At 42.0% G+C, this 121896-nt stretch overlaps 1 protein-coding gene across 1 annotated transcript; it reads right to left on the bottom strand.

The window, feature by feature from the left end:
- Nucleotides 1–13080: 13080 nt before the first annotated feature.
- On the bottom strand, nt 13081–60983 carry CDS2 (CDP-diacylglycerol synthase 2). Its single transcript, XM_063448640.1, has 13 exons — nt 60832–60983; nt 51618–51760; nt 30689–30785; nt 30488–30585; nt 29443–29582; nt 25782–25840; nt 23199–23281; nt 21443–21530; nt 21072–21140; nt 17808–17960; nt 15953–16072; nt 15109–15212; nt 13081–13564 (listed from the first exon to the last, which is right to left on the bottom strand). The coding sequence occupies exons 1-13, from the start codon at nt 60889–60891 to the stop codon at nt 13432–13434; spliced, it is 1347 nt and encodes a 448-aa protein (XP_063304710.1). The 5' UTR covers nt 60892–60983; the 3' UTR covers nt 13081–13431.
- Nucleotides 60984–121896: the final 60913 nt, after the last annotated feature.

The raw sequence follows: 121896 nt of genomic DNA, 5'->3' as shown, positions 1-121896 counted from the left end.
TATACAAATGAAAAAACATCATTATTATCTTACATGAAATGTCAAGATAAAGAATTATATTTTTTTTATCAGCTGTATGTTATATGACGATTAACTATTTATCAGTATAAAATGTGTCATCTGCTTAGAAGTTTCCACATTTCTGCAATTGTTAGTAATCACGATTTTAACTACCGTATGTTGTTAAATCATCTGTATTTGTGACTCACAGTATTCTACATATTTATTCATATAGCATATTTACATGTATTTATCATTAGTTTTACTTAAAAGACCACTAAAGTCACCTTTTATTGAACTCTGTGACACAGTGCAATCTTCTAGAAACTGCAATATTTACATTATAATACTGACAGCCACTAGAGTTGCTTCTGCGACACTGACCAAGTAAAACTTGGTCACATGACATGGAAGTCCTTATAGGACACAACATTGATCCAATGATTTCCTTTGGGGAAGTTTGAATGCGCACACGACATTCAACGTGCATGCAAATCAGGTCCCCACTGTTCAATGGATTGAACCATCTTTGAGGAGCCCATGAATCCTCCATGGTGTCACGGGAGTCCAAGATATAATAATCCCCAAGAGAACTTTGCTGTTGGAAAAAGGTAACCAAAATTATTTACTTCATCACAAATGTGGGGGACTTGCATTCCTAACGCTTCAGTGTTCCATTAAGTATAACATTTCATGATAAACCTCTGAAGGATTAGGAAGGTGGGGAAGTGCGTCGGTAATTCTGGATTTTTATTTGGCCTTTTTTGGGGCTGAAAAAAGAAGATTTTAGAAGAAAGAAGACATCAAATGGTAAGTTTATATATTTTTTTTACAGGTATTTAGACAAGGGTCCCCTCTCATTATTTTTAGGATGAGGGGAGTAGGTAGGGGTATTTTTTGGGGGGGGAGGGAAGTGACTAGGGGTTTGGGACTCTATTTATTTTATCTCATAATTAAGTGCAGTCAAAAACTGAATGAGGGTCCCTGGCCATCCACAGCCCAGCTTCTACTGGACGTGTGGCTGAGTCAGAGGTCACACACTGCATTCTAGCCATACCAAGTCATACATGCAATGGGCAGAAATCATATCTGCCCACTACTGATCAGGCTAGTGTTTCATTACTATCGTGTTATTAGCCCAAGCAAGCACAGAGAGATAAGGAATTCCTTGTAGAATTAAAACATTAAAAAAACTATTAAATGCTGAATGGAAGGACTGAAGGACATTCACCAGGGGACTCTAGACACTATAAACACTCAAATGAGATGAATCAGTTATAGTACCTACAGTGTCGCTCTAACATCTGCTTAACTCCTTACCCAAGTAGATGCTTCAGTTGTGTTCACTGGGGTGGGAAAATAAAGAACCAACACTTCAGAAAAGTTACAGTTTCTCTTTAAAGAAAATTTACTGTGGCCTTTCTTGTATTGCTGGCAAGCCAATATGCATTTTGTGGGCTTTTGGTCTATTTCAAAGATTTATTTATAAATAGCTCCCTCGTGTGGCCATTTTTCTCACACTAATATTCTATGCAAAACAAAACCCCAGTTTATATCTGAAATACACCAACAGTTGCAAAACCAAGTGTAAAGAAACAGGAAACGGAACATAATGTGCATATTTTATACGCCCCCTCCTTTCTCTCTGCAATTCATCTCTTGTAGCCTGCTAGCATAAATATAGACACGCATATATTTGATAGCTAAGTGGTTGTAGGCATGCTGCACCTTCTGTGTATAGCATGCAGTATAATCTGGAAAAACCCAGATGCCAAGTAAAATAGAGCCAGTAAGGAATAGGCTGAACAAATAAAATAACTCTAATGTACACAATAGCAAAAAGGGGAACACTGGGGTAATGGGGAAACCATGTGGATAAAGATACCAAATTGTTAGCTCTAACAGGATCTTGCTCAATTGAACCCTCACAACAAACACAGACATGCTCCTTCTCTGGACTGCCTGGCTATTTTAAGATACTGATAGAAGCAAGCTAAATATTCAATTTTCAGTTTGCAAGAATTCTCTGTTTAATAAATAAAACCTCTAGTTGTATGACCAAATAATTGGGTGGTCTCTGTGATCAGAAATTAAAAAGTGACCAGGAAAGGCTGAAAGTGTTTTAACAGAAGAGAAATACACTACAAGTCTTGTTGGCGGTGCCGGACATGCAAGGCTGAGAGCATCATCATCAAACTATGCAGACATTGAAGTGATTGTATGCTTCAGATAAAGTATCCACTGCTTCAAGTAAAGAAAATATTTATTCCTTAATGTAGGAGTGTAACAAAAAAACCCAGTTAACCAGTATAATGGCTGCTTATATATATATATATATATATATATATATATATATATATGTGTGTGAACTCAGACTATTTGTTGTTTTGCCTTCAGTAATCGGTTATTTGGGCTCATGGACTTGTAAAAGACTGTTTCTGGCCCTTTAAGTACTTTGGGAAAAGATCTGCAGTTTTGAATTGGCACTTCGGATGCAGCCGAAGTAGTCGAAGTGGCCGCCATTCGAAAATCGAACACGTGGCGGAAGCCATTTTGATTAATTCGAACGCGGTCAGCGGTGTGTGCCGGCAAATCTATGGAACTATTTTCGACTGCCCAATTGCGCGAACACCGCTGACCTGTACCTTCTACTCCCCTTCAACACTGCAGCTGGAGACTAAGTCCCGTTCGAAGATTCGAGCGCACGTTCGAATGGGACTTAGTCATTTTTTCAGGGTAAAATAGACCGACCGCACAGCCCAAATCTATGGAACTGTTTTGGGCAGGAAAATGTGCTTGCCTTTGGTCCAAAGGGACTTTTTACTATCTTTGGATCCCCTGAACGGATTTTCACGAATTTTGGATATGTTTGTCCCCAAGTTATATTGGTTATAAAAATATAAGTGTTATGCATGTACTCCTTTCTTATGCATGTATGATATAAAATCAAGAAGTTATGAAAATATATAAAAAATTTAACTTTTCAGCTTGGAGATAATGGAGTAGATACAGTTAATTAACTGAATTATCTCCTAAGCAGAGGGGAGGAATTCACTGTAACTGCTGGGTGTGCTCTATTGTCATCTTGTGTATGATTGGTTGCTGTAACTGTATTGTCGGTGCCCCACATGGTCCAGTAGGTGGTGTCTAACCTGTAAAATCCTGCATAAAAGCAGCAATAAACGCTCAGTGGAGTCAGTTCTTCTTCACCCTTCAAAACGTAGCTGTGTCTCGTTGTTGAAAGGGAATTTGCAGCTTAATCACTAGCTCTTTTCAGAGCTCTGCCTCTCTATTGCTCCAGGTATCCAGCGGATGGGACTTCACTTCTCCACTACAGCCCAGCATCTTGCCCGGAGGAAGGACGTCGCCAACGGCAGATACCCCTCTCTACCCTAGGTAGCCGTTACAAGGAGGTTACAGTGAAACATGGTGAAACACAATGTATAGTGTGAGTTAATGCATTTAATGCAAAACTGACACACCTGATGAGGGGTAAGTTATAATAGCTTTATCTTAACGGATCACTGTCGTCAGTTTTATTATTGCTGCAAATATTTATTATTTATTTATTACTGGCACTTATAAAGCGCCAACATATTCCGCAGCGCTGTAATAAAGATCTCATGTTATGGCCTCAGTTTATGTTATCTTGTAATATGCCCATATAACGGCTGATGACCTGACTTACATCTTTACTATACCTTGACAGTTATAGCTAAGACTTCTTTGATCACAAGCACAGGTTATCTAAGCAAATTAAAGCAGGTAATCGAAGGTTAGTGAACATCTGAGTTAACACACACATTATACCACAAAATAATGCACCACAAAGCTACTGTATATACTCTAGTATAAGTCGAGTTTTTCTGCACATTTTTTGTACTGAAAACCCCCAACTCGACTTATACTCGAGTCAATGTCTGTATTATGGCAAATAAAGGATGGGAATCTGAGAAGATTAATTTACATTGCCATAATACAGACAAGGGGCTGTGTAGGAGGGGGCTGGCAGCGAGCGCTTACCTCTCTTGCAGCTCCCTTCTCCTCCGCGCCGGTCCGGTCAGCTCCCCTGTCAGCTCCCAGTGTAAGTCTCGCGAGAGCCGCGGGGTCATAGTGTGGCCGCGAGACTTACAGTGTGAGCTGACAGAGGAGCTGCACGGACCGGTGCGGAGGAGGAGGGATCTGACAGGAGCTGCAGGAGAGGTAAGTAAACGCTCTCTGCCAGCCACCCTCCACTGAACTGCCAATGCCACTGGACCACCAGGGAGTGAGAGCCCCCCTCCCTGCCATGTATCAAGCAGGGAGGGGGGACGAAAAAAAATATAAAAATTTGATAATAAAATATTAATAATAAAAATAAATTACTAATAAAACAAAAAAATAATAATATTAAAAAAAATAATAATAATAAAAATGCCCCCCCACCAAGGCTCTGCAACGCATACACAAACACACACTGCATCACACACACACACACACTGCACTCATACATGCATACTGCACTCATACATGCATACTGCACTCATACATGCACACTGCATTCATTATATACACACACTGTAAATAAATATTCAATTAATATAATTTTTTTAGGATCTAATTTTATTTAGAAATTTACCAGTAGCTGCTGCATTTCCCACCCTAGTCTTATACTCGAGTCAATACGTTTTCCCAGTTTTTTTGGGTAAAATTAGGGGCCTCGGCTTATATTCGGGTCGGCTTATACTCGAGTATATACGGTATATTACACGTACTCATTTATTATTATTGATAAGAAAAAAAGGAGACCTTATTGACCTAAATTCCAGAGGCTATGATTCTTTTATAGAAAATAATGGACATACTGCACAAATCAGAAAGGAAGCAGGAATCTCTTCAAATTAAACATTTTCTGTTTCTGATTGCAAAGAAAATCACACAGCATAACAACCTATTCATTGGAACTCTGAATAAAAGCAAGACACATTTGTTTGAGACAATTATTTATTTTTAAGTTGCATAAGTATATAAATAGGTAAACATTTATCACATGTGAATAATCAATCTAAGGAGTGAGAGAAGTCATAGAATTGCGGAATTAGCCCACTTACAGGTATTGCTAACACAGAAAGGCTGCATCTAGAAAGTACGGGAAGCAGTTTAACAAGATGCTTCTAAGAACTGCTTCCTACAGAGCACTCCCTATATTTAACATGCACTGCTAACTGTTAGTTCTGCCCCTGTGAACGGCTAACCTAGTTCTTGCAATGCTGGGACATGAACATTTAAATAGAACATTTATGCAAAAGGCAGCCACAGTGCATAGGGCTTTAAGGATCAAAACTTCTAATTTATCAGCAATACTCAGAATGAAACTGTTACAGGAAGTTCCAGCTTTGGCTGACACAGATATACAGATTGTTATGCAGTATTAAGCTATAGGTACCAACGTGAACGGATAATGAAACTGTATTAGTGATGTGCTGCATTGTAATGTCAAATCGATACAATACATTGTGTGCCGAAGCAGAACACAGCTTACCAGTGTTTTAAGCCATATAAATATACAGTTGTGTATACAAAAGTAATAGCTGGGCAATTATGTGGCCAGGATTGCACCTTAAAGGGACACTCCGGGCACCATTACAACTTTAATGCATTTGTCAGGTTTTGGCATCATTAATATGCTGTATTTTCTGTGCAAGCTCAAATCTTTATGTTTATTGCATAATTATTTATCAAAATGCTGCACCTTACACCTGCCTCTTTAGCCACAATCCCTCATGCCATAAAATACTTCCTTATCAAAAAGGTATGCACACCTTTCAGCTACTGACAGTACTTAACTACAAAACATCCTGCATTATAAGGAGAGGGCACCCATGGAGGCTTATAGCAAGGATATCACTACCTGTTTATAGTTTCTGATTGTCTGCAGCCAGGTTGTGTATTGAAAGCAGCTCAAACACTTCTCTTTGGGGCTAAAACTGCATGCACACCTTTGACAAGGAAGTCTTTCTGGCATGATGGGGCATGGCTAAGGTGTAGCATTCAGCAAAACACGTGTTTGTTTTTTAATGCAAGAACTATAAAGATTTAAACATGTAAAATAAAATACAAGATGTTATTGAGGCCAAAGTCTATCAAATACATTAAAGTTGGTGCCCAGAGTATCCCTTTAAAGTGGGACTGGCAATGCTGCAACTTCCTGGATGGTAGCAGTTATAACTGCACAAAAACCGAGGGGCATGATTTAACTAGCCCGACTTCAAAAGGCATTAATTGATTTAAAAGAACTTTAACCGTTTATAAAACTAAAGTATTTAGTATTTACAATATTCCTAAAAATTATACTTTGTGAAGAAATCTTACGAAAATAAGAAAAAAGAAAGATTTAATTTGAACAGTTGATATTATTTAACACAATGGGCCTTGCTATTTTATAGAGCCTTTTTATCACAGGATGCTTAAATTTAGGACTGTATTCATGCAGAGAAATATGTTGGAGGCAGGGACAGGCTGACAAGTAGACATTATGGCCAGAAAGTAAACACCATACCATAATTTTGTCACAGACTGTAACACATACATAACATACCAATATCTTGTTAAAATTGGCTATCTCGAAAGTATATAGAAGCAGGACTGAAAGCACAGTTTTGTGGTTTGGTCTTTATATATATACATATCTATATATATATCAAAAAAATAATTTGACCAAATTCTTCATTTTCCGCCCTCCCTCATCTCCTTTGCCAGCCTACCCCTGAATTAACAGCAGATATTAAAGGTAGTATTTTTTTTCAGATGGTGATCTAATAATTTCTAGTTCACAGCTCCGTTCAATGCTAAGAAGAATGTGATTTCCTTCTAAAAAAGATAAAAGGTAAAATGTATATGCCTTACAGCATGTTAAGCTTAAAGGGACAACTTTGAAAAACTGTTATTTTACAATGTAACCTAACAGACTGCAGATATTGTTTACTTAATTACCAATTTTTGCAAAATATATTACTATAAAAGGGCTAAATGAAGCTGGTTGCACACAGAATTAAGTATAGTAGTCATTAAACATATGCTAATTTCAGCTTGAATGTAACAGTGTAAGGTAGAGTCAATTTTCATGTTATCACGGACAGGTATCATCACTGTGACAAGCAGAGACTGCAGGAGAAATAAAGGATGGGAATCTGAAAACTGAACCCTGTTAAGAAAATAAGATTTAACACCCCATTCAAAAGCAGAAAATGACCCCTTCTTCCCCGTAGTTGACGTTAAATATCAGCATGTAGCAGCAAACATAATTGGCTTGGTGCATAAAAACAATCAATACTTGTTTATATACAAAATACCTTTACTTCACAGTAATTCAAGTTATTTATAGAAGTTTTGAGAAATGTGCCATAATAATGTAAATGTAGGTTTGCTGGATATTAAATTGTGTAACCTTCTTGCAGAATCCAGGACTACAAGAATTACTCTCATACAGTAAATTTGAGAATTTCAGACAGCTGAGGATTGTATGTACATATTAGGCAATATTGTGTGTAGAGTAGACTAAGCACACAATATTACTATTTATAGCAGCACTTTGTAAGCCAGCCTATGAAGCATATACAAACATCCTCAGACTAAAAATATATCAACTAAGCTAAGGTATAAAATGTTTCTGACCACCTAATGGAATCAATCTGACAACATGTTTAATTGATTGCTTGGTCAGTGTAAATAATTGCTATATGCAGGGCCGGATTAAGTGCCTATTGTGCCTGGAGCTAACAATTGTGATGGACCTAATTACAGAATCTTAGTAAAATAAGAGTCATACCTCGCAAGTGGAGGTGGTGCCAGAGGGAAACTCACAGGATACAGCTATAAGAAAACACATACCCTATGCTAATCTTTTACTTTCATCTGTCAACCAAATCAATACCCCATCCTGTGAAGCGGGATGCTGATGAACAGAGTAAAAAAAGGTAAGCCGAAAAATTGGAAGGTCAGTCTGGCCTGAATGAAAGTAGGTCCACCAACTAAAGGAGGACTTTGCAAACCCTCCATAACCCTGAGCTTGCCACAAATGCATGCAATGATGCACTTGCTCTACACTTTTTGGGGAGAGTTCCCTGGTGACCCCCAGCACGCGCTTGTCCACGTCTCTCCTTCCCTTCTTACAAGCAGACGGAAGCTCCTGTAAAAACAGTCCATGACAGAGAAAATGTAGATGTAGTGAGTGTAGATTTATAAGGACATGCCCCACTGTTAGAGAGACCGAAGCAGCAAGAGCATTCGTTCAGTGTTAACAAAACACTTTTACTATTTATAATCAGCCAGTCCACACAAGTTTTGCTCCCCTGCAAGTTCCTATACCAAAAGGAACACTATAGGGTCAGGAACACAAATGTATTCCTGACCCTATAGTTTTAATAACACCATCTAGTCCCCCTGCCTGCTCCCTCCCATAAATATAGTAAAATCTTACCATTATCCCACCCTGCTGCTGCTGTCTCTGCCGATGATCTGCCTGCTTGGCTGACATTATCAGAGGTATTGGTCAATGCCAATCATAATGATTTCCAATAGGAAAGCATTGGATTGGCTAAAACTGTCAAGGAGGCAGATCAGGGGCAGAGCCAGCACAAGCAAAACACAGCCTTGACCAATCAGCATCTCCTCACAGAGAAGCATTAAATCAATGCACCTCTATGAGGAAAATTGAGTGTCTGCATGCAGAGGGCGGAGACACTGAATGGCGTTCAACACTGCCCCAAGAAGCACCTCTAGTAACCATCTGAGGAGTGGCCAGTGGAAGTATCCCTAGGCTGTAATGTAAACACTGCCTTTTCTCTGAAAAGACCGTGTTTACTGCAAAACCTTGAAGGGAATGATTATACTCACCAGAAGAAATACAATAAGCTGTAGTTGTTCTAGTGACTATAGTGTCCCTTTAATACCCTCTGCACAAAGCAAAAGCATGTGAAGAGTAGTAAAAAACAGACAAAAACATTTTTTTCTTTTTACTACAGGAGCATAGTTCTGTAGCTTTAGCATGTTTATCCTGCCTTTGCTGTATGTGTATACTGGTTTAGGAACTGTTCTTTCATAGGAATAGAGTCCACGTTTTGGAAACCAGGCTTGTATCAAAGAGTAAATTTCAGAAAACTTGCTTGCAGGTATTGAACAAGTGTCCACTGTCAAACTGCAACAGAATCAACAAACACTGCAACAGAATCAAGCTTCCACACACTGCACCATGCTGTAAGATCAGATTCCCACACACTGCACCATGCTGTAAGATCAGATTCCCACACACTGCACCATGCTGTAAGATCAGATTCCCACACACTGCACCATGCTGTAAGATCAGATTTCCACACACTGCACCATGCTGTAAGATCAGATTCCCAGACACTGCACCATGCTGTAAGATCAGACTCCTACACACTGCACCATGCTGTAAGATCAGACTCCTACACACTGCACCATGCAGTAAGATCAGACTCCTAACACTACACCATGCAGTAAGATCAGACTCCCACACACTACACCATGCAGTAAGATCAGACTCCCATACACTACACCATGCAGTAAGATCAGACTCCCACACACTGCACCATGCAGTAAGATCAGACTCCCACACATTGCGCCATGCTGTAAGATCAGACTCCTACACATTGCACCATGCTGTAAGGTCAGACTCACACACTCCACCATGCTGTAAAATCAGATTCCCACACACTGCGCCATGCTGTAAGATCAGATTCCCACACATTGCGCCATGCTGTAAGATCAGATTCCCACACATTGTGCCATGCTGTAAGATCAGATTCCCACACACTGCGCCATGCTGTAAGATCAGATTCCCACACATTGCGCCATGCTGTAAGATCAGATTCCCACACATTGCGCCATGCTGTAAGATCAGATTCCCACACATTGCGCCATGCTGTAAGATCAGATTCCCACACATTGCGCCATGCTGTAAGATCAGATTCCCACACATTGCGCCATGCTGTAAGATCAGATTCCCACACATTGCGCCATGCTGTAAGGTCAGACTCTCAAACACTGCACCATGCTGTAAGATCAGATTCCCACAGACTACACTACCAGATTTTGATACATTGCAAAATTCTGCACAATTACATTTGTGTAAAATGCAACATGTTGCAGAATCAGTACAATGCAACTTGCTGTCTCTTGTCGACTCTGACACATACAAGTATGCTGCAGGATCAGACTTGTGCACACTGCAACTAGGTGCTGTGCAGACTCGGGCTCGTGCACAGCAACATTGTGCAAAAAACAAAAACAAATGTATATTTAAGGGACACTACACACTGCTGCACGATCATACTTCCACAAACAGCACCAGATTTGTTTGGCACGTTGCAAGATCACAACACAATGCTGCAGGATCAGGATCCCACGCAATGTGCCACACTGCAGAATCACACTGGCAAACAACGCATCATGCTGCAGGAACACAGTCATTAGTATATGTGCAGAGGAACAGTTCAATTGCATTTCATATTCCCAAATACAAATTATAGTGTGTAGGACAAATGCATCTTTATCTATTACTTCTAAATCCCCTGATCTCCATCAGTATATAATTTAAGCTAGTTCAGGAGCATTATGCTTATATACGCACTTTCAGCGCACATAATTGATTGTTCCATGATAAACTTTCTGCTTTAAATTATGATCGTGTGTCAAAAGCCAGAAAATGTTTTAAAACAGTTTCAGTATTGCCATTAATAGTCATGAGAATGTCATATGCCATTATATAAAATAGATCTTACATTTACAGCCAATGTCTATGAAATATCTCTCTTTGGAGAAGAATGCCTAGAATTCCTTATTAATAGCTTTACTACAGACAAGAAAAACAGGCAAAACATATTGGTTTTGGTTTAGTTTAAAAAAAAAAAAAAAAAAAAAAAGCTGGTATAATCATCATCCAAACTTCCTTCAAAAACAAAGAAATCCCCCCCCCCCCCCCTCCCATAAAATAAAGATTTACAGTAGATAGCGGTTATAACAGGACAAGCCTTCCCCTTTTACCCTCCAGATTTGTTTGCAATTTTTTCTCTCAGTCATAGTTGCATATCATGCTAGCATATTGTTGTTATAATGTACTTTAATCTTTCATCAAAGGCTGAAGGATAAATATATCTCCCTGCATATCAAATGGCCAAGGAGAGGTATGTTTGTCATTAGGTTATGGGAGTTTTAATGAACATTTAGGACATTTTATCATCTTTTGTTAGAGGATTTGTGTAAGTTTATTAGCCATTTGAAATTTGGTCAGGATAGTTCATTTTTAAAAAGCAAATTTATAAAAACACATTTGTTACACACTTTACTCATAACTACTAAAGTTTTACCTACGTCGAGCATAGGTAAGCGCACAACATACATTCTGAGGTCCTGGATTTATCACCCATTTTAATACATTTTTAAAAAAAAAAAAATCATTCCCCTAATAACTTGGCTCTGAATATCCTCCAGTGCCTACTACATCAACCAGGAATTGATTGAGATGTCACAGCCAATCAAGTTTCTTCTAAAACTTTTAAAGAAAGCCCTGCTGAGCATGCTTATTTGCATGAGATCACCAGCGCGCATGCCAACTAACTTCTCATTAAACTAAACGAGAAAAGCTTCTGCATATGCAGATTTTTAAAAATACAGCAAAATATTTTTTGCCAGGTATTTGCGCTATGGTGCAAGACGATCTTGTATTTATTCCTCTGACATCATGCAGATAAAATCAGGATTATATTTTCACACAATGCTTTGTCAGGTCCAATGTTCAACTTTTTGGTGCCTGTAGCATTTCTCAAATAAATAACTAAATGTAGCTCTTACACTCATTCAAAGATATTAAATGCAAAGTTATAATATAAGACTCTATATGAAATTTACGTTTTGGGAGCTAGTAGAAGGTGAATTTATCTTTGTTCTTTACATAATATAAGGAATAATAATTTTATATATGTATCAAGTACAATATTGTAACTTTCCTCCGGCCAGCTCTTTACTAAACCATCATGGTATATAGTGTCTGCTGTATTCGTATAAATATAAAAGAAAAATTACATATAAAGTAAATCCATGAATCAGAAATTATACAAGTCATTTTGAAAAGGGAATACAAATAATATTAATAAATGCGTCTTGTACCAAAAAAAGTGGTTGTTTTTCTTAACTTGTTTTCAATGAGTCTAGTTTTACTCTAGGCAAATGTAATAAAATAAAATAGAAAATAAAAAAATTAAAAAAAAGCCATTGAACTGCCAGGGATTTGTTTTTCTTAAGCAGACCTAAGGGGAGGTAGTGTATTTACTCACTGGAGGTTTAAATCCCTTTTGAAATTCACTTTTATGACTTAAAATTTAAATCACTACGTAATACTTTAAACCCTCATTAAGATTATCCAACCGTATGTAACGTTAACTAAAATAAATACTACCAGAAAAGCAAAAAGACTTTTTCGTGCAACCTAATTATAGAGATAAACAGGTAAATAATCAGCCTATGTGAAAATAAATGGTGACAAGACAGAAAGGGCTGAAATTAAGGGATTTGAGAATAAAGAATTACTGATGTGTAGTTTTCTCTTTACAGATTACACAACTTTGAAATGGACTGCATCTTCACCCAGTATTATTGGTAAAATCACTAGCAATGAATTACAGTGAGGGGCCATAAAGATTACACAAATATAAATTACTGTTAGTTATTGGACTCTTAAATAATGACAACTAAAGCCAAGTGTGCACAAGAAAATAAAACGGAAAGAGTATCTTGTACAAGACTAGAGAAGTAAAAGTAGTTTGTACAAGTGAAGTAGGAAAAAAAATAATTCTAGCATAAGATGTTTGACTGGAACAAACACATGTAAACATGGACACAGCATTAAAAGGTCTTCAATATCCACTAATCCTATAAAATATTACAGTTTGCCACATTGTCTAGGTTCCAACGTGCCGGCAATAATTTTTAAAACAAGAGACCTGAACATAATACTCTATACTCGATGCAAAGGCAATTAAAATGTAGGACAAATCCAAAGTTAAATAAAAAAAAAAAAAAAAAAATATTAAATCTGCCCACTACCCTTTCCAGAGTTACGAATGCAGTATGCAATTAATACACATATAAACTATCAATAGTTAATCTCTGCACATTGTTTGGGCCTAGTTTGGTACACTTGATAGCCTGCTGGATAAAGGATCGGATAGGCATAAAAGAGAAATATAGGAATACATGAACAAGAAACGTAAGGTGGTGAAAGGAAAAAAAACAATGCACAAATCATTTTTTTTTTAAAGTCTTTTTCAACCTTCTCTGACAGCAGAAGAGGTGGTCAATGCATCTCCTCTAGTATCGTCAAAGAACAACCTCAATCTGCCAGTTGGCGTGTCCTCTGTTGTGCACAATGTGGAGTTATGCTTCTTCTTCTACATTTCCCAGAACTCCCTTTTCCATTAAATGTGACTTTAGTGTGTTGAAGATGTGTATTTGTTGGTCAGGACGCAGAGTTAAGAACTGTTGGATTAATCTGCTTGGGTTGGGACCCCTGAGAAAGAAAAACATTAAAAAAAAATTATAGCACACATCAACACAGTCAGGTTCTTCAAATCATTTAACCTTCTAATATTAGTTTGTAACTTGTGGCTGAACAGAGCTACAGACTGAAGGTTTTAACACGTGTTAGGAAATATGCTGACCAGATGTATGGCTAGGAACACTGCAATACAAAATCTGCTATAGACATAAAAATACCCCACAGTAAAAATTTTAAGTTTCCAAGGGTCAATAAACAGCCAGCTCAGCCTTAAAACAAAAACTGTAGATGCTGTAACTGCTTCATCTCATTGAAGTACTTATAGTATCGGAGTCTCCTGGCACTGTCCTATTAAGTGTTAAACCACTGTTAATGCTAAATGAGAGTCCACAGCAATCCATGCCCCCTGATTAGCATGACTAAGTAAGTATGCAATCTCCACCTTAGCAATACTTCCAGTGGGGGCTGGACTAAGCAGCCAGGGACCATTATTAAGTGTTAAACCATTCTAAAAGTTTCTTACTGAATTTAGGGACAGTTCTAATGTATTGTAGACACTATAACCAATTCAATGAGATGAAATGGTTATAGTGTCTATTGTGTCCCTTTACATTTAAAACACAATGAACAATGTAAAAAAAAGAAAACTCCACTAAAACTAACAACAAAAAAAATAAATATGTTTTAAATATCTAACAATGTGCCTTTCAAGTAAGAATGACAATTTAAAGGAGCACTCCAAGCACCGAAACACAACAACTCATGCGTGGTTATGATACCAGGATACCAGAAGGGCCAGCACACTCCCAGAGAAATTGACAAACTAATTAAGAAATCCCCCCCAAAAAAATATCCTAATAAAATAAATACATTAAACATTTTGTTATATAATGTAAATAATCTACCTAAAGGATGTATCCAGTTGTGCCTAGTCATCTTTTACTATAGTTTCTCAGATAGTAGCGTGGCACTTCAGAAGTCTGGTTCTCTTTTGATGTTTGCCTCAACTTTTGCTTTAAAATCGTTCAAGAAGCATGTAGTATCACCGTCAGGGCCAACCGGCAGCGCCCCTGTCTGGTGGCATACACACTTCTTAAAACTCAGTTTCAGAAGCCGGATACCACTGGGGGACCTGGAGATTTGGCACTGGAGAAAGCCTCTTGGGTTAGACCATTTCGGTTAACCCGAAAGGCTGCTTTTAAGGTTTAACTCCGTAAGGTAAGAGGGGCCTCCTATCACCATAACAGCTTAATATAGATGAAGTTGTTATGGTCATTGGAGTGTACCTTTAAGGTAATGACCACTGATATTGGAGTATTTTGAAGATAGTGATAAGTTAACATATTACTTGTATATAGCAGAATTACCATTTTTTAGCTACAGTTTTATGCAACATGGCATGTACACATTTTAATGTATTTTATACATTATTTTAGTCACTCTTCAAGGAGAACAACAACAAAACATTTGTAAGACAAATACTGAGATGCTGAAACCTGAATGAGAATATAAATGTTTTAAGTTCAAAGCCAAAGCATGTGCTACTCCTTGCTTACCTGATAAAGCTTGCAATATAAACATTCACAAATGTGGCCATCAAATACTGGCAGTCAAATCGGTCCATTATGCCACCGTGCCCTGGGATGGTGTTGGCAAAATCCTAGAATAACAAATATCCCACAGTGTGATTGCCAGAAAGACAACAAATGTGCTCATGGGTGTTACAATTTAGTTTTTGTATGATGGTTTTTCACTCAACATATCATTTTCAAATCACCTTTTTAAAAGAACTGTAGGTAAGCAACAGTAAAATTTCAAAGTTAATATGGTTGACAGGGTCTGTGGATACTTTGTGGAATGTGTAAAAATAAAAACACAACAACTGAAGTGCTCAACTAACAAAACTGGTTTTGATATGTTGGGTAAAGGCCGATAATATGTGAGGAGCCGATATGTTGCTGCTCTTATCCAATAAAACTGCCTGAAAATCAGATTTGTGCCCATTTTTTTCTTTGTTTTATATATATATATATATATATATATATATATATATATATATTCAATATATGTATATATATATTTTTTTATTTTTTATTATCACATTTGAAGTTTGGTCACCTCTAGACTAGAGCCTCGATCACCATTTTAAAATGTGTGCTTTCCCTATATTTCTTTTGTATTTAAAAAAATTGTAAGCATATTTTACAATACAAAAATAAATGTTTTTTAGCAGGCATAAATATTCTGCAACATCATCCCAAATTGCCCTGAATTATACAGGTGTATTTAAACATTGGGTGTGAAAGGTTATGTAACAAGTAGATAAATAATCTGAATGATTGTGAATAAGTTCATATGCAACACATGCATTGTTTTAGTTCCATCTTCAGCAATAATTACTTTGATCTTGAAAGCTCTTTTAAAACCACTGGCAAAGAATCCTCCAAATGGTCCAATGAGGGAGGCAAATGTGGACAGGGCGATGCTGTGGATTTGGAAGGGATACATCCAGATTGTCTTCTGTAACAGAAAATAGACACCATGAGATCCTGTGCAATTCAGCATCAAACACAGGGATTTAATCTGACTTAAAAGGGGTTGTAAATAAAAATAAATTCCAGGGTAAGGTTTTTAAAAGTGGAGCAATGACCATGGACAGCAGTAAAATGTTCTGACGGTTGCACTATTTTTAAATGTTCTTAATATATAACCCATACATCAGCTGTCAATCTAAAATTATGCTTAGTGAAGAAGAACAAAAGCCAGCTCATGCTTTTATCTGCAGGCTCATTGTATAGGATTTTGAGTTCGCTGATGCACACATTCATTCTAATATATGTCCTTTGCCTTCTTGCAAATATTCTGGCAAATTAAACTCCTGGGGGAAATCTTCAGACAGCTCAGTTCTCCTTGTAACTAAAAGGCCAGATGCACTTTAACACATGTAGAAAAATTAAAGGATGCAAGAGTTCAATCCTTTTTTATATATTTATAAACTATAAAGTTACTCCAACCAAAACTATCAGTGTCTTATAAAACCAATACACTGGTCTGCCTCCCCACACTCCTTCCTCTCCCCACCCCCCCCCCCCCCCCACCCAAACAAAATACCTTTAGTTCAGCACCAAAGTGAAGAAAAAGAGGAATAGATGAATACTGAGAAGCAATGAGATAAGAACAGGGAAGGAGAAAGAGAAGAGCAAGCGGGAAAGTAATACAGAGAAAGAGATAGTAAAATTGAGGGTGGTAGGGAAAATGCAAGAGAGAGTGAAATCGAGGGGGTGGAGAATTGTGTGAAAGTAAGTAATGGGGATAAAAGAGAGATTGAAGGGTGAATTAGGGGATGGGGAGGGTGAATTAGGAGATGCTTTGGCTAATTGCATTGCATTTGTAGTTATTATTTATATAGCGCCATCAGATTCCGTAGCGCTGTACAAAGGGTGGACTAACAGACATGTAATTGTAACCAGACAACTTGACGTACAGGAACAGAGAGGTGGAGGGCCCTGCCCAATTAGCTTACATTCTAGATTATCAGAGGTTATTTTACAAACGGAGGGGAGGATTACTGAAGCTATTAAAAGTGCAGTAATAGAGCTGACTCATTACATACGTAACATTGATAGCAATGCAATTTAAAGAGCTTTTGGTGTAACCTCCCATTTAATTAGTTCACTAGGTGTCATAGTAGATAAACGGTAGACAATGGATACTATTTAAATATGACAATGGTTTAAAGCAGACCTACCAATTACTAGTTTTCAGTAGAATTGCACTCTTTATTTAGAAATAGGTATCAAATCATTTTTTTCTAGTAATTCAGTTGTGTGTACAAAACAATGGACAATTTTGGTCTGCCAAAATTTTTGCCTCAGCGTTTGCCATTTGGCTTTAATGAACTAAGAATCACTGTGTGTGAAATAACCCTATTAATGTGCATGCAATCGAAGATCTGAGTGTGTAAAAACATTCCAGCTGTCATCAGCCCCGGAAACCTAATTTTTTATCTTATCCTTGTGCAGTGGCTATTGTGGCAACAACTAGTAAATGCGGATGCCAGAGGTAGCGCACTTATATACTTTTTTGTTAACCATTATCTATGCAACATTTTATTTCTACTCTTTATTATATTGGCGGTCATGTCACACGAGTAGCTCTTTTGCTACATATAATTACAAAATCACACAGGGTTCAGATCTGCTTTAAGTTTAATGCATAAATGTAACCAGTGCAAGGTCCCTTTTTCAGTTCTCACCCATCCGATGACAGACTGCAGTAGAGCAGGAATGTGATATTCTTGCAGCTGGAAAAGCTCAGAAGGTTGACAGTCCACTGTAAACCGATTGGTGTCATTGTTAAACTCCACAGGACACACAAAGTAACTGTACCCCGCCATGACATAGGATAACTAGAAGAAAAAAAAAAAACTGAAGAATTAAGAGGTGAAAGATACCACATCAGAAATAATTCAAGAAAATATATCTATATAATGGTGGAGAGAGCTGATTAAAAAGTGACTACATATAAAACAAGGATAAAATGTGACAGGTGCTGGATAAAAAAATAAAATAACACAACGCAACAGATTATATCCGAATAACTGCATCATTCTGACCAGCAAGTAAAAGAAATCATTCAGCAATTAAATATTTTTTAAAACAACAATTGTACAGATATCGATACACCTAGGGGAGATGGAATTATGAATTTCATCCACCTGCAGCAGTTTACAGATGTTTACTTGAAAACTAAAGTAAAGATGCAGCCAGGTGTTTATCTTTACATTACATGTTTATATACACAAGAGAAACGTGGGAGAGAGAGCAGGTCTAGTAAGAAGTTCTAGATAATAAAAGCAGCACAGAGAAGACATGGGACAACATGAGGAGAAAAGAAGAAAGGCAGAAATCATGGGCAGAATGAGTAGAGATGACAAAAAAAAGCTTTAAACAGAAAAGCAGATATAGGGGAGACAGAATGCTTTGAGTTTTGGGTTATAATGTCCTGGAAGTGATGAAGCACCAATGGAGAAACTGGCAGAGTACGGAAGTAAATGGATGAGTGAGTTAAATGGGTCTAATATAGGCGTTTATGAGAATTTGAGATAGGTGCTAGAGAAGAAAGCTTATTAGGGGAGTGCTGCCGTAATCCATATCTGACATTACTAATAAGTGAATTAGCATTGTAGTGGTTTCTGCTGTTAGGAAAGGGCAGATTTTGGAGACAATCTTTTTTTTTTTTTTTTTTTTTTTTTAAGGCAAGGTGATCTGTGGCTTTTATTTATTATCCATTATATTATACGCTGTGCAGATATATTATATTACACAGATATAGACAAACTAGTGAACATGTCCCACAAGTGTAAAACAGGAGTTGCTTTTTTATATAAAAAGATGCAAAACATCAAAAGATGCATAAATGCAAAAAGTATATATATATTATTTTTTTTTTCAATTTGTGTTTTTTATTACAGTTTGAATACTCATAATATATCTTTACCGTAATATTAAAGTAATAACAAGATTATAACAATTTCTCAGAGTACAACTTTGCCGTAGTGTGAAAGTGTTAACAAGACTTTATCAATGTTCAACATCTGGATAGAATAATAGTAATCGTCTGCTGGGGCTGTAGAATAGGCAGAGGTGCAGTAAAGTTAAGGTGGTGACCCTTGCACTGCAGTTGGACATCTGTGCGGGATCTGAAGGTATGCGTGCTGCAACTATGTATCGAAGCTTATGAGTGTCTCTTTGACATTGTCGGTATATACATGCTCTTCTTCGGACCATGATTGCTTTTGGGCATACGCTGCGACGCAGTGTCTTCTTCCCTGGGTTCCCTTCTGTCAGTCTCTGAGAAGTGCAACTGGCGGAGGAACTCCTTTTGGTCGTCCATGGAGGTCAGGGTAAGCATCTGGTTTCCCCGTGGTACCGCCAGGGATCCATCAGCTCCCCACCGGTATCTGACTCCTGCGTCCCGTAGTTGTTTGGCAACTGGTGCCAGCTGTCTCCGTTCCGCAAGTGCTGCGAATGGGAGGTCCCCGTATATGGCCACCGTGCTACCCTCCATTTGCACAGTGCCCAGGTCTCTGGAGCGGGACATGATAGCGGAGCGAGTCGCCATGTCCTTCGTGACCGCTATAATGTTTCTGGGTGCGTCTCCTGGAGCTGTTGCAGCTTTACAGATTTTAAACGCTGAAAGTATTGTGTTGGGGTCAGTGCCTCCTTTAAAGCCCATTGTAGACAGTAGGCGGTGGATGTAGGGCACTAAGGCCTCTCCCTCCACGTTTTCAGGTATTCCTCGGAGGCGTATATTCCGCCTTCTATGTCGAGCTTCCATAGTGGTGATAGTCCGGGTAAGTTGCTGGACTTGTGAGGAGAGATTCTGCATTGAGTCTTGGGAGTGCTGTATCTGGTGCTCCCTTGCACTTTCCCGTGTTTCCATTTCTGTGAGCCTTTGTTGGAGGTCCCCCACCTCCTTCTGTGTGCTTAGTATGTCAGCTCTCCACACCTCTCTCATTTCTGTTAAGAGGTCTCTTATGTCCTTTTTTGTTATAGGGGATGACTCTGCCTCTGATTCTGAGTCAGGACACTGGGTTTCAGTCTCTGCTGGAGGCGAGGTAAGACTGTCCCTGTCATCCTGGGATTCTCCTGAGTCCTCCTCCTCACTGCTAATTGCGGGCGCCATCTTGGCGGCAGCCTGTGGAGTAGGTCTCACAAACGAGAGCCGAATATTGGACATTTTGGGTGTCTCTGGGTGGCGACCTTTCTTGTTTTTGCGCCCCATTGGTGTCTCTGTACGGGAGGCGTATGTGTGGCCGTATATGGGAGCCGTTTGTCGGGTAATTGTCGTGCGCTGGTACGGAGCTCCACATACACGCGTCTTGTTCGCTCGGCAGTCGGCCACGCCCCCCCTTTGGAGACAATCTTAATGTGAGAGATTGAATGCAAGTGGTTGAAGAACAGGTTGGGTCAAATTTAAAACTAAGGCAGGGAAAATGGCAAGACTGTGGAAGTACTGAATATAAAGCAGATTTAAAACATGGTTTAAGTAAAATGTGGATTACTAAGAGCTCTGCTTCTTTAGATGTTAACAACATTAGGTAGCTGGATGCCTTCGAGAACAGAATCTAAAGTAGAAGATCATGAATAGTTAGCAAGGAGACAATACCATTTGGTTGTTGAAAGGCCTTTATTTAGTTTGGTTAGTGCTCTTTCAAAATAAATATAAAAGTCAAACTGCATAAGGTCAGATAGGGATTTAAAGTGAGATAGTTTTCAGCTTGTCCTTTCACTGGACAAATGCCTAACTAGGTATAAGAAGCATAACGTCAGAATGCAAAGCTGCTTTAGAGATAATGAAATCAGTTTGTCAAATTTCTAGTTTGACCTTTTGCTCTTGGATTTTTATTTGCATATACAGGCCTCAAAGAAGGAATATTTGAAAAACAAATCTGGCATATTACACATTGCCATCTGATTGTGTTTATGCAGTCAAATAAGCAAGCATTTAGACTTACCAGCAATCCGAAGACAACAGTAGAAAAAAAACCTCCAATAAATCCTTCCCAGGTCTTCTTTGGAGACAACTAATAGGAAGTACATGAAAGGAAGCAGCATAAATGTTGGTAGTGATACAGCCAGACAACAAGTAGGGTTATGTTATTGGCTTTAAAAAAAACTGATAGATATTGTTGCCATAGTGGCATTATGTTTGGGTGGTGGTGCGGTGGGGGAGGGGTTTGGGATACAATTCAATAACTGGATGTTACCCACTCTCTTATTCACCAACCACTTACCCAGATGGTAAAACATCCCCAACTCCTGATACAGCAAGTATTGCAATACTAAACCTTACAAGAATGTAAACTGTCAACCACATTACACTAACCTTGATGAGAGGAGTACGGCCAAAGAAAAACCCGAACATGTATGCCATGATGTCATTGCAGATTACGCAAGAAATGGGGACTATGAACCTTAATGAAAAAAATGAGTACACATAATTAGTTTAAACATGATAAAACGACATAAATTTATGTATAAAATAAGTCTTGCGTTAATGGAGTATAATACTAAAGGAGAAAGGGAATTATATGTGATAAATACCCCAACACAAGAAAACAGTGTCGGGTGGGTTTATTTCCTATCTTTGAAGGAAAATCTCATCCAAGGACAGTTTATCTTGTGGGATAGCTTAAGGGTACAATGAGGTCTGCTAAACTGTCTAAAATATGGCATCTGTTTGCATGGAGCATGTTTCAGGTTACATTTAACTTCCATTATAATAAACGTTACTGTGTTTGGTAAGCTTGTTTTTATTGTTGAAATGTAATAACCCAAATCACTGCTGGGCTCTTCTTGCGTTGCAAGACTTAAATAACATGTATTAGTGACTCTGATACTAACTACCGTATATACTCGAGTATAAGCCGACCCGAATATAAGCCGAGGCCCCTAATTTTACCCCCCAAAATTGGGAAAACTTATTGACTCGAGTATAAGACTAGGGTGGGAAATGCAGCAGCTACTGTTAAATTTCTAAATAAAATTAGATCCAACTATTTTTTTATTAATTGAATATTTATTTACAGTGTGTGTATAAAATGAATGCAGTGTGTGTGTATGAGAATGCAGTGTGTGTGTATGAGTGCAGTGTGTGTGTATGAATGCAGTGTGTGTGTATAAATGCAGTGTGTGTGTGATGCAGAGCCTTGGTGGGGGGTGGGCATTTTTATAATTATTTAATTATTTTAATATTAATTGTTTTTTTTGTTTTATTAATATTTTTTTATTATTATTATTTTGTATTTTATTATAATTTTTTTAAATATTATTTTATTATTATTTATATATTTATTTATTTTTCGTCTCCCCTCCCTGCTTGATACATGGCAGGGAGGGGGGCTCTCACTCCCTGGTGGTCCAGTGGCATTGGCAGTTCAGTGGAGGGGGCTGGCAGAGAGCTGTAACTTACCTCTCCTGCAGCTCCTGTCAGCTCCCTTCTCCTCCGCGCCGGTCCGGTCAGCTCCCCTGTCAGCTCCCAGTGTAAATCTCGCGAGAGCCGCGGGGTCATAGCGCGGCTCTCGCGAGACTTACACTGGGACTTGACAGGGGAGCTGACCGGACCGGCGCGGAAGAGAAGGGAGCTGACAGGAGATGCAGGAGAGGTAAGTTACAGCTCTCTGCCAGCCCCCAGTCTGTATTATGGCAATGTAAGTTGCCATAATACAGACACTGACTCGAGTATAAGTCGAGTTGGGGTTTTTCAGCACAAAAAATGTGCCGAAAAACTCGACTTATACTCGAGTATATACGGTAAATAAACAATAAAAACAGATACCCAATAATCATATATCTGAAAGCTGTATACAGTATATTTTTTCCACGCTATTTTTCTATTAGCATATATAATATGGCAAGAGGAAAAATTATTTCATTTATATGTTGACGTAGTGAGTTTCTGACGTGGTTTGTATGGGCTTCTTTATACTTGTGCAAGCAGTGTTAGGGTTTTTTTTTTGTTTGTTTTTTCAATTACACAAATACTGTAACCAGTTCTACTGCATGTGTGCAACAACTGTATTGGTTCCTGTACAAACGCTATGTAAGAGATCATGTTTCATGCTATCTCAGAAATGTCTTACCAAATCATGCCTTCAAACAAGTTGTGTATGACAAGATGTGACTGCGTGACAACAATCAGCAGAGTGACATGTGTCCATCCGAACTAGGAAAAAAGAATATTATTGAAAAAAATGTTTATCTATAACTATAATGTTTATAGTAAATGCACACCCACAGGAAAACATATGTATATGTTAAGTAAATACATTCGACAGCTCAGTAGAGAATAGTATATCATTACAATGTACATTTCTGTTCATAAAGCAACAGACTGCAAACATTCATTTCAAATTTTAATTTGCAATGGCCCAGAACATCCCTTCTTATTTATCAACAGTGCATAAAATACATCATCAGTTGTGTTCAAAATAAATAAAAATAAACTCTGTCTCAAAGGGACATTCAGTGCATTATTTTCAAATAACAAAAACACAAAAAAATTTCCCTGATTTTATTTTTCCGTGAGGCGCTAATAGATACAATTTTCCAGCTTAGACATCTGTTGCAAATAAACATTTTCAAGTTTGTATTAATTTCTGATTTTTGACATAAATAGAATATAAATTCTACTTTAGTCTGAATGCTACATTTTGTGTAAAATGAATAAATGTCATAAACTAATTAAAAAAAAAAAAAGATAAAATGCAACTGCATGCTGGAAAATATGTAACACAAGCAATAGAGGGAAAGTTGTTTTTAGACTGTATATACATATTTCTACTTGGTGCTAAACAGTTGACCAAGTAATGGCAGATGAACGGTCTTAAAAGCAAGTGTTAAACAACTTATTTCCACCTGGCCTAAACATTTTGCTAGCTCTGAAGATGGAGATATCACAAGACTAAGCCATTTATACCCTCAAAATAGTATAATAGCCTATGCTGACTTACTTAATTCCTCTTCACTAACACGTTTTAACTTCTTTCGCAATATGCAACTCCATAGCTTGTCCTCAACTCCAGTGATTTGTCAGGCAGGCACTGCCCCATCTACAGAATTTGAACACGCTTGCTTGGCAACCCGACACAGAAAGACGAGATTTCAAACCTATATACAACATTTACTGCACACTCGACCCAAATAACCTTGCTGTACACTGCAGCTTGGGAAGCAGATATGGGCCCCCCAGAGGAGCCCAGCGACTGGTCAGATATATGGTAAGCAATATACACCCTCACTATGTGTGTCACACACAAAGAGCAAGCATAAAATATGCTATTCAGATGCTATGTGATCCACTCCCCCCAAATACATGATTCACCCAATCATTCCACAAGGTATGGTAATGTGGCTGTATGGAGACATAAGGATGCAACTGGAATTTGATATTTCATAGGATTGGAATATTCTTATTACAGCAAGCATAGGAATCACAAGCCCATTTACCAAACTCTCCCTATCACCTCTTCTTTTTCATTCTCTCTAGTGTATACCTAGATGCGCAGTCTCTTCCCGTTATCTGTCCAATCCTTCTTTACTTATTTCTTTCTCAATCATTTATTCCTTATATGGCTTTCTGTACATAGTTCTCCCTCCCCTGTAACCATACACCTCCTTTGATCTGTTAATAAATAATCTATCGGATGTTGAATAGGCCCTAGTTAAAAATTGCACTAGACCCAGTAATGTAATAATCAACCACTTGGCCTCTCACCAAATTAGAATCTTTGACCAACATCAGAAGTCAGATAGTTATTTCATTCCCTTTTACTTAATATTTCACTTACCTTATTTACTTTGTTCTAATACACTGGTGTTAATATTAACAATTGTTCTCTAATGATATTGTACTGCAATGTCGTGTGTTGAATGCCCAAAAAGGGCCATTTGGTAACACCAACATGATTTGAGCTAAACTGTTTAAGCTCAGAACCTTTTTCTGCATTTTGCTTTTACAATTTAAAGGAACACTATAGGCACCTAGATCACTTCAGCTGATTGAAGCCGTCTGGCTGCAGTGTCCCTATTGCACTTAGTGCTGCAATGCTAAACATTGCAGTTACAGAGAAACAAGATGTTTACATTGCAGGACTAAGTCTGCCTCCAGTGGCTGTCTCCCAGACAGCCACTGGATGCGCTTCCTGGATCCAAATGTATCTTTTGGTCCGGTAACTGATGCTGGACATCCTTACGCTCTGCATTGATTCAATGCTTTCCTATGGGGAGGTATAATGTGCCGCATTAGCGCACGCTTGTCGCTGGACCTCAGAGAAGGCAAAGCCAAGACCCAGCACCAAGGGACATCGGGGCTGGGTCAGGCAAGTAAATAAAGGGTATTTAACCCATTATTCACCCAGGCGGGAAGGGAGAGGTGGTGCGAGTGAGGGTGGAGATAGAGGGAGCTATAGTGCCAGGATGACAGCTTTGTATTTCTGGCACTTATAGCATCCCTTTAAATAAAGGGATACATTTTTTTATTTTTATTTTTTTTAAAAAGCAAGTTAACACAAGACATATGACTACTATGTTGATCATTTAATCATTATTTGCAAGTTGTGTGAGAGTGTATGTATTGTTACCAAGTAGTCTGTTAAACTGTAAAATGGATAGCTGATAGTTATTTGTACAGTGGTATGTAAAAAAGATAATATTTATACATTTACCATGTAGAATTGCAGGCGATAGTGCTTCTTCACTAGGCTTAAAACAAACATGCAGAAGCCTAAAAAAAAAAAAAAAAAGAATTATGAAGACAGTTCAATAAATGATTACATTACCAAGGTTCTAATGCAGATACACACATTTTTGTAAACATACAATGTAGGATAGAGACTTCTCACAGTCTAGTGAAAAGTGAACTCGGTTATGCAACCACTCATAGAATACGTAAAAAGCAAGGAAATAATGTTAGTAATAATAAATTATATAAAAGTAGAAACTGTCCAAATGCCTGCCCCCCCCCCCCCTCTACCCCCCCAGCTATGGCTGAAAATTGATATTAACTAGTGGGGGGGTTGGAGTGGAGGGGTAGGACAAAGAAATAAAGCCCCCACACATTTTTTATTGTATTGATATTCTGGGGGTTTGTCATTTTAGGATTGTTGAATATCATGCAATATAGGGAGATTATTTCCATTAGAGACAAATTAAAAGGTACTGCTAAAGTTTCAGAACCTAGCAAAAATGAAATAGTTGTTTTTTTTGCTAGCACACAGTCATCACTAACCCCCTCAAATCCACCACTAAAAAGGTCTTGACTATTAAGAAAAAACTCATAATTATGTGGGAGGACTATAGTGCAGAAGGTAACTAAAAACTAAACAAACAGGTCATCACAAAAATCTGCTAAGTAACATAATCGGTGGCAGCAGACACACATTCTCATCAGTATTGATGCAGACCCAGAACCATATTCTGATCAGCATAGAAACAAACCTAGAACCACATCCTGAACAGTATAAAAACAAGCACAGAACCATATCCTGATTAGTGTGGGAACAGGCACAGAACCATATCCTGATCAGTGTGGGAACAGGCACAGAACCATATCCTGATTAGTGTGGGAACAGGCACAGAACCATATCCTGATCGGTGTGGGAACAGGCACATAACCATATCCTGATCAGTGTGGGAACAGGCACATAACCATATCCTGATCAGTGTGGGAATAGGCACAGAACCATATCCTGATCAGTGTGGGAACAGGCACAGAACCATATCCTGATCGGTGTGGGAACAGGCACAGAACCATATCCTGATCAGTGTGGGAACAGGCACAGAACCATATCCTGATCGGTGTGGGAACAGGCACAGAACCATATCCTGATCGGTGTGGGAACAGGCACAGAACCATATCCTGATCAGTGTGGGAACAGGCACAGAACCATATCCTGATCGGTGTGGGAACAGGCACAGAACCATATCCTGATCGGTGTGGGAACAGGCACAGAACCATATCCTGATCAGTGTGGGAACAGGCACAGAACCATATCCTGATCGGTGTGGGAACAGGCACAGAACCATATCCTGATCAGTGTGGGAACAGGTACAGAACCATATCCTGATCAGTGTGGGAACAGGCACAGAACCATATCCTGATCGGTGTGGGAACAGGCACAGAACCATATCCTGATCGGTGTGGGAACAGGCACAGAACCATATCCTGATCAGTGTGGGAACAGGCACAGAACCATTTTCTGATCACCATGGGAACAGACCCAGAACCGTATACTCATCCGCATATAAATAGACACAGAACAATATCCTCATCAGCACATCATCAAACATAGGAAGTTATGTATAAATAATGTCATATTTACTGTGCACCTTTATACATTGAGGATTTTTTTTGGTATTCTCGCCTTTTTCTGGAGTGAGAAAAAATAATCCATCTTTCTGCCATTTATTATTTATTTTTCAGAATGCTCCCTTTTTCCCCAGATCATATTGACTGGTAATGCCTTACCTTTCCAGTAAGTGACCTTGGGTAAGAAATCCAACAATATATATACACCTACCTAAAATTCTCATAGATTGTAAGCTCATTTGAGCAGTGAATTCTTCACAGTGGAATGTCCCAATTTCCATAATTGCAAAGTGCTTTTTTTTTTAAATTCCTTAATGAAAATGGAAGACCTGTTTCAGAAAATTTGCCACTCAATATACTCACAACTCAAAATGAGAGTAGTTTTTTTTTTGTCTTCACGTGATCAGGGCACTGTCTACCACTGGAGGAGGTAACATTTACACCATATTGCTCTGAGGCATTGTGTTCTGTTTCAGAGCTAAATTTTGACTATAGATGGTATTATGATTGTAGATTTCATGGTAGCTTCTTTTTTTTTTTTTTTCTTTAAAGTATTACAGTTAGAAAACAGGGCATCTTTTCTTTGACAGACCCACAATGAAAAAGAGGTGAGTAATAATCAGTCGTGAAGGGCTCAAATAGGAAAGAAGCGGCACAGATGATGAGAAATATTGGTGCAGACATTATACATGACCAAATTCTGGCTTATAAACCAGTGCCACTTTTTTATACATAACCTCCATAGAATCTAGCAATATCTTTGGTATTGAGCCACAAGTATTCTAAACTATTTGTGTTTACATTTTTATACTGATTTTTTTTAATTAGAAACAGATTCACATTTAGAAAATCAAGGAAGGGAATATTTAATTGTATGACTGGATTCAAGCCAAACTTCCAAAATTATAAATGCCGTTCACACTGTACAACAGTTTGCAACATCTGTATAGGTACATATGACTGGAACCTGTAATATATTTGATTACTTGTATTGCAGTTTAAACACGCACAGCATGAGCTGGGGAAGTAGAGGATTGTAGCAATCTTGTTAAGGTGCCATCTGTTCTTTTTATAGTTTGGAAACGTTTACTATTTGAGTGAGAGAAAACCAAACACGTAGGCACCTGTACCGTTTAACTTCCTGACAGGAAGTGAATGTCTGAAACTTTCTATAACATGTCACAAAGCAGAAATGTGATAGGCTTACATTAATATGTGCTGAATGCAGCAAGCCTTATAAGTAAATATGCTCTTTTAAAAGCACTGCCCTTTTTACAGATATATTCTCCGGATATAATCTACAGAACCCGAAATGACACAATTTCCGCCAAATTCATAGCAACAAATCGTTTTTTTCTCCCTCTCAAAAATGTGTACATGAGTTACAAAGTACATGTAAATAACTGCAGGACAATGACTGTGGTATATGACTGCACAGTGGTGACATAGCAAATGAATTAATCAGGAACGATCACTTATGTTTGCATCCCCGAAATCCTGCTACACAAATAGCAGAACAGATAATGATTCCAATCATATATCGATTTAAAGTTTGCTCTTAGACAGTATATTGGATGTTATGACTCAGGCTACTATATTGGGACATGTGATCGTTCATTCTAGCAGAATGTTTAGCAACTAAGATACGAAATCATCCCATTATGTTCCATTATTCAACCTATTCTCTAGGCGGGCGTTCGATCAATTTGCACTATTCTGTAATTATGGTTGGAGCAATTACCTGAAAGTGTTGTTTGGAAAGAAATGATGAAACCTGCATAATTGCACGGCATGCAATATTTAAAATGGAATTGTTGTCAATGATATCACCCTGAACATGAAATGCAAACTGCCTCCAGTGTACTCTTTATTTTAGTACATGCTGCCATGGGGTAAAGGAAAAGGGAACTGCCAATTCCAGAAAGTAGTTCTCAGAACAAAGACATATTCAAGCCTTATACATAATAATGAAACACAATCAAGGAAAAATACAGAAGGGAAACATTAACAGAATTTACCGATTAGATAGAAAGCAAAGGAGATGAAGCGATGGTATTTGCTTAGAATTCTCAAGGGTTCCTCTCGCTGGACCAGTGTGAAAAAGTAATCCGTGACAGTCTCTCCATAGAAAAAGTAATTCACGCACAGCAGAAAGTACCTGTAGAATACAAATGGCAATGAAGTAATACAATTTACTGCAACAACTTGTTCACTTTAGTAGCACTGAAAGGCTGAATACAGTCTATTGAAAGCGATATATATATATATATATATATATAACTGCATTTGTAGGAATATTCAAAGCACCAAAACAACATCTGGCTTAATGAAACAGTTTTGGTGTATACATCATGGTCCAGCAGTCTCACAGCTCAAATATCTCTCATGTAGGCATTAGATCACTTTTGTTTCTGTTTATGCAGCCCTAGCCACACCTCCTTTGACTGTAACTGACACCGCCTGCATAAAAAAATGGTTACATTTTCAATCAGATCTTACAACACAGTGTGTTTAATTTACTTTAGAAGATCTCATCTTCTGCTCTGTTATTTAAACTTCAATCACGCCCAGGAGGATGCTGCAAGCTCTAAAAGGAAAATAACGGAGCAAGACATAAGAGATTATTAACCATACTGTGCAATAAGAAAGCCTCAGAACGTTGGCTCTTATTAAGGATGTGTGAAGGGAGGATAAGTGAATCACAGCTAGGGAAGGTGTGGCTAGTGCTGTGTAAACAAAGCGATTTACCTTGAAATGACAGAGAATTGAGCAGAGAGCCTGCAGGGGCATGATCTATACACTAAAACTACTCCAAGAAGGTAGAGTGTTGGTGCTTAGAGTTTTTATATTTTATTGTTCTGGAAAACTAAATTTACTCTATTTCTACAAGCTACAGGGGGAAACCTTTTATATCAGCACCTTTGAGCTTTTCCTGAGATTATGTAGCTTACAACAAATGCATAGTGTAAAACAATATGGCTCCCCTCATCCTACAATTAAATAATAATATTTCATATATTTCACCTAACCTGTCATACATATAACAATAAACTCAATACTTACCAACTGAGCGTGCGAAACCAGGGCAGATCATAGGAATGGTAGACATTGTAACCGATCATGATAATTTCCTGAAAACACTTGATTTGCACACACATCACCTGCAGAAGAGAAGGTATAAATGTGCTGTTAATAACCATCACCTAGTCCAGTTAGCAAACTCCACAAATATAGTACTCATCCAACTCTCATTTCAAAACGTACAATCATCATAAGCACAATTGGTCCCAAGTAGATGATGAAAAAGAAAAAGGAGATCATAGCCAGTGTAAGGATGCCTCTGATCCACCAATTCTTCCACCTGAAACCAAAAACAACAAGACGTAAAATAATTAAACCTGGATGAAGCTGGGAGTAGATTAATCTTAAGAGAAAAGCAGGCTAAACAAATTAAATTTCAAAAAGGTAAAGTTTGAGAAATAACCAAGTGTTCCAAATAAAAATAAAATTTGTTAGCTATCCTTAGATTCACCAAAATAAATTAACAAACTAAGTGAAAATGCAAATGGCCATACTGACCTTACCCCTGTTTCTAAAAAGGTTGCTGTAAATTTGATAAGTATCACTGGAGGATTTTTATATGCTTTTAAATATAGCCTAAAGAAAATGAGTTATATTCGGTTTCACCTTTAAAGTCTGATCAATAGAAGACTGGACCAATTTGGGGTTTCTCCTCATCCTGAGGATATACATTCCCCAAACTTGCTTAGTAACGCAGACCACTAGCAGAAAAGAAAGTAATGCAGTTTTTATTATTTTTTTCTCCTCACAAATGTAAATAATTTGTTTGTTTTTATTTTTTTCTAACAAATATACTCACAACTCAAAATGAGAAAGGGTTGGGTTTTTTTTTGTCTTCACATGTTCAGGGAATTGCTTGCCACTGGAGATTGTAATATACACCTTACTGTGCTGAAGCATTGGGTTCTATGTCATTGCAACATTTTGTCTGTATATGGTATTATGATTGAAGATTTCATAGTTGCTTTCTTTTCCATTTTCTTTAAAGTCTTAGAGTTAGATGAAACTATTATAATATAGGCCTATACGTAATATTGTTGGAAAAGCTTTTCAAATGATTTTATATTTTTTGAAAAACTTTAAACATTATTTAATATTATGAAAATAATTAACATTTTGTAATGTAATAAATATTAATATCTATTATTTTATATTTCATATTTTGATATAAAAAAAGTTTAGCCAAAATTCTAAGTCATTTGGAAAGCTTGTCAAACAATATTAAATCAAGACCATAGTCTTGCGGCGGAACGTAGAAAGACTATTCAGAATGCCATCTAGCTATTAGTGGCAATTCAGGAGTGAACAGGGGAAGCAGCTGCAAAAAAGCTCATCAAATTTACAGATTAAAAACAGCAAAAATGGACTTTGCTTTTCGGGAATTACTCTTTGCTTCAACTCCCAGAATAAGTATTTCTTCAGATGAAAATGCATTAGGAAAGAAAGGGCAGGAGATTTCTTGCGAGTGGTTAGTGATATTATAATTTTATTAAAGACACGGAGGCTCCTATTATGCATAACTCTTTCTTTATTTCCTCAGCAGCAAAGATAGAGGAATATGAATATTGTAAAAAATGAAGAAAAAACAGTATAGATACACAGGCAACCAATCACATAACAGAGGAAGTGAGTATATAAGGCCTGTGTTTCCCACAATCCCCCTCTTTCTTTGCTGCTTCCTCAGATCAGCTAAGTATTTTACCTTGCTCTACATGTTCTCAGCAATTATTGATTTTATTGAATTTTATTGCTGTTTGCACTTTGCTCGTTTGTTTGTGTATTTAACATTTTCTCTCCTGGTGTGCCTAGTGGGTTTCCCATCCCTCTATTACTAATTTTCTCCGCGGAGGGGATTTTCCGCCTTACTTCCCCTGCGGTTGTTTTTTCCCTGCTGGGTGCTCGCTCGCTATCTTTCCACGGGCGGCTGCTTGCCGCGGTCTGTTTGTTCCGACCGCGGCTGCATGTCTCTCGCCCTCTCTGCACACGTGCCGCGGGGATAGGGTGCACGCGCCCCTTCCCCCAGTAGGTCCGGACCGCGAGAGCTATCCGCCGGCCTCCTCGTGCGGCGGCCATTTTGGAGGCGGAGCTCACTCGCGGCCGACACCACTGCTTTCTGCGGCTCGAGGTCTGCCTGCTGTCCGCCTCTGCCGTTCCCTGGGTCCCCTGGCACACCTAACAGCATCTTTCTCTGTTCTCGTTGGGTTACTCAACCCTGTTTGCTCTACATACCTTTTCAACGTCACCTGTGAGTAATTGTTACCATTATGGAAGACAAGGATGAAGGGCAAGTAGGCCCTACTGGCACCTTTTCTCAGGATGCTCCAGAGGGTAATATAGCTTCCCAAGAATTCCATGCCCTCTTGGACGCCACTATGGCTTCATCCTTGCAAAAGGCCTTTGCCTCTGCCATGGGAGCGGTGTCCACATCGTTTTCCCAATCTCTGCAGAGTATGCTTTTGCCCTCGTTGGCGGCTCCCTCCCCCCTGGGTGATGGGACCCCCCCGCCTGCCCCCGCCATGCCTGGGGCCCGTAAGGCAAGGGCTAAGGCTAAACACGTCAGCTCCCACTCCCCGATGCAGGCTATGCCTGCCATGATGGACCCGCTTGACGCGGTCACAGACAGCGCGCTTACCACGCGCAAAAGAGCCCCTGGCCGGGCTAAAAAGGCTAGATTATGGAAACGGGCTAGAGCCCTCAATGATATGTCGGATTCCGACAGGAGTGTGGAGAATGAGTCTGACGCTATGGAGTATGACTCCTATGATGAGGATGGCTCGGAAGAGGATTTGCCCCCTACGGGCGTAACCCCCTCGGGTTCCTCTACCGTTACTAAGGGCCTCGTTCAGGACCCCGCTGGGGATAGTAAAACGCTATTTGACCCTCAGGGTAACCCCCTGTTCGACCCCGACGACCTCCGCCATCCCCGGTCGGCTGAATGGGTTCCCCCAGAACACATAGCCCAGTATGTGGCCAGACGCATGCGTACCCCCCTGTCTAAGGAAGGTCGCAATAAGCTGCGGGCGGAATGCCCCAGGCCTTCCCTCCCGGGCTCGGCCTGCAAGACTCCCGATATTGACCCCCAAATTGCCCAGTTCCTGAATAAATCAGGCTGGAAATCCAAAAAGGGCCTAGACTACTCCCTAAAGGGCTGTCAGGACAAGATATTGGATACCCTGGGCCCACTTACAAAGCTCTACGAACTGCTGGACGCCACTAGAACTGGCGATTCGGTTTTAGACATGGATGTAGCCATCGGTTGGGTACAAAGGGCTATATGCCTGGTGGGGAACGCTAGTACCGCCATGTCCTCTGAGAGGCGCAAGGCAATTCTCCTCAAAATTGACCCGAAATTGGCTGCCATGACGGTAGCGGAGCCGGGCCCTTCCGAAGAAGGGGCCCTGTTCGGTAATTCTTTCGTTAAGGACCTGGGGTCCTACGTTAAAACCTTTACGGCCATAGACAAGGCTCAGGCGAACATGAAGCGCATGTTCGCGCCCAAGGTTTTTGGAGGGGCCGGGCGTAGCAGGAACCGTCCACCCGGCCGTGGTTACCGAGGCTCATTCCGTACCTCCAGAGGTTCCTTTTTCCCGTCCCGGGGATTTCAGGACTCGAAAACGCCTCCTTTCTTCCCGGCCAGAGGGAGATCTTGGGGCTCCAGATACCCCCGCGGTGCCGCTTCGGGCAGACGCCCTTATGGTGAGTACCCTTTCTTCCCCTATCGCTCACGGGCGGGTAGCGGGGAGGCTGGCTCTGTTCCACCAAGAGTGGACACGTATTACTTCGGACGCTTGGGTCCTACAATGTGTGACAGGTTATCACCTGGATTTTGTCTCTCTACCTGTCCAATCTTATGTCCCCAGGGAACTGTCTCTTCCCCCAGATCAGGACAGGATGATCTCCGCGGAGGTCGAGGAGATGTTGTCCAAAGGCGCCATAGAAGAATTGCCGTTCGCCGCCCCAGGCTTTACGAGCAATCTCTTCCTGGTACCGAAAAAAGGGGGCGGAGTTCGTCCAGTGATAAACCTCCGCCCTCTCAACGCGTTCCTCCGCTACCAACATTTTCAGATGGAAGGTATCCACTGCCTCAGGGACCTCCTTCGACAGTCAGACTGGCTGGCCAAGTTGGACCTGAAGGACGCATATTTCACGGTCCCGATAGCGGTGGACTTCAGAGACTACTTACACTTCACCTGGCACGGAAGGCGGTGGCGCTTTACCTGCCTACCGTTTGGCCTCTCCTCGGCTCCTTGGTGTTTCACCAAGATCATGAAGCCTGTAATGGAGTTCCTCCGCACCCGTGGAGTGCGGTTGATCATTTACCTGGACGACATTCTAATCATGTCCCAGTCCAGAGACCATCTCCTGGTACATCTGAGGTGGACGATCGATCTGCTTCAGAACCTGGGTTTCATGGTCAACTGGGACAAATCAGTCCTGGAACCCGCTCAATCGATGGAATTTTTGGGTTTCAAGGTGGACTCCGTCCGCCAGTTTCTATACCTACCGGACTCGAAAGTGAAGGCAATTCGGAAGGAGTTGCGACGGGCTCTTCGTGTATCAGACCTGTCCATCAGGCATTTGGCACGGATTATTGGCCTCCTTGCGGCCTCCATACAAGCAATATTCCCGGGCCCGCTACATTATCGTGCCCTCCAGAGGCTCAAAGGTTCACACCTCCGGTCGGGTCATTCCTACGAATCTCGGGTACGGCTGGACGAGGAGTCCAGGGACGAGCTGGCGTGGTGGCTAGCACACATGGAGGCATGGAACGGAAGGGCCATCTTCGGTTCTGTCCCGGACGTGGTGATCGAATCGGATGCCAGCTTACACGGCTGGGGTGCTCGCTGTGGCAGCGTTTCCACCGGAGGCAGATGGTCCGAGATAGAGAGATCCCTGCACATCAATTGCCTGGAACTCTTGGCAGGGGCATTCGCGATTCGCAGTCTTACCCCAAGACGAGCGAACTGCTGCGTTCTCCTCAAGATGGACAACGTTTCGGCAGTACGCTATATAAACCATCTCGGGGGCACCAAATCCAGGATGTTAGCCCTGTTGGCAAAGGATTTTTGGCATTTTTGCCTTTCCAACAATGTCTCAGTGACAGCGGAACACATTCCGGGTCTAGACAATTCGGACGCGGATTGGAACTCCAGACATTTGAGAGACTCGGGAGACTGGCACTTGCACGTTTCGGTATTCCAAAGCTTAGACAAGCTGTGGGGACGGTTCAGGATGGACTTGTTCGCGTCCCGTCTGAACACTCAACTGCCGGAGTTTTACAGCTGGAGGCCGGACCCGGCGGCTGTGGCGACAGACGCATTTCTCCAAGACTGGCCATCGGGATGCCTGTATGCGTTTCCACCGTTCAACATGATTGCCCGAACGATATCGAAGTTGGCTCGCCACGATTGTTGCCTGGCACTGGTCACTCCTCTGTGGAGGTCACGGCCTTGGTTCCCACGCCTGTTGGAGTTGTCGATAGACTACCCCCGCTTGATTCCGAGCTTCCCGGATCTACTTCTGGACCCGGACGGGAACTCGCACGGTCTGGTGCTCCTGCAGCAACTACCTCTGGTAGCGTGGCTCCTTTCAGGGGAACCTGGACTGTCCCGGACGTTCCGAGGTCAACTCTCCTGCTCCTCGATAACGCCTGGGCTCCCGGTACAAGATCAGCCTACCGGGCTTCATGGAAATCATGGTCTAATTGGTGCATGGAACGGGCAATGGATCCCGTATCTGCCCCTCTCCATCTGATCCTGGAGTTCCTCACGTTGTTATTTGATGCGGGCAAGGCATACCGCACGATCAACCTTTTCCGCTCGGCGATTTCGGCCGGCCATAGTGGCCTAGATGGTTCGCCTGTCGGCAGGCATCCCTTTGTATGTCGTCTCCTCAAGGGTATCCGCCTCGCTCGCCCTCCTAGAGCCCGTTTCTCGGTCTTCTGGGACGTCAACATCATGTTACAGTTCCTCTCTTCATGGTACCCTAATCATGAGCTGAGCCTCAAACAATTGTCCTCAAAACTAGTGATGCTTCTCTGTTTAGTATCGTGTAAAAGAGTGTCTGATGTTAGAGCCCTAGATTGGGACGCTATTGCTTTTACCCCAGAAGGTGTCGCTTTCAACATATCCAGAAGGACAAAATCGGCATCCAAATCGTTCGTGTACCCTAGGTTCCCAGAGTGTCCGGCTCTTTGCCCGGTTGATTGCCTGAAGGCATATCTGGATGCTACCCAATCTATCCGCTCCTTGGACCTACATCCTTTATTCGTGTCTTTTAAAGCGCCTCATCGACCTGTGTCAACTCCGACCCTGGCGCGTTGGGTGCGCTGGCTTTTGTCTTCAGCGGGTATTGACACTTCGGTTTTTACGCCTCACTCCGTTCGAGGTGCCATGGCCTCAAAGGCGTCCGCGGTCGGCTGGAGGACATCATGCGTGCAGCGGACTGGTCTAGGGAATCGACCTTCCGCAACTTCTATTTCAGACCTATTGAACATATCGCATCTCAAGTGATAGCACAGCTTTAAACTTGCATAATAGGAGCCTCCGTGTCTTTAATAAAATTCCCAGATTTTACTATTAACATGACGTAAAGTCATGATTTTATTAAAGACACGGAGGCGAGTATTATTCCCTCCCACCCTCCCGAGGTGAGTTTTTGGGATGAGATGCTATTGGATTTCTTTGGGTAAGTTCAATTCGGTCTGCCTTTGTTGTGATTTACGCATGTCACTTATATGTTATATTAATGATTTTCATTATGTTTTTCAGATCCCAGTTTTCTATGATTGGAGATATCGACATTGTGTTTTGATTCAAGTTTCTCTCATTGATTTGCCTACAGTTTGTTTTGGTAAGTCTACAGTTTGGAGTTTGGATATTACCATATTTCTCTCTCTCTCTTTTAGCTTGATGTTATCGGTTGGTTGCCATTTACTGTTCTGGACAAGTTGGATTTCGTTCTTCTTACCTGATCTTCGGTTTTCGCAAGAAAGAGGGGGATTGTGGGAAACACAGGCCTTATATACTCACTTCCTCTGTTATGTGATTGGTTGCCTGTGTATCTATACTGTTTTTTCTTCATTTTTTACAATATTCATATTCCTCTATCTTTGCTGCTGAGGAAATAAAGAAAGAGTTATGCATAATACTCGCCTCCGTGTCTTTAATAAAATCATGACTTTACGTCATGTTAATAGTAAAATCTGGGAATTATATGTTCTTATGGCAGGTTTAGTTTGTTGTTATAGTGTGAATACACACGTTTTCTATGCGAAATAGACCGTTTTAATACACTATCAATTTTCCTTTCACTTCATTTATGATCTTCATGAGTTAGTAAACCTTTTGTTGATTACACTGTTACTGTCGGGAACACAGTTTAGTGGACGGAGCCCAAGATGCAGAAAGATGTTGAAGGTAATGAACCAAGCTCACAGTACCAAAGGATCAGACAAAGAGAATGGTCGGGGAAGCCAAAGGTCAGGACAGGCGGCACAGATTCAGAAGCGATGATATAGGCAAGGGTCAAAATCAGGAACAGGATCAGGATACAACAGGAGAGTCTCTGAAGGTCTTTACACAATCAGGAGTACGGTACAACTGAGCGAAGAGTGCGCTCTACTTAAATAGGGGAAATAGGTGGTCTTCTTAATTGGGGTTCCACCCTGGTCTCCACCTCATGTACCTTTAAATGGCTCTGTGTCGGCGTGCACGCACCCCCTTTTTTTTTTATTCTTTATTTATTGTCAAACACACATTATATCAGTGCATTGGCATATCAATTATGTGCTTCGCAGAAGCCTGAGGTGTAAGCTTATATCCTTTCGTTTGTTTTTTGTTTTGTTTTTTACAACTTTAACGGTATAACATAACGTACATGTGTGATTGGATTATGTTACGATTGTAACAATATGTGTACAAAGATGGGTACAAGTGAGGTTTTGGGAGGTGTGGTTCATTTGACCATGGTGTGTATTTTTTTTTTTTTGTAGTGTTATTCTTGGTTTGCGTCAATCTGGCCTCGTATGAGAGTGAGTCGTCCTCTCCTTTAGGGGTGTGGGAGCCCTTTAGTTGTTCGGTGGTGGGGGTGAGCGTCTATTCCCTACCCCTTAGCTCCGAAGTGGAGTCATTTGTTATATTGTTCCCATGGTGCCCATACCCGGTTAAAGGCTGTCATGGTATTGCGGACCTGGGCTGTCATTTTGTCCATTAAATAGTTGTCTTTAACTTTAGCCATTACTAGGGATAAAGGTGGTGTCTCCGGCTGTATCCATTGTTGAGCCAGGGCTCTACGGGCTGCTAGGTATAGCATGTTTAGTAGTCTCTGTTCGTATCTGTCTAGTCCGTCTGTAGGTCGTGAGAGGAGGCAAGCCCAGGGGTCGGGTGTGAGTCTTTTGTGCAGGAGACGGAATAGTTACAGAAATACTGTCACATAGGATTCCGCTAGCAAGACTGCAATCCTGTAAATTTTACACTTTGGTGTGCAAGAATTCAATAATTTATACTGTACTATCATGGGTTCTTAATGTTCTATTTTACATGCACATCATGCTATTTATATGTGTGTTACTTTGTGGAATAATCATTTATTTCCTCACTATCATTACCTCTCTTTTGTATAGCTCAACACACTGGCGCTGCTTTGAAATGCTAAAACTATCAGTAAAGAAAATCATTGATATAAAAATAAATTCTAATTCTTGAATCCATGTTTAAAATACATTAAAATATTTAGTTTGTGAATTACTGGAGCTGGATTTACTCACTGAAGTTTTTTCACAATTAGCCACCTACTGTTGTTTAATATGGTTTTAAAAGTTCACAGTCTTTTAAAAGGAAATTAAGCTGCCTGTTTATAATGTTACGCTGTGCAGAATAAGGAATACACAAGGGGATCTAATTTTGGAGACGGGAGATAAGTACTTCCGTCAGGAAGTAGCAAACATTTTCCAGAGCACAAAAGAAAAAGGTTCATATGAAAATTACCGCAGGTTAAAGGCAGTGTTTGTCTTAACAAATTCTAAAACATGCATTCGTGATACAGCTCACGTGCAAAATTTTAATATTGTACAAAATCATATACATCCAAAAATTATTTCTGATTCAAAATTAAATAAATAAAACTATTTAGCCCTGTTCGTAACCAAACGGGTGCTGTCCAGCAATTTCGACCTTAAATTTAGAATTTCATAGTCAATTACTAAGTGGAGAAATTTTCAGACACTTTTTGGGCTAACATTTTACATTTCCGGGTTAATTATATTTTTCATCCTATACGTTAAAATCAAGTGCATCATGTTCAGCCTTTACAACACATCCTCCTATGCTGTTCTTTCAATCATTCAAAAGAAACACCACCTAATTTGAAGTGAAAGCCAATTACGCTACAGAAATTGGAAAAATTGGAAAAGAATATACTTCTTGACTCTATAAATAAATTTCTCTTTGGATCAACAACCTATCACATATTATGTATTTACATAAATACATAGCTGAAAAGAGACATGTGTCTATAAAGTTCAGTTTTTCTCATATCTGTTTTTGCTGTTGATCCAAAAGAAGGCAAAAAAAAAAAACTATTTGAACCAATTTTGCAACAAACTAGGAAAAAAATCCTTCTTGACCCCAGAAAGGCAGTCAGATTTCTTCATGGATCAAGAAGCTATTACCACACTAATTTAAATTTATATCCCTGAATATTTTATTTTTGTAAGTATTCATCCAATTGCAGTTTAAACATTGGTATAGACTCTGATAAAACCACCTCTTCTAGCCGGGTAGCACTTTTCATGTACCTGTAGATTGTAAGCTTGTTTGAGCAGGGTCCCCTTCATCTAAGTTCCAGTATGTCAATCACGTTTTGTTACAATTTAGTATGTGTTTTGTTTACCTGTTGCACAGCGCTGCAGAATATGTTGGCACTATGTATATAATTGTAACTGTACTCCCAACAGCATGTGGAATTTATAGATGTCTGGAAAATATGAGCAAGGCAGCCGCACTAAACTAACAAGAAAATCAAAGCACAAAATACATTACATCTTAAATGATGCTGTACCTTTTCCTGGACAATTTAAAATATTTATATTTCTGAGAATCAGCAATGTTCACATTTGGCAGAGATAATGCATCTTGTGATTGACTGACAGACAGACAGACAGCCACTAGAGGCCTTTCTTCCTTAAGATCAGGGCTGGTTCCAGAACCTAATGTAGGCAGGGGCAATGGTAGATTATTTGCACTAACACTAACAAAATGACTGTCATTTACCTCTTGCAGTGGGTGGAGAGTTAGAAATTGCCCCATGAATGCTCCGCAGGATTGTCCTGCCAGCTAGACCTCCTGGTTGAAGCTAAGGGGCAAAAATAGTCCCCATAAAAGGAGGTTGGTGGTACAAGAAATGAACAAATCCAAAGCAGCAGTTGTGAGTCTCCAAGAGACGCACTTTTGTATCACAAAACCTCCGACATTCAATATCAAGTCATACCCCCAAGGCTACCACGCTATGTCCGCGACCAAAGCCAAAGGTGTTGCCATCTATTTCCATAGAGACTGGGCCTTCACACCAACCAAACAGTATGCTAGCAAGGACGGGAGACTATTGATACTAGTGGGCTCCCTGAACGGGTTATCGGTGACTATAGCTTCAATATACGCGCCCAACGACAGACAAAAATCCTTCCTTAACAAGGTATTTAGAAAACTTGACGGGATTAAAGTGGGTCACACGATCATAAGCGGGGACTTTAACTGTGCCCCGGACCCAGAGGTAGACATTAGGAGAGAAGGTGACAAACGCCCGCAACAGCACTCGATTTCACTAGGCCTGCATCTTCAGGACTTGATGCATGGACATGACTTTTATGACACCTGGAGAAATCTTAATCCAAGTGGGAGGGATTACACATTTTATTCAATGGTCCATAGAACTTACACGAGAATAGATCTATGCCTACTCGACATCAAAACACTGCCCTTTGCCACGAGAGCGCACATAGGACCGATAACGTGGTCCGACCATGCCCCACTGGTCATAACAATGCGTATCCCGTATCCTGCTAGGGGTAGGGGTACATGGCGCCTAAATGATAGCCTACTGGACACCCCAGAGCACCTCCGCAGACTAAGGGCCCGGGTAGAAGACTTTTTTGCTGACCATACCCAGTGCTCGTCGTCGGTTACCACACAATGGCTAGCCCATAAGGCGGTCATGAGGGGTGAACTGATCCAATTAGGGGCTAGAACAAAGCGATTCCACAACACGGCTCTGCATAAAGCTGAGCAAGAACTAGCCATAGCAGAAAACATTAATAAAACAAAACCCACACTAGCAACGCACACGCGACTGATGACACTTCGCGCAACACTTCATAGCCTCCATCTCACAACCACAGAAAAACACTTGAGGTCGTTAAAACAATCGTACTACATTATGGGCAACAAAGCTGGGAAACTATTGGCCAGCAAGGCGAAACAGACAAAACTACAATCCAAAATCCCGTACATAACCTCTGCTACAGGAGACAAACTTTATAACCCTCAGGACATAGTGAACGAACTAGCAAAATACTATGCCGCACTTTACCAACTAGACAAGGACTTAGCCACACATCAACCAACAGAGGACGAGATAGGCCATTTCCTAGACAAAGCTCCCCTAGATAGTCTGACACAAACGCAATGCGAACAACTGGAAAGCCCCTTCACTGAGGACGAAGTGGATTCTGCAATTAGGTCCCTGCCTAAACACAAAGCCCCGGGACCGGATGGGATGTCAAACTATTACTACATCAAACTGGCCAAACAAGTACTCACACCCCTTACCAAAATGTTTAACCACATAAAATCGACAGGAATCATGCCACCAGAAATGTTAGAAGCACATATAGTGACACTACCGAAACCCAATAAACCCCCCACACACTGCGCAAACCTGCGCCCAATCTCACTCCTGAATGCTGACACTAAACTTTATGCCAAACTCATTGCCTCTAGACTCAAACCGATCCTCCCAGCTCTCGTTTCAGAGGAGCAGGCGGGATTTGTCCAAGGCCGACAAGTCGGCGACAACACTAGGCACTTCCTGAACCTGATAGACTGGGCAAACACATCACACCAGGCAGGACTTTTACTAGCACTTGATGCCGAGAAGGCTTTTGACCGATTGCACTGGGGGTATATGCTACTTACTCTAACCAGAATGGGGTTTCCTCCGACATTCAGATCTAGCATAATGGCACTGTATCAAAACCCTTCAGCTAAGGTATTTAGCACAGGATTTATCTCTGAAAGACTGGCCATACGTAACGGCACCAGACAAGGCTGCCCTCTATCCCCCCTAATTTTCATTCTATGCTTAGAACCTCTAATTAGGATAGTGAAACAGGATCCTACCATACAAGGGCTGAGCACACCAGGGGGCACCAAAAAACTAGCTCTGTTTGCCGATGACGTATTGTTATTTATCACAAAACCAGAGTCCTCCTTGCCTTCACTCATGAGAACGTTAGTAGGTTATGGGAAGGTTTCATACTACAAAAACAATGTCACTAAAACGCAGGCCTTGCCAATAAACCTGTCGAAAACTGTGTTGGGGACTTTAAAACCGCATAATCCCTTTGACTGGCGCACGAACTCCATACAATACCTAGGTGTCAAACTAACAAAAACCCTCCAGCATGTGACCAAAGAGAATCACTATCCCATGATACACAAGATTAAGAACACCCTTGAAAAGTGGGAAGGCTTGAATACATCCTGGCTAGGCCGTATCAACCTTATCAAAATGATGACACTGCCACACATTCTGTATCTTTTTAGGACCCTGCCCATATCACTTCCGAACTCACTGATCAAACTATTCCAAAGCACAGTAAACGCACACATTTGGAAAAGGAAACCCCCAAGGGTAGCTAAAGGGTGCCTGGGACTTCCTTACGCTAGAGGCGGACTAGGCATGCCCGACATCAATGCATACTACAAAGCATCCTTCTTAGCGCAGGGAATAAGACTTCTCAGAAATCACAACCCCTCACACAACCCACTCTGGCTGTCATTGGAGAATGCATGCCTTGAAACACATGACACTGCCCATTATTTGTGGACAAATGCCGTGCCCCAAACATCTACAGGCCCGCACATCCGTTGCTCGGTTACCATGCTCAAGGCGTGGAAAGCCTGGAGCCCGATGGTGCTAGACTCGGCGAACCTTTTCAAGAAAGCGCCAATCACAGCACTAGCAGCCTATTCCCCAGGCCTACAAATAGGAAAATGGCTAAGTAAAGGAGCGGTACTGGTAGAGGACCTGATGTCAGGCGATGACATAAAACACTTTGCTGACCTACAAAGCGAGTTAGGTTTAGACACTAAAGAACTATTTAGATACTTAAGAATTAAGAATATCGTGCTTACTCATTACAAGCAAACAGCCGCTAGAAATTTCGCACCAACACTCCAGCCAAACCACCTATCCCTAAACAAGCTAGCGAAACCGTTATCCGTCTGTTATAACGCAATCATAGCAGGTAACGCACCAGAAAAAATACCCTATATGACAAAATGGGAAAAAGACCTAGGTAGCCAATTCTCCCCAGAAGAGTGGCAGTCTGCTATGCGGCACACCAAACAGGCATCGAGTAGTCTCTCGCTGTGGGAGGCATACAGTAAGATAACTATGAGGTGGTATTTAGTCCCACAGAGATTGGCGACCATGTACTCAGGCGCAGTGAACCTATGCTGGAGGTGTGAGTCGGACACTGGTACCTTGCTCCACATATTCTGGACATGTCCCATTTTGAACAACTTTTGGAAGCAGGTCCAATCCATAATTTCACACAGGGCTAACACAGGCATTCCCCTACAACCAGAAAAATACCTATTACACATTATACCAAATATAGACACACACCCCTACAAAAAAGTGATTCTAAATGTCTTGACGGTGGCCAAGGTAGTTCTGGCAGGCAACTGGAAGAGCAAGCAAGCTCCCCAAATAGAAACTGTTATCGCCAAAATGGATGCAATTAGTGCATATGAAAAGATGGCTAGTAAGATGAAAGGTTGCCTTGACAAATATACCCGGGAATGGGAGTGTTGGCTGTAAAGTAGGGAAGACAAGAAAATGGCAAACGGCATACATTGAAAAACAAGGTTCAGAGGAGGGAACGCTAGGTTGCTGAGATGCTAATGTTAGTAATCAATGGAATGTACCCAGGGCATCCCCTTCCCCATCCCTTTTCTCTTCTGTACCCATCCCTTTCCCAGTTAGAAAATTCTGACAAGCAATGTCAATACGGTATGCATCACAGTTATTGCCACCCAACAATGAATGGCCTTCTGTACAGGCGCAAAAGTTAATTCGAAGACGTCTCTACGTACTGTCTGCGCAGATGTACTGTATTGTACTGTGAAATGTTTATCGTGATATGTGATGTAAATTTTGCTCAATAAAAACGATAAATGAGAAGCTAAGGGGCAAAGCTTAGGTGTTGGCTTTGTTTCCTGCAACTAGTCAGAATGCTGCTCTAGAACCTAGAATCTTGGAGAACCTGAGAGGGGTTCTTGGGAACCTGAGAGGGGACTGCAGGGCGATAACCCCCATTGTATTATGGCCACAGTAGGGAGGAGGAAATGTGGGCAGCAGCTGAACTAGGTGTTATGATTTAAACAAAAAAAACACTGGTGCTGTAATATATAGATTTAAGATGTATCTGCACATATAAGCTGGCTTCTTGGGATGTAGGTGTCAGGATCGGGACAGGGATCCAACACGCAGAGTACAAACAGTAGCCAGATACGTATACCGGACCTTAGAATGGCCGGACTAACGTAAGTAGTACAGTATAGAATGGTCAAAGACAAGCCGAGGTCGAGGGTAACAGAAGACAGGTAAGCGAGAGACAAGCCGAATCAAGGGTAACAGAGATAAGCAGAGTAAGGTAAACAAGCCGGGTCAAAACCAAAAGGGATAATAGAATACACAAGCACTGAGTGACTAGAACAAGCTAGAACCACGACAGGGCAATGAGCTAATGAAAGAAGCTCTGTTAAATACCCTGTTCAGAGCAGTAACCACGCCTCCGAGGCGTCCTGATTGGTCCTGCAGCAATTGACTGACAGGTCGTTCTGGGGGAGTGTCCTGATGACTACTTCCTGCCTAAATGCTGTAAAAGGCAGTCACTCCCTCGCGGCCGGCCTAGCATGACCGGATAGACCGCGGGGAAGGGAGCCATCAGACCGTCTGGATGGAGGAACAGCTAAGTCTCTACCTCTTTCGGAGGTAGAGACCACAGGTACCCTGACAGTACCCCCCCTCTCAGATACGCCCACCGGGCGGAATGAACCGGGACGAGATGGGAAGCGAGAGTGATACGCCCTGCGGAGACGGGGAGCATGAACATCCTCCTGAGGTACCCAACTCCTCTCCTCAGGACCATATCCCTTCCAATCAACCAGATATTGTACTCTCCCCCGGGAGATTCGAGAATCAATAATAGAGTTAACCTCATACTCCTCCTGACCCTCCACCTGAACGGAGCGAGGAGGGGCTATTGTGGAGGAAAATCTGTTACATATGAGTGGTTTCAGCAATGAAACGTGAAACGAGTTCGGGATGCGTAAGGTATTAGGAAGAGCTAAACGATACGCAACTGGATTGATACGGGTCAGCACCCTGTAGGGTCCAATATAACGAGGAGCGAACTTCATGGAGGGCACTTTTAAACGGATGTTCCTCGTGCTCAGCCATACCCTATCACCTGGAACAAAGACCGGAGCCGCCCTTCTACGTTTATCCGCGTGTTTCTTGACCAACATAGAGTTGTGCACAAGGATTTGTCGAGTTTGATCCCACAACTTCCTCAAATTGGCAACATGAACATCAACCGACGGCACCCCCTGGGAAGGAGAATCCGAAGGAAGAATAGACGGATGAAAACCATAATTCATGAAGAAGGGGCTTGAATGAGTAGAATCGCAAACGAGATTGTTGTGTGCAAACTCCGCCCAAGGAATCAAACCGACCCAATCATCCTGGTGTTCAGAAACAAAGCATCGTAAATATTGTTCAATTTTCTGGTTGGTACGTTCAGCAGCTCCGTTAGACTGAGGATGATAGGCAGAAGAAAAGTTTAATTTAATACCAAGTTGAGAGCAGAAGGACCTCCAAAAGCGGGAAACAAATTGGGAGCCTCTGTCCGATACAATTTGAGAGGGTATCCCATGTAGGCGAAAAATCTCCTTAGCGAATATCTCTGCCAATTCGGGAGAAGATGGGAGTTTAGGCAGGGGAATGAAGTGTGCCATCTTAGTAAACCTGTCAACCACGGTGAGGATAACAGTCTGTCTTTTAGAGATAGGTAGATCGACAATAAAGTCCATGGCCAAACAGGACCATGGTTTTTCTGGAACCTCCAAGGGGTGCAGGAATCCACATGGAAGCGTATTGGGTTGTTTGGTTTTAGTACAAACTTCACATGCAGCGATGAACTCCTCAATATCCCTCCGTAAAGCAGGCCACCAGAAGTCCTTAGAGATCAACGCGTAAGTCTTGCGAATACCAGGATGTCCCGCCATCTTGCTATTATGTAAACACTGTAAAAGTTCCAGTTGAAGAGCAGGAGGAACGAAATGACGGCCCGCAGGAGTCTGTTTAGGTGCTAGATGTTGCAACTTAATGATCTCGGCCAGTAATGGAGAATGAATCCTGAGATTCGTATTAGCAATGATATTGCATTTCGGAACTATAGAAGAAAGAACTGGTTCAGGTACAGTAGAAGGTTCATATTGGCGAGATAATGCATCGGCTTTAGAGTTTTTAGAACCAGGTCTGTAAGTCAGTACATAATTGAAGTGAGTCAGGAATAAGGACCAACGAGCTTGTCTAGAGGATAAGCGCTTAGCCTCCCCAATATAGGACAAGTTTTTGTGGTCCGTCAAAATCGTAATAGGGTGTTGGGTCCCCTCCAACAAATGTCTCCACTCCTTTAAGGCTTTAATGACTGCTAACAGTTCCCTTTCCCCGATGTCATATCTGCTCTCAGGCCCAGAAAATTTCTTAGAGAAGAAACCACAAGGGTGTAACGGTTTATCCACCCCTAACCTTTGAGTCAGAACAGCCCCAACTGCTGTCTCAGAGGCATCGACCTCAAGCAAGAAAGGCAGAGTCGTATCAGGATGGACTAGAATGGGAGCCGAGGCAAAAAGTTCCTTGAGAGTCTTGAAAGCACCAAGAGCTTCCTTAGACCAGAACTTAGTATCAGCCCCTTGTTTGGTCATATTGGTAATAGGCGCAATGATAGAGGAGTATCCTTTAATGAAGCGCCTATAGTAGTTGGAAAAACCAATAAACCTTTGGATAGCCTTGAGTCCTTTGGGCAAGGGCCAGTCTAAAATGGATTGGAGTTTTACAGGATCCATTTTAAAACCTTCCCCAGAAATCACGTATCCAAGAAAGTCTACCTGAGACTGATCAAAACTGCACTTCTCCAATTTGCAATATAGACCATGTTGCAGCAGCAGCTTGTGTAATACCTTTCTGACCTGTCTATGGTGAGTCTCAATCTCCTTAGAGTGTATTAGTATGTCGTCCAGGTAAACAATAACACAATCATGCTGAAACTCCCTAAGTACCTCATTAATCAAATCTTGAAATACTGCAGGAGCATTGCATAGTCCAAATGGCATAACAGTGTATTCGTAATGGCCATACCGGGTATTGAATGCCGTCATCCACTCGTGACCTTGCTGGATTCTCACCAAATTGTAAGCCCCTCTGAGATCTAACTTGGTGAAGATTTTGGAGCCCTTAAGACGATCAAATAACTCGGTAATTAGTGGGATAGGATAGGCATTTCTGACAGTTATTTTATTCAAGCCTCGGTAATCGATACAAGGTCTCAGCGTGCCATCCTTCTTCTTAATGAAAAAGAACCCAGCCCCGGCCGGAGAAGAAGACCTCCTGATGAATCACTTTTCTAAATTCTCCCGAATATACTCCTCTAGAACCGAGTTTTCCTGAACAGACAAAGGATATACATGGCCCCTCGGAGGCATAGTGCCGGGTAGAAGCTTAATCTTACAGTCAAATGACCTGTGTGGAGGCAAAGAATCGGCATTCCTCTTGTCAAACACTGCCCTTAAGTCTAGGTAAAGGTCTGGTATTTGTCTTTCTGTGGACTGAGTAGGATTCTCCGGTATGTTAATATTAGCTAATGGAGAAACCTTGCACAAACACCGATCCTGGCAGCCCTGGCCCCACGAGAGTATCTCTCCTAACTCCCAATCGATAATAGGGTTATGTTTTTTCAACCATGGGTACCCCAGAACTATGGGAACGGAAGGAGACGAAATGAGCATAAGAGATAATTTCTCCACGTGTAGGATACCAACATTTAAATCAATGGGTATGGTCTCACGAAAGATAACAGGGTCTAGTAGTGGTCTACCATCTATGGCCTCAACGGCCAAAGGTGTCTCCGTTAGCTGGGATGGGAAATTGTTCTTACTAGCAAAGGCTTGGTCGATAAAATTCTCAGCAGCACCGGAATCTATCAATGCCATAGCCCTTACTACTTCCTTCCCCCAAGTTAAGGAAACTGGTAGCAGAAGCCTGTGATCTTTATAATTAGGAGTAGAGGACAAAATAGAAACACCCAAGGCCTGTCCTCTAGAGAGACTTAGGTGCGAGCGTTTCCCGGGCGGTTAGAACAGTTCGAGAGTAAATGACCCTTGGCTCTACAATACATACACAAACCCTCTCTTCTCCTGTGCTGTCTTTCCTGCTCAGAGAGGCGGGTATACCCTATCTGCATAGGTTCAGTAAGCAAAGATATCATGGAGTCAGGACTTGGAAAAGCGGGAGCTAACCTAAAAGAAGGTCTCTGGTTCCTCTCTCGAGTGTTCTGTCTCTCTCTTAGACGTTCATCTATACGAGAGATGAACGAAATTAAATCCTCTAAATTCTCAGGGAGTTCTCTGGTAGCAACCTCATCAAGGATTACATCAGATAGGCCATTCAAAAATACATCCATATACGCCTGCTCATTCCACTTGATTTCTGCCGCCAGAGACCTGAACTCTAGTGCATAATCCACCAGTGTTCGGTTCTCCTGTCTCAGGCGCAACAGTAATCTGGCTGCATTAACCTTTCTACCTGGAGGGTCAAATGTTCTTCTAAAAGCAGCTACAAATGCGTTATAGTTATAAACTAATGGGTTATCGTTCTCCCATAGTGGGTTGGCCCATCTCAGAGCTTTCTCAATGAGTAGGGTGATAATAAATCCTACTTTTGCCCTATCTGTAGGATAAGAGCGAGGTTGCAATTCAAAGTGGATACTAATTTGGTTTAAAAAACCACGACACTTCTCAGGAGCCCCACCATAGCGTACCGGGGGGGTAATGTGAGAAGAAGCACCCACTGTGGCTACCTCTAGACCTGAACCGACAGGAGAAACAGGGGTATTACGTATCTCCTCTGGTGGGTTATTGGCACAAGCTAATAGAGCCTGTAGCGCAAGTGCCATCTGATCCATTCTGTGATCCATGGCTTCAAACCTAGGATCAGGAGCAGCCAGCTTACTGTTTGTACTTGCAGGATCCATTGGCCCTGTCGTAATGTCAGGATCGGGACAGGGATCCAACACGCAGAGTACAAACAGTAGCCAGATACGTATACCGGACCTTAGAATGGCCGGACTAACGTAAGTAGTACAGTATAGAATGGTCAAAGACAAGCCGAGGTCGAGGGTAACAGAAGACAGGTAAGCGAGAGACAAGCCGAATCAAGGGTAACAGAGATAAGCAGAGTAAGGTAAACAAGCCGGGTCAAAACCAAAAGGGATAATAGAATACACAAGCACTGAGTGACTAGAACAAGCTAGAACCACGACAGGGCAATGAGCTAATGAAAGAAGCTCTGTTAAATACCCTGTTCAGAGCAGTAACCACGCCTCCGAGGCGTCCTGATTGGTCCTGCAGCAATTGACTGACAGGTCGTTCCGGGGGAGTGTCCTGATGACTACTTCCTGCCTAGATGCTGTAAAAGGCAGTCACTCCCTCGCGGCCGGCCTAGCATGACCGGATAGACCGCGGGGAAGGGAGCCATCAGACCGTCTGGATGGAGGAACAGCTAAGTCTCTACCTCTTTCGGAGGTAGAGACCACAGGTACCCTGACAGTAGGATGACAACTTGCCCTGATGTCCATGGATCCACCCCTGCTTAAGATCTTCAAAATACTGGATTGGAGTGTGGCGATTGCAGTACGCATGCACAAAGATCCTCCATGCTACTCAATAAGACCCATTTGATAAGGCCAGACACAACCAGAATTGCCAATCTCATATGGGTGAGGGACTGTCTCAGGTCTGGATTACAGGTAAGTTTAATGACTTTTGTAAACTTTTTTTTAACAAAGGGGGGCAGTAAGCTTAACAATATATTTTTTAATGTTAGAATGTTCCTTTAGGCTTTTCACTAACCATCAGAAAAATAGCCCCCCTCCCCCCAACAACAATTCATTGGAGATTCTGCCAGATGCATCTAGCTACAGCAGTGATTTTACTAATCTGCTTACAGAGCAGTCAGCCACGGAGAACCAGTCAGTGAACATTTGCATCATATTGACAGTACTAAGGATGCTCTTGTATTGGAAAATATCTACTTGCATTGAGTTTTTGGTCATGTTCAAAGAGCTATACACAATTTAATTTACCCAATTCCTTAGTGGCCAACTTTTTTTATATAACAGATAAAGAAGCATATAATATTGAAAGCATATATATTTACAATTATAAAATATAGTATGATCCTACAGTTACAAAGCTATTACAGCTGTTTGAAACCCATAATCCACCTCTGAATGCTCTTTTTTTATCAAACCGTTGCTGTTCCTCACTTCTCCATCATCCTGAACGCTTACTTATATCTGCTCTTCCACAATATATTTTTTTGTGTCTATTCTCAGATTCCATCCATTGGTTGTGCTTTCATAGTGTCATCAAAGCCAACAGACTTGAAGGCATATAATGCGCTGATCAACAGCATATGAAGATGTCAACCATATAAAAGTGAGCTATAATATTTGTGATGTCAGCAAGATGGTGCAAAAAGTTACCTGGATGACATGTTTGACAGAGCCCGATTGAGAACCTCTGGTGTGTCATCAGTAGGAGTCCCTTGCTGTGTCCCCCCAGTGTCTGTCTTACTTTCACTATCTGAGGCCGTCTCTCCATCTGTCTTTGCTTCAGATTCTGTTTCCTGAAATTCACAACAAATGTTTTTAAAAATTGTTACAATTTAATATAAAATGAATGTTGCAATATCTGGTTTATAAATGATTTGTTCAGAATTCACATATATAGGGGTACACAATTTTTTTCTGTTAAAACAGTTGGCAAACATATAGAGTATTGAAAAAGATGTCAGTCACCCACATATCCTTTATAACTTATCACCATGTATGCATGGGTGGTTGAGACTGCATATGGGCCACATATGTATATATGCTGGCAATAACCTTATTTGCATGCTTGAAGAAGAGATAGATGAATATATATACCACTTGCAAAACCAAAAGGTGTGCCTGTATCCACCACACTCATGGGAGTGGATAATTTGTATAAATTTGAATACTTTTTATGTACTATGTAGCATAACAAATATATGGAGTTATTTTGATAATACATATTGACTGAGGGTTTCCTCCCTCTTCTCCAAACGATAGCAAGTGTAAATATGAAAGGCAAAATGTATGCTAATATAGGCAAGATGTGACAAAGCATTTTTTAAATAAGTTTATTTTGACATTTGGATTTCAATACGCTTCAATTTAGATTAAAAAAAAAACGTAATGTTTGTTTTTAGGTGGAACTACCATTTAATAAATTCTCAGTTGACTTTAGATGCATCCCGGAGGATATTACAAGTTATAGTAATATTCCATGGGGAGGGAGTACAAAATGCATATACCCTCAAGCACAGTTTTGTGTTTTCCAAATTTGAGGCTGGGAGTCTGGCAGCTGAGCTGAGCACTGTCCCTACAAAACCGTCCTTGTCACACTGTTAATGGTCCTGTTTTTAATAGATTCTGCATATGCCTCCATGACATGAAATTTATCTTTGGCCATCTTTTATCCACAAACAAACACAATGACATTTTATACAAGGAACAACTATTTGACAAAGTTCTAAATGCGGAGCAATTTGAGGAATCATTTCATTTATTTTCTAGGTGATTGCTTCAATGTTATAACTTTGCTCTAGAACTGTTATTTACACATATTGCCTAACATTTTATTCATTCCCTAAATTCTGAAGAAAAAAAAAATAACTTATGAAGTTTGAAGCAGTCTGGATTAAAAATAAATAAATACACATAGTTAGCATATACTGCAAAATGTAAAGTTGATCTATAACCAAAAAATTCAGTGTCTGAAAATCTTCTCTTTTTCAGAACACCTAGTTTTCATTAAAATAAAAAAAAAAATAGGGCTGCTTTAAATCAGGAGTATGGCTTGTCTCAATAAAGCCGAAATAGGAGCTTGAGTAACTTTATGCTAGATATTTTGCCCTCTTCCTTGTTCAGTTGAGTTTGAATCATGGTCCTACACTAAAATGTATGTTCCATGGTCCAGCTGTCTACATGCGGTAAAGATGAACCTTTACCCTGGTATCTTCCACTTTATGTAGACGATATTGATTAAACTTCTCCTGCCATATTATTCATCTTCAGATTCCACTTTGTGGTTATTTTTGGAGTGAGTATGTACCTAGATTGAAATTACAGGTTCTGAGGATACCAAAGCACTTAAGGGGAGTGGGGCCCCCATCTTTGAAGTTGTATTCTTATGCTATTTAATTACTCTGCATAACAGACTGGCAAGTCAGACGAAATACCCCTTACTGGATAAATCTGGAATTGACTGATTCGAAGCCCATGTTACCACCCCTGGTTTAGCTAGCGTGGTCTTATGTGCCTCCAGAATTCTTCCATAATTTGTTTGTACTGGATACACTGGCCGTGTGGTTTTCATGCAGACATAAGCATGGGTTGACCACGTACCTGGGCACCTTACTACCGCTCACTCACAACCCAGGCTTCCCCACTGGTCTCTGCCCATCCTCTTTGGCGGTCTTGGTTAGGAGTCCTCTTGATTGCTTGTCTGTTGTTAGTTCCCCTGCAGGAGTTACTTCACTGGAATCTCTATTTGAGGGTAAATGTGTGACTCTATTGGATAGGTTTGTCCATACCAAATTCAGCATTATTATACCTCACTCAGAGTCAAGCAAATGCTACACAGGGCCCTTACTAGCTTCGCAACCTTTTGCAAATACAGTAGTTGCTTACAGATGGGGATATCCACCCATTAATAAATGTCGCTCTCCCAAACTAACGGTGATTATTTGGGGACAGCCGTTTCTGAGAACCAATGGCCCAAAATGTGTGTTCTCTTTCAGTACTCTTTAATTAGTTTGGCCATCCAAGAGACTTACTACAAACAAATATCTAGGTGGTACCTAGCCACCTAACATTTCTCAGAACAGCCCCACCCATGGTCACACCCCACTCACACCCCTAAAATGAAAGTGTTCCTCTTTGTCCATTTGAAATGTTGGGAGGCACGTGGAAAGGACATTAATTAAAGCAAACTATCATGTAGATTGACAAGTATACCATGAAAACTGAACAGCTTTTTTTGTCACTAGTTTATTTAGTAAATCTCCTCTTTTGTGTTTAAATGCACACACAGCAACTGGGTTCTCTTTTCAGCTTTAGTGTGAAAGTCATACATAACATAGTAGTCTATGACTTTCACATAAGCAATAGTCAGGTTTACTTGGGAGTTTTTAGAAACAGAAAGCCCATAAATACGTTATAATTCTAAAATGGAAAAAAAAAAAATCATAATAAAGATAAATAATTTCTAGTGGAAACCTCTATAAAAAAAAAAAAGCCATGTTATTCAGACAGAAGAAAAATGTGCATTTCATCTAATTTTTAGGGCATGACCTTCTCTGCATAGAAAGTCTATATATCAGGTCTATACTTGAAACATGCACACAGTGATGTCTTTAAATTAATGATGCCTTACTGATTGTATTTTTGTCTTGGGATTTATCAGTTTCCGGTGCAATTAATCCAGCTGCGCCAGGTTACTGTGACAACCATTTCCGAATGAATGTCTTTTGAACATACAAGACCTGCCTCGAGTCATCTGGACTTAACCCCTTTCTTGCCTCTAGGGATTTTATCCCCTCCAACTACATCACACTGCTATTATTTCTATTCAAACTAATCCCATCAGATTTGTGTGCAGGTCAATTAAAAAGTGGTGATGAGGGGGGGGGAGTAGAGGGTGAGGGGGGGGGGAGTAGAGGGTGAGGGGGGGGGGGGAGAATAAATTAATCTGGCATAACATTTTAAAAATTAATCAGTACTATGTGTACATTAATGAGAATGTCTATTTCTCCTCCTCATTTGCAATATGTGCCGTGGCTGTGCCAGGACAGAACTAGATTGTGATGTATTTTGTCTAAATCGTTAAAGTAAATCTATAGGAAAGCAGAGAGAGAAAAAAAATGTTAACACAAGTTATATAGGTGATGTTTCATTCAATGGTGTCATTGGTGATCCCCCTTAAAATAGTTTAAAAAATATAATGTAAATGGTTAATTAGATAAAGCAAAAAAAAAAAAAAACCCATGCAATGCTGGGCAATACATAATGTAGATATAAAAGAATGAATGCTTGGTGTTAGACCACATTTATCCAGGGTCTGCTAGCAATTAAAAAAAAGCAGAGAATACAATATACAAGCAACACAGACGTCCCATTATAAAAATGCCACACATCAGAGAACTTTGCACGCTTGCAAAATTACTGAAAGTAGTTTGCCAAAAAGCTTTGTCACTCTCTGTACAACATGGACATGTCAGTACATAAATGATGTAATGTTACACAGTATAAATCTGATTTAAAAGATTTCATAAAGGGCTGATACCCATACCTATAGGTCAAAATGGGAAACAAAACACAGACATCCATCATGTGCTAAAATACATTTTTCCTGATCACATATAAAACTGAAAGGCAAAAACAAAACACCTTTCACTCCGGTCACAACAGCCTTCTGCCTAGTGTCTAATGTTTGTAACAGTACCACAGACTTCTTAGATAACGGAATCTATCCTTCTACACATGAGTTCTGTCTCCAGTAAACCTGCTTCAGTTACACTTTAGCCTGCTATCCAGCAGTTTGCAATAAATAATGAGCTTCAGCAAAAAGTTTTACCATGTAACACACAACCTTCTGGTGTCAAAGGCAGTCGAAATAGGATGTTTAAAGACATTTTTTTTTTTTTTAAATCAAAGAAATTAGAAATTGGTTATAGTTGTGTGTGCAGCTGGGAACATCTTTATCATATCAGCGAAACCTTTTTAAGCTATTAGAGGTTATATATGTTAGGCATGGCTCAAAGTTTTACAGGGTTTATGGTTAAGGCTCTTGATGCCTACTGAATATGCACATTTGGAGTTTTGCATTTCTTATAAAACTGAATTATGGGCAGAATTCCTGAAAAAAAATCCAAAATGTTGTTCTTGTTGTATGGAAAGTGGACTTATCGTAGACAAACTAGCTTTGCAAACTGAGGTGGGAGTGCATTGAATTTAGTGGCGCCTAGTTTTTCGTGACATGCCACAAATTGCAGGAACATAGGTAGTAAAGAAGGATTAAGGTGCTGAGTCAATTAATTTCCATTGGCAGATGAAAAGTTCACTTTAAAATTCCCACTCCTTCTTACATCATATTGGTCTAGATCGGACGAGAAAAAAAGAAGCTCATTAACCATGGTGGATTTACATCTGCTGTTGTGTCAGAGGTCTTTAGGAGAAAGGTCTTTCCTATCACTCATTTTTCAGCGCAGTTCACTGCTCAAAAATGATTGGCAATGAAAGGACCCTATCTAAAGAAAGATTATTTTTTTTTCATTTTTAACATGGTGGCACACATAACTCAGTTCACGTCACATACATTAACAGTGTTTAAAACAGTCACCATCTCTTCTTTCTATGCCTTGCATAGTGTTGTATGTAAATGTATATTAATTTATTTTGTGCAATGTTTGATCTTAGTATGATCCAACATGGCATTTGAGTAAATGTCTTCGTGGAACGAAAACCATAATCATCTTTCCTCTTACTGCCCCCATATATATTTTCTTTTTCTGTACTTCCATTTTCCTACCTTTACCAGGAGTCTGGACCCATGTCCTTATCTATAGGACCTGGCAATGTTTCCTAACTATAGTGGCCAAGTCAAAAAAGTGCATGCAGAACTGAGTTTCCTTGCTTACAGGTAGATGTTTCACAATGCAGCGGTAACGTTTTTTTCCCCCCATCCATTTTATCTTTATTTTAAATGTAACCTTTTAAAAGCATTATTGCAAAATACTGGCCCAAGAAGCACACTCCTCTGATCCTTGCAATTCAGTTCTGCTAAGGTTTTCCTATTGCAGTTTAGTTTTAGAAAAAGTAGATTTTAGCTATAATAGCTATTTTCAATAAAATATTGACAGATGCATTTGGCTGGGAAGAGATCATTGCATTAATGCTTCTGTGGAAGAAACAAATGGAAGAAAACCCCCTCTTTAGACTTCCGCAGTAGATTTCTAGTACTCATCCATAAAGCAAGGCTTATTTCCCCATGGGAAAAATCCACCATGTTTTTCTTTATTCCTGATACAGTTCACACGAGATTCTGAAAACCTGCATGTGTTTGTCCAAACCTGACATTGAGAAATGCCAATTTATGTATAAAATAGAACTTAAGTATGAACATTATTGTGACTGCATGTAATAAGAGGCAAGATGTTCATAACACTGTCATTAAAGGTAATGTATTGTAAATTCAAAGCTAACTTTGCTTTCATTAACGCATTACTTACATTACATATTGAATTATCCCTCAACATCTGCAACATATTCTTTTCTTTTGTTTCTCGGGTACCCGCTCTATATTACATAAAAGCAATATAAACTGGGTTTTAACTGCTCTTGAGTTTTCACAGCAATAAAAACAAACAAAACGAAAAAAAAAGGCTTTTTCCTTGCTCAATTTGAAATATTTAAAAAAAAAAAAAAAAATAAAATAACAAACCTACTATATAGCATGTCAGAAAGAACATATTCAAATTATTTGTATTGAGCGTTTTTTAAATTGTAAGCTGGTTAGCACTCTCAACAAGAAATTTTAACCAGACTTCAACTACAATTATCCACACAAATATGCTGTATATGCAAAAATCTAATTGTAGTATTTCCTGCTTTTCATTTGACATTTACAGCTGCAATGTTTGGAATAGTAAAAAAAAAAGTGTAGCCCCCAATCCACTCTCTTTAATACTATTATAATGGATTAATATGATTTTTTTTATTTTTTTTTAAGCTCTTTCTGCTGAATAGTGCTGGGCTTTCATTTTGAAATATTTTCACAGATGAAATGACAAATCCTTTACCCATAAGGGTTCTTCATTAGTAGATAAAGAAAAATAAAATGTTAGTGTTGAATCTTTAAGCCTAACACTAGGTATGTTATATAGACGGAATGCTACTGTATATAAACATTTTAGTCTTTAACTGTTAGAAAGGAGCACACAATGCTTCCATATGTAAATATCCAGTTATTTTAGATACCGGTATATACAAGACGGGGAGATATTGTCCCATCATTCATGTAATCCACCATTCAAGTCATCAAGGAAATATATTTAAACAGGTGTCATTACATCACACAAATTAATCTTACTTTATTATAGCTACTCTATCCAAATATATTTACAGGTGTCAAAGAACCTACTGTACAGAACTAATCAGTAACATGGCACATTAACTATTGTTAAAAGTCCGTGTTAATGTATTCAGCTCATCAAATAATATGAAGAGTATAAATGGAGCATAATGCTAAACCTAGTAAGCAAAACGCAGCTATAAAACATAAATTCAAAACCAATTTCCAAAAATGAAGCAGACAACCAATACAATGTTCCTCCTGACAGCTTCACTTTTAAAACATTTATCCAGAATTCCCCACCTTTATGCATGTCCGAATAATATAATCAGGTGTATATTGGCCATGTCATAAAGCGGAAGGTCATACAAAAGTAGCCTATTTAATATCACTAATAAAATATCATCTAAATAGCCAAGTAAAGGTTTTAACATGTACATTAGCTTGTTTCCTGACCACATCTAAAAAGGAAATCTTGTGTCATTTTATTAAAACAATAAATAAATATGGTACCTCACGGGTAAGCAGAAAATGTCTGCATCTATCTCATTTCCGCATCCACAGATATAAAAAAGTTTATCCGTTAATTCACAGTCCCATTCACAAAACAGAATTGGAGCTGCCGATAAGCAGACAGCAATCTCAGCGCATCTGCTCTCTGCTTAGGCAACAGTTTAATTAATTTTATCTGAAAATGGAGATTGAGAATGTCATAGTTAAATGTGCTCCAGTTATCTTTAATCCGCAAAATTTCTTTAAATTGATGGCAAAAGTGGTATGAGAGTGAAAACTGTATGAAATGACTGATAAAAGTATTTTTTAGCAATAGAAAAGTTCATGTAAATACATGAAGGTATAGACATAGATATTGTAGCATAACTTATTATGGTCCCTAGCAACATATGAAGAATGGAAAAGAAAAATACTATATGCAAAGCAACCTTTAATTAAATAGGCATAGTACAGTATGAATATACTAACACCAGAAATAAAATATATAATTTTTACATCTTGACACCTTACAGAAAAAAAAACCAAAAATAATCTGTGTATATATATACAAACACGCACATATTTATAACCATATTCTTAACTGATAATACCCTTGCTTTCTCTACGTCCATGTCTTGCTTTAAAAATGTAAGAAAAGAAGAAATATGCACTGTGAGTTTTATTCAGTAAACGGGAAACTGTAAAAAAATACATGGGAATTGGAAATTTTCTGTCAAAATACCACAGCTGAAAAAAGACCAAACTGGGAAAGGCAAGCAAAATAATACTTCTAATTTGTAAAGATCATTCATGGTTTTGAAACCACTAGCCCATGAAATAATAGCCTTTACATCACTAAAACTGGTTAAGCATTGGTCATCAACATAAGCTCGATTTTACAGGCCTTACTGTTTATCATGTGCGGATGCAACAAAGGTAACTATAATAAGACAACATTCCTACATTTGACAGAACTGCAAAACGCATGCTTTAAAACTGCAGCATGCATCTTTTATATACTTCCATAGTTAAAGAGGTTCAAATAGTCATTGATAGCAGCTATCAAAGCATCATCACCTAAAAGGTAAGACACTCTTGGAGTCCATCAGCACCATACTACAGCTGGAGAGGACAAGATACTCTCACAAGGGTAACAGGACTACAGAGCATCTGCCCCTGTAACTGAGTTCAACCTGGATTATTGTTGGTTAACCCTTAGTTCTACAACCATCATGGACATCATTCTACACTTTTCTGTGTTAGTCAAAATACACTAACTATGCATAATTTAGTCCAGATCCATTAGGCCACCTCAGCTGTTGTCATCACTGGTGTCAATAGCTTAATGACATAGGGAGAGGACAGGACTATGAAACCTTAAGCAGCAGTGATTTATAACTCCCATCACATTTGGCCAGTCAATGATGTATGTTTTCTGCAGTTGGAACTCTACAGATTGGACAGAAAACAGTGAGTTACACCCCAACCCCCAAATAATGACTCTAAAGGCCAACCACCCCAATAACCCCTCTATACTCCACCCACATCCCAATAGCACCCCTATAATCCAGCAATACCCCCAATAACCGCTATATACTCCACCCACATCCCAATAACCCCTTTATAATTCACCCACATCCCAATAACCCATTTTTAATCCACCCACATCCCAATAACACCTCTATACTCCACCCACATCCCAAAAACCCCTCTATAATCCAGCAATACCCCCAATAACACCTCTATAACCCACCCATACCCCAATAACCCCTTTATAAACCACCCACATCCCAATACCCCCTATAATCCCTACCAGCAGCATATCCTGGCAGTATGTAGACCCTCCTATAAAAGGGGTCGAGTGGTACCCAGGTTCCCCAATATCATGCCCCTCCCCCTCTCTCCCCATGACCGAGGTAAACAGATATATTACAGTCGGTCGGAGCCCCTCACCCAATCTCCCATAGTGACAGTGCCAGCATCCTGCCCAGCCAGCCCAGCTAGTGACATCCATCGCTCCATCCAGAGCCTGCACCCTGACATTAATACCTTCTCCTTATCGTCAGCCTCCTCCTCCTCCCTGATCAGCCTCTGCCTGAGCTCCGTCATCTCCAGCTTGCACAGCAATCACACAGAACACACGAAAACCAGATATTTTAGGGATCCCTCTGACGTGCTGCACGCTCCCTCAAACCTTCATCCACGGGGGCGCGCATCGAGAGACGGGAACCCGCCCGGCACGCTGCCATCCCATTGGCCGCCGCTAGAGAGAGCGCGGGAACGCGCACATGGATGGGATCCTCCCTCCATTCCCGGTGACGAGAGAGAGAGAGTGTGTGTGTGAGTGTGTGTGTGTGTGTGTGTCTAAGCCTTTACATTAGCCAAGTATGTTATCCATCATTATGCCCTTTTAATGTACAGCTAGCCACGAATTAATATGGTTAATGCGAAATTATATGTGTGGTTTTTCACACCTTTTCATTATCAGGACTACATTGTGAAAATCCTGACAATTATGGTAAAACGAAGAAATGCCAATACATATTAAAGGAGAAGTCAACACTCAAACAACACTTTGCCTCAAACAGCATTTTATAGTGTACTTGGCACAGTACAGTACACACGTCTTATGCTAGTTCTAAAGAGCACAACATGCAATCTAATGTGCTGCGGAATTGCTATTTCTCATTAAACCCCCAGAGAAAACATGCATTTATTTTATTCCCATATTTTTTGGGGGGTAAATGAAAACACAGCTTGCACAAGCTATAGATCTCCTGTTTGCACCATTTGTAAGCTTTCCCCTCTGTCTGGGCCGGATTAACATAGGGGCTGATGGAGCTGCAGCTCCAGGCCCAGGCCCATGGAATAGGCCCATTTAAAAAAAAAAAAAAAAAAAAAAATTTTTTTTTTTTTTTTTTTTTACACACTACTCTTAGGTTTACCACCTGACTGGTATTTTACTGGCACAGCCAATATTTGAGGCTGCCGGGCCATGCCGGTATTGCAGCAATACCGGCAATACAAATGCAGGTATTTTTCTCCGAATAAATGGAGATTACTCTGCAATACCAGCACCGGCCAGTAGGGGTCACTGTGTGTGGGTAGAGGCAGGGATAGGAAGTTACAGAATATCCCTGCCTCTCTCTACTACTTACTGATCTGTGGGGGAGCAGCAACACAGCACAGAGTTCAGACAGCAGCTCTACAGCTCAGGTAAGTGAGGGATAGGGGGAAAGGCAGCAGGGACACATGGGGACACTGAGACACTAGGGGACACTGGGACACATGGGGATGCTGAGACACATGGGGACGCTGTGAGACATAGGGACATTAGGAGACACTGAGACATTGGGACACGGAGACACTATGTCCCCATTTCTCCCAGTGTCCCACATCCAGTGTCGCTAGTGTCTGCATCCCCAAGTCTCCCAGTGTCTGTGTTCCTAGTGTCTCAGTGTGCCTAGTGTCACCATGTCTCCCAGTGTCCCTATATGTCCCAGTGTCCCCATGTGTCTGTTTTCCAGCCAGTGTCCCCAGTGTCCCCTAGTCTCCCAGTGTCCCCTAGTCTCCCTGTGTCTGTGTTCCCATGTCTCTGTGTCCCTAGTGTCTTAGTGTCCCCAAATGTTTCAGTGTCCCCATGTCTCCCAGTGTCTGTGTCCCCATGTCTGTGTCCCCATGTCTCTGTGTCCCCATGTCTCTGTGTCCCCGGGTCTCTGTGTCCCCGGGTCTCTGTGTCCCCGGGTCTCTCAGTGTCCCCATGTCTCTCAGTGTCCCCATGTCTCACTGTGTCCCCCAGTATCCTAGTGACATGGGGACACACTGAGACATTGGGACACATAGGGACACTGAGAGACTAGGGGACTGGGCGACATGGGGACACTGACACTGTAATGCATAGGGACACTGAGACACTGGGTGACTTGCGAGACTGAGACACTGGGAGCAATCCATCTATACAGCAGAATCAAACTGTGAGTAGTTTGTTGGTGATTTTACAGAATGTTCTCTGATGTCACTCCTTGTGATTATACAAATGATTAAGGCTGGTATTTTTTTTCCAAGAAAGGTGGCAACCCTAACTACTCTTCACATACTCTTGCTTAAAGAAGCACTATAGGGTCAGGAACACAATCATGTATTTCTGACCCGATTATGTTAAAACCACCTGGCCCCTTCTTGCCTCCCTAAGTATAGTAAAATATAACTAATATTCAGGTCTGCAGCTGCTGGCTCTGCCTCTGAACTGACTGTCTGCTGACATCATCAGAAGTGGTGGTCTGAGCAAATTACAATACTTCCCCATATGATTGGCTGAGACTGTCAACTAGGCAGATCAGGGGCAGAGCCAGCACAAGTCCAACATAGCCCTGGCCAATCAGCATCTCCTCATAAAGATAAATTGAATCAATGCATCTCTATGAGGAAAGTTCAGTGTCTGCATGCAGAGGGTGGAGACACTGAATGGCAGTGCTGCCCCAGGAAGCACCTCTAGCAGCCATCTAAGGAGTGGCCAGTGGAGTTATTTTCTCTGAAAAGACAATGTTTACTGCAAAAGGCCTGAATGGAATGATTCTACTTACCAGAACAAATACAATAAGCTGTAGTTGTTCTGGTGACTATAGTGTCCCTTTAAGTTTTGGAAGCTTAAGAGGGATGTATGTGAACAAAACTTATGTGGACTGGCTGACAATAAAATTAGTTTAGGTAATGCAGACGTTGGTCTCTCTAACACTGTGGCATGTCCCCTTTCTTCTACACTCACTACATACACATTTTCTCTGTCTCAGACTATATACCAGGAACTTCTGCCTGCTAGTAAGAAGGTAAGGAGACAAGTGGACCAGTGAGTGCTAGGGGACAGTCCTTAGAAAGCATGGAGTGAGCGCATCATTAGACGCATTTATGTCAAGCTCAGGGTGCTGCCTGCATAATATGCCCTTAATTGGACACCCTGCAGGATTGGTGGGCAGCCTGACATGCATTCATGCCAGGCTGTCCTTCAAATTCTTTGGACAGACATGCCCCCTTTTTGGGCATGTTCTCCCCTTTTGGCAGGTCTGGTCACGTGATTCGCAGCAGTGGCCCAACTTTTTATCCTGCCCATTGACTTCCTGCTTCACTGCTGTTAGGGGTATGGATTTACTTGAAAGATGAAAGCATAAATTAGAGAGATTAGCATAGAGTATGTTTTCTTATAGCTGCATCCTATGAGTTTCCCTACAGCACCATCTCCATCAGATACATGACGCTTGGGAGGTAGGACTGTTTTAGTGTTTTTGGTCAATAAGATTCCGTAATTAGGCCCATCATAATTGTCAGCACCAGGCCCAGTGTGCTCTTAATCCGGCCCTGCCCTCTGTCCCAGTAAAAATGAACTCATTGAGAGTTGGGTTTGGGTGTCTGCACTGTTTTTTTGTTGCAGGTCATACCCCTGCAGTGCCACTGCTCCGTTCTTCATTTAGGAATTAACTCACTTTGTTTAGTTTTTTTATAAATATATGTTTATTAGTTTTATTTTTTTGGGGGGGGGGCGGGGGTTAGGGGGGGTCAGCAATAATAGAGTATATGTTAGTGACTCGCAAGTCGTTTCATATATTAAAGGGACACTATAGTCACCTGAACAACTTTAGCTTAATGAAACAGTTTTGGTGTATAGAACATGCCCCTGCAGCCTCACTGCTCAATCCTCTGCCATTTAGGCGTTAAATCACTTTGTTTATGAACCCTAGTCACACCTCCCTGCATGTGACTTGCACAGCCTTCCATAAACACTTCCTGTAAAGAGAGCCCTATTTAGGCTTTCTTTATTGCAAGTTCTGTTTAATTAAGATTTTCTTATCCCCTGCTATGTTAATTGCTTGCTAGACCCTGCAAGAGCCTCCTGTATGTGATTAAAGTTCAATTTAGAGATTGAGATACAATTATTTAAGGTAAATCACATCTGTTTGAAAGTGAAACCAGTTTTTTTTTTCATGCAGGCTCTGTCAATCATAGCCGGGGGAGGTGTGGCTAAGCCTGCATAAACAGAAACAAAGTGATTTAACTCCTAAATGACAGTGAATTGAGCAGGGACATTGCAGGGGAATGATCTATACACTAAAACTGCTTTATTTAGCTAAAGTAATTTAGGTGACTATAGTGTTGCATATTGCTTAATGCAGAGACTCACAGGTCTCATAGTTACAAAAAGGCTTTTGTAATCTGTCGGACACGCAGGTCCCGTTTCATACACATAATTATAACATAGTCAAGCAACATTGAAGAGTACGTTTTCACGTACGTTCCCCGTTTAGCTTTGATGTTATAGCCCGGTATAATGTGGGTAATAGCTGTCGTCTTCCCATCGAAAAGCCCATCTTGTTGGGAAGGCCAATGTTAACTCACTTTTTTAATGCAGCCCTATCCACACCTCCCCTGCCTGTGACTCTCAAGGCCTTCATATAAAAAAAAAAAATTACATTTTTACAGCACAGTGTATTTACTTTACAAGTTTATATCTCCTCCTGGGTTAATTGAACTTAATTCACACACGGGAAGATGTTGCAGACTCTAGCAGGCAAACATAGCCTAAATATAGAACAACCAGAAATATTTGGGATACGGCTGAGAAATCTAAAATTAAAAGACATAAATATACATAGTGTAAATCTGTATCAAATAGTAGGTAAGTTTTCATGAAATGCACTCACAAGATTAGACGAAAGATAGCGCTATAGGGTGCCTCCCCCGGTAGTAATGGGGGGCTATTATCTTCCTCCAGTTGCTCCAGAAGAATAGATGAAAAACAGGACTTCCAGGATGGTGGAAAAAGGTAAAACGGCTTTATTAAAGGACCACTCTAGTGCCAGGAAAACATACTCGTTTTCCTGGCACTAGAGTGCCCTGAGGGTGCCCCCACCCTCAGGGTCCCCCTCCCGCCCGGCTCTGGAAAGGGGCAAGGGGAAAGGGGTTAAATCTTACCTTTTTCCAGCGCTGGGCGGAGAGATCTCCTCCTGCTCTCCTCCTCCGATCCTCCTCTTCTCCTCCCCGTCGGCTGAATGCGCACGCGCGGCAAGAGCTGCGCGCGCATTCAGCCGGTCACATAGGAAAGCATTCATAATGCTTTCCTATGGACGCTTGCGTGCTCTCACTGTGATTTTCACAGTGAGAATCACGCAAGCGCCTCTAGCGGCTGTCAATGAGACAGCCACTAGAGGACATAGGGGGAAGGCTTAACCCATTCATAAACATAGCAGTTTCTCTGAAACTGCTATGTTTATGAAAAAATGGGTTAACCCTAGAAGGACCTGGCACCCAGACCACCTCATTAAGCTGAAGTGGTCTGGGTGCCTAGAGTGGTCCTTTAAGGATGAGACATCACCCAGCTGTAAAAATAAAATATAAACTTAAAATGAGGTCCTACGCGTTTCGTTCACAGTCTGGAACTTCCTCAGGGACCAAAAATTAAAACCAAATGTTATACAACAATAACAAAGCATAAAATACAGCCGAATCCCACCCTCCCACTAGTCCTGTTTTATAGGGCTAACCCCTGAGTTGATTGGTGGTAATCTGTGCGTCCTCCTCTGTTTCATCCTTCATTGGTGAAGTGGTTGATCACATCCAGCTGACTTTTTCTTATTTTGATTGCAGTCAAAAATTCCCACGATCTGTGTCAGACGAAAACCGGAACCGGAAGTGAACACTCACTTCCGCGTTCCATTCAATCGTGCGTTCCAACAGGGGAGGTCAAGATGTTGAGATGTTTGTTAGTATGGTCCTCTGGTGGTCGCCAGGGGAATAGTCCCAAATAGTAGATATTGGGAACAATCATATATCTATCAAGACAAAACATAATAGTATCGGCAGCAACATGGAGGAATATGATTATAAAGCATGAAATTATCATATTAGAATCCCCAATAAGTATTTGGTATAAATCTAATTTAAAAAAAATAATAATTATAATCTTAAATTAATTGTGAATAATGTGAAATATTAAAATACTGTAACTAAAATGGAACAATAATATGTATAAATTTGGAAGAAACGGCACACACATCTACCCCTTAAAGGGATGAATGATTTTTTTAAACAGAAAGAAAAATTATTAGTGACCGAAACAAAAAAATGGTGGGAAGTGGCATTTATGGATAACTATCTTAAGGAAGGTTTAATTCCCAGAGGTTTGAGGATTGACAAAACTCCAGCCTTTGGATTAGAAGACCCTTTATTCTTAGAAGAATGGGATGAAATTCTTACCAATTGTTCTTTTCAATTAATACAACTTATTATTAAATATTCAAAAGATATACAAAATAAAGTAGAAGGAGAATTAAACACCCTAGAGGCAAATTCTACCTTAGACTCAGAAAGTAAAGAATTTAAAGAAAGAGTAATAACTTTACAGACTAATATCAAGAATCTTGATGAGAAAATAGCAGAGACCAAAAATAAAAAATATAAGAGGGACAAAGAAGATAAAATGTCCAATACTTTTTCAACACAAAATAAATTACATCGGAAAAAAATGCGACCCCATACATATAGGAAAACTTCCTCTAGAGCACCCTTTCATAAGAGGACTACCTCAGTGTCGAAAGATGGCCAAGGGGATACATATCGCCCACACACTTTTCAACATCACAATTTGTATCACTCCAATACTACTCTCCATCAAGAGAAATCTTGTTTACCACAGAGGAGATCATCTCCTTATCCTAATAGAGACACTCATTCCTATGCTCAGGTTGTTAGAAATATATCGGATCAAGGAAGAGTTAATACTCAGTTTAATGACAGAGAAAGGGCCAACACTCAGTTTAATGATAAAGAATCAAATTTTCAGGGGCGTTTGAAAGGCCCATGAGAAAAAAACATCACCAACTACTTCCGCCCCAGGGCAGAAACATGGGAACATCCCAATCGATTCTCCCTGTTACAATAAGGACGGAAGATTAAATACTTCTCCCCCTATGGTATATCCCTTGAGGGAAAAAGAAGTAGTAAAGGGTATATTCAATTTAACCGAAACACCATTATCAGATGACGAAATTAATTTACTTTCCAAGGGGATGAAATTTGCCCCCAATAAAACGGCAAATTACTTTAAATTATATATAGACCTTAAAAAATACATTCGGTTTATGACTATCCAAAGGCACTTTCTCTTGCATCCCTCACCACTTGATACTAATGGCCCTAGTGAGAATATACGATCCAACTTAAATTTAAACCTAAATCTATTTTTTTCCCCGTACAAAGCAGGGGTCCTTATTTAGAAATATTTGAACGGATGGTAGATCAAGAATTCCAATCCCTGACAAGGGAAAACAAATTTAAAAGTTGTACCTATAATCTTACTAAAAAGGAATCTAACATTCTAAAAAATCTTACGAAAAGAGACGATTTGGTTATTAGGGAAGCTGACAAAGGGGGGGGGGCATCGTTTTGATGACATATTATTTGGAGGAATCTTCTAATATCTTGAATGACACAAATACATATGTACTTCTGAAATCTGACCCTACATATCAATTCAATTAGGGATTATTCTAGCTTCGGTGAGGGAATAATCTAAATTTTATTAAAGACAGGAGGCGAATATTTGCTTTACCTTATTTACTGAAACCTCCAGCAGCGAAAGAAACAGTTAACAGAACTTTTCAAAACAACCAATCAGAACAAAGCAACAGTAGTATAAAACCCCTTAGCAGGCTCTTCCACTTCCTCTTTCTTTGATGAGGTTGAGCAGGAGAGCAAGGAAACCAACGAATCCACCTTTTAGCAGACACATCCAGAGAAATAATCGTCAAGCCCAGAGAGAGAATAGATTACACTGCAAGCAAAAGGAAAACATCGTGAAAGTAAACTGTCATGGCAAGATGTCATATCCATACAATATCACTTGCACATCATAATACCTGATGAATAAACAAAGTCTACAGATCTTATGAAGACCTAGTATGTACCTAAACTAAAAGGCATTGACGAAACATAATTACAACACAAACATGATGAATAAAAATGCATGCAGACAATCATCACCGAATAATAGAAATAACCTTTATTATGTAAAACAATGCATTCACAAAACATAACAATATCCCCAATTAATTATAAGACCCAAATCCAGGGAGGGAATGTAACAAAGAGGGGGAAATATTCGCCTCCTGTCTTTAATAAAATTTAGATTATTCCCTCACCGAGGCTAGAATAATCCCTCATTTTATGTCAGGACAGGAGGCTTCATATTTGCAATTTTAACACCCAAATAGTAGAACCAGAAGCAATATGACATAGAGGACTGAAATAAAAGGAGAGTGGAAAAACCCATTCCCTAAACCAAGCAGCGGTGTAGAGAAAATGCAGAAGGGACCCAACGGCTTCCAAAGTTGCTGAGGTGACAGCACTCCGAACCAAAAGTGTCCCAGAGGAACTCTCAAGGTCAGCCAATGAGAGGATCCACCAAATCCAACGGGCGAGCGAAGATGCAGAAACAGTTCAAAACGGCCGTACGCAGAAATCAACAGCTGTCCATGAGTAGACGGATGAAAGAACCAGAACCTGGATCTACATGGTCGTGTACAACCTGTCAACAGAACCAGCCTATCCGGAGAATAGGGGTACAACACAGAGGACGGATAGAAATTAAATATGTATGGAGCAGAAACCGATGTACTGAACGGCAAGAAGGAAGAAGACACTACGTCGATACCATGACGTCAGAACGCCATGAAATACAAGATGTACTGGGGAAACCCGTAAGCGGAAAAACTGGCGCAAGGCAAGTCCTTGTCATCAGGTCATTCCTCAAGGATATAGAGAACACACGATACCACTAGACTTGAGGAATAGTGAGAGATAGGGTTCCCGTAAGGTATACTCCTCTTGGTAGACTGCAGACCAAGAGATCCTTACCAATGCCAGAATCTTGAGAAACGCACACGAGTCGTCCTCTAGCTGACATAGGACGTGAATGGCCCCATACGATCCTACCCTGAGAGGGCAACTCAGCCAGACAATGGGGACAGCCATAGGGACCCAAACATCTCTCCAGACACCAGTCATGGCAGGCTACCCCGGTGGATGCCACACAGGACATGAAGAGACAGGGAGTCGTAGATTGCTTTCCCATGGCAAACTCCAGCAAAAGGGGAAAGCACGGTGGACTCCTCCGAAGTGGTGTGGCCAGGCGAAATGACACTCCCAGGAATTCGGTCTGAAGCAAAGCCCGAAGTATACTGGAGGTAAACAGGATGCGTACGCCCCGAAGGAGACCAAGCTTGGAAAACGCGTCCCTCGCCTAGCTGAGGGTCCGGCAGCCAGCTGGAGAACCGCTCCGTATGGCAGTTCGCACCAAATTTAATCATGCCAGTACTCGAGACCCTGGAGGGTGAGGCAACCAATCATTGGGGTCTCTCCATGGCCGGGTGAAGCCGTCCGCCACATGAGTGTCTCGTCCCGCAGACATTGTCACAAATGACAAATACTTGTCCAGACGCTATAGATAGCGATCCTACGTGAGATCCGACTGCAGTCCAAAGTGGGCAATCAGTGATAAGTCCAGGCCGGAAGGTAGCGAGCAGTCTACTTCCCCTGGGAAAGCTGTAAATGTTGAACAAACCTGCAGGTAGTTCCATGCAGTTGGCGTGAAGAGGTCCCTCCTTTGGACTCCAGAGTCCAGGCCAAAGTTGGTTGGGGTCCGAAACTCCTAGGTAGGCCAGGTCCCCCTATGTCGGAGTCATCAATTAAGTTTTAGATGACCTTCGTCCGGAGGTCACATGATTCGGTCATACCAGGCCGAAGACCCGAGAAAGCGTCATGTTGGAGCGGCTGATAGTACCGGATCCTGGAGGTATGGCCTCGATGGCGAATAACAACTGGTCAATCGACCGGGTTGGGCCCCTAAGTGTGACTCGCAGGTTGCGGAGCATATGCCTGGCATTTTCCTTGAAGGCCGACATCTTGGTCCTCGGGAGGCGGAGCACCGCCTGGACCGAATATTCTATGAAAGACCAGAAACTGGGTTGACTGGGAGTGAGTCAGATTCAATATGTTGATGGCAAAATCCATGTGGGTTTCTCTCATGTCCAGTCGAGGGAGAGAACCAATCATCCACGCCGAGCAGCTCTCTGAGGGGATGAGTGCCCTCCGTCTCAAAGTGTCCACAGGCGACAAATGCATTGGGAGCATGTAGCATGGGGATGGGGCGGGAGTCCACTCCGCCGCATCCTTCGCCCAGCATGGCAACTTCGGAATGGACGCCTCTTTTGGTCATGCGTAATGCTCACGGAACGGTCCAAGGTTCCGCAACCTTGATCCTGAGTCCGGGCACGGTCCAAGAGACCTCTGGGGCTAGTTAAGGGGAACCCTATGAGACGTGTCAGCTCAATTTGTACGTGAGGGCAACTCCGGAGAGCAGACTCAGCCCTTGGATGCCAAATCCATCAGTTTGATGTCCAGCTCGGACAAGGGCCGTTTGCGGTTCTCAGGGGTAGAAACCAACTAGGCGATACCTATAAGTCATATAGGTCCATTCCCAAAGGGAATTTAGTATTTTCCGCTTTCCAAGCTGTAACGCGTCATTTGTCCCGAGGAAACATCTGTGTCCGCGTGTCGTCGACATCCAGTGGTTAGTCCCGGATAGAGTGCAAACCCTGTATCAGGTGTTTGCGGGGTCCTTTCCGGACTCCGTCATGAAGACCGATCCTCTAGATGAATCCATCCGTTAGCCAACGCATACCAGGGGTGCTTGGTGTAACGTCTAGGATGTCCCCTGTAGGGTACCGATGGTTTCTGGCAGTGAGGTCAGCGGGGTGGCATGAGGACAGGCCAAGTGACCTTCTGGGCACGGGAGATTTGTCCTTTAGTCGTGATTGCATAACTGCGATAGAGGTAACACTGTTGGAGTGATACCTGGTGCGGCCAGCTGGGGGTCACCCAGCGTGCAAGAGGGGGTCACCCAACAAGCACAAGCATACTATGCAGTATAGGCCAGCAGGGGAGGGGGTCACCCTCAGTCTGAACATAATCGGACACTGTAGGTACAGTAGTTCTGTAGTGGTTAGCTTTCAGACATGATTGCATAACTGCTATAGAGGTAACACTGTCTGAGTGATACCTGGTGCGGCCAGCTGGGGGTCACCCAGTGTGCAAGAGGGGGTCACCCAACAAGCACAAGCATACTATGCAGTATAGGCCAGCAGGGGAGGGGGTCACCCTCAGTCTGAACATAATCGGATGCTGTAGGTACAGTAGTGCCGTAGTGGTTAGCCGTAAAATAAAAGTAGCCAGACATTGCCGGTCTAGCAGTGCAGACGGCAGGAGGGGGTCACCCTCATATAACCATAACCGGGCATTGCAGATCCAGCAGAGCTGTAGGTAAGAGGGGGTCACCCTCAGTGTGGTATCATAGAGGTCTGTACATCCAGTAGTGCAGTCAACGAGAGGGGGTCACTCTCATTATGGTTATAACAGGACCCCGTAGGTCCAGCAGAATAGTCCACAGGAGGGGGTCACCCTCAGTATCTGCGTACAGCAGGGCACCGTAAGAACAGTAGCTCAATCAGTGAGAGGGGTACCATCTTTTACGGGTATACCCGGACGCTGCAGATCCAGCAGTGCAGACTGTAGGAGGGGTTCCCTCTCGGTATAATAAAAGCAGGACATTGCCAGAGCATTAGTGTAGGGAGCAGGAGGGGGTCACCCTCACCATTAATCCTACAGGACACCGTAGAGCCAGCAGGGTACTCATTGGTAGCCATGTTGCCAGAGGGAGGGGGTCACCCAGCCCGCAATGGTGTCACACGACCATTATTATGGTCCAGTAGCGGGTAGACCCCCAGAAATATGGACGGGGGGGGGCACCCCTAGTATTAACAGGGCTGTATGTGGGGCCGGTTAGCCCCCCTGAGGGGTAGAAAGGTCCATACAGCTAGAAGCTGATTCACATCTACAGACTAATCAGGTATAATATTAGGATACACTTTGAAGTGTATGTATAGTGGAAAATTTTAAGCCCCTTGCAGGAAGGGCAGCAAAACCTTGGCAGGGGAGCTAGGTGCTGAAAACAGACCATATTATTTTTGTTGAGAGAAAGGCTTGATTAGCATATATAACATGTGGCATAGTCTTGTTAAAAAAAGATATTTAAACAAAGATATTTATTTGAGCAGTAACATACCCCTGTAAATCTAAGATTCTCCTTAGTAGTAAAAAAGTGTGGCAAGTCTACTGCTAGGATAGAGAACCTAGTCCCATTGCATCAGACATCAAAGTAAGCTGCAGTGTGAGCTGTGAGAGTGCCTGGGACAGATCCTGCTATCCAGGATCTGCCACATATGCAGCGTGTGAGACAGGCACAGTAAGTTGGGGGATAGCCGAAATATTGGGCTATCTCCCCTTATATAGGGAGAGGGAAGGCTGGCCAGCAGGCAGCAGGGCAGCTCGGTGGGTGAGACCGGGCTGTTTGCGACGCACGGAGCCCATGCGGCTCCGAAAAAATGGCCGCCGCGGCTCCAACAAAATGCCCGTCGCGGCCACAAAAAGGACTAGCGCGGCCTACCGCGTGGTGCTCGCGCGGCACTGCCACGGCTGAAAAAGTTGCTCAGCACGCGGCCAGGGGCCACGGGGAGCAGGTGGGGAATAAGGGAGAAAGGGTATGGGCGACAGAGCCCAGCAGGGGGACCCAGGGAGGGGAAACAGAGTACAGGCAGAGTCAAAGCATCAAAGCAGGGACATCCAGTCCCCATGCAGCAGTATCCAGAATCCATCATATAAGTAGCCTAAATACAGCATGTTAACAAGTGGTACAGCAGCTACATAGCATGAAGTGGTATAGGAAATAACACAGAATAAACTGCCCAGTTAAACCCAGCAAAAGACTGCCTAGATAAACACAGCAGACAAACTGTTAAAATAAATTCAGCAAAAACCTGCCTAAATAAATCCAGCAATTAAGCTGCCTAAACAAACCTATTAAATAGACTGAGTAAACAGACTGTTCAAATAAGCAAGCAGCATGTAGGAGAAAAAAACAACCCAGAGCAGAGACAACTCTGAGTTGGTGAGTGCTCACCTGGAGGCAGCAGCAAAGAAAGAGGAAGTGGAAGAGCCTGCTAAGGGGTTTTATACTACTGTTGCTTTGTTCTGATTGGTTGTTTTGAAAAGTTCTGTTAACTGTTTCTTTGCTGCTGGAGGTTTCAGTAAAGAATGTAAAGCAAATATGAAGCCTCCTGTCCTGCCATAAAATTTAGAAATGAAAAACATTCTAGAGCAAGCTAAGAATGATGAAATTATTTCTCAAAAATTTTTTGAATATTTATTTCAAAAAAATCCCACCATTCCCATCTTTTACTTTCTCCCTAAGACCCATAAACGTCTTCCTAATCCACCGGACCTCCCAATTATAAGCGGGATAAACTCGATCACTGCCAATTTATCTGCTTTTGCAGATTTTTACTTGCAGAAATATGCTCAAAATTCACCATCATATGTCAAGGATACAAAATCGTTCCTACAAGAAATATCGCGTGGAATCCGGAATATAGTTGGGAAACCCTGCATGTCACTTCCTTATACACAGTTATTAGCCACCCACTAGGGCTATAGGCCATTGATCACTTCATGGCCCAAGACCTCAATCTTTCACAGGGCCTAAAAAACTTTAATTTTATTTGCTGTTAAATTTATTTTAGAGCACAATTATTTCTTTTTTAATGGAAAGTTTTATTTACAGATCACGGGGACCCCCATGGGCACCAGGTTTGCCCCCCAGTTATGCCAACACCTATGTTTGGAGATGGGAAGACTTATTTGTGTGGTCAAGGCATGACTGGAGGGAAAACCGGGTGCTCTGGCGGAGTTATATTGATGATGTTATTATTATTTGGAAAGGGCCTTCTACCTTATTTTTTGAATTTGTGAATTTTTTAAACTCCAACCAATATAATTTAGTTTTCACTCCTGTTTGGAGTAAAGACACAATTAATTTTCTGGACCTCACATTGTTTAGTGAAGCTGGCCAAATTCGTACTAAGTGCTATTTCAAGCCAACTGATGGCAACGGTTTTGTACATCAGGACAGTTGTCATCATAAGCCGTGACTTAAGGGAATAGCTAAAAGCCAATTCACACGTCTTAGACGCAACTGTTCACATGACCGTGATTTTCACATTCAATCACATCACATTAAAAATAAACTACTGGAGAAGGGATACAAGAGAAATGCCTTGGAAAAAGAAATTCGCCATTTAACACAAACAAATAGAAATACATTATTAACGGATAAACCCATTTCCGATACCGTGGATAACCGATTTAGGTCTGCCTTTCTGACCCAATACAATGTTGACCATAGAAAGATTAAAAAAGGATTACAGAACCATTGGTCAATATTGTTACAAGACCCAGTGTTGGGAACACACTTACCTAAATACCCTCAAGTGATTTTTTAGAAAAATCAAAACTTAAAAAATATGTTAGCTCCTAGTTATGCTATTAAAACCTCTTCCACCAATACGAATATAGGATTTTGTAGGGGATGTAATGTGTGTAAAGCTTGTAAGACTACAACTATGGAGAGATCAAATACCTTCTCTAGTTCCATTACTGGGAAGGTGTACCACATTAAATCAGATATAGGTTGCCACACGGACTTTGTGGTTTATTTACTGCAATGTCCGTGTGGCAAACAGTACGTGGGTCGCACTACAAGAATTTTAAAAGTTCGTATACTTGAGCATCTGAACAATATCAGAAAGGGGTTAACCACCCATTCAGTCTCCGCTCATTGCAGTACATGCCCCTTCTTTTCATGGAAAGAGTTCAGATGCATAGGTATTGAAAGAGTTGTCTCCCATTGGCGTGGTGGTGATAGGATTAAAAATCTATCCCAAAGAGAAACCTTTGGGATTCACCAACTAAAAACATTAGAACCAATGGGATTAAATGTAGACATTGATTTGGTCTGTTTTTAATAAATCATATTGGGTTTCTGGTCTGTCTATATACTTCTACGTTGTATTGTATTAATATTTGGTCTTTTCTTTCTCTTTTTCGTGTTTCCCTCTACACCTTTTGGGAATTACATAGAGATACAGTGTTGTATTGACTAAGTTTTCATATTATAATCCCTTATATACTTTTCCAATAAAAAGAAGATTAACAACTATTTTATTATCCAACCAAGGGTATCTGATTTGGATAAATAAATGCTTATATACTAAGAGATTATCCACGGTAGATGTGTGTGCCGTTTCTTCCAAATTTATACATATTATTGTTCCATTTTAGTTACAGTATTAGTATTTTAATATTTCACATTATTCACAATTAATTTAAGATTATAATTAAAAATAAAATTTCAATTAGATTTATACCAAATACTTATTGGGGATTCTAATATGATAATTTCATGCTTTATAATCATATTCTTCCATGTTGCTGCCGATACTTTTATGTTTTCTCTTGATAGATATATGATTGTTCCCAATATCTACTATTTGGGACTATTCCCCTGGCGACCACCAGAGGGCCATACTAACAAACATCTCAACATCTTGACCTCCCCTGTTGGAACGCACGATTGAATGGAACGCGGAAGTGAGTGTTCACTTCCGGTTCCGGTTTTCGGCTGACACAGATCGTGGGAATTTTTGACTGCAATCAAAATAAGATGTGATCAAAAAAGCTGGATGTGATCAACCACTTCACCAATGAAGGATGAAACAGAGGAGGACGCCCAGATTACCACCAATCAACTCAGAGGTTAGCCCTATAAAACAGGACTAGTGGGATTCGGCTGTATTTTATGCTTTGTTATTGTTGTATAACATTTGGTTTTAATTTTTGGTCCCTGAGGAAGTTCCAGACTGTGAACGAAACGCGTAGGACCTCATTTTAAGTTAATATTTTATTTTTACTGCTGGGTGATGTCTCGTCCTTAATAAAGCCTTTTTACTTTTTTCCACCATCCTGGAAGTCCTGTTTTTCATCTATTCTTCTGGAGCAACTGGAGGAAGATAATAGCCCCCCATTACTACCGGGGGAGGCACCCTAGAGCGCTATCTTTCGTCTAATCTTGTGAGTGCATTTCATGAAAACTTACCTACCATTTGATACAGATTTACATTATGTATATTTATGTCTTTTAATTTTAGATTTCTCAGCCGTATCCCAAATATTTCTGGTTGTTCTATATTTTGCTGTGTAAAGGTCATTCATTCTGGTTAATGACCTGGGAGGCTGCTTTATTTGAATACTAAGATAAGTATATCTCTCACTTGTTTACACTACTCACTAAGTTGTGATATCTGAATATATATATACCGTACTTTTCCTTTGTTCTTATCTGTTGTACCCAAACATAGCCTAACATAGATAATAAAATTCCAAATTAAACACACTGAGCAACAAGAGAAGCAAAATATATGGGTAAACTGTCCAAGTCTAAACGAGGGGATGTGCAGCTAGAGCTGCAAAAGCAAAGTGGCAGAGAACTGGGTATTTAGACTGCAATGGCATGATCTATACAACAAGCCCACTTAATTAAGCTAAAGTTGTTTTTGTGCTATACGCTTAAATATTTTTCACCAAAGGCCAGATATAACTGTTTCTTTATATTCTTGGAAACAAACAGCTATGTAATAGCACAGTAGATATGCCCCTCGTACATACAATTTTAAGGGTTTTACAATACCTGTATTATGGTTAATACTTAGAGTTATAAAACCTAGCTGAGTATACAAATAAATTAGCAATTACAAGTAGAAATTTCAAAATGCAAGTAAAACTGTAATATTCAGCCCAGAATTTTTTTTTCCAAATCTCCAATCATGCAATATTGTATCCAATGTTCAGCAGGAGCAGATATATATCTAGGTACCTTAAAAAGTTTTTAAAAAGCTTTATAGTGTAAATTCCAATTAGTAATAAAGTGATATCAATATGGCAGTAATTTATTGAGGTGTTTTTGTGTTTTTTGCACATTTGTATCTTGACACTGCTACATTTATTCAGAAAGACTAAAAACTCTTACATGGTTTACATGTGAATCATTCTTCCATGATTCACAAATCAGGCATATATAGTGAAATATTCAATGTCGGTTATTACCACTCTCCTCAGTACCTCGGTGTCACTGCACAATTGCATTCAGGCTTTGTGTGCGACTGAATTCGGGTCTGAATTCAGCGCACAAATATGATGTAAAAGGTCAACCTAGAAAGGCCAAATAGTTCCCACGATCATATGCAATTCCAAATTAATGTGGACCAATGGGAATTAAGACCTGCCTATATATACTCACCTCTCTCACTCCGTGTTGCTCTGTTGTTGTTCTTTTTAGCCCAATAAGGCATTACTTTAGTGTTTATTTCTGGTTATTATCCTGTATGTGATGTATTTGGTTTTTCTGTCCTTTGTACTCCTTTGACCTCAGCCTGTGTTTCGATAATCCTGATCTCTGTATCCCTTTGACCTCGGCTATTCTCTATGACTCTGTTCACCGTTAGTCAGGCCACTCTAATGACGTAAAGTTCATTTGTTATGATTTGGTGTGTGAGTTTTGCTTCCTACCGATCCTGACACTTAGTACCCAGTGTTGTTAATCCTTGGAGCCGGAGTGGGAGCAGGCAATACCGCAAAATGCCAATATGAACCACCGCTAAATAGGTTTCAATGCCTGGTAATAGACAGTCAGCAGGCACTTCATCAGTGGGTTTTGCCTATAGATTCCGGACTGTTATAAGATAGGTGCAGTGTGGACACTGTATATTTATAAAACTGATAATTAAAGAAATATCCTCCTGTATTTAAAGTTCACATACTAATGTGCATAAGATTCATTTTTAAATATACCAATTGTCACAGGCAAACATAAAAAGCAATTATGATACAACATTACTACAAAAAGTAAATGTAAAAATTATGCATTGTGATTTCTACATTATTAATTCACCAGTATGGTTTGAACAATAAAAGCATTATGTAATGGAAACATTAGTTTATTTATATCCTAGCATCACATAATGGATTTATGATAGACTTGGAAAAATCTGAAGTGTATATATAAAGTGCCTGTGTATGATTCATAATTGCAGCATTTTAAATACAAGATAATGATTTCATTTAAATTAATCGTATATAAAGTATGTGCAAAACATATAAAAAGATGTACGTCTCCAAATTGCAGAATCAGTATGTAGCGGAATACTTATTTTTTTTTCCCTGTTATTTCGGGTGGTTCCTCTTTGGTCATTCAGGAGACTTCATACGAATGGTATCCCTTCATCTCCCGAACGAGGACCACCCCTGTACCCCAGAATGCTGATACCAGCCCTTATGAAAACTGCAAGGGAAACAATTAATGAGTGCTCACCCTGGGTGTCCGCCATTTCGTATAACCGAACACGTGGCAGAATGGCGGCCATCTTGTCTCCCGAACTAGGGCAGCGGTACATGGTCGTCGAGTGCCTGGAATTATTTTCGGGTGGGCACTCGCGTGAACACCGGTAAACTTTCGACCACTGCCTGTTCCTGTTCCCGACCACCTACATGAACGGCATTATGGAGATTTGTATTACCGAACAGGGGGAGCATTCGTATCTTAAAAGCTAGAGATTCCCTTGTATGGTTTTCGCACAGGAACCTCACAAACGGACACGGGCCAGGACTCCTATTTCTCTGGAACTATTTTGGGCTAGCACCTCGTGTCTGGCTAGCCAAAACTTCATCACTATGGCATTCCCGTTCTGCCAAACTGATTTAAATTATTCTTGAATATGTTGGTCACTCAGATTGGTGCTATCGGAGAATGTGCTTTTTGTGGGGTTCCTATGTATGGTTGGGGTACTTTTGGGGTGCCGGATATTTTGTGGATTTTCTGTGCCTGGGAGATAATTAAATTAGAGGAGTTTACTCAGGCAATTATCTCTCAGGTACAGAGGATCTTGGGATTGAATCTCCTGTATTTTCTGCTTGTGAAACCTCTTGCATAAGACTGGGCATACAAGCCGTGTATGTGTCAATAAAATTCAGTTATATACCCCCAGAGCTGAGTGTCGTCCAGTTGCTGGGGATGAGGTGGGAGATTCTTAGATAGGGCTCGGCTACATTGGTTGGCAGCGTTGACATCCAAAACTCACAAAGGAACAAGTGCCAGTAGATTTAACAGTACCAGATGGATCGTGGATGGAGATTGACTACTCAGTCCTGAAACGTTCCACGATAAAGGATTTCCTAGAGGCAAAAAGGATACCAGCAAGCAATAAGAAAAAGGCTACCCTCATTGCGAAATTTTGGGAGAGTACCGAACGGATGGCGGTTCAAGGCACGAACGGAGTTTCAAAGGGAACTGCAATTTTGGCTATCCTTTTACGGCGAAAATCCATCCCCAGACACCATGTCAGAGGTACAGGAATTCGTGCTGAAGCAAAAGGATCAACAAACTCCTGAACGAACCCAGGCAGAGACATTAGCACTGGAGGGTAAGACCAAAATACCATAAGGGGCATTTAAAAACTATGTGGAGGCAGGGGGCGGGGCCGGACCGCCGACCTGTATGGTCGCAAACAAGAGCGGCTCCTGCAACAAACCCATGATTAAACTGCTCAAACTTAGTTTTCCACCCAAAAACAGACCAACTGCGATGGTGCCCAGAGCAAGGGGACTGCTGGATCCAGGGAGAGGCTGGCCCACCGGGCTTCAGACCCCTGGAGGAGAGACTTTCATTGCCCCAACTGAGGCCTTCTCCGGCGGTGAGGGGGCGGACGGCCGCTGCCCCACTATCCTGCATCACAGACCCCAACCAGAGGCGCAAAACCAGGCGGACTTGGCCCTGTTCCCCCCCCTATTGACCGGGGGGGTGATCCCGGTCCTCACCCTGTGGCCCGGACCAAGAGATCACAATCGAGGCTAAAGGGTCCAAGCACTGCACTCAAGATGGCGGACGCCATGTGCGCAGGGGACAAGGGGAAGACCTGCTCCCTCTCCGCGCTCACAGAAACCAAAGCGGCTCCGGTCTTCCGACCCTGCAATACAGTGAGGCGGAATAACACTCACCTGCTCCAGCGGCCAACCAAGCCAAAGTCGAGCTGCACAGGCGACCCAAGCAAACAGACAACAGCGGCAACACTGTGGGGGAAGAGCGCCGTGCTACGACCATTCCCACCTCAGATAACCGTGCCAGCCGCCAACCGAGACCCTCCTGCGGGAAGAACGACCTCATACTCACCCCACACCCAGCCTATACCAAGACGACCCAGGAGGCTGCAAATTCATGCGGACAACACCAAGATCCCTTACAGGGCTGACACAAGCGTCCAGAGGCACATCAGTGGCAAGCTCAAAAAACCACGGCTGCAGCCCAAGGGAACCCAGCGAGATACACAGTGCAAAACACGAAAGGACTATACTCTGATGCCTGCTCTGATGGACACTTGCTCCCAGCTACACAGAAACGGCAGAGCAGGTATCGGATAGCTATGGGACTCCCCCTGTTTGTGAGGCCTCAGGACCACCATGCTGACGGCCCATCCCTACTAGTACGGCGCAGGCAACCCCAATATACCAGGGTGACAACTTCTTTAAAACAATATTATTAGCCCTAGCATGCATGTTATTCTATGGTCTAACTGCACTAGCCTGTTTGCATATCTAGCATTGTATACCTTCAATACTTGTGTAGACAATAGACTAATTTCTGTAGCGATCAAGCCAGCTCACAGCATAAACCTATTCTTAAAGTCGATACTCTACTGTTACCACTACCTAAGCCTAACTATACTATAAAATTGTGCATGTTACTTGAATGTCCCTCATTTTAAGCAACGAAAATGCTTGAGGACTGCTTTTGGGGCACCTCAGGCCTGCTTGTACCACTTATATGCACTGCAAAAATAAAGAATAAAAAAAAAAAAAAAACTATTTGGAGGCGGAAGAAGATATTGATGCATTCCTCCAGGATTTTGAGAGACAATGTGCCCTACATAGGATTGATACAGATGACTGGGTTCCTTTATTGGCAAGCAGACTGTCAGGGATTGCAGCGGAGGCTTACCGCACTGTCTCCGATGAGGAAATAAGAAACTATGGCAGGTAGGCGGAGCTAAGCGCTTGAAGTGGACGGTCGCATGGCAGCAGACCTCCGGGCCAGAAAGACTGACAAACGGGACTTGAGGGCTCACACACCCAAATTAAACTCACCGGGAGTATGCCTGAGACCCGCAGGAACCAAATGGGTCGCAAAAACAAAAAAGCTAAACCTGACAACCCCCGCCAGAATAGGGACATCGGGGAATTGCGCACGAGGCGGCGGAGGCCAAGATGGCATACCTGCATGGCGGCTGCTCCGACTTCACGGATGGATCATCAGATGAGGAAGGGAGTGCTTCCATGGCGGCCAAACCAGCCCCATCGACAACACAGGCGCCAACTCACATGAAGACCCCCACTCCAGTGACTATGGAGGCGATTGGGGAGCTAATGGCGACCCACCACGAAAAAATTGCGGCCGACATGGCCCTCATAAGAGGAGACGTTAAGGGCAAAACAGTGAGGCTGAGAGCAGTGGAGGCCTTCTCCGCTGACCACACCACCCAGATAGCAGACCTCCAAGCGGCGGTCCGGGTGCTGCAGCAAAACTTCTGGCAGCATGAACAACAAATTTCTGCACAGGAAGACAAGAACCGCAGAAATAATTTAAAGCTCCAGGGAGTCGCCGACTCAATCCCAGAGGAAGAACTCCCACACTTTGTCAGGCGGCTCCTCACTGAGCTACTGACCCCTAAAGCAGCAAAAGCAATCGGCCTGGAGGGCCTTTTCCGCACACCAAAGCCAGCGAGGGCCCCACTGGCTGCCCCGAGGGACTTAATAGTTCAGTTCCAATCCGCCAGAGACAAAAGAGCGGTTCTGGAAGCCACAAGAAAACAGACCACTTACCCCTTCGAAGGGATGACCCTCTCCTTTTTCGCAGACCTTTCAGGCGGGACGCTAGCGTGGCGAAGATCCATGCACGCATTCACGGCCTTACTAAGGCTCCACCAAATCAGGTATCACTGGGGACCCAGCCGCACCATACACATCGACAAAGGGGACTCCAAACATGTTGTACGCGACATGCAAGAAGCGGTTGGGACATTGGGCCTACTCAACTTACCCGCAGGCTCGCTTACACTCATGCCGCACCCAGCAGACCGCACAAGCACACTCGGAGGTAATGCCGCAAACGCCCCAGAATTTATCCCCCGGGGGCAGCCTTCGGACCCATACGCCAAGGCCACCACTTGAAGCCGGGTCCCAACCCACGCAAACTCTGCTAAGACCGCACTAGACCACAATGCGGCAATATGCACTGTTTAAATGCCACTAAAAATATAGCTTCACAACTGCTTATTACCACAACACGGTTTTTTATTTTTTATTCAGTCTGCGTACATAAGACAAATTGTTTTTTGTAGTATAACTTATTTCTAGTTGGTTACTAACTTGTTATTACTGAGTAACCAATAATTTGTCTGAAGAACAAACTGCCAACTTGTCTCAAACATCACTCATTTGGTCGGGACTTGAGCTATTGTCATAACTTGCAGATTTTAATTTGCCTAATTAATAACCTTGTGTATGTGTGTATCTATCTCTTTTCCCCAATTGTGTTATAGTCTGTATGCCCCATGTATTTACTGTATATGTAATGTGAAACTGTGATTTCCTTTCTAATTCTTTGAAATAGATGTATGCATGTGCTACCGGGGTGCATCTCAAGGTGGCACCAAACCTGTTCTGACTGACACAGTACACATTATTCAATATGGATTAGTGAGAGGAGACATAATAGGTATACAATGTATATATATATATATATATATATATATATTTTTTTTTTTTTATTATACAGAGACACTGATGAGGCCGTAGACCTAGCCACTCATAACAAATGCTACCACTCGACACCAAGGTAGTTAATCTATATCAGTTAAACATTCATTGTTCTCCTAGGTTTAAAAAATGCTTACCCTGGCGGTGAATATGCTGGTTCATACTCATGAACCGAACAAATACTTATGCTAATGTCTAACGTGTAAGAATCTTTTATAACGCGTAGCTTGTCCATAACATTTTATTGTAGCGAGAATCTAAGCAGATATTTATGGAAAAGGAAAGTGAAGGGACAAAGAAAGGGGAAAGGGAAGATGGGAAAGGAAAGGAAAGGAAGAAAAAAAGAGGAAAAAAGGGAAGGAAAAAGGAAAAACAAAAGAAAAGCATAAGCATAAACGCTGGACCCTCACAGAATAGCAATGTCATGTACTTAAACTGAACCTCAAACGAGATCACACTAACTATAAGCTTGACAACCTACACATGTTTAAACTAATCTACCAATGTTATTAAGCAAGTAATTTTTGTATGTGTTCTCTTTAAAAAAACAAAATGTGCTGTTTAATCTGCCATGCCTTACAATGTTAAAATGTTGTGAAAAAGCATGCAGCTGCTGTCGTGGCCCTGTATGCCAAATGTTCTTTCATGCACAATGAAAATAAAGAATAAAAAAAAAAAAAAAAAGAAACTATGGCAGGGTAAAAGCGGTGATACTTGCCAGGTATGCAATCACACCAGAGGCAAACCGCAGGTGATTTAGATACTGCTTTAGAGAAAGCAGACAAAGACTCTTGTGCCAAATGGGCCTGCCGGTCCCCAGAGCGTCTTGGTGCAAGCCCACAAAGCAAACACCAGGCAGGACTTATTACAGTTGGTACTACTGGAGCAGTTTTTCAATGGGTTAGTTTCAGACATTCAGGAGTGGATAAGAGATCGCAACTCCTCTACCATCACAGAGGCAGCAAGGGGGGGCAGATGAATATCTGGATGCCCGTCAGTCCAACCCAGACCCTTTATCCGACCTGCAACTGCCCCTCCTGGACCTGTAGCACCCTCCAGGCAATTTAGTACCGCCAATGTTCCACCGCCCCGCTTCCAACAGCAGGGCCACTTACAGTACCACATATGCAAGAAGATGGGGCACATACACAGGGATTGCCCGCAGAACCAAGACCGAGCTCGGTGGGATCCGCCTGGGGCCACCCCCTACCACCGGGGCAGCAGCCTTCTATTATCAGGTGAAGACTACCACCAGGTATGCTGCTCAAGCACCACCAGTAGAGCATTGGGAAGTTCTACACAAAGCCGACCCAGTTTAAGTGGCCGCCAATAATTGCCAGCACCACCAGCAGACCTTCCACCTTCAGGGAAGGGAAAACCAAGGGCTCCGTGACACGGGAGCCACCCTTACCCTGGTAAAGCGACATTTGGTACCAGACGCAGCAAAGACCAGGAGTACGATGGTGGTGCGGGTAGCCAGGGGAGCAGTATACCTGCTGCCTACTGCCTGGGCACATTTGGATTTGGGAGCAGGGTCAGGAATGATGGAGGTGGGGTTAATGCCGGAACTGCCGGCCAAAGTACTTATGGGGACTGACCTAGGAAAGTTCACCCCAGCTTTTGAGCCCCAAGGAAAACCGGAGGAACTATACCCAGTAGTCACACCGCAACAGGCCCGCGCCAGAGACCACAGCTCACACCAGGAGGCTCAGGTAAGAGACCCATCCCCACCCCTATAGTGTTTACCCTGGGATGCCCCTACTGAGTTTGGGAAAAAAGTGACCACAGACCCCACACTACAGGTTTACAGGGATATGTGTGGTATAGGGGACTGCTGTACAGGGAGAGGGTAGAACCGATCCCCACTTAGTGATGCCCCAGAGGTACCATCAGGAGCTGCTCCAGATAGCGCACAACATACCGCTATCCAGGCATTTAGGGGTGAGCCGAACCAGGTATCGGCTCACTCAAAATTTATTTTGGCCCGGGATTTTGCAGGATATTAGACAATATTGCCAGACGTGCTTGACATGCCAGACAGTAGGTAAGAGGGGAGACCGCCAAAAGGCAAAGCTCCACCCTCTTCCCGTGAGGAACCTTTTAGCCGAATAGTGGTAGACCTGGTGGGACTGCTAGCTAAGACTAGCCCCTCCGGCAAGAAGTATATCTTGACGTTGGTGGACTATGCAAACAGGTACCCAGTGGCAGGGGTGCTGACCAACATCCATGCGGAAACGGTTGCGGAAGCCCTGATGCAAATCTTCTACCACATGGGATTTCCCTGGGAGATAGTGTCGGATTGGGCCTCCCAATTTACCGCAGAGGTCACCCACCAAATCTGGAGGCTCTGCAGCATTAAGTAGATCATGAGCTCCCCTTACCACCCTCAAACCAATGGCTTATGCAAACGGTTTAATGGGACATTGAAACAAATGCTCAAAACATTCGCGGCCACCAGCCGAGACGGTAAGAGATTCCTGCCGCACCTCTTGTTTGCCTACCGGGAGGTGCCGCAGGAATCCACAGGGTTCTCCCCGTGCTAGTTACTCTTTGGGAGGCGGGCCCTAAGATCTTATTTGGGAACACTGGGAAGGGAAAATCAGTCAGGATGGGACCTCCATCGTGCCATATGTGCTGGAGCTCTGTGACCGTCTGGACGAGTTGACTAGGTCCGTACGAGCAAACCTCCAGATGGCACAGAACCACCAGCACACATGGTACGATCAGGGCACCAGGGACCGTAGCTTTCAGATAGGGCAGAAAGTTTTCATTTTAAAACTTGTCTGGAATGACAAGTTACAGGCGGCCTGGCAGGGCCCATACCAAGTGGTGGTGCAGAAGTGCAACACCACTTACGTGATCGTCCCTTGCGCTGGAGCGGGACGGCGACGCATGCTCCACGTGAACATGCTGAAGCCCTACCATGATTGAACAGAGGAGGTGGCAGCAATCTCTGCCCCTGCCTCTGAGGATTTCGACAACCTTCCCCTACCAGACCTCCTAAGGGACGGAAGTCCATCAGGTGAGTTAGAGGAGGTCCAGCTGGGAGAAGGCTGAGCCCTCAGGAGCGTTCCCAGGTACAGCAGTTACCTTCTCCAACTTACCCAGGTACACCCCTTTGGCTACTCACCGGGTATAGACACCAGGTCAACTTCCACTGCGCCAACCCCCATACCGAATCCCAGAATCGGTACGGGAGAGTATGCGAAAGGAGATCGAAGAGATGCTCCAACTGGGGGTTACTGAGTCCTCTGACAGCCTCTGGGCCTCCCCAGTAGTCCTCGTGCCGAAGCGGGACAGTACGACCTGTTTCTGCGTGGATTACTGGAGGTTGAATGATAAGACCGTGTCAGATGTTGTTAGAGTTGTTAGACTGGATGTCTAGGCTCCAGTACCTCACTACAATTGTTCTTTGTAAGGGGTATTGGCAGATCCCCCTAGCCCCTGAAGCCATCCTTAAGTCAGCGTTTGTCATCCCATTCAGCCGGGACCAATTTAAGGTCATGCCGTTTGGGATGAAAAACGCTCTGGCTACCTTCCAGCGGATGGTGCACCAGCTCCTGGATGGGTTCCAAGACTATGGCTGAGCATATCTCGACAATATCGCCATCTTTAGCAATACCTGGCAGGAGCACTTGGCCTAAATAGGAACGGTCCTAGATAGAATCAGGGAAGCGGGCTTAACCCTTAAGCCTAGCAAGTGCAATATAGGCATGGCCGAGGTACAGTACCTCGGTTACCGAGTGGGATGCGGGCAACAGAAGCCTGAGCCCGCTAAGATTGAGGCAGTGGCCCAGTGGTCAATGTCCCAGAACGAAGACACAGGTGCTAGCTTTTCTTGGGACCAAGTCCTTAAAGGACCACTACAGTCCCAGGAAAACATACTCGTTTTCCTGGCACTATAGTGCCCTGAGGATGCCCCCACCCTCAGGGTCCCACTCCCGCTGGGCTGGATGGAGAGGAAGGGGTTAAACACTAACCTTTCTCCAGCACCGGGCTCCCTCAGTGCTGGAGACTCTCCTCCTCCTTTCCCCGTCATCGGCTGAATGCGCATGCGCGGCAAGAGCCGTGCGCGTATTCAGCCAGTCTCATATGAAAGCATTCTTAATGCTTTCCTTTAGACGCAGGCCTCTTCTCACTGTGAAAATCACAGTGAGAAGCGCGGAAGCACCTCTAGCAGCTGTCAATGAGACAGCCTCTAGAGGTTGGATTAACCCTAAAGTAAACATAGCAGTTTTCTGAAAGCTGAAGCTGAAGTGGTCTGGGTGCCTATAGTGGTCCTTTAATCCCAATCTAATGATTAATACCTTGGTAATATTGAAAATTTTATTTTTTTATTTAAAATAATAACAACAACAAAAATTACCCTTTTAGTGCTGCTGGCAGCTGTTTATCCCCATTGCAACCCTAAAGATCTGGTTTTAACTCAAGGCCAAAATACTTACATTGCAGTCTGAGGCTGCATCCAATGTCGGCGATCTGACTGACGTGATTGCGGTAACACTGGCTGAGACATTGTTCTCTGTCCCTCTTTAGTAGCCCAAATATATATAGACTTCCATTGCAGCCAGTAAAGATATATGAACGTTTATTTCACATTTGCAAGTAAAAATGCTTTGTAGCAAATCTCACCGGATCCTTAGTAGCAACAGTCCTGCCTTGAGTGCGCTGTTTGTGCTTTCAGTCAAGATACTTCCGGGAGGCGGAGTGTACGTAATGACGTCTACTCCTGGTCAGATGACGCGTTTCGCAGAGTGATCGGCTTCTTCACATCTGACTTCCTTCATACACAGTCCTTTTAAATCCACCCAAAGGGCATAACATATCGTTCCTTTAAAATCCACTTAAAAGGCGTAACATATTGTTCCTTTTAAATCCACCCGAAGGGCGGAACATGTTGTCCTTTTAACCCCTTAAGGACACATGACATGTGTGACATGTCATGATTCCCTTTTATTCCAGACGTTTGGTCCTTAAGGGGTTAAATCCACCCAAAGGGCGGAACAATTTTTTTTAACCCCTTCCCTGCTGTCTGATCACTGTGCTGGAAGGTACTGTATCAATGATCAGTATTATCAGAAGGCTCTCTGCTCAAGCTGCTATTTTTTTTTTTCTCGTTATTTCTCTAATAAATACCTTTTAGTGCTGGTGGCAGCTGTTTATTCCTTGGATCAGTCATTTTATTTTTGGTTAGGTGTAGGGTTTTGTGTGGGGGAAGTGGGAATTGGTGAGATAGTAGGTATTATTAGGTATGCAGATAGGCCAACTAATTAAAGGGATACTATAGTGCTAGGTATACATAGCACTATAATTATTGCAATTTATCAGATACTGCAATTATTACAATTGCAGGGTCAATGAGCTGAAGTGGTCTGGGTGCCTATTGTGTCACTTTTAAGATGGCATGCTATTAAACGGTATGCCGTGGGGGTTATTTCTCATTCCTGGACGACCATATGGTCTTAAAGACAACATAGGCCAAGCAAACAAAGTAATCTGGCAAATTTCAATATTTAAAACTGAAATAGTTATGTCCTATATTTGATCCAGTAACTTTCCAAAACCCCATTAAACCTGAACATGGGGGGCATCAATGTACACGTGGGACATCACAACACACACATATATGCGATTTATTGCAGTAAAAGCTAATAGTATTATGACATTCACAGTTAAAATGCCATGCAGAATTGATAAAATAACATTTCTTCATTTCTCTTTTTTAGATTTCATTCATATGAAATTATGTTTCATATATACATATTTCATACTCACCTAAGATGGCATGCTATTATATGGTATGCCATCATGGAGGTTATTTCTTATTCCAGGAATGTTATATTGTCTCAAAAACAACATAGGCCCAGCAAACCAATCTGCCAATTTTCAATATGTAAAAGCTGAAATGGGTAAGTCCTATATTTGACCCTGTAACTTTCCTAAACCCCATTAAAACTGCACATAGTGGCATTGTTGTACTCTTGGGACATCACAGCACACACATATGTGAAAAAATACTGGGAAAACTTGTTCATCTGGCAAGGACACCAGTGGGGGGCGAACCTGGTCTTCTATAGACGGTACATTGATGACTGTTTTTTTGTTTGGAGAGGGGGAGAAACAGAACTACTAGAGTTTCTAGCATATATCAACAGGAACGAATACAACCTATCCTTTACATACAAGTATAGTTCCAGTAGCATAGATTTCCTGGACTTGGTCCTATACACGGATCAACATAGCACCCTCAAGTCCAAAACCTTTTTCAAGAGTGTAGACGTCAACAGTTACATTCTAACTTCTAGTTGCCATTATCCTACTTGGCTCTCAGGTGTCCCCTTTGGACAATTCTTAAGGGTCAAGAAAAATTGTTCTGACCCTGAAATATGTAACCAACAACTTCAAAAAGTAAAACACCAGTTCATAGAAAAAAGATATGACGAGAAAGCACTAGATACAGCTCTTGAAAAAGTGACAAATATAGAACGTGTAAACATCCTACACAAGAAGCAAAAAAGTGCAGAGTCAAACAAGAATACTGAAGATTTATGTCCTTTAGTGTTTAACTATAGTGCCCAAGCATATAAGATTAAAAACAGCATACAGAAACATTGGCACCTACTTCGCCAAGATGCAGCTTTGGCTACGCTTTTACCAGTTAAACCTAGAGTTATCTTTAGGGGGGCTCCCACGTTACGCAACAGATTAGTACATAGTTACAATAAGCCATCTAGATCTAATCATTTTTTAAATGGCCAAAAGGGGTACTATAAATGTGGCAGTTGCCACATATGCAAATTAAGCACTATAGGAAAAAATTGTACCACCTTTCAGTCCTCAACAACCAAACAAACATTCCAGATTAAGAACTGTATCACGTGCAATACAAAACAGGTCATATACAAGTTGGAGTGCCCGTGTGGCCTCCAGTATATAGGTCAAACCAAAAGAACATTAAAAACCAGGCTCAGGGAACATGTGTATAATATAAAAAGAGGATTTGATAAACACACACTCTCAAATCACTTTAATACACATCATAATCGTGATCCCACACTCCTATCATATTGCGGCATTGAAAAACTAGAAGTGCCATGGAGGGGAGGAGAACTGAGTAGAATGTTAACATATCGAGAAATGTTCTGGATCTATAATTTGAAGACCCTTGTCCCCTGGGGCCTAAATGCAGAGCTGGAATTAATGAATATACTATAGTTATCGGTTTATTACACTCAAAAGTTTTTTTATGATTTTGGTCCCAAAAGAGTTTAGGAGATATACCCCTATTACTGTTGGGGTTTAAATATGGCCTAATAGATACTGTGGTTTATACAACAACTGTCACTGCCATATACTACGACTTAGGTCTAAGCTCGGATAAGACATTTATTTTATTATTCTATTTTATTTCATTCCACTTTATGTATGTACTATATTATATATTTTTTCCATTTGATTTTATGTCTGATAGGACACTTTATAGTGTTGGTGCAATTAGGGCACAATATTCAAATTATTACCCCTTAATAGTATCAACAAATTGTGGCCCTTCAAGTAGAAAAGAAGTATATATAAGTTGCCATTATACGGAATATTTACTAAGATGTTGCTACATTGGAAAAACGTTTGTAACTTTTTCCAATTGTTGCTATGATATACTTCAGATTTTATGTGTTAAGATGCTTAGACATCACTATCTCAGTTATTGGTACAATTATTTGTATATCTCAAGTCACAGCCTTTTAATTGATATGAAATGTTTATGTCGGTTGAAAAAGTTTTTATTTGTTTGAAGCTATACCTTTAAGATTTTAAATGATTTTTGCCCGGCAAAAGTATATAACTGCCAAGCCAGGCATGAGACACCTATCTTGAGAAAGCCCTCGTAGAAGGGGCGAAACGCGTTGATCAGGTGTCTACCGAGACTTCATCTGCAGCATTCCCTGCTTTACCGGCTTCTAACTCAAGCCGCATTTGCCGCAAGTCCGCTGTTTTCCTGCCAGCATCAAAGACATTTTTCCCGAGTGCACCGGGCAGTTCCTGTCTTCTTGGAGGAATCACAGTTTCATCTAAACAAACGACTGGGCATGGAAGCGGTCTGCTATATGATGAGTATCTCTTTTTTCGTGTAAGAGTATTTATGTAGGGGGGGATTTTATACCAAAAATAAATTGTGTTACGGATTTACACTATATACCGTTTCTGTTTCCCTTCTATCCAAGGTATTTCCGTATATCTGGACCCCTACTCTCCATTACACATTAGGATTTTGGTGCAGGATTCACATCTCTATTTTATCGTACTTTGGATTTCTGATAGTGGCATTTTTCCACATCTGATTCTGGACTATTATTTGTTGGATTTTTAATTTTAATTTTATTTTTATTTTTTCATTTTTATATTTATTTTTATTTTTATTTTCTAAATTTTATTTTTACTTTTATTTATTTATTTTTAGTTTTATACTTGGTTTATAGTGTTATACAATTTTCCCACTGTTTCTTATTTTAAGACCCTCATTATAAATAAGGGGATTATCTATTAAGCGCTGAAATTTCATATATGCATTTTTATTAGAAATTGGGATTTTCTTTTGTTTTAGCAGCTTATCTACTTATGGTATCGGTATCAATTTATATACTGTTTAGATATTTTTTGGTTATTACGCTAGCCAGTTAACCATTTAGTACTAGCGCTCTCTTTTTCTTATATATTGTACACATATGTGTGTTTTATTGCAGTAAAAGCAAACAGTATGATGACATTCACAGTTAAAATGCCATGCAGAACTTGGAAAATAAAATTTCTTAATTTCTCACACTTTTTTTGAGTTTATTCATAATAAATTATGTTTCATATATAAATATTTCATGTGAAATGAAAGCCCTATTTTTTACCAAAATGGTATATAATAAACGTTGGAGCATGTGGTTGGTGATCTCTAGAATTCTCCTGCCACAGAATTTTTGGTTCTGTCCAGCTGAAGTACTCCACCCGAGGCCTCGGAGTACACAATGAGCCTACCCTAGGCTGCATGTGGTTTTAGATCATTTTAATAATATTGTGGTCTTTAGCTTTAACAGGTTGCAAAGCTAACCGCAAAAATTCCTGACTCTGCCATTGCAATACATGGGTATTTATGCCATAGAAATGACAGAGCAAAAAGAGGAGGTGGCATTGTCATTTATGTTGACAATTCCATAAAGTTTACCCCCTTACAAAACTTTAGCCCTCCTGCCACCAATGATTTCCTTTCTGGTACAATTGAGATCCCGTGCAGTAAATCAATCATTGTTGCAGGAATCTATTGCCCACCTAGCTCCCCAGGGCATTCCCTATCTGACATAGCCCATCTCTTTAGTGAAACCATTGCTCAAAACCCAAAAAGTGAAATTTAATATTGATTGGCTGAATCCTAAAAATAATAGTTCTTGCTTGCTGTTTAATACCTTGCAGCTAACGCAATTATTCTCCTCCCCAACTCGCATAAACATTAAAAGCCATAACCATACCCTGCTCGATTGGATTCTCTCCACTGCTCCTGATAGAATCAGTGATCACTACTTAGTGTACTGCGTGCGCAAAATAAAGGCTACTAAATCCTCTCACCAAGGTTAAAATCACCAGGTCCTTCAAAAAATTTAATCTTGAATCTTTCTAAATTACATCAAGAACCTCCCATGGCACAGATTAAACTTTATCCCAGATCTATACTGTGCAGTTGAATTCTTTCAGTGTGAACTTTTACAAGTTTGGAATTTGCATGCCCCGCTGTGTAAGGTGAGAGTAAAAGGGGCACATATGAATTGGATCACAGCTGACGTCATCCAAATGTACCAGTTCCGGGATTCATTGTGGTAAAAGTTCAAGCATACTGGCTTTATGAACGATCACTGTGCATATAGACAATGGCAAAATATATGCACAAAACAAACAAAATGTAGCCCAGGGCAAATATTTCTGTGCAAATCTGAACAATAACATATCAAACCCTAGAAACCTTTGGAAAGTCATAAATAAATTACAGTAATAAATAAACTCCCCCAATCCACTCCAACCCTCCACTATCAAAGTGGATAACCAAACCCTGCAACTTCCCTTAGATGTAGCAAATGCCTTTAACAATTATTTTGTCGGATCTCCACTGCCCTGATTGCCAAGCTAATAAATGACACGCATCCTGAAACTACAAATGTGATTTAGTCCCCACTAAATTTGCAAAGACCCAATATGGACAAGTTCATTTTTAGACCTGTACCTATTAGTGTCATTAAAAAACACCTTAATAATGTAAAAATTAAAAACCAGTCTGGACCTGATCAAATCCCAACAATGCTGTTGAAGCTCAGTGCGCCGGAAATTGCTAAACCTGTCACAACCCTAATTAACGAATCCTTGGTGTCTGGATACATACCCAAACTTTGGAAGACTGCGAGAGTAGTGCCTATCCATAAAAGTGGTGACACTACTTTGGTTTCTAACTATCTCTCAATATCATTGCTCCCAGTATTGTCAAAAAGCTTAGAAAAATGCGTCCATACGCAGCTATGTGAGTATTACCAACAATCTGACCCCTGATCAATAGGGTTTTCGCCCAAATCACTCCACTACAACTGCCCTCTTAAAAGTTTACAATGACATCCAAACTGGCATGGAAGAAGGAGACCTAACTGGAGCCATTTTATTTTTATTTTGCAAATGCCTTTGACACAGTAGACCATGACATTCTCCTGCACAGACTCAAAAACTCAGGTATTGGTGATTGTCCGCTAACCTGGTTTCAATCATATGTATCAGATCGCTCACAATATGTGTCCATTTCTGACAGTGGCTCCCTCTCCCAGTCACGTGTGGTGTTCCCCAAGATTCCATTTTCTGCCCCCTACTATTCACATTATTTATAAATGATCTGCCTAATGTCTGCAAATCCTCAAATGTACACATGTACGCAGACGACACAGTAATCTATGCAAAGTTTGAGGCTGTGCTCCAAGACGAGTTTACAGAGGTAGAAAAGTGCATTGCAAAAAACAAACTCTTCCTAAACACTGACAAATCTGTCACAATGATCTTTGGAACAGTATCTAAAGTACACAAATTACACAATTTCCACGTATCCATCAAAACAAAATCAAATAGCACACTGACCGCAGTCCACTCTTTTAAATACTTGGGTATGTTGTTAGACCCCAATCTATCTTTTGGCCTCCACATAGAAAAACCTGCATCTAAACTTTATCCAAAACTAAGTGCCCTGTACAGAAACAAATCCTGCCTAATCCCTACAGTAAAGGAAAAGATTGTACAGCAAATGCTGATGTCAATCATTGATTATTGGGATGTAGTATATGCACCTGCACCGCAAACCCACCTTAAACTAAATAGATTGTATAATTTGTTCTGCCAATTTGTGCTATAATGTAATTACAGGACCCACCATTGTGACACGCTAAAATAACTTAACTGACTGTCGCTGGAATCCAGACGCTCCCTTCATCTTTCCAGCCTTGTGTTTAAGAGCTTTTCTGGGGAGCTTCCACCCTACCTGAGTAGAATGCTCTCCCCGGCTGTTCCCACTTCCTATAACCTCCGATCTAGTACTAGCACTTTATTTAGTCTAACTCAATACAAAAAGAAAGCAACCTGATCGTCCTTTTCCTACAGAGTACCGCAATTATGGAATGACCTCCTGCACACTTGCAAATCTCCCCCAAGCCTAAAGTGCTTTAAGAGATCCCTCTCTATATACCTCAAAACAGAATACACATGTTATGGTTGATCATATATTTATATATATATATATTATGTTATATTATCTATTTTTTATTAGACAGTGTCTTTTTGGGGCATGCAGCCCAACAAGGACATGGGAGGCATCATGTCTTATCGTGCCACACTACAAGGACAAGACTTTCACACTGAGAAAAGACAAATGTTAGACAGAAAAAACTTCTGAGAAAAGGTTTGCAAACTTGTCTTTTTCGTCTTCTTTTTTTTTTTAAATCAGCTATTTCCACTGTGCATCTGATATGAGATGTCACCACATTGAAGGCTATTTAGTGTCTATCGTGTTATCTTTTTATATTATTATGCACACTTTAAAAATAAACAATTGTGAAAATAAGCTGATGAATAAAAAATAAGCACTAAGAGAGTGCTTAGAAAAAAAAATATGCCAAGGACCCTTGAAAAAAAAGGAATGGAAGCTGCAAATAAAATGTTGATCAGTCACTAACTCATAAACTACTCTCTACTAGTTAGCAGATGAACTTTCATTTTCCTCACAGTCTCTTCTTTAGCATTAAGTGAACCCATACAAGGGTAGTGTCTTGAGATCAATATCAAAGAAAGTAGAAATCCGAGCCAGACAGAGGCCATGTCAGCAATGATAGTGAGATAAGGTCATATTGATGAACCAGATAGTACACTTTCATGAGCATAACGTGTCCACAAAGTCCTTGCATGAGATATTAGGAGGTTTAGTTTCTTCTGTTATACTTCTGTTATACTTACAGGATCCATTTAAATGCACTGCTTTGTTAGCAAGGCTTGAGACAGAGACAGAGACAGAAAACATAGAAGAAACACAAGCACACCACCAAACATTTACCCATTCACAGCTATCCTGTAGGGTTAAAGGTCCCATCAAATTATTATTATAAAAGTATCACAGAACTACTGTTCTAGTCATTCTTAGCAACTGTGCTAACTAAAATATAAACACCATGTCAGTATTAATGCCACATCCATTCCCCCCACCCCCCCCCCCCTTTTTTTGTGCTGGTTTGTGCTGGTTTCCCCTTTTTTTAAACATTAAAGCAAAATCCATCATATTTATAAAATAGGGGTGGAGCTTGCATGAGGAACTGATCAGTCACCATATCTGTCAGCTCTTTGTTGATCGCCGATTAATCACCAAATAGCAGAGATGGCAGGTCCCAACCATTACCAACAACTTAAACATTGACCCCAGGGGGATATTCTGCAGCAATTGATGCATTTCTTGTATAAATCTAATAAGCCTAGGCCGAGACGCAAGCTTGGGGCCTACCTCTCGCCGAAGCACTCAAACCTAGAGGCACTCCTTAGCAGCCCTCTGACATACAGCAGCCGGAAAGCGGCTTACCCAACACAGCCTGCATCTGTGGAACTCTGTCCGAACATGGGTCACAGATTACAAAAACCTGAAGGTAGAGACATAGGAGTTATGCTCCAGAAACCCGCACACCACATTCCAACCCCTGTGGTGGATCACCAACATGCGGAACTAATGACACAAGTTTCAGTTACCGGTGAGCCTAAAACCACATCGGAGCTCGAGCCAGGAAGGCAACCTCCCTCGGAAGGTACTGGTGGTTCAGCCCCAGCCATAAAAGATAACCTCAAGGTCCTGCTCTCTGACTTACACAAAAATGATGGTGGCCGACTTTGCCCTCGTCAGAACTGAGGTCCAAGCGGCCACAGACCAGTAATTTTCTTGGCTACTGTAGGCGGAAGAATCGAGGCTAGCAGCCTCCAAACATAGTGAGGCAGTTCCTCAGTTAGAATAGTTGTAAGAACACTGCTAATTTTTATATGTTTATGGCGGTGCCGATTCTCAAGAGTGGTTAGCTGCATTAACATAGATCAGTGTTTCCCAACCCAGTCCTCAAGGCACACCTACCAGTCCAGGATTTAAGGATTACCCAGTTTTGTCTAAGGTGTTTTTTCTTTTTTTTCTAAAAACACCTTAGACAAAACTGGGTAATCCTTAAATCCTGGACTGGTAGGTGTGCCTTGAGGACTGGGTTGGGAAACACTGGTCTATGTTAATGCAGCTAACCACTCTTGAGAATCGGCACCGCCATAAACATGTAAAAATTTGCAGTGTTCTTACAACTATTCTAACTGAGGAACTGCCTCACTATGTTTGGAGGCTGCTAGCCTCGATTCTTCCGCCTACAGTAGCCAAGAAAATTACTCTGGATAGTGTCTTTAGAGTTGCTGTAAATTGCAAGCTTTCAGCCTCTGCAACAAGGGACGTCATCCTACGATGTTCCTTTGCCTCGGGCAGAAACCACATCATGGCGGCATTGCTGTACAATACACCTTTACCATTCGAGGATTCTTTACTATTTTTCTACCAAGATCTCTTGAAAACCACTCTGCAATGACGCCAGTCTTTGGACCCTGTAACATTATCTGCAAATCGCTGGTATGACCTACAGATGGGATACCTTGGGCACCCTCCTTGTGACTCTGAATGGCACTACCCATATCATCAGGGCAAAAGAGGAGGCCCCTGCACTATTTACCAGCCTATGCCTGACGGCCACAGGCTCCCGTACTTAAACTCTGATGGCGACATAGGACCCAACTATCATTGTGTCTTTTACCCCAAGGGCCAGCACGTCAACCTCTGAAATCACCTGACTGGACTAGTTGACAGCTTGAAACATGGCCTACCTAGGAATGGCACAGCATAGCACCAAGACCACTGCATGCCTGCTGACAAAGCTTTGTATTTTACAATGTTTATGTTTAGTTTCTGTTGAGTTTCTTGTTTCCATGCATTATTAGTTAGTCTCTAAAATGCTAATATATGAATAGCATTGAACATCTGCCCCCAATATGGAGACCCCCCAAATACCAGTAAGACCACTGATTATGTCACTACCTCTATCTTAAGACGATAAGAAACTGCGTAAAGCAAATCACCACTCTCTAGGTTAGTTTGTGAGCATCTACATACCATTTGAACCTAGTTCTGATTACAACGAATGCATCTTGTCATGGAAGATGTAATGGAAGCACACGCAAAGCTTCCTGTCAGTTTTGTCATATACTCAGTCTTGTTTCTTCTTCATGAATATAAGGAACACATGATAGCACTTTCCTAATGTTGTCACATACTGTATTTTGTGCAGGCATTAAACCCAGTATTGGATTTAGGATAGCACACTCTATTCTATGCATGACTTTTCCTTTACCGTTTTACATAACAACTTGTCTAGTATGTTTAGCTTATTAAGTAACACCGTTTCTACCATTTGGGCAAGCAGTATCGCATGGTTAAATAATATAAAATGAGACAATTTCATTAAGAGTTCATTACCTGTGCTATTGATTATCATTGTCAGTGCGCTAACTACATGATTTCCTTTCTGGGTTTTTGGGGTTTTTCTTTTTTTTTGCAATGTCTCAATAAAAGAAAGAATGACAAAAACCTATCATAATTCTTAAATAAACATATTCAGTTGGATGTTATTACACTCATTTAACAACCTCATTTTTTTTTTTTGTTTAATGAGGCCAAAGGCGGCAAAAAATGTTTTGTGTGGTAGTAAAGGTTTTTTTATAGAGTCTAGTCTAAACATTAGCAAAAGATTCTTTAGGCAAATATACAGGCTTTACTTGTTTAATATCTTTTAGAGTAAATAAAGGCTCCCAGTTAATATGAATAGAAATCTCCTTTTGTATGAAAAAATACTAATTTGGTTGTAGGTAAATGTGATGGTAGTCATCATCACAGGGAGCAGAAGGACAATTTACCAAGGATCCTAAATTGTTCTTATGTTTTAGTCACCCTTTGCCCATTATGGGTGCAGGCTATGTATAATTGGTTGTGGTTTAATGTTTTGTGAGCTCTCCTGTCCTGCTGATGCTTGCTACCAATAAGGTGGATTTGGCTGTGGAGCCTTTACAGAGCCCTCTGTTGGAAGCAACAGCTATATGCACTACCTGAATAGCAAGGGTTGCTAATTTGCATATCGTAGATTTGCATATTGCTAATCCTGCAGGCAGGAGAGATATTTTGTGTTAATTCGTGTCTTCCCCACCCCTTAATAAATATGTAATTATGTTATTATACGTTCCTGTATGTTATCTGATTTGATTTGATTAATTGTATTTTTATTGTGTTGTCACCATAAGTTCCTTGTAAGAACAAGTCTAGTGCTGAGAAAAAATTAAGTTTTGTATGTTAGTTTCTTTTGAAACTGTGTCCGGTGTGGATTTTCATGGATCCCAATAACAGAGTTGTCATACCTGTTGGCTGGTTGCGCAATCCCTCTAGCCCTGGGGCAAATCAAAGAGAGCTAGGCCTGAGAGACACAAGTGTCTTTATAAAGACAGGAGCTATTACATTGCAGGCAAAAGGTGCATACCTGCCTGGTAGAACGACTGCAGGGAAATAGGCAGAGGGGACGATACCTGCCTGGAAGGAAAGCTGCCGCTCGGTCAGGTGGAAAAGCTCCAGAGAAACCGAGTCAAGTCAAACAATAGAAAACGGAACAACATATTTTATTCTCTTTTTTTGAGTACATGCTCTCCAGCCTACATATGGTGATCTAAATAGATCCAGAAGATTCAACCCCTGAAGGGAACTATATACAAGACTTTACTACTTCTTTGAAATTGTGAGTGGCCATTTGGGATTGCAATATTTTGACACTTTATCCACACAGTTATATGCTATGTTGTTCCGTTTTCTATCATTCTACTTCCCACTGTCACACAACACACAATTCAATCATGATAATACACAACACACCTGTTTTATTGGTTTATATCATATGCATAAATCATGATAAACATCATAATAGGATATTCCATTCTCATATGACTCATTCTTGTATATTACTGGACAGAAGACTAAAGGAGTAGTAGTTATACTGAGTGGATGTTCAGTAAAGGTAATAAAAACTAAGATCAACATATTGGTAAACAAACCACAAGTCTGAGCATAACAATTTAAAATGATGACTTTACAATTTCAGCTAGACCACTTTTAATGCTAACATTATTAATTGAAACTCTTACTTAATCCAAGATAGTACTGAAACAATTTAACATTACACTAAACACACCATAGAAATCTTTCTCTATTCTAACAAAAATTGGATATCTAAAATCAGTTTGAAACTATAAAATGCTTTATAATTGGTTTAAATTACATTTCATTGCACTATGTATTATTAATCAGTTACTAGGATATTATTAGAACGCAGCCACTAGCCATACCTCCTACTCACACTCCAAAATTGAAATATCTCACTTTGTCTATCTGAAATAATTCACGGCATGCGCTCTGATTTCAACTTAATTTTATGATCCAACACAATATAACATACAACAACTGTATTATTTAAAGATAAAACTTTTTCTAAGAACAAAAATCTGTATGATAATAACATATTTAGTTATCATATAGAAAATTGCTTCAAACATATCAGAATATTGTTTCTGTGGTAGATTATGTAATATGGACAATGAGCACTTTAGTTAACGGCTCAAAGATTTTAATAACAGCAGATGCAACAACTCAACATAACATGAGAGAATCCTACAGGTATTTTACAAGATAATATATTTTGATTAATGTCTGAGTTTCAACAAATGAATGTATCAACAATTACAGAATTTATAGTTAAAGAATTAGTGTATATTTTCAATCTGAGCTGCAGACACAGATTTCGAATATACAGATGCTATTCTGGAATAAAACTACTTGAAATGTTGAATCAGATCTTTTTCATACTTATGTAGAGTATAAACATTATTCATAGAGCAACATAAAGAATTTGAAAAAAGAAAAATGCTGGGACATAACAAACATCAAATATGCTTTTGCCATCAAATAATATCTTCATCATACATTTTGTGGCACCCAAATATTATGCAGCATTTTATAATTTTACAAAGAAGGTAAAACAAAAATCCTCAAATGGAACTAATTAATAGCATCAGATACTGGGCAAGAAGTTGATTAAACACAGGTGCAATCCCAGACTAACATCAATATATAACTTTTAGTTATATTCTGGTGTAGATTATACCCTTCTGTCTATTATGGGCAAAAGACAATCATCGCTCGTCAGTGGAAGTTATTACTTGACCACCAGTTAATAATTCACAGGATCCTGATCTCTAACTCATTTGAGCCAGCTTCATATGGAATCATAAACAAAATATTTTAACATTAATTCACAAGCAAACAACATAAACAACACAAATCTCCCACATCTAGTTACATAAAAAGCAGGGCTGAAGAAACTATTTAACAGATGAAAATAACTTCTGAACTAGACTTTAAACTTCATATAAAATCACAGTAGAATTGTCCAAAAATCCACCTGCATAAACACTGTTTACACTACACTTGTTATGCTGGAGGTTCAGGGTTAATTAGAGACAGCAAAAATATACCTATAAAGTAAACAATCTTTTATCTCAAGTTTAACATTTTGCTGAGCTTTGTGGGGCAGGAAGTACTTAATATGCAATTCTTAGCCGTTTTTACAAATAATTTTAGGAGGATTAGAACTTCCCTTTGATGAAATAGGTCCCCCTCCCCCCCCACTTATTCTAACTTAGGGCCCCCACCTGCCGCGCATAGGGTTGAGAGGTCTATCATCTATGGCATCAACGGCCAAAGATGTGTGTCTCTCTCTGAGTGGTATTTGATGTAGCAAAACAAAGGCTTGGTCAATAAAGTTCTCAGCTGCTCCTGAATCAACAAGAGCGTTACACTTTACCTCCTGGGTACCACAAGAGGTAACAACAGAAAGAAGCAATCTAATATGAGGCATGTCAGGTGAATTATCCATAACACCCTCCCTCAATATAGGCATAACCCTTCTGCCCTACGGTATTGCTTTTCTCCCATGGATAACTTCATAGCACCTAATTGCATAGGCTCCACATCGGTAGTAAGAGCAGAAGTGGTGAGAAACACAGAACATTTGGGGAACAGGTGTATGCCTATTCTTATTTCTAATCTTCTCTCTTTCTTTAAGCCTGTTATATATGCCTATATGTGGCATGAAGGAAATCCCAGGCTGCAGTCTAATCTAGGTCTAGGAGCGTATCAGAAACACCCTCAGAGAAAGTGGAGACTAAAGAACTATTGGTACAATCAACTTGGTTTCAGAATTATATAGCATAATCAGCTACAGATCTGTTACCCTGTTTGATATGGTAATTTGGATATATGGATTTTGTGGCATTTTTCACAGTACCCAATAGTTTAAAAGATATTTTAAATTCTGTCACACAATCAGGGTAGTCATAAGCAATAGACTTCCTACTCTCCCACAAAGGGTTAGTCCAAGCTAGTACTTTACCGGTCAACCAGGTCATAAGATAATCGATCTTAGCTCTTTGAAATGTAAATGACTTAGGAGACACTTTTAAGTAGTTTTCAATTTAGGTGAGATACCCCTTACACTCAGCTGAGTCTCCACTAAATCTAGGAGGAGGAGTGAGGCTTATAGATTGGGCACAATGAGCAGCAGACTCAGCAATAGCCATCTGTTGATGGATTTGTGGAGCACGGAGCAATTCAGACTGGAGATGTGCAGTGTATGCCAACAAAGTCTGAAACACCTGAAACTGATCCATACCATCCATAAGATGATCAAGTTATTTTTCCTTTGCCGCACAAGTCAACATTTGGTGATCTAGGTCTGCAGGGCCCTTTAAATGGTTAACTTCACTTTCCAAGCTATCACTTTAAGAGTCTAATTGAAGTTCATGGATCCACCTATTTAAACCTTCAACTTCAATGTCTCAGTGAACAATAAATGTGTCCCTACCTGTGTGCAGTTGACACCTATTTACTCTGCTAAAGGTACCTTATTACCAGGTCCCAGTAACTCATCCAATTCCCCTCAAAGTTAAATCCCAGTTAAAATTATTTGCTTATTACTTGTTACTGACCCGGATTGGACTTTGACACTTCTCTCGGATTCTTCTTACTTTCCTTATCACTTGTTATAGACCCGGATTGGACTTTGCCTTCTTACGGATTCTCCTTATATACTTATTAATTGTTGCTGAACCGGATTGGATTTGACCCTTCTCTTGGATATTCCTATGGACTGATTTACTGTTGCCAAACCGAATTGGGCTTTAACAAACCTTTGGGTTTCCTCTATAATTATTTAAAGTAACCGGATTATCACCTAAAAATCGCTCTCAATCCGTGTGATTATCCTTTATTCTCCCAGACCGACCTCTCATACTGGTTAGTAGTCTGTATTTTTAATTTGTTTGACAAATATATTGTTTAAAACATTACAGATTAATTGTGCCCCAAAAATTTGTCAAACCATTTTAAATGGAGACTACTGCCTCTATACAGGCTTTTCAAGCCATACAAACCAGAGTTGATTTCCTCACACAATCTATTCAAGAAGTCCATTTAAAAATAAATGATATTCAATTACAAGTTGATACTTTAAAATTATAAGCTACTGTGCACACTCCTGAGCCAAAAATTTACCCTCCTACAAAATTTAACGGAGATAAAACCTCATATAGAGGTTTTATTCACAAATGTAAACTTATGTTTTCTTTCCAACAACTTACTTTAATGATGATGTAAAAGTTAAAACAATAATTTCCTTATTGCAAGGGAACCCTGCCAAATGAGTTTATCAATTAATTGACTATAATGATCCTTGTTTATTAACTTTAGATCAATTCCTCATTGAAATGAATAAATTATATGAAGATCATTTTTCAATTAACTTTTTAATTCTTGTTAATGGAAGAATACACAACCTTTATGCTGTAATTGACTGAGGAGCCAATGGTTGTTTTATTAACAAAAAATTAGTAGATAAACTAAGTATTCCTTTTTCTAAGAAAACACTTTCCACTCAAATGATTATTTTCGATGGTTCCGTCTCTTCATATGGTGAAATTGTATATCAAACTACCACCCTTTCATCAACCATTAATGATGTTCATTCTGAAGAAATCTCCTTTGATATAATTTCTTCTTTAAGTTTTGACATAGTTCTGGGCCATCCTTGGCTTATTAAACATAATCCCTCCATCGATTGGTCTAATATTTCTTTTGTCTTTAATTCAAAATTTTGTGATTCTAATTGTAAAAAACAATGTATCGTAGGAACTACCACCCTTAACATTCCAGATCATTACCTGGAATTTCAAGATGTTTTTTGTGAAAAAGAAGCTTCTAAACTACCACCTTGAAGACCATATGATTGTCCTATCGATTTATTAGAAGGATCAAAAATTTATTTTAGCCACATATATCCTCTATCAGAACCGGAACTTAAAACCCTCCGTGACTACCTTGATACTAACTTAGCAAAAGGATTCATACATCATTCTACATCTCCTGCAAGAGCAAGTATTTTATTTGTTACCAATAAAGACAGAACCATCAGACCAATAATCGATTACCGACAATTAAATAAAATAACCATTAAAAAAGTTACCCACAGGGGCGGGGCCAGACCGCCATGCTGACCGGTCGCATAAAGGAGAGGCTTTGGAGAAATCTGGCCTCTTAGGAAAGCATTTAATCCAAAGCAAACCTGAGAGATACTCATGCGGTTGTAGCAGAGGTAGCAGACCCTGAGATCGGGAGTCTCAGGCCCAACTGGAGGGAGTACGAGGCTTTGGGGATGGTGGCCTACCCAGGAGAGGCGCAGAGTGGATGGCCGCCACCATGCCTCCCTCTCCAACTGCCACATGCCGACCTCACGACTCGCCTGCTGGTCCTGTTTTCCCCCTCTCTGGGCTGGGGGGGGTCATCCCGGTCCCCACTGGGGAGAGCTCGAACTAAGAGGAGCCTAAGGAGCACGGACCACCCGAGGCCTACCTGGTAAAATGGCAGTGACACATGGCACTGCACAAACTGCTCCTGCACCACGGAGCCTATGCGAGCTCGTGTCCCGCCTCTGGCCCCAGCAGAGAACCTCACCGCGTGCCCGACGATAAAGCTATCGGGAGGATCAAATCAACATCTGATAAGGGGATATTGACCACACACGGATGAGGACCTATAACCCATGGAAGCACAAGCATTCCCCACTATGCCGAACTGCTGTGGTGCCTATCTGTTGAAAATTAAAATTACCCTTCATAAGCAAGCACAGCGTTGATAACAGCCCATCCGGACAAGAATCTCCTGGGGGACAGCAGCCTCACCCGTTGTGATAAAACAGCCAGTGTGCCACTCTCATCTGATCTCACACAGAGACATATAATATCACAGTGGTCAGCTCAGCTCCAGTGGTCTTTAACCTACATTAATTTTGTCTTGCAGCAACTTATGTATATTCATACTTGTGCATTTGCCTACAGGTCTCTGCTACATTTACTTACACCTAAGCGTTTCTACCCTCAGGCATATGCTGTCAATACCAAATATAATTCCTTAATCGTGTCTTAAAGTATCCAGCGTAATGTTATATATGTTACCCTGCTCTCCAGTATTAAGCATCCATGAGAGCAAAACCCATGACATTCAAGCAAAGTTAATCTTTTTTGGTTAATCGTATTTAATGGCATCATCCTGTGTACTTATGGTAAATGTACAGTTTAACCCTGCCTACCTAATCACCTACATGATCGAGCTTGATGTTATCTAATTAATTTGTTGTTTTCCTTATTCATAATTCATAATGCATCCAAGTTTTAAACGTGCACCATTCTTGATTCCTAACAAAAAAATTTGAGCAGTTTTGCCTATATGCCACCATTGTTCAGCTTAATGTTAAAACTTGTCTCGCTTTTGCTGTTGTGGCAAAGTGAGAATGCCTGTAACTCTCAAGCACGTAAAAAATAAAGAATTTAAAAAAATAAATTACCTAATCCTACTAATCCCTCAAATTTTGGAGAGAATCAAAAACCCTAAGATATTTACAAAACAAGACCTCCGGGGAGCCTATAACCTTCTCTGTATAAGAGCAGGAGCAGGGGCGTATTAGCCGCGAGGCAAACAAGGCATTTGCCTTGGGCGGCATTTTCCACCCCGTTTTTTGCCGCCCCCAAATGCCCAAGGCAAATGTCTTGTTAGCCTTGCGGCTAACTGACATGCCGTCTGGGCGGGCGGTCGGTCGGTCTGCTGGGCGGCGCTGGCGGGCAGGCGGCTGGCGAGGGAGCACTTCCTCTGAGCTGTCTGCTCAGCTCCCTTGCGCGCCGCAGAGTGAGGCTGGGAGCCGGAATATGACGTCATATTCCGGCTCCCAGCCTCACTCTGCGGCGCGCGAGGGAGCTGAGCAGACAGCTCAGAGGAAGTGCTCCCTCGCCAGCGCCGCCCAGCAGCCACTGGACCACCAGGGAGAAATTGGAACCCCCCCCAGCATTCCCAAAGGTAAGGAGGCTGGGGGGGGGAGTTAAATTTAAAAAAAAAAAAGGGTTAAATATGTGAGTGAGTGAGTATGTGTGTGTGTGTGAATGTCTGTGTGTGTGTGTGAATGTCTGTGTGTGTCTGTTAGTGTGTCTGTGTATGTCTGTTAGTGTGTGTGTGTGAATGTCTGTGTATGTCAGTGTGTGTGTCTGTTAGTGTGTGTGTGTATGTCTGTTAGTGTGTGTGTATGTCTGTTAGTGTGTGTGTGTATGTCTGTTAGTGTGTGTGTGAATGTCTGTGTATGTCAGTGTGTGTGTCTGTTAGTGTGTGTGTGTGTGTATGTCTGTTAGTGTGTGTGTGAATGTCTGTTAGTGTGTCTGTTAGTGTGTGTGTGTGTGTGTGTGTGTGTGTTAGTGTATGTATGTCTGTTAGTGTGTATGTCTGTTAGTGTGTGTGTGTGTGTGTGTATATATGTCTGTTAGTGTGTGTCTGTTAGTGTGTGAGTGTGTGTGTATCTGCTAGTGAGTGTGTGTCTGTTAGTGTGTGTCTGTAAGTGTGTGTGTGTTTCTGTTAGCGAGTGTGTGTTTCTGTTAGCTAGTGTATGCGTATCTGTAAGTGAATGTGTGTGTGTATTTAGAAGTCGGGGGAAGGGTGGGGGTGGTGCGGGCGGGGGGAAGGGTTGGATGGGGGTGGCGCGGACGGGAGGGGGGCGCCTGAGTTTTGTCCTGCCTAGGGCAGCACAAAACCAGGATACACCACTGAGCAGGAGATGAATGGAAAACAGCATTTAGAACAAGGTATGGTCATTTTGAGTACTTAGTAATGCCATTCAGCCTTTGTAATGCTCCTGCTTCCTTCCAAAATGTCATACATTATATTTTTAGGGATTTCTTAGACGATTTTATGGTTGTTTATTTAGATGACATCCTTATATTTTCACAAGATAAAGAGTTTCATATCAAACAAGTAAAAAAGGTACTCCAACGCATAAGAGATCATAAGTTGTTTGCCAAACCCGAAAAGTGTATTTTTGAAAAAAGTGAAATTCCTTTTTTGGGCTACATAATAGCTGATTCTTCTATTCATATGGATCCCAATTTATAAAACAAATTTCTCACGTTGTTTCTCCTCTAACAAACCTTACTAAACAAGATCAACCATTTTATTGGGGTGAAAAAGAACAGGATTATTTCGAATCATATCTGCCCCTATTCTTAAACAACCCAATCCTACTCTCCAATATGTCCTTAAAGTAGATGCTTCAGATATTGCAATTGGAGCCGTACTCTCTCAAAGAGACAATTTCTTTTTAAAAAAATACCACCCACAGAAAGAAATTATAGTGTTGGTGAAAAAGAATTGCTATCCATAAAAATATAGAATGCAGATATCTACTTGAGGTTTCTTCTGTTCCTTTTGTTATTTTTACAGACCATAAGAACCTTGAATATCTCCGTTCTGCAAAAAGGTTAAATCCTAAATTAGCCCGTTGGGCTCTTCTTTTTGAACTGTTTGATTTTCATATCACTTACCATCCAGGTAATAAAAATGGTAAAGCTGATGCTTTATCAAGAATACATGAAGTTACTCCATTTTCCAATTCTGATGCTATTTTTCACTCTAATACCATAATTAGTTAAATGACCTCTTTAGCTCAAGAAATTGCCACTTCCTATTCTCCCAATGATCCTTCCCCTGATTTTCAATTAACCAAGAAAGATGGCTTATGGTACAAAGGTAATCTTCTATACGTACCTCTCCCCTTAAGAAAGAAAATAATGTCTTATATTCATGACAAACCTCTTTCTGGTCATCCAGCTATCAATAAAACAATTGAATAAATGATACTTCTGGTGGTCTAAATACAACAAAAGTATTGAAAATTATGTAAAAAAAATTAAGAGTGTCAAAGGAAGATAAAAACTTCCACTTCTCCCTTTGGCCTATCACAATCTCTCCCAAATCCTATTAGTCCATGGTCATCCATAAGTATGTATTTTATTGTTGACTTCCCTTTGTCGGAGGGTAATATTTAAATTTTTACTATTGTTGTAGACCATCTCACAAAGATGATTCATTTCATTACCCTTTCTTCTGTTCCCTCTGCATCTTCATATTGCTAAAAGCTTCATAAAAGAATATGTCTGTCTTCACGGAATTCCTAATGAGATTATTACAGATAGGGAAGTTCAATTTACTTCTTTCTTCTGGAGAGAAGTTACAAAAATTCTACAAATAGAACATAAATTATCCACTGCTTTTCATCCCCAAACAAATAGGCATATATTTAAAATGGGTTTAGGATTCATTTTAGGATGGGAATTAGAATTCAGATGAGAGTCTGGATTAGGGCCAGCAAGGAAATCTCTAATGAAATCAACAAGAGAGCTTTTTATAGGGGTTAGGATTGAGATTAGCATTAAGGTTATAATTAGAGTTAGGCATAGATAAAGGGTATGGGTTAGGATTAAGGTGAGGTTAAACCTGAAATTAATATGTAAAAAAAAATTCAATCACAAACTGTGGCATGAATTGGCGAAATAATAGCAGCATGCTAATGCACAGTATACACCATGTGAGATACTCTGAAGTGTCTACTTTAACAAAAGGTAGGTCTTTGTGGGGTAATTATGAAATGTCAAACTGTGTCATATTCACTCCTGTTCCTTACAAATTAAGCAGCAAAATAGTATCTAATTTTTCAGAGACTTTTATTTGCCAAAATGAGATAAAATAAACATGAAAGGCTTTTGTAAATCAGACAGTCTGAATCAGAACCTAATTTTATTTTTTATTTATTTATTTTTTTATATTTTTTTTTTGCAGTGCAAATGAACTTTACATGTAGGCTCGAGGTGCCCCAAGAGCAGTCCTCAAGCGTTTCTCCTCTCTTAACATGCGGGGTACAGAGGCGGCTCTAGACTTTATGAGGCCTTAGGCGAAATGCAAACACGAGGCCCCACTAACAAAAATGTGTCACATATACACATTTATGCACTGTCTACCGGTGTATGTGCCTTAGAGTGTGTCTGACAGAGAGTATCCTTGTGTGTGTGTGAATGTATGTCTCTTTGAGCATGTTTGCGTTTTTGTCTGAGACCCTATGTGTATAGGCAGCTGCTTTAAGTGTGTTGTGTGTATGGTGATGGTGAGAGGGAGAGGCAGGTGATGGTGAGAGGGGGGTGATGGTGTGGGGGTCATGGTGAGAAGGAGAGGGGGGTGATGGTGAGGGGGGGTGATGGTGTGGGGGTGATGATGAGAGGGAGTGGGGGGGTGATGGTGAGAGGGAGAGGGGGGACGATGGTGTGGGGGGGATGGTGAGAGGGAGAGGGGGGTGATGGTATTGTGAGAGGGAGAGGGGTGGATGATGGTAATGTGAGAGGGAGAGGGGGGTGATGGTAATGTTAGAGGGAGAGGGGGGTAATGTGAGAGTGAGAGGGGGTATTGTAAGAGTGAGAGGGGGTGATGTGAGAGGGAGGGGGGTGATGTGAGAGGGAGGTGGTGATGGTGAGAAGGAGGGGGTGAGGCTGAGGGTGGTGACGGAGGGTGATGCTCAGGGTGGTGATGATGCTGAGGGTGGTGAGGGGGGGTGATGCTGAGCGTGGTGGGGGTGGTGAGGGGTTGATGCTGAGGGTGGTGAGGGGTGAAGCTGAGGGTAGTGGGGGTGGTGAGGCTGAGGGTGGTGATGCTGAGGGTGGTGAGGGGGGTGATGCTGATGGTGGTGGGGGGGTGATGCTAAGGGTGGTGAGGGGTGATGGTGAGTGGGGTGATGCTGAGGGTGGTGAAGCTGAGGGTGGTGAGGGTGGTGATGCTGAGGGTGGTGAGGGTTGATGCTGAGGGTGCTGAGGGGGGTGATGCTGAGGGTGGTGGGGGGTGAAGCTGAGGCTGAGAGTGGTGGGGGCGGTGAGGCTGGGGGTGGTGAGGCTGAGGGTGGTGGGGGGAGGCTGAGGGTGGTAGGGGGTGATGGTGAGGGGGGTGAGGGAGAACCTACCTTAATTTACCTGGTGGTCCAGTGGGCTCCCTGGTGGTCCGGTGGCCATTACTTCCGGTCTGCAGCTCCACAGTGAGCAGAGCTGCAGACCATGTAATCTCGCGAGACCATCAGAGTGTTGCCGTGGTAACCCACGGCAACGCTCTGATTGGCCAGTTCTCGCGAGACACATGGTCTGCAGCTCTGCTCACTGCGGAGCTGCAGATCGGTGTCTGATGGCTGGCCGGGCAGCCAGGAGGGGCCTCGCACCCGGCAGCATAACGGGCAAGCCGCCGGGCCCCCTCCTGGTGTCAGGTCCTCGGTCAGTGACCGAGGACCTGACACAGTCTGCCCACAGGCGGTTTAGGCGGCCGCGAGGCCCCAGCCAGCACGAGGCCTTAGGCGGCCGCCTAAATCGCCTAATTAGAGAGCCGCCTCTGGTGGGGTATTAGATTATCTAGCACAGTTTTATAATATAAACAGGTTGGTTCATTGAAGCTTCAGCAGTACAGTAAGGTAAGTATGCAAACAAGCTTAATCAGGTGTGTCAATTACTATCAACAGTACTGGCATATTTCTAGGGTACACAGGTTGAGTAGGTAACGCATTTAACAAAGGTTCAGCATAGCTGATAATCCTGGCTGTCTATGCAAGTTGTGCCTATGCAGGACCGGTGCTAGGATTTTTAGTTACACAGGCGAAGAGGCATTTTGGTGCCCCCCACCCTCGTTTAAAATAAGGTTCATACAAACACAGAAATAATCATACAGAGACATACAGACACAGACAGAGACATACATGCATATAAAGACATACATACAGAGGCATACCGTCATACAGACACATACATACATACATAGACATACAGAAACATACATACAGAGACATCCAGGCATACAGACACATACATACATACATAGACATACAGAAACATACATACAGAGACATCCAGGCATACAGACACATACATACATACAGAGACATACAGGCATACAAAGACATACACGCATACAGAGACATACCGTCATACAGACACATACATATATACAGGTATACAGAGACATACAGGCATACAGACACATACGTACAAAGACATATAGGCATACAGATACATACATTTGTACATACAGAGACATACAGGCATACAGACACATACATTTGTACATACAGAGACATACAGGCATACGGACACATACATTTGTACATACAGAGACATACAGGCATACAGAAACATACAGACACATACATTTTGTACAGACATACAGGCATACAGAGACATACAGGCATACAGAAACATACATACAAAGCCATACAGGCATACAGAGGCCTACATACATACATACATACATACAGAGACATACATACATACAGAGACATACACAATTACATACTTACATCAGTTCAATCTTGTCCCCTGGATGCATGCTGTCTGGCTCCTTGGAGTCCTGTCCTGCAGCCCAGCCCCATCACAGGGCGCCAGCCGCTCTGTGTGGTACACAGGGAGCAGGGATATGATGTCATTCATATCCTCGCCCCCTCCACACAGCCTGGGGCAGACACCAGGGTAGGTGCAGTGGCGTACACATGACCCATGGGGCCCCAGTGCGCAAATTGATCCGTGCTCCCCCCCCCCCCTCTCGCGCTTACTTTGCGCGGGCCGGGGCCGCAACACATGGCGGCGGGCACCTGGTCGCAGGGGTTGCAGGGCTGTGACCCCTGCGACCGCGGTATGTACGCCAGTGCATGCAGATGCACACACACTTAAAGGACCACTACAGACACCCAGATCACATCAGCTCAATGAAGTGGTCTGGGTGTCAGGTCCCTCTAGTTTTAACCCTGCAGCTGAAAACATAGCAGTTTCAGAGAAACTGCTATGTTTCACCGAGGGTTAATTCAGCCTCTAGTGGATGTCTCACTGACAGCCACTAGAGGAGCTTCCGCTATTCTAAAACACCGAACGTCAATAGGAAAGCATTGAGTAATGCTTTCCTATGGGCGGTTTGAATGGGTGCGCGGCAAGAGCATTCGGAGCTGAGAGGCGGAGGAATCCCCAGCGCCAAGGAAGAAAGGTAAGTGCTGAAGACACACACACACTCTCACGAACAGATGCATACACACCAGCTAACGGACACACATTTACTGACAGACACACTCAGCGACAGACATACATACACACTCACTTACAAAACATACACTCTCACTGACAAACACACACTCACTAACAGACATCAAACAGACTCACTAATACATACACAAACACACTCAGTAAGAGACACACAGTAACACAATCACTGACACTCACTAGCAGACACACTCACTGACGCTCACTAGCAGACACACACACTGATGCTCACTAGCAGACACACACACTGACGCTCACTAGCAGACACACACTGATGCTCACTAGCAGACACACACACTGACGCTCACTAGCAGACACACTCACTGACGCTCACTAGCAGACACACTCACTGACGCTCACTAGCAGACACACTCACTGACGCTCACTAGCAGACACACTCACTCACGCTCACTAGCAGACACACTCACTGACGCTCACTAGCAGACACACTCACTGACGCTCACTAGCAGACACACACACTGACGCTCACTAGCAGACACACTCACTGACACTCACTAGCAGACACACACACTGACGCTCACTAGCAGACACACACACTGACGCTCACTAGCAGACACACACACTGACGCTCACTAGCAGACACACACACACACACTAACACATGTTTTTTTTTTTTTAATTTAATCCCCCAGCCTCCTTAGCTTTTTGGAGTGCTGAAGGGATTCCCTGGGGTCCAGTGGTGCTGCTGGGCTCCTGGGCTCCTTGGCTGGCTCCCTGGCTCCCTTGGTGGCTGGCTGGCTCCCTTGGTGGCTGGCTGGCTCCCTTGGTGGCTGACTGGCTCCCTGGCTCCCTTGGTGGCTGGCTGGCTCCCGGGCGGGCGCGAGGGAGCACTCTCCCATGCGTGCTTCCTCTTCAGCTCCCTCGCGCACCGCGTAGGGATGCCGGCGCCGGAAGATGACGTCATCTTCCGGCTCCGGTATCAGTATACGGCGCGCGAGGGAGCTGAAGAGGAAGCACACATGGGAGAGTGCTCCCTCGCGCGCCCGCAGAACCGGGCGCTCGGCCACGCTATAACAGGTCGTCGGTTGGAGGGGAGCGCAGTGCGCTTCCCTCCTTCCGGTCAGCCTGATTTTGCGCCCCCAGGGCCGGTGCGTCCTAAGGCGGCCGCCTGGGCCGCCTTATGGTAGCGCCGGCCCTGTGCCTATGCGGTTATTCAATTGTAGCACTCGCTAGGTATACTAGGTTAAAGATGTATGCATCATTTTTGCCAGTCTATAGCGAGAATAAGATTATGTGTAAACATTCTATGTGTATACCTCCGTATAATATGCTAGGAAGTGTTCTGATTAACATTTAGCCCTGAAGCATAGCGGTAGCACAAATTAAGCAAAACATATATAAACCATAAACAGGAGCGTCCGGCAGCCGCTGATTGTATTGATGTGGGGAAATTACGTTCGGCTGGCATTAGTGGGAGAAGTGTGCGAGTCCCATCAGTGATAGCTGCCGCTTGTGGTTAGGTCCCCAGCAGTGGTGCGGCTGCAAGAGGCTAGTCTGTGTTCAGCCTATGCCCGAAGTTGGGAATCGAAAGTTCTGCACTTCGCGGGCTAGGGAGGCTGCAGCATTCAGGCGGTTCCGTTGGGCATCCCTCCCGCCCCAGGCCAGTTGACAGGCCAGCATCCTCTTGCCCCGGACGTGGGGGCTCTTAGGGACCAGGTCCTCCCCTGCATGGGGTAGACAGGAGGTCTTGGTGGTAGTCCGTTGCCGACTGCGGGCGATCCTCCGTCTGCGTGGGTGATGCCGTGGGGCTTTGCCCCTGGCGGCCCTCGGCCTAGGTGATCTCTTACTAGGAGGCTCGTGTGATTTTGAGGCATGGGTGATCAGAGGGGGCCCACTCACCGCCCAGTCGCGAACCTCCTGGTCGTCCTACTTGCGCTGAAGTGTTGCTGAAGCTTGGTGGGCTTCCAGGTTAGCCCAGAAATGGTCAAAAATTTCGTCCAGCTTCCTCTGTGTTATTGCGCAGGAGTGAGAGGCGCTGTCTCAGACTGCTTAGGGGCTGGTTCCCGTTGGGTATTTCGGGCCGCCATTTTGTGTGCTTTGCTGGGCTGTAGTTTAGCGGTTGAGGCCGATGTGGGGCTCTCTTGCATTTGAGACGAGCGGACCGGGATGACCCCCGCTGGTCCAAAGGGAGGGGGGGGCACAGGGCTGAGTGGTAAGCTTGGGATTGCACAGCATCGCACCGAGCGGGGTATCGGCCGCTTCCCCCATCCGGTGGGCGTACTACGCCTCACTCCTCCAACCTCCGTTGGATATATAGTGTGACCGCGGGCAGCAGACCCGGGGTTCTTCGGTTGGTTCCGGAGGCAGGTAAGTCCCTTTTTATGGTGTTATGGCTGGCTGATTAGCTAAAATCATGCTTAATTGAAGAATTGAGCTTGGAGCTCACACGAGGTGCATCCACCCGCCATGATGTCCAGGCCACGCCCCCAATCAGAACCTAATTTTAACAATATAAATAAAAAAAGAAAGCAGTCCTTGCTAAATAAAATAGGTTGCTTTACATTGTAGATTAATTAGCCAATTAGTAGTAGGAAAACAAAGTTAATTGCCCTTTTAACCTGTGTGTGTCACCTTGTGTGTCTGTAACAAGGCTAAATATGCAAGGGTATGTAAACTTTTGATCAGGGCCATTTAATAGGCATCAGAGTCATGTGGGGTCTGGTGAACACAACCTCCCTATTGTGACAAGTACCCTTGCTGTTAAACGGGGATATCAGCTGTTTAAAGATCCTGGGCGGGGGGCGGAGCCTGACCACGGAGGCGAACGGTCGCAAGTGCCTACAGCTCCGTGCTCACAGAAGCCAAAACGCCTGAAAACCGACACACTTACCTCCGAAAACTGACCGCAAGAACTTTCCGGGTCGGACTGGACAACATGGGACGCAAATCTAAGCGCCCAACAACTGATAAACCCGCTCCCGGACTTACTATTGGGGACATGTGGAGGCAGGCGCATGGCGCCGGCGGGCCCAAAATGGCCGCGCTCTCCAGTGGCTGCTCAAACTTCTCGGATGGGCTGTCTGACGACGCTGATGATGATTATCTGCCCATGCCTGCACCGGCCCCCTCACAAGCACCGAAACAAGCCAAAGCAGGGTCTGACTCCTCACCTGTGACCACAAAGGTCCTCAAAGCACTGCTGGCAGACTTACAAAGGAACATCTTGGCAGACATAACGGCGGTACGCACTGACCTGCAGGGGCTGACGGGCCGCATAGGGGCCCTGGAAGGGACTTCCCAAACCACCACCCAACAAATTGCCGAACTCCACATAACCGTTCAGGACCTGCAAAAGCAGACCCGGTCACAAGAACGCCGCCTTGCAGCCCTGGAAGACTCACAGAGACGAAACAACCTCAAACTCAGAGGGGTCTCCGACGACATCTCTACGCAAGAAATGCCACACTTTTTGAAGCGCATGCTGGCGACCCTACTACCACAGAGGCAGGGGAAAGCCATCATACTGGACAATTTCTTCCGACTCCCTAAATCCGACAAAGCGCCAGCCTCAGCCCCCAGGGACTTAATACTTACCTTTCAATCCGGGAAGGACAAAGCAGCGGTCCTCACAGCACTGAGGGACAAGTCCCCCCTCCGTTTCGAAAATATGGCGGTATCATTCTACACCGATTTATCGAGCGGCACGCTAGCTTGGAGGCGATCGCTCCGACCGCTCACCTCCCTACTCCAACAACGGGGGATTCAATACCGCTGGCACCGATCCCACAAGCTAGCGGTCAAGCACGGAAGCGAAACGCACTTCATCCAAGACCTACAGAGCTCTGCGACGCTACTGCGGGAGATGGGCTTGTCCTTGGACTCGCTGGCACAACAGGGAGAGCGCAATACCCCCCCCTCGACTCACACCTGGGATCCGGCAAGAACCACCGTTTTTATTCCCCAAGGAAGGACACCCGACTCTTATGCAGCTGTCACCACATGAAGGGCAACACAAACGGCCCAAGGGCCGAGACTATATGTTTAATGTCTGAGGAACACTATCCATGGTTTTAATGATCCCTGTTATTGACGGATATGAAGCCTCCAGTCTACTGTTACAAAGGTTGTACCCCGTTCTATCCCCCTACGATACCCTACCCAACAAGCGAATACACCACAGACACGTCAGCTGACACATGGCAGAATGTATTACCAGACACAGTAACGCTCACACACACACACACACTGGAAGACTGACACACACTACGCTCACTCCACTGTCACCTTACCCCCCTGCATTCACACACGCACCAGATGCTCAGTAACAACACTACCCACATCCACACCCTATATGCACCGCCAAGTTGTCAGATGACAGCACCCACTCATCCACACAAGGCGCCCTTATCTGCAGCTTTAAAAAAAAAGGGCAAATGCAGCTGCCATGCACCCCACTCCGGTACGCCGGCAGTTTATGGCAACGAACTTTTCCTGAATGACTTATGTTTTTTCTGTTTTTTGCTTTTATGTTTTGTGTCGCAATATTGCTTCTAATCAGCTACCCAAGATGTCTAGGGTCCCTACTTGCATATAGCTAGGGCTTCACAAGTGCACTCGCACGCGTAGAGAAAACTCACAATGGGAATTCTGCACTATCCTTAACTGAGTCAGCATCCAGTGCAAACGCTACTGATTTTATTTAGTTGAAAGGCATAGGCCGAAACTGTTCATATGCTGGCGGAGGGAAACTGCACCTAGATAGTCGGGACCCCCCTAAGGGGATTAACCTAATGTTTTCACATAGCCGTAACCGAACAATGATGTTCACTCACTCGAGGGTATTGATTACCATAGCTAGACAGCGTACACACACTACGTTTCTGTTATATAGTACTTCACAGCTAATCCTGTACAACTAAACGACCTGATCCCCTAAGCAGAGTACACACATACGTGTTTGCACGTCTACTCATACGTATATAGGACTAACCATAGGCTTAATGCCTCCTAACACGGCCTACCACGTTAGATGCACCCTCCTGGCCTGTATTCAGCTTGCAATATAAATACTGAAAAACTGTGCCAGGTTTCTCGAATACCATGCAAATGTATAACTATGCTTATTTTCATTTTCAAATGCCTGTAACTGCCGTCGCGGCATTACAGGCACACTTGTTGCTTCTTACACAGCAAATATGATGAGATTACAAACAAGCTACCGATTCAGCGAAGATTAAGACAGTTACTTTAAATGTAAAAGGCAACCGATGTTCACTAATGTTCTGTTTCTACATTTCTATATAAAAATGTGCATTGCTCAAACGCCACCATTGTACTATCAATGTACTATGTTGATGCTTGCGAATGCTATTGTGGCAGAGTAAGCTGTTTTGTCTACTTATGCACTCAAAAATAAAGAATTAAAAAAAAAAAAAAAAAAGATCCTGGGCAATTCAAATTTGATACCAGGAGTCTGCGTTCCATTTGAGTATGCTCATTAGCACATGCTCAGTAGTACATTTGGAATTTAGTGAAATGTATCACCTCCCGGGCAAGCATTACACTTGCTGTGTTAAGGCTCAAAGCCTGCTCCACCATTGGCCACCTCCTAGATTGGTTTCAGCCGCCAAATAGCACCTTCCTGCATGTGCAGGAAATAAAGAAGATGCCACCAGTATGCCCTGTAACTCCACCATTAGCTTCCAGGTAGCTGTAAAGCTGGATGGCCCATAGTAGCAACCCATGTCTATCCTACCAAAGCTTAAAATTTAAGAAATGCTAAATCCGTCCATCCTGCTTGGGAGCGTCAGTATTGCCAAGGATTTGTGGCTGCTAAAGCGGATTAACGTGTCTCAATTTTTTTCCATAAGGTTACTTGTCCATACCATTTGCATATCCCTACTGCACTGCTGCTGTATGCACAAAAAACAGAAGTTAAGCCAAACTCATTCCTTTGGTAGCCAACCATGCCGTCTCAGCTTAACCACTTTTTTGCATACTCCATAATTTTGGCCTTCTAATCAAGCTTTTGAAAGCTCTGATAACGTGAATATAGTGGTGAGAGCAAACTAAATACTAGATAAAATCCAGATAAAATGAATAAGAGGCAATATTACCATATATTACTGACTTGTAGGCATGTCCTAAGAAACAATAAAATAAAGGACATAGTATACCCTGTTACACAATAAAACAAGTAAATATAGGTATAAAATTGCCCACTCCCGTGGTGCTGAGCCGTTTAAAAGTGGCTCAGACTATCAGCACCTTTGAAAGCTCTGATGACAACGTATTTCTACTGCATTGTTTTTATTGTTTTAATATCTAGCAGTTGCACAGAGCAACAGAATAAGTTAGCTCTTTATATAATATTAAAATTATGCATATATGTGTATAATATATTTGAAAAAACAACTATTCTAGTGCAAAATATGATGCTTTAATATTAGAGCCTATAAAAATAAGTCTGCAAGTAATGAATTCTTTCCAATGTATTGGTATAAGCGTTGTGATATTCTCATGCAATGATTTGTACTGGCCAGCAGATGTCACCATACAGAACTTCTTTCTAACCTGTTTGATGTTCAAACAGCATCGAAATTAATTTAAATGACCACTAAAGGAACCCCAGACAACTTCATCACAACAAAGTGGTCTGTGTCCAGTGGTGCTTTAGTTTTAACATTGCAATGTAAAACACTGATATTTAGTAGATACAGCAATGCTTACATTGCACGGTTAAATACACATGTAGTAGACATGTGCAATTAGTTTCGGTCTGAATTAAAATTCGGCCGAATTTCGGGTAATTCGGACATTCGGGTGCTTCTGAATGTCTGAATAGTTGAATTGCCGAAGTGCTGAATTTCCGAAGTCCCGAAGTGCCGAAATTACCGAATTTCCAAAGTGTAGTAGTGCCGAAGTGCCGAATTGCCGAATTGCTGAAGTGCCGAAGTTCCGAAGTTGCCGAAGTTCCGAGGTGTCAAAGTGCCGAAGTTCCGAAGCACAGTATTGCCTAAGTACTAATATACTTACCCAGTGAAAGAAGAAGAATGTTACACTGTATACAATTTCAAATAAAAAGTATACAAACATAGCCAGGATTCAGCTGTAAGCATTTGCAACACTTACAACAATAAAGTAACATACATTCATATAAAATGTAAGTTACTTGGCTAGTCAGTGTAATGACAGGAATGAATAAGTAGATCAATCCCTAATTCCCACGGTATTAGGGAGCTTTCTACTAAAAGGCTGAAAGACCTAAATTGGTCTTTCAGACAAATTTACTAATACTAAGTAAAGATTACTTAGTATTAGTAAATTATGCCCCTACTCGCTATACCGCTAGTAGGGGCAGGTCTATTAAACAGTGAGCAGCCTGTGGCTATTGGGGGTGCTCTGAGCCTAATTGCTGGGCGGGGCAAGGCTTTATAAGCCTTCCCCCGCCCTGCAGAGCTCAGTCTGCGGGAGCCCTCAACGGGTGAAGATGGATTATTATTTTTTTGCGCTTGTTTTCGTTTTTTTTTTTTATTGCGTCGGTTATTTTGGATTTTTATTTGGCCTTTTTTGGGGCTGAAAAAAATAAGATTTTAGAAGAAAGAAAACATTGAATGGTAAGTTTTTTTTTATTTTTACAGTTACTTAGTTAAATGGCCCCCCTCATTATTTTTAGGGTTAGAGGGGTAGGTAGGAGTTTATTTTTTTGGGGAGGGGGTGACTAGGGGTTTGGGGACCCCTAGTCACCTGGGGGGGAGTGGGGTTACATTTTCATTTAGGGCCCACACCCACCGCTCAGGGGTGGGGGCCAGGGGGGGGACATTAGGTCCCCCCCTTATTCTTGTTTAGGGCCCCCACGCACCTCTCAGGGGTGGGGGCCAGGGAGGAAGACATTAGGTCCCCCCATTTGTATTTAGGGCCCCCACCCGCCGCTCAGGGGTGGGGGCCAGGGAGGAGGACATTAGGTCCCCCCATTTGTATTTAGGCCCCCACCCGCCACTCAGGGGTGGGGGCCAGGGGGAGGACAATAGATCCCCCTCTTATTCTTGTTTAGGGCCCCCACCCACAGCTCAGGGGTGGGGCAAGGGGGGAGGACATTAGGTCCCCCCTTATTCTTGTTTAGGGCCCCCACCCACCGCTCAGGGGTGGGGGCCAGGGGGGAGGACATTAGGTCCCCCCCTTATTCTTGTTTAAGGCCCCCACCCACAACTCAGGGGTGAGGCAAGGGGGGAGGACATTAGGTCCCCCCCCTTATTCTTGTTTAGGGCCTCCACCCATCGCTCAGGGGTGGGGGCCAGGGGGGAGGACATTAGTTCCCCCCTTATTCTTGTTTAGGGCCCCCACCCACTGCTCAGGGGTGGGGGCCAGGGGGGAGGACAATAGGTCCCCCCCATTTGTATTTAGTGTCCCCATCAGCCGCTCAAGGGTGGGGGCCAGGGGGGAGGACATTAGCCCCCCCCCTTATTCTTGTTAAGGGCCCCCACCCACCACTCAGGGGGGAGGACATTTTTTACTTTAGGGCCCCCACCCGCTCAGGCTGCTCACTGTTTAAAAGACATGCCCCTACTCGCGGTATAGCGAGTAGGGGCACAATTTACTAATACTAATTAATTTTTACTTAGTATTAGTAAATTTGGCTGAAAGACCAATTTACGTCTTTCAGCCTTTTGGTAGATAACTCCCTAATACCCTGGGAATTAGGGAGTTATCTACCAAGCGGCTGCAACAGAAGTCCTGAAATGCCGGAGTTCCGAAGCTGACGAAGTGTCTAAGATCCGAAGTGCCGAAGTTGCCGAAGTTCCGAAGTGGCAAAGTTCCGAAGTGCCAAAGTGTTCAAGTGCCGAAGTTCTGAAGTGTCAAAGTGCCGAATTGCTGAAGTTCCGAATTGATGAAGTCCCGAATTTCGGAATGCCGAATCGAGCCGAATATTTTCCCCATGCACATGCCTAACATGTAGTGGCTCTTTCTTTGACATCCAATGGAGCCACTTCCCCCATTAGAACAGTCATGCGTTTTTTATCCCCAATGCTCTACTACTGGGGTCAGCAACTCCACACATACACACAATGTGACATATCATTCACACACACAATTTCACAAGCAGCTCTCCAA

The sequence above is a fragment of the Pelobates fuscus genome, chromosome 3, assembly GCF_036172605.1.
Source record: "Pelobates fuscus isolate aPelFus1 chromosome 3, aPelFus1.pri, whole genome shotgun sequence".
NCBI lineage: Eukaryota > Metazoa > Chordata > Amphibia > Anura > Pelobatidae > Pelobates > Pelobates fuscus.
This window is presented reverse-complemented; position numbering and strand designations above follow the sequence as displayed.

What these genes read in the sequence shown, in the direction of transcription:
- CDS2 (XM_063448640.1), bottom strand. Translation starts at nt 60,891, where the DNA reads ATGACGGAGCTCAGGCAGAGGCTGATCAGGGAGGAGGAGGAGGCTGAC. An exon ending in CAATTGTGCTTATGATGATT is followed by an intron (nt 30,586 to 30,688) that starts GTACGTTTTGAA and finishes TCTCTTCTGCAG; the next exon opens with GTGATGTGTGTGCAAATCAA. An exon ending in TATATTGCAAGCTTTATCAG is followed by an intron (nt 13,565 to 15,108) that starts GTAAGCAAGGAG and finishes TTTCTTTCTCAG; the next exon opens with GGGTCCCAACCCAAGCAGAT.